This window comes from Rhamphochromis longiceps, linkage group LG10 (assembly GCF_057381845.1).
Source record: "Rhamphochromis longiceps isolate RC_006_pf linkage group LG10, R_longiceps_female_GT1.1, whole genome shotgun sequence".
Classification (NCBI taxonomy): Eukaryota; Metazoa; Chordata; class Actinopteri; order Cichliformes; family Cichlidae; genus Rhamphochromis; species Rhamphochromis longiceps.
Window position 1 is genome coordinate 3,541,206 of NC_140566.1, and position 144,179 is coordinate 3,685,384.

Here is a 144,179-nt window from a genome sequence, read left to right on the forward strand (position 1 = left end):
TTTGTTGTGGACTTTGGAGGTGGATGGCAGATACAGTTGTCATGCTGAGTAATACACCTTCCTGCTAATCTGTGTCTTGTGATATAAGACCATGGAAGCAATTTAGCAGGCAGGACGTGTGAGGCTCAGGTGGACTCTTCAGGATGGCAGGCTGGTGAGTTCAGAATCAATAAACCAGTTTAGGAAGTTTCTTCATAATTCTGTCACTACTGTTCACACTTATCCTCTGCAGCAACACCAGACGGAGTCTTGACAGGCTGAAATTTAACAACGCTTTAAATTGACACTGACTTCATTAGAGCAGAAAATTAAACTGATATGTTTCACTCCAGTCTTTTCAGCGCATTTCGTCCCTTGCGTGATATTTAACTTCAGCCTACATGTCCCACAGTGCCTTCTGCCTGTTAAGTGGCACTTTATTGCTTGGCAGTTCTCTTTATCCTTTCTTAATAATACCACAGAAATGTGTGAAATGATCTGAAAACCTCAATGAACATGTCTGTTATGGTGAAGAAGCTGTTATCGGTCCAACTGCATTCCTGCTCCGGCCAAATGTCACCCTCACAAGCTCTAGAAGTGCTTTGATTTTCAAATGACAATAATTATACTAAACTTTATCGATTAATGCCAAAAAAAGCTTAAAATGAAGTTAGTACCTTTTATTAAAATGTGTTCTGGAGCAGTGAACCTGATGCCTCCAAATACCGTGGACAGTCATGTGGTACAGAGGGGCACTGGTAGTGAAAGAACTGGTCCCACTCCCCAATTTCAGATGAATGATCTGAATTACACTTGTAGTCTTTAGAAATGAAGTTTCATGTTTCAGGCAATCAGAGCTAAATCCATCCTAGAGTTTCTCAGTGTACGGCACCACAGCAGTTAGTCACGACCAACTGTGGCTGCAACATAATCATCTGGCACTAAGTTAGAAAAACGAAAAATGTTTCTATGAGAATTTCTATTTAAAATTAAGTTCAAAACTGAAGAAATACATCAGTTTTAAGATTGTGGGAATAATTTTAGAGCCACAACTGAATTTGATAAGTATGTTTGGAAGATTTCAGATATGTTTAAGGTCAACCTGAACTGTTTTAAGTAAATTTGACTCCACCCGCTCCGGCAGCACAGTCATTTGGGCATTCATTCATATTCTATGGCAATATGGCATCAAGCACCACCATCTATAATTAAATATCTGACATGTTTATATAATTAAACTCTGACAACATTGGATAAAAAGTCTGTTCTGGGGCATCGCTGTCACATTTAAAAGAAATATAACTGATTTAGTTTTGAGTGTTTCATTCATTTGGTTTTCTTAAATGAGTTTTGTATAAACAGTCCTGCCCTGTTTATACAAATGCGTCTTTCTAGATAAACCCAAAGACGAGACAGTAGCAGAGTTACCTGGAGCACGGTTAGTTGCTTTAACCTGTCACATCACTGATCTAAATTTGGATAATCAGCATTGATGTTCCACGTCATCAATGGACGACACAACTGAAATCAAACTGATAACAGATTTTCAATCTTTCACAGTAAAGGTGAAAGGCTGCTTTCAAAATAAATCTGAACTGCTTTTATTTTAAATGAATTATATAATTGTATATAATTTACAGTGTAATTTCTCAGTTATTGCAGTCAACAGCTGCAAAGCCTCATGGAGAGAGTGGAGCCACTGACATTAGGAGTCTGCAAACCACTGGATGTCATGGCGTTTAAAAGTGAGGCTGCTGGTGTGTTAGGCATTCTTAAAATAATGTTTTGTGCTTTCAGTCAGCTTCGATTTATACAGTCATCCCTGAGCACAGACGTGGGATTCATTCTGAAGCTACGGAAACTTTTGAAATTTTGCTTAAAACACATCTGAGCTGAGGATGAAAAATTATAATAGCTTATCATGAACAGTTCAGACGTCTGACTCTCTCTCAAAACTGGGAACCCTAAAGAGTAAGTCAATAGATGTCAGTGGGAATAACATGACACCGGGAAAAATGACTCAACTGTACTGCCTGTTTTCTTTTCCTTTAGGGCAGGAGTGTCAAACATAACGCCCGGGGTTGAGAATCAGCTTTGGAAAGGTGAAGAAGGACCCTGGAATTTCAACTGTATTTTCAGAAGTTTCCTAGTGTTTCCTACTGATAGCTTTTCCTATTCATACTAAAGTAATTGAATTCCAGATTTCTGTATTTTACACATTTAAGATTCATGCTCACAGATTTCTTTCATTTACGACAGCAGCATGTAGAAAAAACAAGACTTAGTGTTGAAATTGCGCTTGTTTTTCTTATATCTCACTGTTTACACTGACAGAAAGGGGACTTTCACTACATACGATCAAAGGGAATAAAATGGCTTGGACACCCCTGCTTTAAGGAAAAGAAACATTTACACTGTTGCTGTGCATTCTGGGATTTTGAGGCTTTGTTGGTGTTTTCGTCATTTGTCTTCTGACAAAATCTCTCCATGCTGCACATTTGCTGCTGAATATCTCTGGAAAACATCCCGTCCACGATTCAGGGCAGACTCAGCTGCTCATCTTAGTTTAAAGCAGGTTTGATAGAGAGGGTCTCAGCACACTGCAGGCTCATTGTGTTGACCAGACTGTACTGAGCAGCACATCACTGCCACCTGCAGGTAGGGAGTACAACGCTCAACATTAGGAAACTCATGTTTCATTGCTGTCACAGTGACAAAAACGAGGTGAAGACCGGGCATCTCTCTCGCCGAAATTCACGGCCCAAGCAGGCAGGGAGCGCGGCCTCCACCCGCTCTGGGCCCGTCTGCTCCGTCACCTCCGCCCCACCATCAAAGCTGCGAGGGACACTTTGGGGAACAGCCATTTTATTAATCAAATTTGAACCTTTGTGTTAGTTTCTCTTTATTCCAGTGCCACCATGGTGAACACTCATGTTAAAAATAAAAAGTGACATTTTTTTTGTTAAAATGTATAATCATAATGAAGACAGTTAATCATAGAAACTAATCATAGAAACTGACATTATGACCTCACAGCATTTTGGATCCCTCAGGCTAACTGAAAGAAAGAGAACAGAAACGGGCCAGGGCAGACAGGAACAGAAAAACAGTTTCTTACGTATATATCCACATGAACTTTTTTTTTCAGATACTTCCCATAGACATTATAGGTTTGGTTCGAAGGGGGGAATTCTGCTGGATTGTCTCACGTTTTTTTTTTCCCTGTAGAGGAGCATTGCTGCAATGCAGCAACAGTAAATCTACTGAGGACAGTGAGAGCCCTGAAGACTCTACCTAGTGCACTGAGAGAAGGGATCTGGACACACTTGAGTCGGGCTGTTGTGAAGTGCAAACCATCAGTACTCAAAAACCTCCCTGTTCTAGCTAACATCATTTACCAACCTGGCAGACAAGCAGTGGTAAACTACACCTGAATACAAAAGCTGGAGTGTGTCCGGCCCTGTAAGTATACTCACAACATAGTTATTTATCATCATTACAGTACAGTATAGAGCAATAGTTTCCATAGACTTTTCATATCTTTTTTCATATTGCACCATCAGAGAATGGGACACAGAGAAAGATCAACAGAGACTCCATTTCCTAATTAAAATGAGATATGTGCAAACATGACTAAGGACTTTATTAACCAAATCAATTCTTCCCTGTAATATCCACAAATAAAAGTGATTTCTCTTTTTATATATATATTTATAGTAATAAGAATAATAAATCTTCACATTGGATCATTTCATAGTGTGACAAAATGCTCGACTGGGCTGCCCACCCAGCCGCGATCATAATCCTCATTGTCTTTTAATTGGTCAGTCCCCATGCATCCATAGGAAATAGATTTTTTTTTCTTCAAAAAAAGTAACAATTTGAGAGCAGCTGAAAAGTTTGGACTCTAGTTTCAATTGCTTTTGTTCCGAGATTTCTCCGAGTTTCACTGAATGCTTCAGAAGAAAATTCCATAGGAAAAAACATGACTCCAAATCGTCATCTTCCAGAAACCAGGAAAAGAAACCAAAGAGGAAGAAAAAAAGATGTCCAGGTTCTTATGAAAACACTGGAGAAGTGATGGTGATAATAGATCACTTGGTAATCAGTAATTAATGATCAATAATAGCTGACAACTAACAATTAATAATCACCAATTTCTTATAAAGAAAGAACAAGAATAAATAAATGCTCCCTCATTACTCAATTAGTTTGGCAAAGCTCCGACTGGACTCCTCTCCAAATGAGTGAAATTTTTTTTTCTCAAGTGATACAAACAAATAAACAAAACAAAACAAAAAATACAAACAAGAGGTGAAAGAAAAGTCTAAAATAAATAAAAGGACATTAGTAAAAGTGACCCCGTCCTCGGAGGGAGGGGACATATATACAGAACTGTGTGGTGAAAGTCAGTTTACTGCACTTGAGTGTTAAGTCCAGTGTTAGAGTGAGTTCTAGTCCCGCCCCAGGTGCCCCTGCTGTTATACTAGCGTATAAGACTTTGCGTAGGGGTTGCTGCTCTGTTTCAGATGTCCTCTGGAGTCCAGCAGGGACTCCTGGGAGGTGCTGAGCTTGGCTGCCTGGGCCAGCTCTGAGCCCTCTCTGTGGGGGAGTGTGGCCGCTGATCCGGGTTGCCACTGGGCCACTGGGTCCCTGCTGGCCTGAGGGGCCTCTGTAGGTGTCGGGGGCGCCATCCGAGAGGGCCGCTTCAGCGAGCGGCTCTTCTGGGGCTCAAGGCAGGCTTGACCCATGGCCGCTCTCTCCCCACTAGCTGTCCCCCTAGATGACCCCGAGCAAGACATGCCTCGGTTTAACAGGAAGTCCATGCGCAGATAGGGAGGAAGGTGAACCAGCTCGCCCCCTGAGGGACAACAAACACAGAGCAGGGTCAGTAAGACGACAGACACTCCTGAACAACCTCACCCTGTTCTTATCAGGCTAAAATAATCCTGCTTATTCTTTTCAGCCAAATTACTCTTCCACTCCTGTGACATTGAAGGCGTGTGGAATAACTGGGCACTCTTATTTTGAAATGCACAAAACACCAAATCAGCAGTAATGCACTAATGCATGCGCTAATCAGGTAATGGACAGTTTCATTCATGTGGATTTACATTATAATGGCTGGGATTTGCTCACACTATCAAAACGTTCCTGTGCCTTTTAAAGCAGATATCGCTGCCTTTCTTTTTTGCCACATTTATAATGAATTTTTAGACAATGCTTCTGCATCTGTGTCCAAGTTGTTTTCATTCAGATTCGACTTGTGGTTTCACTTTAAATAAGACGACTATCAGCTTGAATGAATTCACTGCTGGTGTTAATATTAGGGGTAAACATTAGAGATGTTGAGCAGTTATAGTTTCAGGCAGGCTGACGTGTGGCCTCTGGACAGCTTGGCCTCACCCGGTCTGTGAGCCTTGGGCACGGCCATGTTCATAACCCGACTGACGTCCTGAGGCTTGGGTGGGGAAGCGGTGAAGCGGCAGATGCCTGATTCGGATGGTGTGCTGGAGGTCAGGCTGTCGGTGTAGTCGTTGGTGCCTGCCGTCATCTGCTCTGACGAAGTGTCAGAAATGAAGCATTCGGTGATGGTGAATTTGGCGTGTCGCAGCTGCTCCTCCATCTTGGCGTGCTCGTAGGCTCTGGCGAGCTCCTCGTAAGTGGAGGAGGCGCTCTCTGTTGACACCATGCTGCTCCGTGCACGGTCTGGATCAGGCCCAGAGTTAGTGGAGTGGATCATTGTTAGAATTAGTGCAATGGCATTTTGTGAAGGTTAATACAGGTGCTATGCTGTTAGACACGTAGGGTCACACAGAGCAGCTCTGTGTCATTTACCTGTGTCCTGAGATGGGCTGACGCTGTAGCTGTCACTCTCCTTGTCAACAGAGCCTGCCACTCTGGGTGTGGGCAGCCTCCAATCAGTGCTCAGAGTGTGAGAGGAGACTGGCGGGTGGGGGCGGTTTAGGGTCCACTGGCTGGCGTACCTGTTGCGAGCAGCTGGGCCAGCTTTGGCTGTGCGGCGGGCTGTCGGGTCTGAGAGCGAGGCAGAGAAACGCAAGGTATTTAAACAGGTCGAGCAACAACTTGGCTCAATGAAATGGTCATGATTACAACAGAAAAGAGTGGCAACAGTATATAGTCTCTGGGATTACAGTGGATTTTCTTCTGCGTCACTATGCAGACTTTGATTACTAAAGTAATAAAAACTAACGGTGAGCTCACTGCATGAGAGCTATTGAGCCAAATTTATTAACATGTTGCACGAGTGTAAAAAAAGTGTTGTCAGTATTTATAAAGAGAGCACAGTGAGAAGATTGCATGTAAGAGGCGGGAGGAATTTTAAAATCAAGAACTTTATCTGATTCACTAATGTTGGCGGTGCACAATTTACCACTAACTGTGCCGATATCACAGCAGCTACTGCTGCACTGAGACGGCATCGCAGAGATTTAAGAGTGTGTGGATTACCAAGATTACCAAGTCACCCAGTTCTAAATGTGACCCGGAGCCTCGAACCTGAAGGAGGTCATCCAATGGCAACAAAACTTCGTCCAACTTTTCGTGCTTGTGGCATTGAGTTCAACATACTGTGGCTTCTGTGGCAGTAATTCCACAGTGGGGTTCAAATACAAAGGCTAAAGAACAACCGAGGGATGATGGCGCTGACTTTAAAAGCTGTCCTGCAAATAATAGTTTGTGCAGCCATCCTGCAGCTATTTATACCTGATAATAAACCAGCTGAAGTCTATTTGTGGAGTGGATTTCATGTAAATATAGAATCTGTAGTGAAACCGCTCCACAAGGAAACACCTTATTGACTCCAGAACAGCAGGCATGGCAACAGCACTGTAACTATGAAGCAGCATAATGTGGCGTATGAGTGTGGCAGCAGTCTGCTGAGCTTTTCAATGAATCCTCATAACTTCCAAAACAAAAGGCAAAGTGACAGAGGGAAGGTTCATGAAAGGAGAGAGTTCTGGGAAAATAAAAGGACACATAAACATTTTAATGTATTATGAAGTTAAAAAAAGAGTCCGTACTGGACTTACTAGTTCCTGGTCTGGCATCAGACACGTCTACCAGTGGACCAGTGGCCTGGGAGATTGATTGGTAGTGGACAGTGTGGGTGACTGTGGACGACTTCTGCTTCTGTGTCTCCCCGAAGTCGTTGTCGGTCAGTAGCACAGTGGACCTGTCATCTTTGAGACAGCAGCAGAAACAAACTTAGCCTGCGCGCCATCGTACATTATGTCCTGTGTCACCAGTGCTCGCTGCGTGCTTACCAACAGTCTCCATGGTGTCTCTCTCCTCGATGAGAAGCTGGGCTCTGGGGATATCGATGTGCATGCGGAGCGTCTGCTGCTGTTTGTTAATTGGCTCTGCTGGACGCGTGTTTTTACTGAGAAGCACAGAGCAGATGAAAAATGAGTGGAAGTAAAAAGATCTGTAATTGCGTCTGTGTGCATGCTGAGGTAAATGATGACGGCTTAATGAAGATGTTACCTCATGAGCATCTCAGCCAAGCTTTTTGCATCTAGGAAACATAAAGAGAAAATGTTAGAGGCAAGCACGTAGCAGATTTGGGAAACCCGCCCATCACGTGCGGGGACCCCCATCATCTCACCTCTGAGCCTCTTGAGCCTCTGCTCCCTCCTCCTCCTCCTCAGCACCAGAAGGCCGATGAAGATCACGACGATACCCACCAACACGCAGGAAATGGTTACCATCATCTTCAAACCCTCACCGCTCCCAGAGTTATCCTCGCTCACATTGGGCGCCTTCACTAAAGGTGCGATGGTACCTGTGCAGAGGTCATGTGACAGTGTCAGGAGACACAACCTGCATGACAACCCCCTGATCTGTCTCTTTAAATGAAAGCTACTGAATGAATCCTAATGAGTAAAAAAAAGTCAAGAGCATTACAAATTTTGTGTTTCACCATAAGCTGCTGCCCTTTCCTAATCGTTGTGCTTGACCTTTGTCAAATTGACACTAATGCTTTGTTCTCATTTCGCCCAACTGTACCTCAGTACCAATGAACTCATCCTTCACAGCTTAATGCTCACCCCCACCCTCTCTTCAGCAGTCGCAGAATGTGAGTGAGGGAGGAAATGAAGTATTTGTTCCTCAGAAGTGATTGTGGTAGAATACTGCTGAGCCCCTGGTGTGCAATATGAGCTGGTAATGCTGGTATCCTTTATCTCAAAGGAGATCAGGAGATTATTTGATTCTTGTGTTAGAATTCAGAGGGCTTGTGAAGGCGGCGTCATCATGAAAGCCAAGCTGCAGCCACTAGATTTGGTATGAAATGTGCTTTTTATTGCCCGATTTGTCAAAGGCGGCTCAGTCTCCTTGAGCCTGGAGCTCTGCCATTAACAGAAAAGGTAATTTATTCCTCTTTGCCTCAAACTCTCACACTTAGTCAGACTCTTAATGCTATAGTTACTGAGAACTTATGGCTTTTATCACCAATTCCCTCCTAAAGTGTGAGTGTTCACATGATACTACCTCTGGAGCAGCCAGTGAATCACGCAGCTACAGTACCCTGCTGGTTTCAGTAGCCCACGACAGACAATCACTCTGCTCCCTGTGAAGAAAAGAGTGGGAAACAGATGGTCTCCTGCCACCATGTGAACTCACTGCCATCATAGCTGAGTGTTCCAAACTTGACTCTCTTCTCGGCATAGCCGGCGCTGTTGTAGACTTTCATCTGCAGCTCGTACCAGGTGGCCTCCTGCAGGTCGTAGAGGACATAGCTCTTGGTGAGGGAGGTGCGCTGTGCCGTGGTCCAAGTGGGCGAGTCTACCGGCCGATACTCCAGGGTGAACGAGGTGATCGGGCATCCGCCGTTATTCCAGCCGTTCAGGTTGAGCTTGACTCGAGTGGCATTGATGCTAGTGAAGAGCTCCTGTTCTTTAGAGTACTGAGGTTCTGTGGGAAGAAGGAAAAATAATCAGCATTCAGACACAAAATTAAGAGCTTAAGACGAAGTACACCTTGATTAGACCTGCTTTTGCATTCACACAGTCTTTATTCTTTGTTGCATACGTTCAACAAAGTGCTGGAAACAGGAAACCTCAGAGATTTGGACCCATGCTGGCATTGGCAGCTATCGTGATAAGGAAGCCATTTGAGTAAACTCACTGTCAAGTTCATGAACTTTGTGACAGAGTGCATTATTTGCAGGAAGGATTTACCAGTGACTGTGTGTACACTTAATCAGATGCAACACATTCTGTGCTATCACTTTATTTTCTAAATCAGGATGTTTTCAGAAACTGAAACCAAATTCAAATTTGGTGGATCTGTCGAGCGCGCTCTGAGATTTCACCAGGGATCTGAAACCTGCACAGGCGGCGGTCTGAAACCTGAGCGGGTGGTAGGATCTGGGTGTCCTGGTAAGAAAGTCTACAGCTGAGGAGTCCACAATGAGAATTTATTCTCCAGGGTGAGACTGTCAGCTCAAGCCCCGATGAGGGAGTGCAACCTCCTGAATTGCCACTGAGCCATTGTGTGTTTGCACAAAGTACACTAAAAAGTTGTTTCCATTGCTCCAAAAAATGAAAATTAAGTTAACACACCGGAGAAGATCCAGGATAATTAAAAGGCAATGATCTAAAAATAACTGCAGTCTGCTCATGCATGAGAATTTTGAAGGATCGGTCTGGTTTAAATCCAATAAGGTTTTGGCTCTTCACAGGTTTGATCACACCGTATATATTATTATTTCTCAGGGAAAAAAGTTAAAACCTCTTTGACCTTTTAAAACGTGTTTATCACTCCAATCATTTGCTGTATTGTTAAGTATTTTAAGTTTACTTTTAAATAAGTGGAGGCTGCACAACGACTAACCTGTAACATGCCCCTTAAAGAAGAACAGTTCATACCTTTCCCATGGGTCTTTGCTTCAATGATCTCACTGATGCGTCCGGGGCCCACGGCATTCTGGGCGGTTAGGGTGAACTTGTACCAGGTGCCGCATTTGAGATTCTCTAGCCTGTAAGAGCGCTCACTTGGACTGATGGCAAAATTACCCCACTGTTCACTGTTATCCTCTGAGTACTGCAAGATGTAGCCTGAAGGTGGCACAGATGGAGACATGAATGTAAATCAAATGGTAAAAAAAGCAGTGACAGAGAAGGACAGGCAGAATCTCTCTGACCTCTAATGGAGCTGCCACCGTTATCTCCTGGGATCCAGGAGAGGGTGATGGAGGTGGTGGTTGTCTTGGTCACTGTGAGGCGAGGCTGGTCAGGAGGAACTGAAGGAAACAGCAGGATTTAAAGAAAGAAATCTAGCACTGAAAAAGATGATAACGTGTCATTCTTTTGTCTTTCTGCCCATGTTGTAATTCTCACCTTGAACCTGGAGGTTTAGGACAATCTTGTCCAGCCCAAAGCTGTTACTGGCCACACATGTGTAGTTCCCAGAATCCTCTGCTTTCACTGTGCGGATAACGAGGCTGCCGTTCGTATGGACGCTGCGCCGGCTGTCAATCACAACGGGTGCTGGGGTCCCGTTGCTGAGGCAGAGATGCATTTACGATTAACTTTCAGCTTCTAGTGTGCCACACAGACACTGGATATTTTAAGGAGACAATATCCACAAATATTCAGCTGTGAAAAGATCCTCAGTGATCCTCAGTGATTAGTATTTTACTCACATCTCCTTCAGCCACTTGATGGTTGGTGAAGGATCACCAACTGCCTTACAAGGCAGCAAGATGTCCCTCATCCAGGGGGTCGTTACGGTCCTGTTGAAGGTCAGGATCCGAGCCGGAGCTGCAAAAACACACAACTGATCAGCCTGCAGTGAAATTCAAAGACATGTGTTCCTGTTTAAATATTTCAGATGGAGAATTTAACTTAAGGTGTGCTCACACATGTCTAACCTGACAGACTTCTTAAAGAAACTAGTGAAGAATACATTTCTGTGACAATTATTGCAACTTTCTACAGGGGAGCAATAGAAAGAATCGTAACTGCAAAGATCACAAACTGGTATTAGATATGCACAGTGCAAGACCAGAAAGCTCTGCAGCGGGCGCTTAATATAGGAGCTGACTCCAGACAATAAAGACCTGTTGGTATATGCATCAGCTTATCTGCGTTTACAGAACATGCAACATGTTCCCAGGGCCAAATGCAGCATTATTCCCATTTAGTAATGCTCCTTGTCTTAAGAGTCATTTTTACCCAAACTGCACATTTTACGCATCCACTTTGCACTTCGAGCTCACAAACGTGATACCAGGCAACAGAGAGCTGTTCAGCATTGAAAAGCACATTTTATAAGAGAGTAGCTCCACCGACCCTCAGCCATGGGTTTGACAGTGATGATCTCGCTGGCATTTCCACGGCCCGCAGCAGTCACTGCAACAACCCAGACGCTGTACTGACGGTTTTTGCTCAGGTTGGGGATGCGGTAGAAGAATACATCTGGGGCCGCCTCAAACTCACTGCTCACCTGGAGGAGGGAGGACGTTCATAAATGACTCCAGTGCATAAAAAAACACTCAGGGGTAAAACTACACATGCTGATGTTTTCTATTGAGCCCAAACCAGTAATGAACAAATATCGTGTTTGCACCCAGCTGGACTGATGCTGTCCACGACCAGTTCTCAAACAGCTCAAACTATACTGGCCAGAGTTCACATTTATTCACTATCTGTGATTTTTTTGTACACCTCTGCAAATGTTATAGTTGTTTAGGTGCTACAAATATTTGTGTTTCACATGTTCATGCCTTGTGTGTACACACATCTTTAGGACACATCACATATTTACAGTTTCTTGTGTGATAAATGCTTCAAATAGTAATAAATAAATGGTTCTAAATGTCCTGATATGCAGGGCTATGAAAACTTAGGGTGCTGTAGCATTATGCTGAGCAGGTGTAAAGCTCTTTAAAGCTAAAGAAACCCACACAATTACTACCGTAATTGTCGGGCTATAAGCCGCTACTTTTTGCACAAGCTTTGAACCCTGCGGCTTTTAGTCAGGTGCGGCTTTTCTATGGATTGTCCGTGATTTTTGTCATATCGTAAGACGATTTGTTTTGTTTGTTCCGCTGTTGTACGGCACTACGTTGCCTGGCGGAAGGGCATGTGATCAGACACACAGTATCGGGGTTCAAGAGTGGTATGTTGGTCACATGTCCATCCGCCAGGCAACATAGTGCCGTACAAGTAGCGCGAAAAACAAACTTCAAAGTAGCGCTACAAGTTCAGCGGGAGTCGTGGATGACGAGCGGCAATAAACTTGCGAAAAGCAAGTCATGCTCAACTCCACCGGTGGAATCTGACAGCGTGGAAAAGTGTGAAAACATCCATGATCACCAACGGATTTCGAAGGGCTGGACTGCTGCATGATGGAGAGGAGGACACCGCCACGGCCCTTCAGAGGGTGTTCGACTCTGACACTGACAACGAGGATTTGTTTGGTTTTGAAAGTGACAACGAAGGAAAGAAGCTGAGAGTGGATGACGAAGCGATCCTGAGCCTGTTCGTCTCCGACACTGGAGAAGAGGACTTTGGTGGTTTCAGTGCGCAGGAAGAAGAGAAAGATGGTGGTGAATGACTGACTTTTCTTCTTGTTAAAGCCGTGTCACTGCACCTGAGCCTAAAAGGTAGTCCGAATCTATTTTTCTGGTGTGCTGTAGGTTATTGTTATGTACTACATTTGTTACTCATTTATGAAGCACAGTACATGTTTCGTACTTGTAATTACCGCTACTTTTACATATACCTAAAAAGCTGTGCAAATATGTACCCATAACTTGTTTTTCAAAATATTAATAAAAGGGGTGTGTCTCCAAACAGCCATCTCTTTCCTGACAATTCCCTTTGTGCATATTCTCTTACATATGATAAGTCAACATTGAAACACCTGCGGCTTTTAGTCAGGTGCGGCTAATGTATGTACAAAACAGGATTTCCCCCTGATTTTAGCTTGTGCGGCTAATATTCAGGTGCGCTTTGTAGTCCGGGAAATACGGTAATTATTTCTGTTTTTTTGTAAACTTTTGTTTTTACTTTACTTTTACTGTAATTATTAAACAAACATAAGTCATCTTTGCTTCGAGCCGAAGCTCCAGGTTCCTGGTTATCTTCCTGGTTAGCTAGCTCTAAAACCGGAACTTGAATTAAAAAACGAACAAACAATGTTGCAACAATGTGTAACAGTGTAACATTGTCTTTTTGAATGATACTTTGTTGATGTGCTTTACCGTGGGGTGTGGGTTGGAGCAGAAAACGGTGTATTTCCTGATGATGCCGTTCACTTTGAGAGGAGGAAGCCAGGACACGAACACCATTGAGTTGGATGCAGCTGCTGCCTTTACCCCCGCCGGAGGACCGGGAACTGAAAGCATGAGATAATTTAGTTGATATACTCCGTACATTAAGCTAATATTAATACTTGAAAGATTTTTATGGCTCTTTTTACACTGATTATACAGCTAGATAACAGATGGCCACATAACATATTCTCTCTGCTGCATGCGAGACTTACTGCTCTCTACTTAATAAGTATATTTAGGATCCTGCCTCATTTTTATCCCAGTAAAATACTGTTGGTCTAGAAAAACTGACATTTAGTGTAAAGAGGGGAGATATTGTAATTCCTTGAGGCAGTGAGTCAAATTCACTTTAGCACAGATCTTAGCATAACCTGACCATGAAACAACCTCTATGACAGAAGCTCGCTACAACCTGACAGCTGCCTTTTTATTTGGAGAGGTGACTTAATCGGCCTACCGTCCTCCTTGGTGCGGGTGTAAATCTGTTCACTGCGGACACCATCACCAGCTCTGGTGAAGGCCAGCACCTGGATGCTGTAGTTGGTATATTTCTCCAATCCATCCAGCTCCAGTGAGGGCTTAGAGGTTGTCACGTTCCTGATCTCTCCGAGCTCTGGCCAACAGAAAACAGAAGAAGATGAGTTTGGAGAATAGTGAATAAATCAGCGTGGTGTCTACACATCTCTGTTCACTTCTGACATGTTAAACTGTTTATGTTTGACTGGATCAACTGGAAAAAATGAGACTGAGAATACGGTAACTGCACATATAATGTCTGTGTAGGCTCTCACTCATCCAGGTCATGGTAATCTAAGGACCTTGGAGACATCTTCAGGAAACTTAAAAGTCTTTCTTTGTTAACCTAAACAGTTATATGTTTAGGTTCTGAACTTGTTTAAATTCAGATTTATCCTCTAAACACACTGACAGCAGTATTAAATCGGGCTTCAGTATATGTAAGAATATTCTGGTTCCTGAATAATTTTTGTGGAAAACAAAAATCCCCATAATGTCTCCTGTTGTAAATAATCCCGTTATGTGACAGGTTGCCACTGGTCCAAACATGTGACTACTAAAATATAGAGGCTCAAATACATAAAAGTAATATCAGGCCTAAGCGAGCACAGCCTGAGATGATTTCATATTCAGTCACAAAATTTAAACAAGTCTGGATCCAAGCGTACATGGTTCCCTCAGCTCTTAACTTCTGGATTATCAACACCTCAATGTGTCTGTATTCCTTCACCACAATGTGTTCTCGTCCACAGTTCTAGTTTTTCATTTCACTCCAGAGATCTATAACGGACCCCCAGCTACTGCTCTTCTCCTCATTAAGGAGGAGAGCGTTTAAAACACTTGAAAAACACAATAGGATGTACAGGTTAACCAAGACTGTGGTTGTCTGTGTCTGGCCCACAGTCTTCATATCCAGGAACAAAAATTTAAAAAAAAAAATTTAAAATCAAAAATTATGTTTGCATCAAACTGGAACCACATCCCGATAAAGAAAAGTGACAATAATCAGAGGCCCGTATTTTTCTGGTGCCTGCAACTGCGAGATAACTGCAGCTCTTCCGTGACTTTAATTGATTCGAACGGTGGATTAATTGTTTTTCCGAGCCAAAAGGATATTTGCAGATGGTGTGATGACTTGCTGCTGTTCATTGTTTGACATAATTGCTGAAGATAATAGTTTTTGGCTGTTTAGGCTGTTGGTCAGACAAAAGAAGCAATTTGAATATGTTACATTCTAATTTTTTAACTGTTTTGCTGACATTATGGAGAAAAAATAGACTGAATAAGCAGGAAAATCACTGGCAGAGTATTCAAAAATTCAGTTCTGTTGTCTTTTAGAGTTTAGATACTTTGATTTCTCTTACTCAACAGAAGTATTTACAAAAAAACAAAAACAAAAACAAATGAACAAAGTCATAACATCCAGTTTGTTCTTGTCCTACAAACTGCAACACCGGCACAGCCTGCACCGCTGCAGGTTCTATAACTCCCTCTGCTGGTCAATGAGATTATTCCATCATCCTGATGTACTACACTTGTCTGGCACTGAGTGCAATAAACAGCTCAATATATTAATTGTTAGGCTGCAGTATATATAAAAAATTAAAAACACAAATATTTACAAATAATAGCATTTTAATGTAGCTTTGAGAATACATTCACTGTTACCATGCAAACTAGCCATGGCTGTCAAGTCTTGAGCGTTCATGTTCTGTAGGCAGGCCAATGTGATGTGACAGTGCAAGGGGCAAAGGTAATCATGCTGTCACAAGCAATCTGGCTGACACTGCCATGCTATGCTGTCCGCCTTCCATCAGCATACAGCCTGTTGGCCAGCAGTGAAGGTTATGCCATGCCTTAAAAATCCATCTGAGTATCTACACTAAAAGCTACTTGTTTCTAATGACCAAGAAAAAGTCACATGCAGTAACGCTTTGAGCCGGCATGTCAGGATGGTAACTTAGAGCACTGCTTAACCTTAGCAATTCTATAAATCTTTTTACACGTGCACATATTTACAGTAATAGCCTCAGAAGTGATGGCCTGCCATTGGCATCAACAATATCTTGCCCAAGGACATCTCAGAATACTAGGACCACTAAGTCTGCTGTAATTGGGCAACACGCTCCAAAACCACAGTGAAGCTGTCAGAGTGTCCTTGGATGTGGACTGGTCAAGTAAAACTATTTGGTCTAGGCTCAGTGTGGGGATCTAAATGTAAGAAAACAGCGGGCCTCATTCACCGACACAAACAAATCAAATGTTTTATGCACAAATCTTAGCTTCATCCCTATTTTTTTATCTGTTTGTAGCTACTAACAAATTAGAACATCAGTCCACAAGAATGCAGGAATTACAGCAGATGGTTGTCCTTCCTGCTAAGAGGGAGTTTTTCCTTCCCCACTACTACCGAGTGCTTGCTCATAGAGGTTGTTAGAGGTGCTTAGAGGTGACTGAACAAAGCTGAATTGAATTGAAATAAACAATAAAGACCGTGGTTGGATAAAATAATAGAAATACAAATCTTTAGCATATTAAAATGTTAAATGGAAACATATTAAATGAACAGATGTATTAAATAATTATAAAACGGATGCCCCTTCATCCTTGTTGGATGTTATGACTTTGACCTACATTTCTTGACATTTCTTTATCCACTGACTGCACTTGTGCTAACAGATCAGGTGATCCTTGTCCAGGGAACGCAGCTCTCTCTGACTTGTGGCTTGATCTGGCTCTTAGCTCACACACTGATCCTTCAGACATGCTAGCAGGCTAGGTGTGCCCCCTGCACAGGTGCATCGGACAGGGTTATCCACCTCTGCTCTGATTGGAAGCAGACTCATAGTAGTGCAGATCACACCAACCTGTGTGTGTATATGTTTTCATGAAAGAAATGCTATCAGGAATAGTTTATAATTATACTCTATTTGAGGAGGAAGTGCAGATTTCTGGAGACTGAGATGCATTTTTGTAAAATGCATGTTAATCTAAACTCAGGTTTGCATGCTCTCGTGTGTGTGTGTGTGTGTGTGTGTGTGTGTGTGTGTGTGTGTGTGTGTGTGTGTGTGTGTGTGTGTGTGTGTGTGTGTGTGTGTGCGCGTGTACCTCCATCAGGCAGGTTGGCCCAGTAGATAACCCTGAATCCCAGCAAGTTGCCATTCAGAGCTTCTTTAGGAGGCGTCAGCCAGGATAGTGAAATGACCTCTGGGGAAGTCGCAACGGCCTGGACGTTCTCTGGGGGACGACTGGGCACTGAGTAGAAAAAACCCAGAGTATAAAAACAAACACTGACAACACACGTAATACCCAGTGATCTCCACTAGGTTGTGTTACATCCTCACAAATAGCTGCAACATTAAACCACGCTACCTGGCTCCTTCACAGCTGTGTTTGTAATGCGATACTCCAAATGTATTCGTGCTGTATTTAGATCAAGGGTTTTGTCTCATTTTCTGCGTACAACATTTCTCATTCATTAAAATGTTGATGTGAAACTGCAAATAATAAGAATAGTTTTATTTCCTCCCCTCTTACCGTCCTCCAGTGTGGTAGCAGCCACCTCGGTGGAAGACGGCCCCGTCCCAGCGCTGTTACTGGCTTGCACCACGACTCCATACTGGGTGAACTTCTTCAGATTATCCAACACCAGGCTTTCTGCATTGTCCCCTGTGGTCTCCACGCTGATCACACTGAACTGGTAGTTTCCTCCTGAGCTGTACTCCCTGTAGCCTACCTGGTAGCCTTTGATGGCCCCATTTTGGAGGTGCTTTTTGGGCGGCTGGCAGAAAAATGACAACACTCATTAGAGATTTTCTGGCTGAATTAAATATACACTGTGCTAACGAGGGAGTGCTAGCACACACACAGATAATTTGTCAGTTAATCAGATTTTTTCCACTCATGCTCCTATCATGTGTTGTTCACATCTGGGAATGAAATCCATCTTGTTTGTAACACCCAACCTACCAAAACACAATCAAAAATGCATTAAGGGCGTATTTAGGTCTGAATGGTCAGTACGGGCAGGAAACAAGAAGGTGTAACGATACATGACACCAAGTAGGTGATGCATCCAAATGCATTCCTCATTCTGCTGAAGGAAAAGAAAATGTTGTAATGCTGCAAATGATTTATATTCAAATCATTCTGTTTGTCTTTCTTAATCATTTACTGGGAGAACTGAAGCACCAGCACAAACCTTTTCTTTTTGCTGGTTGAGAGAAAATGTGCACTTTTTTACCATTTAAAGCAGCGGTCTCCAACCATTTTTGCGCCACGGACCAGTTTATGCCCGACAATATTTTCACGGACCGGCCTTTAAGGTGTCGCGGATAAATACAACAAAATAAAACTAGTACCGGTACTGAAAAAAAGAAGATTTATTCATAACACACGTGAAAAGACCCAGGAAAACCGAGTTAACGATAAAAACGCTAACAAAATAACGCTGAAAACCGATTAAAAACCCTGAAAACTATACATTTCACACCTGAGCCTCAACTCTCACGGCCCGGTACCAAACGACTCACGCACCGGTACCGGTCCGAGGCCCGGGGGTTGGGGACCGCTGATTTAAAGCGTAGCAGTGTGCCATTTGTGAAAGCATGACGTGGATGCATGAATTGAATTGCTTTGAAATACAACAATGCAAGCTTTAAACAAGACCACATGTTATTGCACATTGCAAATTAATGGATTCCCCGACTTTCAACTAAGCAGATGAGAGATGCAAATATTGTAACTTCTTCTGAAAAAGCAGAGTAATAAAATATCCTACAGCAAACTGGTTCAAATCCTCAAAGTAAAATAAAGAAACACCTGAGCTGAGCTACTCTGCTCGCTGCTGAGCTAATCCACAGGAGCAGCAGGTTAAATGCTTATGGACACAGTGGAGAGAACAGCACTGGATTTGGAGATAAATCTGTATCAATATGTATACAGCTAAAGACTGCACACATTCAGTCTATGGTAACACACAGGATCAGCTGAACTCACCCTCCATGTGACTCGGATGCTCTGGGAGGAGAGGGCTTCCAGCTGCACATCCTGAGGTGGACCATCAGGAGCTGAGATCATGTCAACGACATAAACGTCTGATTAAAGTGTGCACATCGAACCAACTGAATGAGTGAGGCTGTGGATAAATATATGGAGCTTGTATATGTAGGTGGCTGCTGAGGGTGAGGGGAGGCTGCCAGAGTGGGGAGCACTGGGGGGGGGGGTAATTTCCCTCCTGCTTTTCTCTATTGACCAGAGTGTGACATTTACTACCGAGGCTGCTAATTGAAAAGTTTTGCTTTTAGTGCAGGGTCAGCGTGTGTTCAATAATGCATCAGAGCCAATGGGCTGATGTCACCGGGCTGTTAATGAAGTGACACAGTTGGCTCTTCACCTCCTTTTGCCTCCTGTCTCTAATTCGTTGGTCACACTCTGATTGTTGTCTTTCATCGTGCGTTTTTGCTACACCGAGTTTTGTCTTACTGTACATTATTCACAGTCCTGAAAATCAGATAATTGCGTGCTTGCATTATTTAGTTCTGCAGAGAAAAACAGCACAGAATGCATTTGGCTTTGTGAGGGATTCAATCTCTTAATTCTCACCTGCTTCATCAGTGGTGATGGTGAGCTCATTGCTGGCCTCACTCTTCCCAATCAGGTTCTTGGCAAACATGCGGATGTTGTAGGTGGACGAAGGATGAAGGTCGATGATGGTGGCCTGGTTGAGCTGAGGGGAGACGTCTTTGGTCTTCTGTGCAGTATCCCAGGAGGCTGAGGGGGAAAGGCCAAGTTTTATTGGTGGGCCTGAACTCAAGAGGTCAAATCAGGCTAAGTGCATTAAATTATAGCTTTGAGATTAAATGAATGCACTGATAATTCACGTCTCTCTACTGGCTTAGCTGTTTTCCAGATTGGTATTACACCAGTATGTTGTAATTATGGACTCAAATGAGCTTCACTGTACCTGATTTATTCTTGCTCTCAATATCAAAGCCTGTTATTGGACTGTTGCCATCGAACCCCATCGTCCAACGCAGTGCGATGGTTCTGTCTTTCACTTCTCTGATCTCCACTTCTGGGGGGTCCGGGGGCTCTACAAGGCCCAAAGTTAACTCAGTGTTACTGGAGGATGCATTATTGTGAGGCTTAAAAGGATCTATGGCTTTATTTGAGCATTTCAGTCTGGTGAAGTTATACCTTGTACCGTGAGCTGTATGATTCCTCTGTCTTCACCAAAAGAGTTAATGGCATGGCAGGAGAAGAAGCCGGAGTCCTCCCTCACTGTGGGCATGATCTAGTGGATGCAGAGGAACGACAGGACGTGAATAATGAATGGGTGTAGAATAATACATCTAATGGATGCCTTTTGGTCCATTAGTATTGCCGAAGCAACAAAGTGAGAATAATTGTTGTATCTTTTTATTTTGGGATGTTGCCTCAGCGTAAGGATCTTGGCAGGATGTGAAACATCATTTAGAAAATTGTTTCCCATCGTTTTTGGCTTTTGAATGTTTGTGGCCTTGAATGTAAATGTAAAAATACAATATTCCCTTTGTTCTTATGTCTGTAATGATGTGACGATGCTACAGATTCATCCCAGCACATCCCCATAGATGGCAAACATACAGTATCCATCTTTAAATACAGTCTAACAATTAGATTAGGTTTAAATCTAATTTAACTCACATGGAAACTGCGCCAAATATTAAACCATCATCATACACCAACAAAATATAATCTAAGACTGACCACTTCAGCCTCCTACCTGCAGGGTGGAGATGACTTCATCGCCCACCTCCTTGACAGAAACCACGTAACGGCTGGTCTCAGGGTTGATGATGCGTTCCTCCTTTTCCCAGCGCACCATGATGGGTTTCTCACCGTGGGCCGTGCAGCTCATCTTCTTTTCTTCGCCCTGCGTGGCCAATGTGGTGTTGGGGTAGGACGTGATCATAGCGGGGACTGGTGTGAAGACAAAGTGGAGAGAAAAAGATTTTGTTCGTTTCATTTCACAGGTGACATCGGTACTCTGTAAACACCAGCTGTTGTTCAAAGGAACAACAACTTTTAATTAAGATATTGATATTTTGTATTGACAAGATATTGTTGTGGTATCAGTATTGATATAAATATGTAGGCATATAAGATCTACTGATGCCCGTCTGTTGTATCAATTTTCGAATAAATGTTCAAATGTAGTGTGAGAAAGAGCTTTAAACCAGTATGTGCTTATATATATATATATATATATATATATATATATATATATATATATATATATATATATATATATATATATATATATATATATATATATATATATATATATATATATATATATATAAAAAAACACCCAGCACGCCCCTGCGGGCGGTTTATCCTTCAAGCTCGGGTCCTCTACCAGAGGCCTGGGAGCTTGAGGGATATATATATATATATATATATATATATATATATATATATATATATATATATATATATATATATATGCAGTTTAAAAAATGATCAGACCACATGCCATAAAAAACAAGAAAAAAATAAAGGAAATAACTGTATTTTTGCATGTTTATAAAGAAAAAATAACAATGTGCTTTAGTAGTTCTTTACATTTTTTATATTTGAGTATTTCAATATTCCATATTTCAGTTGAAGACCTTGGGCATTCTAGTGGAAACATAAATCATAAAAAAACTGTGTTGGTAATTACAATTTATACAACAATAATGATAAAAAGGTTTCAAAATCTGGACTTAAATTCCACTGTGATGCGTCGGCGTGACCTTAAACAGGCTGTTCATGCTTGAAAGCTCAAGAGAAGAGAAAGAACGCAAGAAGAGTGAAACATGTATTTAGTATGTTCAATAGTGTCACGTGTCTGCAGGCTGCATGTTTTCTTAGGTAAGTATGTTGGTGCCACCCATGTCATTTTTGAGCTTGTTTTGAGTTGTGGACTTTTTTCCTTCCTTGTTTTTCTGGGGTAAGAGCTCAGCTACGTTTTGGTTTTGTCTTTTTGTGGGGGGTTTTTTGGCACAACCTAACTGTCCCTTTCTCCCCAACATTTGTTTTATGAATTTGGGTCATTGCTTTTGTGAGAAAGCTGCCATTAAACTTGTCTCAGCGTATAACACTTGTACTGGGTTTCTGGAGTTGTTGTGTTGTTGTTACGCCCTCGAGGAGGCGCAACAATAGTGATATCTGTACTTTCTGCTAGTCCTCATCCCTTCACCTCTGCCTCTTTAAGCAAGCGATTACTTGGGAACTAATTGCTCTTATAGCTCCTTTTAACACTGTAAGCCTAAAATACCTAAAACCCATTCAGAGTAAACTGACACTATGATTTCATTATATTCAATGTAATATTATATCTATCAGAAAGATGTTCCTCAGTTAAAGATGCACTATGTAGTAAAAAAAGCATAAACAATCAAATAACACAGTTAACAGGCAGGCCTATGATTGGCTGGAAGGTGAGGAGCAGCTGATGACTCTGCTGTCCTAAACATAAACATCATGAAATAAAAATGAACGAATTCCTTTTCTGGAACTTCTTACAGAGCAAACGTTGTTTTTTTAGTTTTGCAAAAATGTTTAGTATTCATTTTGTAAATTTTATATTAAAATACGATAAAAGCTGAAAGCAAAAATAAATAAATAGAAAAAAACACGAAGCTTCACGTGTGTTTTGTTGAAACAGCAGATATAAAACCTGTAATGTTGTGTTGATGGCAGCGCACAGCTCTGGCGTGCATCGTAGGGTACTAAGTGGTACAGTTATGCTCTAACAACACTCTGAAGACACCACACTAAATGTACACTAACGACATACTGTACATGGCTCATTACACCCACAGCAGAGTGTATAACAACCTTCCACTCCCAGATGCTCTCACACATAAACACACCTCTGCCTGCGCATGCACGCCAACACGTGTGCTCGCTCTCATTTTGCGTCCCCCCCCCCATACACATACACACACACAAAGCGTTACTCTGCTGATCTGATGGGACGTGTCAGGCAAGAGGTTGCGAACATTTAAGCCTCATCTCTTATTCACTCTGCCGCCATTTGAGGCTCGGCTCTGGAAAAGAACGCTGATTTATTTTGCATGACAAGTATGAATTTTTTGTGAGACACATTTGGAAAAGTGAGGGGAAATAAATAACCGCTCCGGCTTTATGTAAACGTTATCGTTTGAGAGCAAAGCTACTTTCATTTCGCCATGTAAGTGGCTCCGAGGTGGCACGGGGCCGTGTTGTTGACACTCCTGGCACAGTGGGATACTACGCTAGGCGACAAAAAGGAAGGGCAACGAAGAGACTGAGAAGGCTCGGCTCATCAGGTGTGGAGAATACCTGTGTACTGTAAACTTTAAGATATTTTAGTATCTGGCATTTTGTAAAGAAACATTGAAACTACGCTCATCACAAGAGCATCATTATACAGTTGTGTAGACGTTTACGTTCACTCATCATGGGCAAGACTGTAACAGTAATTTGGGGCTTTTAACAATGTCTTCTGGGTGCTCAACTTTAAATTTTTTTTGGATTTCCACTAATCAAAAATGAGACATTCAGGCTCAAATATATACATACACCACTAATATATGATTAAGTGTCCCTTAGCAAGTTCGACCAGATGGTTTTGGTAGCCATCAACGAGCCGCTGGTATGATTCTGGTCGTATATTTGACCGGCAGCAGAATTGGTAGAGTTTACTTATAATGTTTTCCTGACATGGATCCAGCTTTTAAACACTAGAAAGTTCACTACAGAAGGCTGCATTCTGTTCCATTAACTGTCAAGACTATGTACTTCAATAATGTTGCGGTTCAAGCTCTGGGGGGCCAATCCATGACTATCAGTCTTTCATCGTGTGATGTTCTATCCAGGTTTGCTTTTATTGCATTGACAGTGTGTTTGGATCCATGCTGAAAAATGAAATTGTTACTTCCCAGATCGTATTGCATGGTGGATAAAAATCTGATGGTACTTTTCTGCATTTATAATTTCATCAGTTTTGATAAGATCTCCAACATGAATCGAAAGACCTTCAGTCAGAAAGCCGGGGGAACTATCGCTCGAGAGCACTTTACAAAAATGCCAAAAAGTTTTGGATCATTGGAAGCAAGGTAAAAAAAAAAAAACCACGAGAAGCAGCTCAGGTTTTTGTACACAAACAATCGCTGTGCCCTTTACAGGTTTTTTTTCTTTTGTAGTTCCAATTTACAAATGTTTCCTAAATGCCTCAGTAGCAGTTCCTGTTTTCCAAGCAACAACAGTAACTGATGTGACAGGAAACCAATGAGGAAAAAATTAATGAATGTATATGTAAACCAGTCGTTGTAGAAGCTAAACCTAAAGTTTTTTGATCGAACAAAAAATAATCAGAGCAGCTGCTCCACCTCGGAGAGGCTCACCAGTAGAAACCAGTGCTTTAGTTGGGTACAGCAGACAAAGAAAATTTACATTTATTTGCTGTTTGAAATGCACAGAAAACATTGGATGAAATTTTTGGCAGCCTTTTCAAATTTTTAAATACTGTGGAACAACCCCCCCAAAGGTTCCATTTTTGGGATAATATATTTTTTTATTATTTTTTCCCACATTAATGAAATAGGAAATCCTGATTTGAGATTAAAGACAAAAGCAAACATTTCTTTAAAAGCAGGAGTGCCTCTGCACCATGAAGAGGCCTCTGAGATGAGGCGTATGCAGCTTGTGTCTATGTAAATGTATGTGTATACAACCCTGTGTGTGAGCAGCCCAGCTGCGCCAGCCCCGAGGCTCATTTTATGGCCTCGTAATTGTTGTGTTGATATATTTCTTTAATATCCAGCAGAATTATGGAAACAGAACCAGGGGAAGGAGTGTGGACAGAGGGAGGAAAGAAAAAGAGAATGAGAGGACAGATGGTGGGAAAAGGGTATCTCCTTGTGTCAGAAAGCACCGGCTCCCCGATGCCTAATTCAGCTCTAAACATAACTGGAGGTGTGCGTGCAGATGTCTGGAAAAGATGGATTGTACATATCATTAAACAAAAACAAACACACAATGACATGATGAACTCAAGCACACATAAAGAGCTTAGAGTCATGCACAAACACACACACACAGGAAAACCGCTTACATACTGGTCTCCAGTAGGAACCAGTAAGATGTGACATGTTGCCAAGGAAGGCTGAAGGAAGGCATGAGCATTCGAGAGAGGAAACAGTGGACTGCGTTGTGTATGTTTACTGCACTGCACATTGTGTCTTTTATGTGGAGGTGAGGAGAGCCCTGTTCCTCCACAGCAACCCAGAGGGCAGTGATGATACGCTTAAGCCTGCAGGGGATTGTGGGGGATAGGCTGGCTGCTGATAGGCTACTCCCCTGAGACAAAAGCACCCCACCCCCTCCCTCTCCCCCTTCTCCCAGGCTCCCTTTCACCTGGCCAGGTTACCATGCCAACCAGCATCGGACAGTCTCTCCTCTCCTCTCCTCTCCTTGCCTGCCTCCTCTCTCTCTCGCGCTCTCTCCTTCGTCTGTACTCTTAGAAATAGGGCCATTTGTAGTAGCCAGGAATAGAACGCAGACCTGCCATTGATTTCCACGGGAGCATGATGATGATTACACAATCACACCCCGAATGTCGCAATGCAGAAATAAAAGACAACACAAAAAAAGAAAATGTTTCTAATGCCTGTAACTGCTGGTGTTAGCGATGTGGAAAACAGAATTAGCCAAATGGTGGAGTCAGGAGAATAATACTAACATATAATTATGGGTGAATGGCTACGTCGGCGTGGGGCTATTCATATGAGATCAAAGAAAGAAAGCAGTCACACCGTCTCAGAGGATCAATGAGATGTGAGAGGTGGTGAAGCAGGATTACTTTTATTTATTTATTTGTTAATAACAATAAAATGGACACGGACACCAAGCTTCACTTTGTACATCCTGCAAAAAGAAAACTATGCCATCGTTAATGGCTTTTAAGAAAAGTTTGACTGCTGTGTTGGCGCTGCACTTATCAGGGATCACCTCTCATTCACACCGTAATAATTAAAGTGGCACCTCTCCTGTATGGATCCTGGTGTGAATTTCTCTTGGGAGGGTACTGTTTACATCAGTCGTGGTGACGATCCGTTTTTTCCTTGGTATACAGCATCTCTTGTGTGATTGATGTAATAGCTGCTTTTAAAAAGTGAAACCTTTGAATTAACAAGAAGACTTACGGTGAGCCGGCTTCTCCACAAATACAAGCTGTGGATCCCTCCGTGGTGTGAACACTGGGATGCTAGTCTACATTCTACACAGGCAGCCTGGCCAATGTGAGCCAAAGGGCACCCCGGCTCAATGGGGCCACAAGGGCTGACAAGAAAAGACAAGCTGAGATGCATCTAGCTTTATGCCTTGAGGGCACACTGTAAGTGGGCGCTGGGGAAGAGGCAGCCTTGACGTGGGGTATTGCGCTGCGGTGATGACTGGTTCACTGGCTGCCTGCAATGTACTGAAATAATTCCTTTAGCTGCACAATTGGCTTGGACGTGAAGCATGATAGCAAATATAGGCCTGCACACTGGAACAGTGGCTTAGTGCAAGTAGGCTCAATAAACACAATGAGAGTCAAGGGAACTTCTTTGTTTCACAGTCACACTTTTAACTGGTCCAAGGGTTAAACTGGGCTTAATATTTCTCTAAAATTCATTTAGAAAAAAAAAGTGCTGACTACTTTAAATCCAGCAAAGTAGACAACTTACCAGCACTGACTAGTGGAGTGTGCAAAACAAGGCTCATACTTTCTTATACACTGAAAATATACTGCAGTTCTTGCAGTCGACCACTTCTGTTTACCCAGTGAATCCAGCCTGAACCTCCAAGGTCTGTTACAGGTTTGCACTGTGTTGAGAGTAAAAGCAACAGGAAGTGATGCGGTGAGTCCCAAAAGGTATCAAGAGAACTTTCAGAATTACTTGCAGACTTTTTATCCTGTACAAAGCTTCTTTTTTTAAAAAGAAGAATTTATTTCTTCACTGAAAAACAAGTCTTTGTTTAAGATTCATTTCCTGATCAAAGACAGCAGAAAACTAAACTGTTTTGGATTTAGATGAAAGTCTCTTTAAAACCCGGCCCCAAGAGGATTCTGTGCTTGAGACTGCTCCGCGACCATAAGACCATTTAGCACTGCACTCGAGTGACGCTTCATCACTGCGTCTGCAGGCATTATGATGTCTAACAGGCTTGATTGGTTTTAATTGGCCCTGATAAACTGAGTGGCTGTTGACCGCCTCTGATAGCATCTGTTGTGGATTGGTAATGAATTGACTGAATAGCATCTGTTTTGTAGGTAGAGATGCTTGACTGTAAATGACATAAAAATCATTCATTCAAGCCGCCATCTGCAACCAGTTTTCACACAGGACAAAAAGTGATTACTACTCAAATAAGGAAGCCTATGAGAGAAAAACAAACAGAGTGCATGTGCACACACTTGCTCTCCCCCGGCAGAGAGCGCGAGCAGTTTCTGCTGGCTGTTAGTGTAGTGTTGGTGCTCATCCTGCATGATGCATGGTGTATTATGACGAGACATGAGCCTATGCACAGACACTCATAACAATGAAAGTGCCAAGCAAAGACATCACAATAGATGCAATTCATTTCCCAGGCAGTCCACTACAATAGCCTGGTGGAGTGGGATCTATCCCAAGCACTGCATTAGCTGCCTGGCCCATTATTCTTTAGTAATGGCTGCACTGCTCTGCACTGTATCAGTGCCTTTACAGTAAAGTGTGCACACCTTTGTGTGAAATCTCTGTCTTTGTGTGGGCTTATGAGCTTGTTTGCTCACCTGTGTCCCACACGCACACAAAACTGACAGCATCTTCACCATAAATATTTCTATGCTTACATATGTTAAAGCTTCTCATTCAATCTATTGTTTGCCAATGCATCAAGCCACATGTGGACGGCCAATAATAGTGAGTGAAGATCAAGCCGTCTGTCCATCACGTGACTGGTCCAGCATGCGTCAGATTGTGTGCCTCTCAAATTGGCTCCTAAGCCTCTTAAGTGCTTGCCACTGTTCAATTAGTGTAGGCTGGTCTGAATAAACAACATAAAGGCAGCACACGGTGTACAGGACATCACAGATTCAGGCATTACTGTGGTGCACCGTCTCTGTCAAGCACAGAGAGAAACTGTACGGGTTAATGAGCTCATTGTCCACACACAGACACACACGGGATAGAGGATGAGGTGTGGCTCCCTTGGCACGCGGGGAGATTTGGGTTACTGCACAGAAGAGGCACAAATTAGGACAACTACCACAACAACGGGCAGATGCTTCAGGAGCACAGCATGCACCTGAGGGGCTGCAAACATAAAGAAGACAAAGACAAATAATCTGTTAAATAAAAATCCAAATCTTGCAGTGTGTTTGACACGTGTTATAAATAATGTGGTTTATATAAAGAGTTCAAACCAGTGAGATTAGGTTGTGTACTGTGTTAGAAACTCAAAGTTGTAATCCAAATGCAGAGACTAACTAAACGTTTGTTAGTTTCTAACATGTATACCATCTAATCCAACATCCAACGGTTTTTCCATAAAGGTTTTGCCTTTTCACACAGTTTGACAACCTGGAGATATTGGGTTTACGATGCTACAAACCGGTTAGGCTTAGCTTGACAAAGCTTAAGTGAAGTGTAAGCGTAAATGAGAAAGCTACAGTCAACAAATGATTTTTTCTCCTTGTACTTCTCTGGTGTTTCTGGTGGTTATCAATGTCAAATCCACAATATACTAATCATAATGATAATCAGTCTGTAATATTGCTTATACAACTCGATGCTCTTGTAAGATACACACTGGACTAGAGCACGCACTTTGCAAATGATGATCTTATGACGTCCCGAGCTTTGAGAGTTTCAGAAAACCTAAAGGGGAAAGATTATTTAGAAAGTAGCTTGTCAGCTGATGATTTAAGGACATTTGAGAGATAAAGTAAATGGACTGGTTCTTATATAGCGCTTTTCTACTCATCTGAGTACTCAAAGCACTTTACACAACTTGTGCATTCACCCATTCGCACAAGCACATCTTTCTAAGTGCTTCATAGCTAACATTCACACACATTCATACTCCGATGGATGCATCGGAGAGCAATTTGGGGTTAGTATCTTGCCCAAGGATATTTGGCATGTAGACTAGGGGAAGCCAGGAATCAAACCACCAACCTTCTGATCAGTGGATGACCTGCTCTACCGCCTGAGCTACAGCCACCCAATAAAGGAGTTGTGTTCCAGTTAAAGGTTCAGATTTTTACCAAGTTCAAGAACTCTGAGGTCTGAGGAACGTGTGTTAAAAAATAAATTAAAGACACAACACTTCACAGAGGTGTGAGGATTCAAGTATCAATAAGAAAATTCAACCGTGACTCACACTCAAATGGCCTAAGACACCAAACCGCAGCTACACTGAGAGCTGGTGCTTCTGAGCACACTTGTCTATGAGGTGACATGGTGGGCCTCAATCAGACAGAGGGGGTCATAAAGGAGTTGGAGCCTATTTGGCTGTGGCTGGCAGACAGTTAGACACTCAGCAGGGAATACCCTGCTCGGGCTTGATAAGAGCCGTGGTGGCAAAAGCTTTATCTAACAGCAACCAATCAAAATGAGCGCCGAGCCGCAGTAAAGCAGTTGGAGCTCACACATCCACGGACACATCCACAATCACCAGCTAAAGTTAAGTAACTGTACTTTTTGGTAAAACTCACATATACATTATTTCTGAGGTTGTTGTTTTCACCTTGAAGGAAGCTCTTAAAACCATTCCTACCATTTCTGCAGGCTGCTTTCAACATCTCTCTTTCTGAGAAGATGCGCTGGAATAATTTATGCGCTCTCATGGTTTATTAAACAGACTTTCAACCTCAAGAGGGCAGCATTCCTATTAAAAAGTGTATTATCTATACAAGAACACAAACAACTCAGCAAATAGTTAACATTTTCTTCTACTTACTAAACTAAAGACAAGATAGATGACATATAGGACACAGAGATGAGGAGAAAAGACGTGGATAACCTATTCCTTCTTCCAAACTCCCTTGCTGTATTCCACAGCCCTCTTTTCCACATGGCAGCTCTTGCTCGCATGCAGAATTCAGGGATTAATGGAGGGGAGCTAAATCCTTGGCCACACAGCAGATAAATGCTGTACTTTCTCCAAGAGATGTGGTGTAGAGGCTGTGTGCGTTGCTTTCGTGGGATTCGTTCAGGCAGAAAGCACAGCGCAAGCAACCGTGGTGACATCTTTCTGGTGGCCTGACTGACTGTCGAAGTTCAGCTCACTTAACCTTTGTGCTTTAGCTTTAACTTTTTGTTTTAATGCACCAGCAGCTGGTGCATGAAAGAGGAGAGTCAACAGGACAAAAACCAAACATGCCAAATTTACATTCTTTGGCTCTAATAGGTGCTGTCGTCCTGTCAGACTTACTTTTGACGTTGAGGTACATCGACTTGCTCACGTCGGCCCCGACGTCATTGCTGACTCTACACAGGTAGAAACCACTGTCTTCTTCCAGCACGTGCTTGATGAGCAGAGAGCCGTTGACCAACACTTCAATCCGAAAGCCTGAGTTGAGGGGGATGGGTTTAAACTGTGGGACTCCAGCGCCTGTCAGAGAAAATACACGGTTTGTCAATAGTAAACTGCATGAGGCAGTCCAGTTTGCTGTTCGATGCTCCTGCTAAAGTCTCAATGAAAACCTTTACAGATAAAAACATTACATTTTGTGCATTTTATTTATACTACAGAAATAGTAAGGCTTTGTTTTATGGGTTCAAATGAGCTAGTGTTAGTCTAGTACGGTTTGAGTACCACATATCCCACAATTCCTTTTTATAATTAAGCCTATACTGTAAATCTGAAGTTTTCAAAAGAGAAATGGTGGTAAGGGACAATAGTAATGCATTTGTTACACAGTAAAACTGACATTAAAAGAGTCTTACAAATACTGAGATTGTGCAAACTCAGAATTTTTCATTTATACGTAAGTCCACTAACCCCCACTAGTGGGGTTAATTGGTGAATCTAAATTGCTCGTAGCTGTGAATTTGAGAGACCCATCAAGGGTGTCCCCCTGCCTTCACCCATAGCAGCTGGAACAGCCTCCAGCGCCCCCCAAACGATGGACGGAAAATTAAGCTGGCCATACACTGTGCGATATTTGGAGACGATTTTTCAGTCGTGCGACAGTTTTAGGGATCGGCCCGAGTTTCCAACTTGGACCAACTTTGGCAAGCTCAGCCGAGTCTTTTCGATGTGGCCTCACAACATTATCACAACCACAACAGCCGTGGAAAGAGTTGGATGGACATTGCTGCTCAATCACAGCTGCCTGGTCAGCGTTTCTTCATTAGCAATTTAGCAAAGTTGACGGTGTGTGTGTGTGTGTGTGTGTGTCTGAGTGAGTGAAAGACAGAGAGCGAGAGCGAGAGACAGATTTTGTGTTATAAGCTTCATGTTATGGATGCACAGTGTGAGCACTCAGGTCGCATCAGAGCATCGGGCCGTATCGTGTGAGAGCCTGCATCGTGACCTATGAACTTCTAACCTCTGCGATTCAATTGTACTGTTTGAGCAGGAGCTGAAAAACGCGACTGAAAAAGTCGCACAGTGTTTGCCCAGCTTTAGTCCAATGGAAGAGGAATAAAAAACAAGTCATTGTTATTTTATGTGTTTATGTTATGAAAACCTTCAGAGATCTCAAACCATTAAACACACGTCTTCTTGCTCTGCAGCTGCCAGTTTAACTGAAAGAATTAAAAACTCTAATTATGCATTTTTTTTATCTTATATCTCATATCTCAAACTTTGCTGTTGTGTCCAGCTGGGCTGAGAAATGTTACACGTGAAGTACCACAGTTACATAATTTCACACCCACTTCCTCGTTACAGAGAAACAGAAAACTATTCCTTGAAACGCAGGTTTGACTTGAGGGTTTTTATGCATTCATCCTCATGGCTGTGGACATCGTATTAGGTGTGCTGGCAACAGAGGATAAGCTTGCTGTAGGTAAAATAAATAAATAATGAATAAATAACAGTATTTTTCAATGCAGCAACTCTTCTCAACTCAAGAGAATGATTTTAAAAGTGTTTGAAAACATGTAAAACATCCAACACTTGCAACAAACCTCAGGGAGACGGCTGTGTAATCAACGTGTGTGTAAACTGTGCAGGTTTACCTTTAGAGTATTCCCACTGGATCGTAGGAACAGGATAGCCTTCAGCTGAGCAGTTTAGTATCACTGCTTTCCCGTAGATGCCATCCTGGTCTTTAGGTTGCACCACAAATTTGGGAGGAACTGCAAGTGAAGAAACCTTACTGTGAGATCTTTACATCTAAAAAGTCACAGGAACATTTCAGTTCAGAATGGGGAAAAAGACCAAGTGAAAGTACAGTGTGGTCCGCAAACATCCGCTTCCTTAAACTCCTGAGAAGTGCAGCCACCCCTCATTTCTTTACATTTTCCAGGAAAATGGGAAATAGGAACAGTGATTTATTGAAACGTGTAAACATACATAAATGCAAAAAAGTTTATACAATTCTCACAAGGTTTAGAATTACTAAAGGGCTAAAGCAGGAATGTCAAACTCATTTTATATTGTGGGCCACATACAGCCACACAAACCTGCCCAGAGGGCCACTTCTGGCTGAAGACATTCTGAACTCTTGTGGGTTTCTTTAAGCAGTCTTCTGGGAAAGTTCTCCCGGCTTCTTGAAGGACATTCATCGATTGTCTTTGAATGCTGGCTGCTGTTTGTTCAATTCTCTATCAGGATGATCCCACAATGTGCACCGTTTGAGATCATTGATGCAGTTAGGTCCATATATATTTGGACAGAGACAAGTTTTTCCTGATTTTTCCAAGTTTTTTACCACAACAAATTTGAATAATAATAATAATAATAATAATGATGGATTGGATTTATATAGCGCTTTTCAAGGCACCCAAAGCGCTTTACAATGCCACTATTCATTCACTCTCACATTCACACACTGGTGGAGGCAGCTACAGTTGTAGCCACAGCTGCCCTGGGACAGACTGACAGAAGCGAGGCTGCCATATCGCACCATCGGCCCCTCTGGCCATCACCAGTAGGCAGTAGGGTAAAGTGTCTTGCCCAAGGGCACAACAACCAGGACAGAGAGCCCGGGGACTGAACCCGCGACCTTCCGGTTACAGATACGCTTCCCAACCCCCTGAGCCATGGTCGCCCATTGAAATGAAGTAACTCCGATGCGATTGAACTGCAGAAGGTTGAACAAAAAGACTGCATAAAAATGTGAGGAACTAAAGCATTTTAACACAGTCCCTTCATTTAAGGGGTTCAGTTCTAATACTCAAAGTCTTGAACTCATGGACATCACCAGATGCCGGGCTTCCTACTTTTTAATGTTCTGCCAGGCCTTTACTGCAGTTGCTGTTTATTTGTGGCCCTTTCTGTCTGAAGTTTAGTCTTTACCAGCTGAAATCTTGTTAAAGAGTAAACTTGGCTTTTTCCACAGCGTTGGTGATTCCACCTCTGGGCGGAGTCACCGCTTCATCACTGACAGGCTGCACCTGGAAGTAATTTGGCTGCCAGCGCTCACAATCCCTCTTCGGCAGATTGTCTGATAACCTCAGTTAGTGAAGGCTGTCACAGCTCATGTTTGATACTCATAGTGTTGCTCATACTTACCTGTGCTTCTCTTTCACTCGCAGTAATCCTCTGGGATGTCATTACCTAACCTGCCATAAACTAACCTCTTCTCAGTCGCTGGCCTGCCCGGCTGCCTCACCGCTTCACTGCTGCCTGCCTACATGCCAAACTCACTGGAACATCTCGGACCCTCTCTGGACTCTCTCTCGGCTCACCCAGACCATTTACCCCTTCGCACTTTGCGCCCGCCTGCAGAAAGTAAGACTGCACGCAATCTATTGTGTCTAGAACTCCCTTTGACGTCTGCTTCCTTCAGTTACAGTGACTCCGAACTCCCCGGCTCCGTGACCCCAGTCTAGCCTCTTCCTTACCTCCACGCCACAGGGTTCCTGTGCGGGCAGTTACCCCGTATCGGGTTTGCTGGCCCTTGAACACGTCAGCTCTTGGGCAACACTCATGGACTCTTTTCATAGCTTGGAATTTTTACTGTTTTGTGATTTTCATGTGTTGTTGTTTAGTATCTATCATAGCCATGCTCTCGTTAATCCTAGTGTTGTTATAGTTCATGGTAATCAGTTTATCACTGTGAAACTCAAGTGCTTAGTTCACAGTGATCTTTATTGTTGTTAAGTTCCTTCGGTTGAATCTCCAAGGACCTCGTGTGTAGGTTTAGTTACACTGTTGCTTCCTTCACTCTCTGTAAAGAAAGTGTTGCCTTCACTCTTTCTCCGTGCTTCCGTGTGCTGTCTACACTCGAGTCCATACTTCTGGTGGCCACTGGGCCGCGACAGCAAGATCAGGTGACTGACTGGTCCATTCAAGTATATTTGCCTTCTTTGCTTCAATAAACCCCTGGGTTGCTTTAGCTGTATGTTTTGGGTAATTGTCCAACTTTATTAAGAAACGCCACCCAAGAACTTTGACTGCATTTAGCTGGATGTGAGCAGAGAGTATGTCTCCGAACACCTCAAAATTCATTCAGCTGCTTACTGTATCACATCGTCAATAAACAGTGTCCCACTGTCGCTGGCAGCAGTGCACACCGAGGCTAACACACTGCCTCCGCCCTGTTTTACCAATGATGTGGTATGCTTTGGATCATGAGGTGTTTCACACCTTCTCCGTATTTTTCTCTAGCCATCATTCTGGTAGAGGTTGATCTTGGTTTCATCTGTCCAAAGAAGGTTTTTCCAGAACTGTGCTGCCTTTTTTAGATGTCCAACCCAGCCTTTCTATTGTTGAGGTCTTGTACCTTGCAGTGAACCGTCTGTATTTACTTTCACGCACTGTTCTCTTTATGGTAGACACGGATATCGATACACCTTCCTCCTGGAGAGTGTTGTTCACTTTGTTGGCTGTTGTGGACGGGTTTCTCTTCACCATGGAAATGATTCTGCGATCTTGCGGAGTTCACCAGTGCTTTCTTTCTTTCAGGATGTGCCAAACTAGATTTTGCCGCTCCTAATATTGTAGCAGTATCTCAGATGGGGTTTTTGTTGTGTTTGCAGCTTAAGGATGGCTTATTTCACCAGCATGGAGAGCTCTTTTGACTGCATGTTGTCTGTTCACAGCAAAATCTTCCAAATAAAAGCACCACACCTCAAATCAGGCCTCTATGCTGTACATAACTTTTTATATAGCTGTCTGTCACTTCTTGTTTTGTCCACCACTTGAAAAAGTACCCAAACGGTTTAATCTTTGGCAGTTTTCATTGATTAAACTTTCAGAAAGCCTGGAGAATTACTGCTCAAAGCCAGTTAAAAAATCTTTTTACAAGAAAGTCTGGCTGCTTGCACGTGAAACATAAAGAAATGAGGGGTGGATCCAAACTTTTCCACAGCACTGAACTTCTGTAAATCACATCCAGATTGACTCTCTTACCCATCTCTCCCCTCCTCACCTCGGACAATGAGCTCACTCCGGTGTTCCACAGCAGCAGCCTGATTCCGTGCGATGCAGGTGTAGTTGCCGTTATGCATCAGTGTGAGGTTAGAGATACGCAAGGAGCTGGTGAAGTCTATGTTGTCTATGGTAACGCCCAGGCTGGCCGGGATTGGCCGACCATCCTTCTGCCAGGTGATGAAGACGGGCTGGTCACCAGACATAACCACACAGGGGACGAAGACTCGCTGGCCGATGGAAAACCGGGGAAACTCAAATGGTTGGATGGTGGGCGGGACTGTAACAGAGACGGGAATATTGCTTCAGGCCTGCGGGTTACAGGTTGTTTAATTTCAGCCAGAGCTACTCAAAATCACTAACCACTCATGCACATTAATAATCAACACATTAACATACTATACACCGCGGCTGAGCTACTTTACAAAACACTCGCATAGCAACTCATTAGGCCCAGTTCTCTCTTTATCACCTTATTTTCCACATTAAGCTGTGATTTTTCAGGAAAGCAAGAAATATTTTATTAGCTCGCCTCATGTGGAGCAGCTGAAGCCTCTCAAAACATAAGCATATAGCATTCACTCTCACTCGGCTCTCTGGGGACACTGTAGCCATCGTGAGAACCAGATGCTTTGAAAAATTAATGATTTAAAATAACATTGGAATAAGCAGCACTTCAGCGCTTATTTAATTCACAACAAAATAAGCATAATAGGTTCCTGGGGATTCCCTCTCGGCAGCGGTGGAATGCTAAGCAGCTGAGAGGCAAATTAGCCAAGGTGGAATAGAAGTGTCGCTTTGTCTATGCTGTGTGATTTCCCCCTCAAACGCTCGTTAGCACGTCAAGATCAGTGAGAGTGGGTGGTGTGGGGGGGTGGGGATCGGCCCATAGGACAGTTGAAATTATGCTGCGTCACTGAAGAAAGAGAGCCATCGGAGGTTATCATCATCTGGCTCTTCTCAGTCCTGCTGCATATTCAGATGAGCTCCAGATAAGCTGGCTGGGATGATGGAGATGGTGCCTTGCTATCAGTGATGTGAGTGCTTTTTTCATAGGTAGTGATATACAAATATCACTCTGCATATCTGTGTTTTCTGCAACGAGGAAAGGGGGCATACACCTCCGATGGAAAGGCACTACGGGGTCAGTGTGTACACCGATAAAGCCGTTCCCTTTGAATTGCAAAGAGATTAATGACAGCGTAACCACAAATGTATTCTGCAAACACAGAGTACAATACAGTACCGTACAAATGCGAACGTACATCTGAAACAGCTGCTTATTGGCCTCGCAGATGGGTAAACGTGATGATGTCGCACAGCTAAATGAACTAAATCTTGTTTTATTGGACCAAATATAGAACGAGTCCCGTGCTGTCTGTCTGAAAATCAATTAGACTGTTTCATACCTTTCACTGTAACGTAAACGCTCTGGTGTGTGGACAGCTGTGGCTGCACCAGCACATTACACGTGTATTCTCCTTCATCCACCTCCTTCTGCACGTCAAACAGTTTCAGGGTGCCGTTGTTCTCGAAGGCCCGCTGTCGGTGGTTGTACGGCAGCAAATTGGAGTCCTTGTACCATTTGATGGAGTAGTAGGGGTAGCCAATGACACGGCAGTGGATGTACATGTCCCGCCCAGCGATGGCAGTGAGGTTTTTCATTGGTCTGATGCTGGCAGGCCCTTGAAGGACACATTGGAGAGACAACTCTCTTAAAATGATTTTGAGGTGGTTTGTGGTGTGAAAGTTAGCTTTTCTGTGTTTTGTGTGTTTTTAAGACACCACAAAGTTGTACATGCCTCGATTCACTCTGATACTGTGACATAAAAAATGACCCAGATGTGCGTAGGGGTTACAGACTGCTCGATTAAGCGAGAAGGACCGTAAAACACAAATGAGACTACGAATCATCACAGGGTGGACCGTTCTGCTGTTCTGTTCGCGTCACATCCTGCTTTGCCAGATTCAGGGATTGGTGCATCTTTCTGTTTGAGACTGTAGTGAATATTACCTTTTGCTCCCACCTCTTTGGTGCAGGCTGTGATTGCTTCTGACAAGCATTAGAGTCGAATGTTCGCTTTCTCCACTCATGAAGCTATTATCAAAGCCATTACTCACGTTGCCGCCTTTTGTGCACACTTGTGAAAAACCAACAGAATAACCAATAGGCTTCCATAGCTCAGTGTCTATCAGGGAAATGGACTATTAGGTGTCTCTTTAAAGCACTGGAGAAGACAGTTTAACTAGGCTCTGCAGTGTACTTGGAATACAAGCGTATCCTGGGTTGCTACTCTCTTTAGCACGATTAAGGAGCCAATGACGTGAGAAGCAGTCATTACACGTTCTCCGCGTTGGCACCTGTGGAGATTTATCTTCATTGCTTGGCTGCATTTGGCATCCATGAACCCTCGCTTAAGGGCTGGAGGATCGCCCTATTTAGCCCCACAACATGCAAGACTGAGCAGCAATCAAATCCGACCAATCTGTACAAAGAAAGCAACATTCCCTCTCTGCAATAGAGAAATAATAATGTTCTGGAAAGCACGGCAAGCTTGAGCGCCCCAGTGTCACTACATGACAGCAGCAATTCAGCAAGCCATGTCCCTGTAGAATGCATATAGCAGTACAGTCAACAGTAATAACTGTCCTGATATAGAGATGGTGAAATCCAAACGCAAAAATACCCCCAAAAAACTGGAAAAGTGGAAAGATAACAGGAAAAGCATCTTCTGGGCGTCTTGCTATATTCTGAGGAGAAACAGAGCCAAGCTACGCTATCAGATTTAAAAGTATGTGAAAAGCTAGAAACACGACAGCATAATAAAACCTCTTTCATCACGTGCACTTTTAAAGTAGCCAATCAGAAATGCGTCAAAACAGAGTGACTCAAGGCATGTCGATGTGTATATGTGATGGTGTGTTGGAAGAGTTGATCTGACAAGCACCTCTTACGTTTATTCGCGCCTGGTAGGAAACGGTCCCAGCTGAGTTGTTGCAGATGCAGCGGTACACTCCTCCATCGGGGACTTGAGTCTGGCTGATGTTCAGATGACTCACCACGTGGCCCTCGGCATTGGTGTAGTAGGAGATGCGATGGCGGCTGTCCCGTACCACGGGCTCATCGTCCAGAGTCCACGTTACCCGCGGCTCTGGCGTGCCCTTCACTGTGCACGACAATGACACAAACTCGTTGACGTTGTAGACCTTCTCGCTGAACGAAGCCAGAATTTTGGGGGTGCCATCTGCACAGAGGGAGAAAATTCACACGGTGATGTATATTTTGTTGTTCCCCTCATAAGGGATGCATGTCAATTCATATCTGATGCTTTTGAATGAGAATCTTGTCCAAATCTGCACTTTTAGTGGAAAACATGCACATCTCCAGTATAAAAAGCAGTGTCAGAATGAGGAGCAGATTAATCCAGCTCCTCTCTGGCTCCACAGCATTATTGATTATCAATATTCCCCTTATAGTACCCTGGTTATGGGAGACACTGCAGCAGCAACCAGCTCATGTACAGCTCAAGGCTTTTCAGAAAATCTTATAAAAAAGGGCTGGGCCCTGCAGGATTGAGCTTCACACAGCACAGTCTGGACTTGCATATGCATAGATACACACAATTGCTGTGCACACAAAACCAAAATGGTGCACACGCACTGCTCCCACCCACACGTCTCACTGTGAATTCTGACCTTCCAGTATGACTTGAACAAAGTCCTGGGCAGACATCTTGCCATGTCTGGCAAAGCACTGATAGGCTCCTCCGTCACTCTTGGCCATGCCAGCCATGACCAGGTTCTCTCTGTTTTGGCCTGTCATGCGGACACTGTTACTGGGGTAGATGAGTTCTCCGTTGCGATACCAGGACAGCTGATACTCCTCGGAGCCCGTTACACCGCAGGACAGTGAAACCTGGCTTCCCACGCTGCCTTTCACCTTCCGCGGACTCACCATGACCTTGAGGGGCTCTGTAGTTTAGTGGAGGTACCAAGTTATCATCATTAGATAGATGAAAAAATGTAAACAAAAGTGCTTCACACTTAAAAAGCAAAAGAATCTGCCTCTTTTGATTCGTTGCTCCATAATAAAAAAAACTCCACAGCCTTACTTAGCACCATCACAAGGACACTGACCTTTTACCTGCAGCCTGCCAACCACCTCGGCATTGCCATAGCCATTCCACACCTCACACACATACGTCCCTGTGTCACTGGGCTGGGTTCTCTCTATGAGCAGGCCTGTCACACTCTGTTTGAAGCGCGAGTCTGTCTCCAGCGGGCGGTTGTCCTTCAGCCAGCGGTATTTGGGTGCAGGGTGACCAGAGGCCTTGCAAGGGAGCTCCACTCGATGAGATGCCATCACCTCACGGCGCTCAAAGCTATCCAGGATGTGGGGTGCAGAATTGGTCGGATCTGCGTGGGTTCAAAAAGGGTTAAATGCAGCACAAGGAGTTAAAAGTGGAAAAGTGTTTAATCGTGAACTCATGAGTAGCCAAAGGAAGAGAATGGGATTTTTTAAATTTTAGTGTAATGGCTCTAGTCCCCCCCCCCCCCCCCCCCATCAGTAAACATGGTACAACCCTGCCTATCTTGTGAATGAATGTCTTACAAACTAAAAATACTGCATCAATACTCTGAAATCTGCAGAGTGACTCTTTAAATGGTTTTGGAAAGGAGGGTATTTTTCTATCCTGAAGTCCTCCCCCAAACTGGAGAGTTCTCATGGCCTTTACTGCCTGTCACCCACTCTTTAGTTCAAGGGTTTTTATCCTGTCGCCCTCCGTTTAATTCAACTGACCAACATGTTTTTTTTTACAAGCTCACATTTATTTCCATATGGTCCTCTCACATGCAGTCAGTGTTTCTGAAGGCACACTAAATCAACAGCAAACCCTATCTGACTGTGTCATGGTGCTTCCTGTCCTTGTGTCTGATTACTTGTCTTGTGTCATTTTATCCAACAGTGTGTGGTATCACCAGCTGGTATTTGCAACACATTAACCATATTATTCTAAACTGAAATCAAGGCAACAGACTGGGACATTTTTAGAGGGTTTACCTGCTGTTACTGACATATGCTGGGGCCGATGTGAATGCCATTATGAAACTTTTATCAGATCAAACACACCGCAGTATTGAAACTCACACACTGATTACCTTAAGCTTTAAATATGAAACTTGGAAAAAAAATCCCATCGCATATCAGCTGTTGGTTGTTGTTATGCAAACATCTGTGTAGTGTAAATTTGACTCTTTGGCCATCTGTTTAACGCAGAAAAACACACTGTTGGTTGTTTTGGCATGATTTCAATTAGCCTGTGCCGGGTAAAGGGCTTAAACCTGCATTCTTTCTTTCTAACGGTCTGACAGATACCACCAACAGTATAAGCTGTCATTGGTATCTTGGTATCTCCCATCACTGTAACAGTAAAAACAGTGAAATCAGCAAAACCTTCATATTACCCACAGTTTGTTATGAATCGTCTTCAAACTTCACAACAATATACTAGGCCTTAGGGGACATGATTACCCGGGTTGGCTAAGCATTTGACTTTGACCTTCAGAGTCAAAGTTAACTTTGAAAAAAAAAAACCCCCAAAACAATCATATGAAAGGGAGAGAAAGCTGTTAAACCCCATTTTTATTTCTTCAGTACGATGCTTTACGTCTCAAGTTTTTACAGCTTAAATAAGCCAAAGATTTCAGCCGATTCTGCTCCAGTCATATGGGTAAAGATAATAAAATACACTATTTTAGTATGTAGTGCTTCAAGGTCATAGGTAGGCCATGAAAATCTTCAAACATTAAAGCAATATATTAGACCTTGGGGGACATTAGCACTTTCTTTGTTTGACCTCTTTAAAACATTATTTTTTCCAATACAACCTTATATGACACAATGATACAGAAAGATGAATATACCACACAAGATGCCCATATTAACAATGCTGACATCGGTATAAAACACTGCAGGAAGTTGTGCTTTCCGAGTGTTTGTTTTATAAAAATACATTTGGTTGTATCAAATCCAGGAAAACTTTCATGACCTATGACCTCAGTAAACATGCTGGTGAAGAGTTTAATTTTGCGGTTGCTAGTACTGAGTCACTACTTTCAAGCCTTATTGAAAACATACTGATGTTCATTTTGTATATTACAGGTAGAGTCAAAAAACAACGAGCAACCTAGTCACTGGACAGAGAGCGTGCAGTATCGTTTCGTGTCTCAGTGCGATTACTCCAAATCAATCTGATCTACAAACACAAAGATGGAGATGGTAAAAACGCTCATCTTAACGTTTCACAATGAAACCAACCAATATATATGCACATAATACAACTCTGTAGTTTTTTGCACCGTGAAACAAGTGACCATTCAACCCAGAAGTGCAGCTTAATATACAAGCTAATATATATCAAGCTGCAGAACTTCCTATTCATTCTAATTGTGGTATCCCCCTCTCACCTGACACAATGAGGCGGGCACTATTGCTCTGTCGGGTTTCTCCGGTGTACTGATGCCGTGTCATACACCTGTAGTTGTACAGCCCGTCTTCCATTTGCACATCCAGAATATACAGGGCTCCCGTGGATGTGATGAGAAACCGTTGCACTGGAAATGAAAAGATAAATAAAACATATTAGGTGACGTTACCTACATATAAAGAAAGCAAAGCAACATCTTCAGTGAACACCAGTAAACTACATGTGGGCCAGTTAGTACCAAACACGTCACTTTCATGTGACCTGTAAGTATAGCCTGTGGTCAGTCCGCGTGATGTTAAACATTCTGGAAAATCTATCTGTGGTTTGCTTGTTCACTAGACGGCAGAGTGCAGACTCTCCTCAGAACGCATTATCTCAACTGAGCTTCACTGTTTGCAGCAACAAGACTTTAATCAAAATACTTATCAAGAAAAATCACTGGATAGAATTAAACCACAGTTTTTTTTATGTTTAGTCAATAAGTTTTTTTAACTGTCTCAAAAACTGTTCATGAAAGTACAGGATCAGTTGCCTCGGGGTTTTCATCACAAGCGACGGTTAACATTTTGTACCAAACACAGCGCAGCAGTAATAGGTGTCAGTAGAGAAAGCATGCTGCGTGTATTCATTTTTATGCGCTGGAATAACCACCTTACACATTCAAAAAGAATGAAATAAAGAAAAGCCAATATTGAAGTCTCTAAGCAAATATTTGCAAGTCAAGTGAGGAACGCAGCTCTGTGTGATTGTAGTCACCAAACATCTGCTGCAGCCCATTTAGCTCAGCTAAATCAGCTCTGAGGCGCAGTGACAAGGCTGTGTGTTGTATAGCGGTGTAACACAGCTCGTTATCATGTAGCTCATCGCTCTCTTCCCTCTCTCTCGGGGGAAACGCTCTGTCTTTCTCTCTTTCTCACTCAGGTTTTCGCTCTGTCTTTCTGATCCAGACTAAAGCACGGGGAGCCGGGGATCACAGAGTGCTTTGATAAGGCATGGATGTGCAGGTCGGATGTGCTAATATCATGCTAATGTAATGCTAATTTGTGTGAACACATGGAAGTAGAGAGAGGTAGTCAGTGTTTCTGAGGAGCGATGTGTTCTGTAGCCGGTGGCTATCGGGGTATTTCATGTCACAGATGATGGAAGAGCCTATCTGGTTTGGGCATCAAATAGGGCCGCCGTACGGTGGGGGATTCTGGCAGTATTGCTAGAGATATAATAATGCATGCTTTATGGGATGTTGAATCTTCTCATTTAGTTTTGTCATGACACATTAACACAGGTTTATCCTGCTGGCAGAGGCCTTTGCATTGAGCGTGCCTAAAATGATGGAAAAAGGTGTGAAGGTCTTAAGACAATCTCTGAAACGGCTCAGAAATAAAAATAAAAAAACCCTCAAATTATGGCAAATATTAGGAAAATGACACATTGTCCCTACTACTGCCTACATTTATGTAGAAGCAAAAAACACCCAAAACATTTATCATAATTTAGAAATAAATGATTGGTACCAAAGACAGAGGTGTTGCAATAAGAAAGGTGTGAATGTGAGTACAGAGGGGAGAAAACAGAGAAAGAAAATGGGGAATACACAGGGGAGGGTGGCCAAGATGCTATTGTGAGCAAATGTTGACCTAGATAGAAAAAAGAGACCAGGGCATCGATATCCTGAAGAAGTTTTTGCCTTGCTTGTGGTTGAGCTACTCAACCAGTGATACAACTGAGAGACACTGGATCCATGTGTGTGTGTGCATGTGTAGTCCTTAGTTACTTAAGCATGGAAACAAGCCACGACACATCATCAAATTAAAACTGCAATGCAGTTGCTTTTTAGGAATGAAATCATTCAGAGAAAGCAAAGGAAAAATTAGGTGTAGGCTAAGTCTTCTGCAGTCCCTCTCTCCTGCTTTCCTTCTTTCCCGCTGCAACTTTTCTGGCATCAAAAGCTGACAGCCTTATGAATGAGAGGAGCTTTCATTAGAACAGACTGCCTGTCACTATGACAAAAGGCTAGGAAAGGGGAGCACATGCTTTAAATGCACGTGGAAAGAGACACATACACACATGTACGTGGGTTTGTGTGAGCATTTATGGTCTTTAAACTATCTTTGGGTTATTTGTGAATTTCTCAGAATACAATCTGTCTTATTTAACAGATCACATACCTCTATACTGTGTGTGCCTCATATTGGAAACACTGCAAATGTCACTATTACAGTGAAGGAATATAAATTAAAGATCAGTTAAGATGAGAGGATACACGCATCTGTCTGCTACCCAGACATTATCATTGGACTTGTGAAACCTTATAGTATGTCACAGTATTCAATTAGAAATACAATACATGTATTATTCTGACAGATAGCTACTGCAGTGCCAACCAGCCCTGTCTTAAATATTTGGAGTCAGTTTCTCCTGCACACCACTCCCTAGGTGCTGTCTTCAGTACATCTGCAAAATTATCTTGCAGCCTGATACATCTCCAGGACTCTCCTGCAGATATATCCCTGATATCCAGCATCACCCAGGCGAGGCATCGGGTCATACAGCTCACAGTTCTATAAGGGAAATTATTCCTCTGTAGGACAGATGAATAAAGATGGATGAGGAAAACAGATAATAGTACTAAGTTAATGTGGCATTTTCATTTTTAATGGGCAACATCAGCCCTGTTGTGTTTTCAGCTTCTCATCTGAGAATTGAGTTTGACACCTAATTCTGACTGAATGCACTAATTAGTCAAACATAAACCACACAGCTTTCACTTCACTGTACATCATTATCAAGCTTTTGAACATAAATCTTTTTACACTGCTACATTTGAAACTTAAACTCTTTCTATCTTTTAGAAACAGAGGTAGAGCATTCATGCACATCATGAAGTCCTGTGCAGCTGATCTCAGTGCTGGCCCACATCAGCCGATTGTTCAGCTGATATCCAAATGTCCAACAGGGGCCACTATTTAAGTTGCTCTAGCTTGCCCAACGTTGCTGCAAATCTGGAACTCACCTCCAACAATATCTAACTTAATCTTAACTTGATCTATCTCGTATTTGTTCTCAGTAACACCTGTTCTGCTTTGTACTCTGATCCTGTTGTTGCTCTCGTCAACTCTGGCTTTCTATTCATCCACACGGAGGAACAGGAAGGGGTGCTTTCCTCACCTTATGTTTTCAACATTTGGGACTCAGTATGGAAACTGGAGAGAAAACTTTTGTTATTAAGCTTTACATGCTCATCTCCATTTTGGAGGAAACAGAGGTGGCAGTCTGCTCTGTCCCTGTAACATCTGTCCACATCAAAGATGTCAAATGACACAGCAGCTGATGGATCAGACCAGGATGTTCAATGCAGCTTCTCTCTGTCTGTCCTGAAACATCATTTCTCTCTGGCTGACTCTGACTCAACAGCCTGTACACTCAAGAGGCTGATAACTGTTCTACAAGGAAAGTCCTTCGTTTATGACATTCAAACACCGAAACAGGATGCCTGTTTTAGCCTGTTGTACAGTCATCACACAACCTCACAAACGTCACAAGATATGTCTCCGATTAAATCACAGGGCAGCAGCCCCACATTCTACACAGAGTCCTGCACTGTGGAGCAAGCACAGAGTTAGAAACACCAGGTGATGTTTCTCTCTGAAGTGGCCATAAAAAACACACTTTACAGCTGTTTGTATGGAAGAGGTGTGCTGCATATAAAGTATTGCAGATGGAAACTATCTGACTGTAGTATTTCTGTATTCTGAATCTTCCAACACTTCTTAGTATTTTTTCAGCAGTAGGTAAATTAATGCGTATTAGGTATATATTTAGACTACTGGAAAGAAACAGAAGGTGGTGGCGGCTGGATTTTATTTAAATTACAAGAACTCTTCAGAGTCAGTGCGATAACTGATAGTGCTCTCGATTCTTTGTTAGCTCGTTCTCACTCTCAACAACAGAATATAGTGCTCAACACAGAGCTGGAGGCCTCTATTAGCATATGTGCATGTCCTTATAACCTGAGACCATTTCAGTGTTCGCTTATACTGCAGTTATCTCATATCCCACTGGCTTGTGCATATATTAAACTCTTTATGAGCATGTGCTTGTGAGTATACATGTTTCTATGCATGTGTACATGCAAGGGAGTCCTAATGTGTTTAAGCTGTGTACAGCTGCAAGGAGGAATGGTCAATAATAATGATCGGAGGTGCACCGCTATTCCTTTCTCCTCTGAGTTCAGTCTAATGCATACTAACACCATCTAGCAGACAGCCTTTCCTGTTCTGTCCACATCTGCGTTTATTAGTTTATATTCCAAAACTATGGCTTCACTTCACCCCAGGTGGCTTCCACAAATATCAGCCATTTCCTCTTCCCTTCGTCACCCCGTTCAGCTGCTTTGGCATCATCAGTGGCACAAACACAAGCCCTTTTCTGTGGCTGCAGACTCATTAGCTTCAATCAATCCTCTTATAAGCCACAGTGAGCCTGTAAGGAGACTATTTGTTCACTCAGACTGGTAGCTTTTGCAGTATCAATGAAACTTAAATTGCTTGTGGGACATAAAAACAGAAACAGCCAGAATTATATTCCTATTACAATGCAAGTGTCACACTTTTCACCAAGGAGAGTTTGCCCTGGGCCAGAGATGTCACCGCTGAACACAGGTTAGTGTGTGCCAGGGACTAAGAATAAAGGATTTGTGATGAGGTGGAATACAATGACACATGGTGACATAGCTAAGCATTCACATCTACTGAGTGACATACCCCAAAACATACACTTAAAACTGTGAGTTGGCCTGGCTCTTTCAGTCATTTCCTCCATCCGTCCATCAGTTTTCTGCCACTGATCTGCAGTCACGACGCAGTGGTAGTCTAAGCAGAGAAGCCCAGACCTCCCTATCCCCAGTCAGCTCCTCCAGCTCATCCGAGAAACACTGAGGAGTTCACAGGGCAGCTGGGAGATGCAATTTCTCCAGCATGCCATGCTTTCCACTAGAACATGCCTCGCTCTCACCCAGGAAGCGCCCTTGTCCGATTTGCCTCAGCTGACTTGTTTTGAAGGAATAGCAACTGAACTCCTGTTACAGGAAAAATGTTTCTATGTTTCTTTACCTTCTTTTAAATGTGCAAGCATGCCCTTTTGTCTATGGTTAGATTAGTTTAGAATTATCTTTTTAGACTTTCTCAGCAAAGACATACTGTTTTGGGACATATTGTTTTAGATTGTTTTATCTCTCACAGCCTTCTCCCAGCTCTCTGCTGACGAGACTAGCGCCACATATGGAGTTGTTTATTTTATTCCTCACCTTATCACTAAGGCATATCCATATTTCATTTCTGCTGCTCACATGGGTAGTCTCATTCTTTCACCACAACCCAGAACTCATGACCATGATGGGAATTCTTTGCAGCTAATAATCATGGCTTCAAACTTTTAGTACTAATTCTAATTCCTGCTGGTTCACAGTCAGCTGCACACTGCTCAAGTGTGAGCTCAAGGTCACCACCTGAGTAAGGCAATAGAGCCACATCATCTGCAAAGAGCAGAGATGAGATTCTTACAGCACTGAGCTACACCTGAAATTCTGTGCATACAATTCTAAACACATTTGGTGACAAAGGGAGCCTTGGTGTAGTCCAACACCAACAAGCCCGACTTATTGCTCTGTATAACGCCAGCTCTCACTGGACTTGATTAGCTATCACTGGGAATGTACAAGGACCGAATGGCCCATAACAAAGGAGCAGATACCCCATGCTCTGCTCCCAAAGCACTTCTTGCAGGATCTCCTGAGCAACATGGTTAAATGCCTTCTAAAAGTCCATAAAGCAAAAATAGACTGGTTGAGTAAATTCCCATGTATTCCACGACCAGGATGAAAACAGCATCGTTCCTTCAGAATCCAAGGTTCGGCTAATGGACAGACTCTCCTGAGTAGTGTGACTCCCCTATAATTAGAGCACACCCTCTGCTTCGCCTCCTTAAAGATGGGAATCACAAGGCAAGGCAAGTTTATTTGTATAGCACAATTCAACAACAAGGTGATTCAAAGCACAACCACAGTCTGCCAATCCAGAGGCACCTTCCATGGTCTCCATACGACGTTGCAGAAGTGTGCCACCAAAGACAGGAACTAAGAGTGCATCCCATCCACCAAGGAGCTGCTCAGTGACCTTAATGATAGTAATGACTGAGTTACCCATCCTTCACAGACTCTGCTTTGCCTACACAAGGCCTATCAGTGGGATTAAGGAGACCTTCAAACTATTCCTTCAACCACCTGATTATCCAACTAAACTTTTGTTACACGGCCTTATCAAAATGCCAGTTTCTGCTTCAGCTCCTGCCAGACCTGCACTCTGCTCTGTGACTGCACCTGTTAGCCACCTAGCTGCCTCCAGTTCAATATTATATAATTAAGACATGACTGGGGAAAATTAGAGAGAGAGAGAGAGACAAAATAAAAGATCAAGGGGGAAAGCGCACCTCTGGGATACAACCACTCCCTGTCATCTAAAATGTCTTACAAATTAGCTTACAGCTATGTGCTTCCAGTGAAGAAGAAAACTTTCATATGCTAATTCAGATCATGGTTAGGCAGAGCAATTATCAAAAAAGTGGCAGCGTTGTCTGTCTGACAGATCTCCGCAGGAACCCCGGCCTCTTTTCTCTGTTTCTTACCGAGCCTTTCTCTGATCAAATATACTGCTCTAAAAACAGGTAGTGGGATAGTAATGTGAAGCTACTGTGACACTAAAAATGAGTGCAAATATAAAGCTAGCAGGGACTTTATGACATCTGTTTATATAGTTGTAGACCAGATTTTTGCAAATCTGTAAAAATAAATGGAATAAAAAGATATTAAATGAAGCTGCACTACAACTTTTTTTAACAGAAAAATATAGGTTCATTTTCTTTCTCCATGACCTTGAAAATCTCAACCTGTGCTCCTTTGACTCCTCTGAAGAACTCTGAGTCATCTGTCCTGATCAACACCCACAGCCTGAACACCACTGATGGGAAAGCAACCAAGTCAGCTAAACAATGCAGATAAAAATTGCTTCCTCATCACTCTGCTGGCAGTGTCCCCAGTGGGCAACTGTCTTGGAGTGTATTAGTGAGTGGAATGTGGTCTCCGGAGACAGCCGAGCCCTACAGTGTCACCGTAACCTTGGCCACTCAAAGTCACACAGCCTGATTTAAAATAAATAAATAAAAAGATAAGCCAGGCTTGTTACACAGCCGAAGACTAACCCAAGGTGAACAAACTCTTCCAGTTAGGATGCAACATTTGGAAGTGTGGAGGACTGAAATGAAACAAAAGCAGACACAAGACTGACTCTGCGTTTGAGAGAATATCACCACTGCAATGGTGACTGCAGATTTGCATTTTCCATAGAAAAACTATGGCGTGGCGTGCATGCACCCTCTGTTTAACAAAACTACAATTTTCACAAAAACAATGTTGTGTTGATGTATGTGAATGTACAGGAATCATCACAAAGGCCCCTTTAAACTATAATTACTTTTAAATAAAAAACACTTGTCTTTTAATAACATGTAACTGTGGTGATAATCCCACCATATGTTGTGCCTTATTGTTTCCCACCATGAGAATGTCACACAGTGACTGCTGCCAGGACTGCCAGTGTAGTCTGTAATAATGAGTGTATGATGAGCCCAGGAGGGCCTGTGTTGTAATTAGGCCTGGTCACTGTTATTGGCAGAATGACTCCAAAATGATCAGGCTGGGATGTGCATCTCTATGGAGTGGGGGGACCCCACCAATTTACAGCCCCTCTAATAAAAGTCATCTGTCATTCTTGCAGGAGGCACACACTGACAGCTGCTGTGGTTACCATGGCAACATGCTGACCACCATTCGCTTAGCAAGCACTATTCCCAATACTGTAAATGGTGGAGATGTACAATCATGCACATATACTGTCCCGACCAATCTTTCAGTACTGGATCAAAATGCATACACAGTTCTTCTGTTTACTAATACTACCTCCCTCTTTTGAAGGTCTGGCTGTCCTGTGTACTCTTTTCTCTGATATCTTCTTTTTATTTCTTTATTTTTCTGAACATGGAGCTGGGATTTGTGATTTCAGGCTAGATAAATAAGACAGACTTGTGTCTTCCTACTTGTGTCAGTGCATGCAGTGATAAATAACATAACTTGGTTCAGATCCTGAATATTTTTAGCTCTTCTCTGAGGAAATACTGTACACTTAGAAGTACCACCTCTAACACTGACTTGGCCTTGCATCAACAGCAAAAAATGCATGTAGAACATTGTAACATTGTAACATTTAGAACACTAGTAGCTAGTATTTTGACTTCATGGCTGCACACACAGGCTTTAACAATTCTTAAATAATTTAAAGTCGCTATTTAATTAAGATAAATAGAAAATCATTATTAGGAAGGAAGGTTTCTCAGGTCAACATCTTTCTGTAGTTACAGTTTATTAAATTTGAGAAATGTATATTTTTCTTTGTGTTATTGGGCAACTGAAAAATTTAAGACATCTATATGTATATGTATATATATATGTGTATATATATATATATATATATATATATATATATATATATATATATATATATATATATATATATATATGTATATATATATGTATATATATATGTGTATATATATATATATAACTTCAGTACTGAGAATGACTTTTTAGACTAACAGTTCGAGTAAATGCAACCACTCTGTATTTCGGTACACCGTGTATCTAAAAATGACATGCTCACAAAACATGCTATAGACTGCGCTTTCTTAGACTTGTATAACTGTAGCTGTATAACTTTGAGAAAGCAGATGGATTCTTTGGCCTTGGCTAAATACACGTGTATAAAAATGAAGATCAGCAGTCTTCACTCGGAAAATTCAACCTGAAAATTTAAATTAGAAATACGTATGTTTTCATTTTCTGGAGTAGCTGCTTTAACCTACACACACATATAAAAGGGAAAAAAATGTTTTTTCTTCTTCTTTTCTTGCTAGTATAAGAAATAAATCTATAATTACATATATATAATTACAATTTGGGCGTTGTAATTATATATACACAAAATAAACACATTTTCTCATTTCTCATCCCACCTTGATCAAAAACTTAAAGCAGCCTATCCTGTTCTAGGCCAGATCTTCCCACTACAAAGTAGAGTCAGAGTGGGGGGCTGAGCTTATTTATTGCCGGTCCTAATCATCAGCAGGATCCCTCTGCTCATTAACTAGACACACAGTAGCCTCAGGCTAACAGCCTCATATGTCAGCCAAAGAAAAAGATGTCATCTTCTGCTTGACTGAATAAACTGCTATTAAAACTGGATGCAAATAGGCACTGAACGACACTCAGATCAGGAGGTAGCAGGCGAGCTTAAACCCTGAGGTGCTCAGCCTCATTGTTGCCCCACATTTCTCAGTTAAAATGCAGAGATTCTGGATGCTGTCTGTCTCCAGACTTACAAGGCATCCAAACTCCCTGCGGAACAAAATGCCACAAAAGTGTTTGTTCACTTGTATGACAGTAAGTAGTTTACACTACTGACTGTTTGCTGGGAAACTATTTCACATCTAAGTTAAGGTGAATATATTAAATGTTTCTGAAATATAACACAGCAGACGCACATGGGAAACCATCATGTCAACCTAATACGAGAGCAACAGTGGAAGCTATTGTGTTGCCCATTATGCTCCACTGTGCCTATATTCGGCTCAACTGGCTGTACGGTTGTATAGACAGTCCAATGAAACTCTATCTCCCCAGATCTAAACAGAACCAAACAAAGCGCAGTGGAAGAATGGAGTGTGTTTGTACAGGACTTATTTGGCAGACACTGACGTACTATGACTGGATGTCTCTTTTCTCCATCAGACTGTTTTGAGGCAGCTGCGTGAGTATGTTTTTTTTCTTCTTTTTTTTTCTCCCCATCAAACAAATGTTTGTCTGTTGAATCAAAACTGAAGAGGGAAATCTCATCACAATAGCTTTCAAATCTGTGCCTGCCTCTGTGTGTGTGGCTGTGTGTGCAGTGCAATTAGCCAGTACTGGAGTTGAGCTATTAAACCTCTGATGGTTGTGTGTTTACAATGCTATCATTGGCCTCTCTCTGGCCAGCGCTAAATGAGCCAGTGTTGAGCCTCAGCTGTATAATCATGAATATTCATCTGTGTGTGTGTGTGTGTGTGTGTGTGTGTGTGTGTGTGTGTGTGTGTGTGTGTGTGTGTGTGTGTGTGTGTGTGTGTGTGTGTGGCACTGGCAGGCATTAAAGAAGCTATTACTATCTACTCATCACAATCCGTCACTTTGTCTGGATAATAAGTCAAGCTGACAACAATTCTACTTAGCGCCAAACACCACCAAGACAGGCTTTGTTCTGAGAGCAAAGTTAAAAAAAGAAGGGTTTTCTTGGTGGGTCCCACACAATGTCATGCCTTTATTTTTCTTTTACTCATGTTTGATGAAAGCCTTGGATAAAAGGGGGGAAAGAGGAAGAGCTTGAAATATCTTTGCAACACCTGGGGAACAGAAATGTTCTCTCCCACTTACACACGCTTATTTGTTTACAGCATGACGTAAATAATGTGGTTTCCATGCAAATGTGCATTCTTAGCGTGGTTATTAATTACATTTCCTAAGTGTGAACAAGACAATCCTTGAAGCCCTTGCTAAACTGTGATAACCTCAGTTGCTAAAAGAGTTACTCCCACGGTGCCATTCCCCCTGAGACCATGTGGCACAATATTCCCGTTCATGGAAAAAGAACTTAAATACAGCCCGGCGTGGTGTTTCATGGTAATTTGCGGTGGCAAGTGGAGCAGGCGATGCTGCTCTGTGAGTAAAGCAGAAGGGGCAAGAGGAGGATTAGATAATCAAACAGTGTGCCACTTTAAATAATCTCTGGATCCTCTGGGGGAGGTGAGATTTAAAGCCGGTGCCCTTCTGCTTTAATTGTCTGATTTTCCCGTCATTACAGTTGAGAGCCTCAGTAATTCAGGCTTATTAAATATTCAGGAACCACACCGAGGAGGAGGGAAGAGCGAGTGATGGGACAGAGATAAAGGTGGAAGAGAGGAGTGGGAGAGTGCGAGGATGTTATGGCAAGACAAAATGTATGGTTTGGGAGAAACACAGATGTTTCCCTTCTTTTCCAACTCTGAAGGAGAAAAGCACTTTTGGAATGATCAAAGTATGTGCAGGAAAAAAACGTCTTGATGCATTCTCAAAGTAAATCTCCAATAAGTTGATTCTGTTCATCACTTGGATGAGTGACGAAACGTTCCTCCCACAAAACACACACAATACGTCCACATGAACAGAATCAACTTTTTGGAGATGCAGGAAAAAAAGTTTTAGCAGTTTACCCTTTGTCCAGTTCACTGTAAAAAATACTCACCAGTATCAAACAGTAGTAACGTAACTTAATAAAAGATAAATTCAATGGAGGAAATAATGATAAAACAAATCCTTCAGGCTACAAAATTGAATTTGGGAAAAAAATATGTCTATATATATATATATATATATATATATATATATATATATATATATATATATATATATATATATATATATATATATATACATATATCTTAGGGGTGCAACGATATTCGTATCGATATTGAACCATTCGATACAGTGCTTTCGGTTCGGTACGCATATGTATCGAACAATACAAAATTTGTAATTTATTTTATCAACTTTCCTTCTGACGATGCTGTCTGTGTTGAGCGCTCAGTGAATCTGCGTTCGACTACTCTGCCTAGGCTGCACTGTCGAGCGCAGATCCACTGAGCGCTCAACACAGACAGCATCGTCAGAAGGAAGAGCGCAGGGCAAGCTAGCGAGACAGAAGTTAAGCTCTCCTTGCAACATGGACCTCCCCCACCCTCATTCAGATCTGGCGTTTGGAATTATTTTGGTTTTCATGTGACGTATGACCCTGAAGGTAAGCGCGTCATGGACTAAAGTAAAACAGTATGTTGGATGTGCCACGCAATGCTCAATTACATGGGTGGGAACTAGTGTGTTAGCGCAGTTAGCTCGTTAACGTGTTGGCCGTCTAGCCCCATGCACGGGGCGATCGGCGGTAGCTCGTTAATGGAGATTTGCCGTGTTGTGGCGTTAACGTCATTTCAACGAGATTAACCTGAAAGCACTAGTGGGAACACAACGAATATGACTGCACATTTACGCCGACATCATCCTAGTGCAAAGACAAGTGGAAGCAGAAAAAAAACAAGCAAGCATGCTACTAACTTTAGCCGAGTCATTTAGACAGCTGTTAGCACGTGATTCTCCTTATGGGGACCTGATATGTTTAATATGCTGCTGAGAATATAGCCCAGAAGAAGCGGATAGTATAGCTTTTATTTTGGAAAGAGACATTTCTCTGTAATAAACTCTCTTTTCCAAAGATGAGTGATTCCTCAATCAGATACAGGGCTTGCGATATCGCTAGCCCGACGTCCCGGGGCTAGCGATTTTTTTCAGTCAGGCTACCAAAATCTATCTCTTCCCTGCCCGTCGGGCTATTGTAGGAAGGAAAAATATATGTCAATGCTTTTGCATTCTTTCAGAAATGTAGCTGGGTAATTATGTCATTGGCATCGGTGAGCCACTGTGAATATGTGACATATTGAAATCGCGTTTGAATTTGCTTTCATTTTGCAATCGTGCGAACTGTGTATAGAAAAGCGACAGCACTGATCTGTGAGTGATGATAATTTGCGCACCAATTCCTCTGACATCGTCTTATTAATCGTTAGCTTACTATGCAAACATGACAAGTGAAATCTCCCGCAGCAAGCTTAAACATGTGAGAGGTTGATCGCGCAGAGAATCGCTGAGCTTATGTGAGTGCGTGTGTAAAAGCAGCAGGATTTATATTTTAGTTCTGCTGAGCCAAATAAGACAGGTCAGGGTGAAGAAGTGACAGCCAAAGAAAAGCTTACCACAAAACGGAGAAGTTATGACAAATCAGACTATAAGGCAAAAAGAAAGTGCAGCTTTATGGTTTCATGGACAAAAGAATTTCTGTGGCTGCGATATGATGAGCTAAATAACCAGGGCTGCACATAAGTGGTCCGCAGGTGCGCATTCGGTGTCAAATTAAAAAACACGCACAAGGGTTAGGGTTAAATTAAAAAACTGTACTTTTGAGTTAAAATATATATTTATAATCTTAATAAATGACAAATTAAAAAGGCATGAACATTTATTTTGTATCGAAAAAATATCGAACCGTGACACCAAAGTATCGAACCGAACCGAACCGTGAATTTTGTGTATCGTTGCACCCCTAATATATATATATATATATATATATATAAAAATAAAAAAACACCCAGCACGCCCCTGCGGGCGGTTTATCCCTCAAGCTCGGGTCCTCTACCAGAGGCCTGGGAGCTTGAGGGTCCTGCGCAGTATCTTAGCTGTTCCCAGGACTGCGCTCTTCTGGACAGAGATCTCCGATGTTGTTCCCGGGATCTGCTGGAGCCACTCGCCTAGCTTGGGAGTCACCGCCCCTAGTGCTCCGATTACCACGGGGACCACCGTTACCTTCACCCTCCACATCCTCTCGAGCTCTTCTCTGGGCCCTTGGTATTTCTCCAGCTTCTCGTGTTCCTTCTTCCTGATGTTGCTGTCATTCGGAACCGCTACATCGATCACTACGGCCGTCTTCTTCTGTTTGTCCTCCACCACTATGTCCGGTTGGTTAGCCACCTCCATTTTGTCCGTCTGTATCTGGAAGTCCCACAGGATCTTAGCTCGGTCATTCTCCACCACCCTTGGGGGCGTCTCCCATTTTGACCTCGGGACTTCCAGGTTATACTCGGCACAGATGTTCCTGTACACTATGCCGGCCACTTGGTTATGGCGTTCCATGTATGCCTTGCCTGCTAGCATCTTGCACCCTGCTGTTATGTGCTGGATTGTCTCTGGGGCATCTTTACACAGCCTGCACCTGGGGTCTTGCCTGGTGTGATAGACCCCAGCCTCTATGGATCTTGTGCTCAGAGCTTGTTCTTGTGCTGCCATGATTAGTGCCTCTGTGCTGTCTTTCAGTCCAGCTTTGTCCAGCCACTGGTAGGATTTCTGGATATCAGCCACCTCCTCTATCTGCCGGTGGTACATACTGTGCAGGGGCCTGTCCTTCCATGATGGTTCCTCGTCTCCCTCCTCTTTCTTGGGTTTCTGCTGCCTGAGGTATTCACTGAGCACTCGGTCAGTTGGGGCCATCTTCCCAATGTATTCTTGGATGTTCGTTGTCTCATCCTGGACTGTGGTGCTGACACTCACCAGTCCCCGGCCCCCTTCCTTCCGCTTAGCGTACAGCCTCAGGGTGCTGGATTTGGGGTGAAACCCTCCATGCATGGTAAGGAGCTTTCTTGTCTTTATGTCAGTGGCTTCTATCTCCTCCTTTGGCCAGCCTATTACCCCAGCAGGGTACCTGATCACGGGCAGGGCGTACGTGTTGATGGCCCGGATCTTGTTCTCTTCATGGTTCCCATTCGCCTGCGGGATCCCCAAGTACTTGTAACTGTCCTCTATGTCTGCAATGTTGCCTTCTGGTAGTTCAATCCCCTCAGTTCTGACTACCTTCCCTCTCTTTGTTACCATCCGACTACACTTCTCCAGTCCGAACGACATTCCAATGTCATTGCTGTATAGCCTGGTAGTGTGGATCAGTGAATCGATGTCTCGTTCACTCTTGGCATACAGCTTGATGTCATCCATGTACAGGAGGTGGCTGACAACTGCTCCGTTCCGTAGTCGGTATCCGTAGCCAGTCTTGTTAATGATCTCATTGAGGAGGTTCAGGCCTATGCAGAACAGCAGTGGTCATTGGTAGATCCCGCACTTGATGGTGACTTGTGCTATGGGCTTGGAGTTGGCCTCTAGTGTTGTACGCCACATCCCCATTGAGTTCCTTGGGGATCAGGACCGTCCGGCCTTCAGTTAGCCATTCCGGGTGTCTCTCGTTAACTAGCAGCTGGTTCATTTGTGCTGCCAGACGCTCGTGGAGTGCAGTCAGCTTCTTCAGCCAGTAGGCGTGAACCATGTCGGGCCCTGGTGCTGTCCAACTCTTCATACTGGAGACCCTTTCTTGGATATCTGCCACTGTGATGGTTACTGGACCCTGTTCAGGGAGGTCGCTGTGGTCTGCCCTCAGATCCTCTAGCCACTGAGCATTGCCGTTATGGGTTGCATCCTTCTCCCATATGCTCTTCCAGTATTGCTCCGTCTCCAGCCTTGGTGGTGCTGTTCTCTTATTGTTCCCTTGCCACTGAGAGTACACCTTTGCTGGTTCTGTGGAGAACAGCTGGTTTATTCTCCTGCCTTCTATCTGACAGCTTGCTGTATTTCTTAGGCACCTTATTTGTCGCAGCTTTCTGCAACTCCGTTAGTTGGCTAACCTCCCTCCGTGCTACTTTGATCTTGCCCTCTAGCCTCCTTCTCCATGGAGGGTACTGCCCCTTGTCGCTGTTCAACTTGTAGCCAAGCATCTCACTGATCACTGTTGCCGTATTGTAGATCACCTTGTTAGTGTCGGTAATCGTGGTTGTAGGTATTGCCCGTAGTGCTGCATTAACATCATCTAGCAGACCTTCTGAGGGTACTTCACGTAATCTTGGTAACCGGCTACGGGGGATCCAGGTTTCAAGCTTGGCCATGATCCTATTTTTCAGGTCAGTTCCTCTCGCACTCAACGATCCTTCTCCTATCGCACTTGGGGCTATGTACCCAATCTCGGGTGGGGGTGATGATATCTCCCCCCTGACCTGGCGTCCTGACTCCTCCTTGCCGTAGCATTTGTGTTGTACCTTGTCAATCTCTAGCTGTGAGAGCAGTCCCTTCTTTCGAATGTTGGAACACTGAGCTACTAGTTGTTTCGCCGTCATTGTGGATGTTGGGTATCGAAGAATCCATAGGTCCCTCATCCTGATCATGTAGCCCCTTCCGCCGGGGTTACTTGCGTAGTAGCATTCCAACAACGCCCTGTTTTTGTCTCTTGCCCACCGATGCCTTCTTGTTCCAGTAGCCCACTTTTCGTCAGGGTGCCCTGGTTCCTCAACACCTGACGCGGACCTTGTTGATCCGGGCGACGTCCGAGCCGGCATGCCTTCATATTTATCTGTCTCGCTCATGTCTGCGGTAGGCTTGCTTAGCATAGGGGGTCTAGCCTTAGGACCCTTACTGGATACAGACGCCCCAGGCAGGAATCGAACTTGCGATGCTCTGTTCCAAAGGCGTGTAGTCTAACCACTACGCTATCCAGCTCTATACATATATATATATATATGTTAAGAATGTAATCTTTAATTGTAAAGTAATCCTATATGCAGGGGGCCTTGGCCCCACTGTTTGTAGACAGGGATGATGAATGCTGCTGACTGACCTACATATTATTGCAGCATATTTTACGTTTAGAATCTCATAAAGTCTGTTGTTTGTCTTTTTATTTTATTTTTTTCAAGTAACAAAAAGTAACCACATTTGGATCACTGAGCTCAAAAGACCAATTAAAAACTTTAAATAAAAAACATTTGGATTAAAAGCTAAATGGAAAAATAAAAGAATAAAAATATGGCTACCAGTTGTTAAGTAAATATCTGTGTTATAGTGCTCACGATTTTGGATAAACCAGATTCCAATAAACATTCAGATAAGCATGTCGAGTGGAGCTCTCCATGGTGCTGAACAGAGATGGCGATCCATGAATGAAAATTATGGCTGTGCACAAGCTCAGCGAAGGGGGATATTAGGAAGAAATGCAGTCTCTTAAAATGAAACACCTGAAGTAGTTTAATCACTGACACATAAAACGTCTTCCTCTGCTCCGTGTAAGATGACAGAATTACTCCAATAATGGCTCAAAGTATTTTAATTACTAATAGAACTAGTCTAAAATCTCAAAAAATGAAATCCTGACAAGTTGAAATCATTCTGGCGAGCTGAGGTTATAAAAGTCTATAAATGAAAAAGCTGAAATCTACATTACAGTGATTATACAGAAAGAAATGAAAAGACTTCTACTCCCTAATGAGTCACCCTGTCTGATCACAGCCTGGAGCTACAGCTTCCATCCATAACTTTGCACAAACTACGTCCTGACATGACGTTTACTGGGGGTTTTAGCCTGAAAATGATTAGTATTAAAATTAGGGCCTGAGTCAGCCACTGGAGCAAGATAGTTTTACAAATCTCTTAGGCAAATCGGCTTGTTGTCCTGAATCAAATCTCATTATTCCGATCAGTGAATTTTTACCTTATTTATTTAACTAAATAAATGTAAAAAACGAATGAAAATATATTGGAAATGATCCTCAGTGTAAACTAAAACAGCGAGTCTTCAGCATGGAGTTATAGTGAGGAATAGTGAGACATTGCTTCACTTAAGAAAATACGGCAAACCCACAATTGTACTTTGCTCAAATATTATCGAACCTTCTGTATTTGTGCAAAAACTTAAAAGTTTAAAAAGTAAACTATTCATTTAACAGAACAGTCCAGTTCAGAGCTTAGATTTATCATATTAATCAATAAGAGTTAAAATTAGCTAAAATATAATTATAATTATAATTATACGTGTGTGCAGGCAGTATTATAATGTTATATTCTACATACTTGGGGAACGGAAGCCCTGAGGGCCATAATCGGCCTGCGGACCATCTCAGTCTGGTTCAATCGATTCATCTCTGCAATATGCAAATCTGTACTGTTACATCACTTTATTCCAAGGTCATCAGTGAGCTATGTAGAGGTCAAAATCTTTAAATGTTGATAAAGAACTTGGTTCTTTTCTTTTTTTTGTTCGACTTTTTTTGTAACATTGTGTGATCCTGTTCTTATAGTTGGTTTTGTAAACATCTCTTTCCTTTCACTGTTGTTGCAGTGAGAAAACTTTGCTTCACATGTTCAGTCCTGTTAATACATTTTAACATAAAGTGAAACTAAATTTTGGTCTGAATTCCCTTTACAGTATTTAAATATATAAATTTTGACCAGTTTCACATAAAAAAATGTTTTTTTCTGACACAAACACAGTTTAAATAAATGCATCATGAGATTTTTTTTTTAAACATGACTGTTTGATCACTGCAAGGCAGAGTTTATGTTCAGCCGGTCACTACGTCTATGAGAATGTGACTAGTATTGTGTATTTTCAGATGGCGCTGCTATGTGTGTTACTGTGCGATGCTGAGCACAAGTAAAGGGTATTTTCCACAGTGCAGTAAATGGGTGAAACTGGAGCGCCACAATGTGTGAGCTGTGATGTGCATGCAGTATTCTAGTTTTACTTTTTGCATAATCCTGCTGACAAATCTTTTCACAGCTTTAATCCAACACCCATTGCTATCTGAATTATGCTTCAAAAACAGCTCCATGTAGTGCGTCGCATCTTTGTGAGCAAATACACACGTGTGTGTGGTTGCACAGTTTCCTCTAAATGTGCAGCACAACCTGGCTGCAAATATCCAGCTGGACTAATAAATGAAAGTAGGTCTCATTGAAACAAACTTGTAATTGAACTGTTGCTTCGGCACCTTCTGAAACCTTTGCAGAGACGTTGGTGAGAAGCCAGTCGTGCTGGCAGACGACGATCTGCCTGCAGGTCTGGATCTTCTACTTGTTTCTAGATTTGTTTGGGTCTAGTGTTCTAGCAGACCCTTGTGTGATGTTGAAGGGTTTTCATGCACAATATTGAAAAACATGGTGAAAGCAAAAAAGCAGGCCGCTGCTTGATTGCTAACAGTAATAAGCTCACCACAGAAATGTCTCTTTAGCCTTGTTTATTTTTTTTGCTGCATCTTTTTCCACTGTAGTCACAGATGACTGTAAACATCTGCGCCGTCATTCCTGCTGTGGACGAATCATTTTTGTGCAACAATTAAATGGATAATTATCTCTATTTATTTTAAAGAGTTTGAGTGGCAGCTGAAAAGAAATGTAAACAGTCGAGGGCCCGATCATAAAAACGGTGACAAAAAGCAAAAAGCACGTGGGAAACTTTTCCACACAAATATTCATAAACATGTGATAACAAGGTGCAGGCCTCAGAGACACTTAAGCTCTGTGCAAAGCAAGTTTTCTATGTCAGTGAGAAATAATTTTACATAAAACAAAACAGCTCATCACACTGAGCCACCATCCTATTTCTCCAACTGACAAACTCATCAATCTGCAGTAATATTTAAAATCTGCCATTCACAGACTTCACTCCTATATTTATAGGCCCTCTCAGTCCTGGTTCCTTCTCTTGAGTTCCTTCTTTGTAACTCTATATTGGTGCGTCTAACAATTTAAGGTGCAAAGTGTTCTTTTTAATATGTCAAAGGTGAAATACGGGAGGTTCTGCAGCCACTCGTGGCTAAAAGGGACAGTATGCATGTATACAAAGACATAGCACCATATGTATGCACAGCTTTATAAATCGGACAATGTATGAAATGAAAATGTAGATTTGAATTTGTTAAATGTATTACTGAGACATTTGATGGTCTTTATAACAGCAAATGAAAATGTAAAAATATAAGAAATATAACACTGCATTTAAATAAAACAGAATTAAATAAAAAGAAATAATGTTTCATTTTATTTGATTTTAATAAATAGCTTTACTGCAGAATTACAGCAATGCTCAGGAATTGGCAAGTTCATAAAGACACTTCGAAAATTACTTTTGGAAGGATATGATATTGAAAAAAACAATCACCCATTGTATGTATAAATATGTCAACTCGTATTGAAATTATAAATATCGTGCCAGCCTTGTTGATATAAGTTTCTTGTGTATTGTGTGGAATATGTGATGAGGAGAATTAGGTAAATATGTGGGATTAATAAGATGTTGAGCAGGGGTAGGAGTTAATAAGTATGTGTATACTTCTTCCTACTCCTTTTCAGACCAAACAATTGTTATTTCATGTTAGACGAATGTGTTTTATTTTATTATATTTCTTTTTTGCTTGTCTGTACAAATACGTGTGTGTGTGTGTGTGTGTATCTACACATATATTCGTATCCGTAAACGAAAGTACATGTAGACGAGTATATATTGGGTTTTTTTGTTTTTTGGTTGTTTGTTTTATTATGTCTGAAATAAATAAAGATACAATACAATAATGGTTATTTTTCTTTTTAATACAATTTTTTATTATTATTTTTTTCAATTTCTTATTCTATCCATTTTATTTCCTTTTGTTAGATTTATCTTATTTTCATTTTCTTACATTCTGAAATTAGTTTTGTTAGTAGTAGCAGTATTATTGTTGTTACCATGGAAGCATGGGAAAATAGGGAGATCATTCATTCAAACTACTCTCTTTAAAATTCTGGGATGGACAACAGAAAATAAAATACAGGAAAGTGACTGAAAAAAATGGGGCTTCATGGAACTACACTGAGATTGTATTGCATTAACCACAATCAAGATTATATGTACAAACAGAGATTGATGATCAAATACAAAATTGAAAAAACACCGATGATTAATGTAAGATATGTCAGATCAGTCTTTACCAAACTGACTCCACATGTTTTTTTCTCTCCCTCCAGATGTCCAGGACACAGAATGAAGACACGCCCCCATTTACAAGACCACTTGTCTACTCGACTGTTATAAAATTCCCACAGCAGCCTCTGCCATTCTCACAATGGCTCAAATCAAAGCAAAAAGCAAAAATTTAAAAAAAAACACTCCTTCTCTTTATACAGCAATTTCAATTTAGACTCCTCCTCCTGCCCATCTTGTTCTTTGTCACTGTCTCCTCTGTGTCCTCGCTTTTCAATTCTTCCCTTTTCCTTGGTGTTTCCCTTTCCTCTTTCTCCTCCCTCCCCCCTCAGAGTATTAGCTTGCAGTGGCCAGGCCGCTTGACAGCTGCTCCACCTGAAGAATATCAATCAATGTTGCTGTGGAGACCAAATCAGGCTCCCCTCGTTTATTTTCTGCCCCTCTTTTCCTTTCCATCGTCTTGGCCTTGCATGTTGCTGTTCATGGTCTAATCATGAACCAGAGCTTGTTTGCTGCTCTAAAGTGTAAATGACTCATTAGGCTCATAAAAGGTGTGAATATTTACATAGTATTGACTTCTTGAACTGATATATTACAGGAACACACCTCGCCACCTTCTGCTGCTAATTTCCTTGAGGTGTGAATAATTGAGTTGCAGATGCAAACCCCGAGAAGTCTCAGACTATCACTCCAGATGAGCCAGGCAGACAGGCGTGGGATGCAAGTGTCTATCACTGCTAACGCATGACAGGAGAGCGAGCACTGTACAAATCACAATGCTCAATATAGGACCACACTCAAAGTGTTACTAATCACCATTAAAGGCCTCCAGAAGTGGTCTGCCTGTTCTGATCAGGTTACCATAACAATATACAGTCACATTTATTAGTTTGAGGTCAACTAAAATTTAAAGGGAAAATGTCTGAAGTCTGAAATAGTTATTTTTTTAAACTTGAGCCCCCGTGATTGTGCATCCATCCATCCACCCAGCCCTCCCTCCGCCACCCATTCAGGCTGGTGTCTGGTGTTTACGGGCTTCCTCAGCAGGCGGGGTTGTTTAACGAGAGCAGGGGGACAGCGTGGCACTAATTGCTGTGTGTGATTTATACCAGGCTGGGACCAGGCAGGAACACAGGCAGACGATGGTACTCTGAGAGCAGCTGCTTTGCCCAATATTTACTTAACCCTCCGCTGGCGGGCCTGGCACTAGCGCCACTGACGATGGGTCTGTAGGGAGTCATTTCATTGCTTAGCACAATGTAGTGCAGCAGGATTGTGGCCATGTTTGGAGATTGGCTCAAAGTGGGACTGTGTGAGAGTGTATGTTAGCTAGATTGGAGCAATTACAGGGAAGAATCTGATTGGTCTCCTGACAGCTTGATAGTCCAGGAAAAACTGCTGCCAGGTGTAAAAAAAAAAAAAAAAAAAAAAAAGAATTTTCAGGAATTTTTAAAAGTAGCTTTTGGGGTTTTTTATTTAAAAAAGGGACTTAAGTTGTTTCTTTATTTATACATTTTTTGAGGGGGTTAATGACCTTTCTACAAGTTTTATGTCATTTTACGACATAATTTAAAAAAATGCTCTGCAGGGATGAACAGAAGAGCCCTTAAGTTGCAGAATGCCAGTCCTGTAATATTTGGAAACAAAGGACCTAAACTAGGCATCTCTTAAGTTAGCTAACAGTTAACAGCCTATTGGTCATTTTATACATGAAGGTCGTCAACTCTAACAAAGTTTAAAAAAGGGATAAAGAATTATAGAAATGTTAGAACATGTCTCTGTCTGTGTACTGCAGGAAAGCTCATTCTTTGCCACATGCTAGCAAAGTTAACCATAATTAGGTGCTCTTTGACTGATACAGGCAGTGCAGGTCTCTCTTTCTCTCTGTCTTGTCATCCTCTCACCCACTGTGTGTGAAACGATGCTCTTATGCCAACACAGCTTTAAATGTACCCCACGTTAACTATTTTTTACCAGGACGACAGCATCTGCAACAGGGTGAAAAGTCTGTGTTCCACTCTTAGTTTCAGAACCACACAGTGAGTAGTTGGAGAGTGTTTGTAGACAAGTGTGTACCTTCAATACAAACTATGGGTGACTGCAGCATTCTGCAGTCTTTTAACATATTGGTATTTGGTGCAAGTCTATTCGTGACCAGTACAATATACACTATGCTAAACTACAGATATTTTGTCCCCATTCCTGTGACAAAAGCACTTGTGCTAGTCTGTTGATCAGCTATAATTGATCAGGGACAAACCTGCAGTCTGTCATGTCTTTCAGTTAAGTCACTATGTTAAAGAAAAAAGTCTGTCCGACAAATGAAAAGTCATTTAACTCCTCATTTTGGCAAACGTGCAGGATAAGTGAATCGTTCTTCAGTTTAATTTTTCATGGTTATTGTACTTATTTTATTTTTTTATTTTTTGGGCCCATAAAGGTGTGGAGCCATCATCGTCGAGGAGAGTAGATCAACTGTTTATTTGTTTATTTATAAGGAACCCCATTAGCTTCCACAACAGGGGTTGCTAGTCTTCCTGGGGCCCAAATCATCAAATACCACCAAATAAAATGTTACACAATAAGTTGGATGCAAATTGTCCACATAATTTGGCTCTTACATCCGCAATAAGGTTTTACAATTCTGAAAATGTAAACATGTGAATATTAAAAATTATATATAAAAAGCAAAAAAACCCCAAAACAAAACACTCAAACAAAATACACAATTTCCATTACAAGTGACATTACCCTCTACAATTTTTACAAATAAATTAAAAACTGCCTAAATAGGCTTTTAGGTGATTTTTAAAATTATGAATAGAAGCCAATTCTCTAATTGCATAAGGCAACTTATTCCACTGAAAAGATGCTTTAAATATAACAGAGTTTTTCAGAAAGTTACTTTTAACTCGAGGAGTCACTAAATTGTGGTTAGTTGAAAATCGTGTGGCATGATTATGTATTTCATCTGGATGCTGCAACTGAGCATAAAAAAGTGTGGTGTGTTTACCAGTATTGCTTTCTTTAAAAATACAAGTAAGCCATAGTATAATTTAACTTGTACAGAAAGCCAAGAAAGTTTACCGCGCATTTTATCAATATCTGTATAATATGAACACCTTAACACTAATCTGGCCGCCCTATTTTGGACTAACTGAAGTTCAGATCTGTCTTATTAGCTGCTGACCAAATGACTGAGCAGTACTCTAGATGAGATAACACTAGTGCATTAATGACATCTTTCATAACTGAAGAAGTAATATAAAAGGAGCATTTCCTAGCTATAGCTATGCCCTGTCCCATTTTCTTAATAACAGAGTTGATGTGCTGAGACCATGAAAGGTGGTGGTTTATGGTAACACCAAGTAATTTAGTCTGGGTGACCTGTTCTAATACCGATCCAGCTATGGAAAGATTTAGTTGTGGGCTGTTGACTAAGTGTCCTCTACTTCCTATTAACATGTCTTTGGATTTAAACATGTTTAAAATGTTGTTTTTACTTATCCAGTCAAACACGTTCAGCAAATCTAGTTGTAACACGCTGGTCAATTCAGAGTAGCTACTGGCTGAATAAAACACGGTGGAGTCATCAGCATACATTACAAGATGAGATTTATCCAGATCGTTTGTAAAGACTGAACACAGAAGTGGACCGAGGCAGCTGCCTTGGGGTAGACCACAGTTCATTTCACAGCCCTCCGAGAAATAACCGTTATAATAAACCTTTTGCCTTCTTCCAGACAAATAACTTTCCATCCAGCACAAAGCAGCTGGTGAAAATCCATAACATTTTAGTTTATCTATCAAAAGATCATGATTTATCAAATCAAATGCAGCACTAAAATCCAAAAATACCACCCCGGCCAAATTCCCATTATCTAGATATTTGTACCAGTTATCTGTCATGTGACTGAGAGCTGAGCTGGTGGAATAACCAGGTTTGTAGGCATGTTGAAACTGAGCGAGTAACTGATTTTCTGTTAGGTAATGTTGAATTTGTTCATAGACAATCCTCTCCATAATTTTACTTAGAACGGGGAGCAGACTAATAGATCTGCTATTGACACCATTAAAAACGTCATTCTTGTTTTTAGGGATGGGAATTATTTTCGATTCTTTCCACTGCAATGGAAATAAGCTGCATGCCAAAGATCTATTACATATGGGACATATAGGAAGGGACACAAACTTGCAGTTTGCTGTCTGTGTTATCAGAGCCGGAGGATGTATCGTCAGGAAGTGATATCAATAAGCGCTCTACCATCTCCACACTCACTGCCTCAAACTTAAATTGGCATTGCTTATTATTCACGATAACATCCTGTATAAGACGACGTGATAAGGTGGGATCGCCTCTGCTCATATTAGATTTTAAATTTGTTATTTTATTGCTGTAGTTATTCACAAAATAATTGTCCTTAGCTTTACTTATAAACGTTCCACCCGTGTAGATGTGAGACACCACCAGAGCAAGATCTCTACCCATTATATTATTTAAAACTTTCCACACCTTCTTGCTGTCCTTATTGGCCTCCTTGAGCTTAAGTTGATAATATTCTTTCTTCTTGTGCCTATTCAGTTTAGTTACTTGATTTCTTAACTCGCGATATCTTGCCCACTCTTGTGGACTGACAGACTTATGTGCTTTTGCTTTTGCTATATCCCTTTCTGACATTGCAACCTTAAGTTCATTATCTAACCAAGGTGCGTAGTTCTTTTTAACAGTAAATCTTTTTAAGGGGGCATGTTTGTCAGCCAGGTAGCAAAAGTTTTCAATAAACATAGATAATGCCATATCAGGGTCACTCTCGAGGCAGATGTCAGTCCAGTGAATTTCTTTTACGTCATTAATATACTTATCTGCATTGAAATTTTTGTATGATCTATGAAAAATAATCTCTTGTGCAGTTTTCAGTGGTTTCATTTTCTTGGTCAAACCTACAAGATTATGGTCACTATAACCAACTGGAATAGAAACAATATTAGAGCAATGCTCAGGAACATTTGTATATATATGATCAATACATGATGATGACCTATGACCTCCTGCGTTGACCGTGACCCGGGTGGGAATGGTGATCATCTGAGACAGGCAACAAGCCGACGCTGATGAACTTATCTTTTTCCTTAAAGGACAAGAAGGAGCTGACCAATTGATATTAAAGTCTCCTAATAAGAACATGTTACTCTTTCCAGCATTTCACAGATTCGTTTTACATACAACATATTACTACTGTGCAATTAAAGCACTGATGTGCGGTCAGAGTGGCTGTAATATGTTTGGTAAAAACCTTTCAATAAGCTTATTGATGGAAAAAAAAAGCTTGAACATATCAGTAAGATCAGAAAGACAGCAGAAAGTCAGATAAGGTGAGGTGGCCAAAGTCACAGACTTGATTTAAAATTAGGAAAACACACAGGAGTAGGGCCAACAGATAATGGCTATTTCTTTGCATGAACAATTGTTAAAACGTTTGGCAATTACAGAGAACAATTTATGCTACTTGTAATCTATAATGTTGCTAGAAGCCTGCATGTGTGAAATGAGCCAAACAAGCTTTAAACTAGAAACTAATAAATAAGAAGAAGTGTTTTGAAACTTTCACCATTATATATTTAGTCATGCAGATATGAAGCCCAAGAGTTAGAAAATAAATGAAAACATTTCATATTTAAACACATTTGGCATGTCTGCATCCACATACTGTGTTGCAGTCTATTTATCAATATAGATCCAGACTATAAATCCAGACTTTAACATAGAATTGGCTCAGTAAAATAAAACATTTTGACTGTGATTAGTATATTTATACTAAATTAGATAATAAAGGCAATCACAAGTGTGTACTGTAATCACAGCCCTGTTTCATATCTGCGCCACTGCAAACCAAATTCAGAATAAAAGAGACAATTCATTCAAAGACTGTGCCACCAACAGCAAGTCTGCTCCGCTATACTTATTTAGCTTATACAAATAAAACAGCATGAGCCAATGATGGGCTAATTTATGATGCATGCTCTGAAAAGTGATAATCAATGATCACTGAGCTGATTTATATCATCCATCAACTGTGATGCCCGTGATCTAAAATACCCAATTAAACCCTCGATGTAATTTGGCCAACAACAGCTCATGAAAGGACAAAAACAGCGGCTGGTGAGAGGAGAAATAGCCATCAGCAACCCTATTACCATATTGCTCTAAATTACCACAATCACCAGGGGAGCATTTAACATGCCACCACCCAGTGGAGGAAAAAAAAAGTCTTACAAATAATGTCAGAATGGCTGTAACTGATTTACATTCGGCTCTCTTTGTGACTGTGCTACCAGTTGCTGTTGCATCCAGACTAATTAGGAGGTAATGAGAGTGCAATTGGGCAGTGGGCACATTTAGAAAGAGCGAGACGGTGACAGACAGGCAGGCAGACAGGGACGGCGAGCTCAGGTGCTCAATGACTCGTCTAAGGTACAATAGTGCATAGGCAGATACTCCAGCACCACCACCACCACCTGACTGCCACTCACAGACGACAAGGCAGAAGGCAGAGGAAAGCAGGGGGGTGAAGGAGGTGGGAGGACTGATATGAAGGAGGGGGATGGGGCAATATGGCTGGAGCAGGTGGAGAGAGCTGGTTAGCAGCGGTGATACCGGTGCTGTGAATGTATTTACAACAAAACAAAACAAAACACACAAAAAACAAAAATTAGACTGACATTCTAGGTCTGCTCGCTTTGCACTTGTTTTTTTCCAGGTCTTCATTTGCTACTGTTTTTTCTTCAGCCCTCTTCTCTTGCCTTGTCTGCAGTGTGCTGCGTATGTGGATAAAACTGTAGAGGAGAAGACAAATGTGCAACAGCGTTCTTTCGGAAATATGCCTCCCCCAAATTTCCCTTGTCTCTGTCAGACTGAGACACGTTCTCCTGTTTAGGTGCATTGTGAGAGTAGAAGATAGAGAGAAAGAGGGAGAGTGTGTGTGTGTGTGTGTGTGTGTGTGTGTGTGTGTGTGTGTGTGTGTTGGGGGGGGGGGGGGGGGGCTGTAATGGTTACTGTGGCAACCAGGAGAGTGACTCTTAGACATTGGCATATGCATGGGGAGGGGGAGAGGTGGAAGAGAAACGAGTGTGCTGGTGAAGAGATGTAGTACAGGGAGGAAAGGGTGGTGGTGCTGAGGGAAGGGTGGGGTGGAGGAGGTAGAGTGCAGGAGGCAGATCAGAGGGAGGTGTCAGAGGGTTACTGCGCACAGAGATTCACCCTTTTTTCTAGCGTGGCAGAAGAAAGGGAGGCAGAAACAAAAGGAGCTGTCTTTTGAATGGTGGCTGCGCTGGATTGGACTGTCAGTGCTTCCTCTCTAACAGCCTTACTTAGCTTGCTGCTCCCACTCCCAGACACTTCCTTACTCTGTGTCTCTTTCAGAATACAATGCATGCTTGAGTCTATTGCATGTGATTCTCAGATGAAAATTTAACACTGATGTTGCTTATTGCATCTAAAGGTTTAAGCACTGTAATACAATATATTCTGCACCTTTTTTCTTTAATAGATTTTTTGCTTTTCTACATCACTTGTTTCATAAAATATCAGGGTGTTTTCTTTTGTCTGTGTGTGTGTGATCAGCCAAAACCCAAAGACAGTAAGTTTTACTATATGATGTAAATAAGAAGAAAATGGGAAAAGAAAAAGTTCCTGCATATAAAAACCAATCACGTTAGCAACTGGACTTGATGAATGACTTGAAATGAAACTATTCATACTTCAAATGTTGGACTGTGATTGTTGTGCTAGCTACTGTGTTTTGTGAACATTTGCAGCCTCTCTTGTATGTAACCACCAGAGCTTAATAGTTCCAGAAGCAACGATCCTGCTCATATTCTCCGCAAGGTTTTCGATTATGAGCCACAATGTTGTAACTTTCCAAAGTAGACTTGGTGGGAGCAACAACAATGGTATGACCTCCTGTAGAAAGTCTGTATCATATCGACCTTGTTTTAACAAACATGCATTAATTACGATGTTGTGGAAAACAACTACTCCTCTGACAATCTGCACTAAATATTAAGTCACTTTTCACTTAGGAATCAAATACTTACTTCACTCAGAGACATGCAAACCAATTTATAACTTTCATGTAATGTGTTTTATGCAGATCTTTGGTTGATATTATGTTAAAACCATGACAATTAGAAACTTTATTTCTTTGCAAATGACCAAACTTACAAATTCAGCAGGGGATCAAACAATAACTTTCCCCACTTTTTTCTATTGGCGCTCAGAAGTCTTTTCACTTCTCATGTTGAACTTCATGACAATTGCGACTATCCAGACACTTCAGGTAGCTGTACATGACAGTGTAAATGGATAGGGAGTGTAAATATGGAAACACAGGAATCACCTGGTGTGATTCACATCTTATGCTGGCTAACTTTCAGGTGAACAGTATAACGGACAATTTGCATGGAGAAAGTACGTTCTGAGCAGAAGCTGTGTCAGTGGGTAAAATAATCCTCCTTGGGTGATCTGGTGAAAGCATAGACAGAGTTTAGAGCACCTTTTAGACCTGACCTGTTTGTTCTGGACTTTTCCGGTTGATCGAAACTCAGATTTCAGGTGTGAAAATGGACTTTGGTCCGACCCAAACAGGTTCCACGAGCTGAAGGTCAGAAAAGGCCAGTCTGAAGTGCTAAACTGTTTTGGCAGAACATGTTAGTCGGGTCGTTTACTGGTGTACATCTGCATGGCAGAAATTTTGGTTATTGCAGATTTTGCTCGACTTTCAATGTAAACTTGGCATTTTTGTTTTGATAAGGCCAATTAACCTTTTTACTCTTCAAGATGCACCGTGACTTCTCTGCCCTGTTGCGAAGACAAGAGCAGGATAATAGTAAGTACCCTCTGACCTTATGACAGGAGCCCACAGAGAAACAGACTGCCAGAGACCAACAGAGCTATGGGCTGAGTGTAATAAATATGCTGCCCCCTATAGTGGTGATGACCTTATAAACAACAACAAACTGTCACCATGGCCAGGCCTGCTGGGAGCTGCCCTCCATGCAAGGGCAAATGGCCCAGAATTCACTGGACAGGACAGTCAAAGCTTGCAGAAGAAACAGTTATGTGATGTTATACCGCAGGACAAGCATTTGGCCTGCCGGGACTCATTTTAAATGTTTGTTTTAACAATCACTCACTCTCATTGAGCAGCCAGCCGATGTTTCTGTTAGACGTTACACACTTGAGTCAGATCTCTTTTTTTCCAACACAGCATTTTACAAACAACATAGCACGGCATTTATTTTTGTCACAAGTTATTTGTTGTATTTACCCAGATAGACCATCAAAAGTCTCATGGATGCAGCCGCGGTGAACGCGCTCCTACTGTGTCATGTAATGCTAAGTGACTGCTTTTATTATACAAGACAAGCTACGCCTGCAATCGCTGTGATCTCAGCCAGCCGTTCTGAATCAAACAGCAGAGGAGAGACATCCTTATTTTCAAGGGGGACTTTCATGTCACCATGAAGGAGACGGGGAAGAGCAGCAGCGGAGGGTTAGAAGTCAGAGTGAGGCATATGGCATCTTGAATTTTGGGCAAAGAGAGCTGACAGGTTAACTGAACATTTGGTGGGGGCAGACTCATGGTGGGGGTGCAGGGGGAGAATAAAGGGAAAAGGAGAGGTGGGGCATAAGACACGGAGGACGTGTGTGGATTCTAATGTGTGTGTGTGTGTGTTTTGGGTTGCAGGAGTAGGTGGGTAAGGCTGCTAAACACTCCCATCTGTTCGTATCCTGAGGCGCTTCTAGGGCATTTAGCTACTGTCTTATCCAGATGAGATGTTGCTGTGTCAGCTCCTTCCACTTACAGCACATAAATAATGATATAAATATATAAATATATTTGAATAATAGGAATGGCAGGATGAGGAAACAAGGAGCAGCAGGGTCAAGCTGTTTCCTAGGGAGCATTTTCTTTATACCAAGCGATGATCACAGCTCCTCCAGGATGTGTGAGCGCTGTAACTACGTGCTCATTAGAGTTTTACTTCCTCTGGGCCCTGACACAGTCCCAGGAGAGAGATCTGCTCTTAACAAGGGTCCTCTACGCATACTGGCATACATTAGATGAGCAATAAAAATATAATAGAATGCAAAGTTATACTCAAGCTGATGTTAAAGCTATCACCATACGTTTACGTTTAAGGCTGTTTGATTATGAGAAAACAATTTCGGTCAATAACAGTATTTGTTTTCACTCAAATCTTAGGCTACGTTCACACTGCAGGCGAAAGCGCATCAAATCTGATTTTTTTTGACCCTATGCGACCCATATCCGATCATGGCATGACAGTGTGAACGGCACAAATCCGATATTTTCAAATCCGATCTGGGTCACTTAGGCTACGTTCACACTGCAGGTCTTAATGCTCAGTTCTGATTTTTTGATCAAATCAGATTTTTTTGTCTGCTCGTTCACACTACAAATAAAATGCGACAGCAAACGCGCTCTAGTGTGAACGCTCAAAGCGGCCGCATGCGCAAAAGAAGATGTCACACACAACGCGCTCTGTTTAGACCCAGAGCAAACAGTATTGTTTGACCGATGGCCCTTAATATAAAGACTTCGGACTTCATGTTTCCCAATTTTTGCTTGAAGTTATTTTGTTATTTACATAATAATGTAAATAACCTAATAATGATCCTTATTGCTGTTTTAGAGGAGCGCTGCTTCAAAGGATAGCTGCAGATTTCTGTCAGAATCTGCAGATTATACAGTACAAATAAAATGTTCACATTCTCCAACGTTGTCTTCCCAACAGTTTCACTGACATCTACACTGGATGGCCAGGAAGCGTTCGCGATGTCTTCTCCGGCTCTGATAATTGGCGTCTGTCTTGTGTTGGTGACGTAAAAGACGGATTTAATGCGACTTGACCATCAAACAGCAGTCGCTTTCTGAAACATCGGATATGTATCGGATTCAGCACCACATACGAAAGTGACCCAGATCAGATGTGAAACTATCGGATTTGTGCCGTTCACACTGTCATACCATGATCGGATAGATGGGTCGCAAAGGGTAAAAAAAATCGGATTTGATACGCTTTCGCCTGCAGTGTGAACGTAGCCATAGTTGAAGGAAATCCTGTACCGAAGAACGGTTTTTCTATAAATAAATGATGCTTTTTAATGCATTGTTTCTCAAACTAGGTGAAAATATTAAATAAAGCTAAGTTGAATTAACATGATTTGGTTTATAGTTGATAAAAAATTGCAGGAGAGAGGCCACACCAGAGAAAGACATGTTATAGGATACATATTATATTTATTAATACCTAAATATAACATTTAAAAAGTCTCACTGAATTCTGAATGAAAGATTGAATTTCATTATTTGCTTTTTCAGCTAGCAGAAATGAGGCTACCAAGCCTCAAATGTTTATGTATCTCCACGAACATTCAATGTGGCAGCTGGGAATTTGTTTACTTTACCGGATCCCCATTAGCATGTGCTAACCTTCCTGGATCCACAGTGTCTCAACACGTCCACTTTCACGCAGACACTGCTTCAAGCCTACGCTGTGGATTTGCCAGAATAAAAGGGGCTTTAAGGGGTTCACATCACCCACATCCCTGTTCTTAGACACAGTGGAAGTCATGTCATGCGTGTGTTACCACTAAATGATAACATATTCAAATGAGGATAAAGAGCTTTTGATGGAATGAGGGGGAATAACAGGAGAGAGAGAAAAAAATGAGTGAAGAAGTGGAGGAAGGAAAGCAAAGCCCAGACTGATCTGAATCTGGTAAACTGTCAGAGAGAGGGATTACCCTACCAAATCCCTGGCGAAAATAGAGGCCCGAGTTATTTACTAGCCTTACAACCAGCTGCAAACCATCTGTACTTAATTGTAAGACACAAACTTTATGAAGATCAACTGGGGATTTGGCCGCAAAGCTTCTTACGCCACTGAATTGGTGTCTCTGCTTCGAGGGAGAGTACGGAAGGGTGCTCGAGACATGTCATGTGTGCTTCGGAGGGCTCGGACTTGACTGCACTGTCTCGTTTATCTCCGTGTCCTGTTCTACTGAACACGATCAGTTCTTATCTATAATTGTGAGGGTGGAGTGTAGTCAGGTCTTTTCTTTACAAAGAAATGATGTGCTTGTTTTAGACAAGAACCTAAAAAAGCCAGTTCAATGTACACACACGCACTGAGACTGTTTGAAAATATTTAATTGGCTTGAGCCTCGATGCCTTTCAGGATGAAGCCGGTCATCAGGTCCTGATTAGGCAGGTAAGTGGCCTGGTAACCTACTAAATCAGCATTGGGGAGACAATACCTACGCTGGCCATGAGATCCAGAGCTAGTCCAAAACCTGCATGTGGCATTGTTTAATGTAGGTCGTTGTGCATTATGTTGTTGTTGGCAGCAATCTGAAGACAGATGATAAGAGGTCCTGTCCGAGCCGCTGAATGGCAGGTAGCCAGCTTAATCCTATTTAACAAGATCTGAGTTGAATCTGGGGTGGGGCATGTTGGGGGGGGGGGTCACGGAAGTAGCCTGTTGGGGTCAGTGTGTGGCTTTGTGGAAGGTGTGGTCCTAAACATTGAGCATTTTTTACACAAGGCACGCTCCTTTTATGTGCTCAAGCCCACCCTCAGAAATGAAAGCAATGCCTATCAGGTGCACGTGAATGAGTTAATCACATGCAAAATGACCACGGCAGCACCGAAGAAAAAGGATACACACGAAGAGAAAACCTCCAGAAACTCACTCAAGGAAGAGCACTGTGGGATCTAAGCTGATGGCTGCTTTGACTCGTCTATTTTCTTCCAGTGCGCTAATTCCTTCCATCTCCATATGTTAAGTGGTGGGGAGGGAAGCGGTAGTGCGTGTGGTACACAAGCACTGGTGCGGTGGAGGGTGGTCAGGGATTAGGCCATCCTGTCTCGACACAGGCCTTGTATAATTACACTAGAAGGGTCCTTTTATATCTCTGTCCAGTAAGGGTGTGCGGTCCCAAGGGCATCGAACCACACTGACTGTGACTCCAGCTGCTCGAAGCACGAGCAGGTTAACCAAAGACGATCTCTAGAAAATGAATAACTGAAAAAGTCTGAAAAATAAATACAAATAATTGCAAAAAAATTCATATGATTTTCAGATTTCATAAACTGCCCCCAGTGTCAGCACGCAAACATATCTATTGGAAGGAGAGACCTGTCAGCGATCTGCTTGTTATAAATAACCTACAACCCTCTACCCTATCCCTAGCCCCCCACCCTCTTCAACCTCTCTTCGTTAGCATGAATAATCCCCGATGGCCCATCTGCCAGACGCCAAAGCTACAAAACGCAGAGCAAACAAGGCTGGAAGGAGCAGGCCATTACGGGGCCTCTTTGAATAGGTCGACCGATCACTCACATAGGTGTGTTTGCTCAGGCTCCGCACAAGCAAACAATATCGCTACTACAGCGCTGCTATTTTCACACACACATAAGATGCTATTTAAGCTCCAGGAGAATGATTGTAGCTGATGAGCAGTGCACCTGTTTCTGGTGGAGAGGACAGGTGTGTGTGTTTGAGTGGGAGGGAGGATTTACATTCATATGGACCCTCTCGTGTTAAGCATGAAAAAGAAAAGAACTGCTGCTTAAACTTTAAAAGTTAAACACATCTGTTTTTAACTGAGCACGTTTTCTTGTTGCTAACACAAAATGGCTGCCTTGGACTGAAAGAGGCACTAAGACAGAGCAGCAGCAGCAGCGGCGGCGGCAGCAGCTACCTAGACAGAGCAAATCTTTTTATCAACGATTTTTCCTAACTTTTACTGACAGTAGTTTAAAAAAAATCAGCACGGCAACACCACTTGATTGCTGTCCTCCGCTTCCAAGAGTCCCGCAATATCAGCGTCATTAGATGGTCGCAGTCCTCCACCCCAGGCAGCCAAACCAGGATTAGATTGTAGAAATGTAATCCTGGATGTGGGAGGTGGTGGTGAGTGAATGGGTCAAATGCAGAGAAAAACAAGTAATTTCCCCATGGGGATCAATAAAGTATCCATTATTATTATTGAATAGGAATCAGAGTTAAATGCACATTTATACACATCATGTAGGACGTGTCAGGACTTCAGCTCACATGTGATGTTGGTGCTCTGTGCTTGAATATATCTGCTCACAAGTTGGAGTCAGCAAAGCTGAGGAGCTAAGAAAGACGTGTGAGTCTGTGTGTGTTCCTGTTTTTCTCTGTGTGTCTAAATGGAGGCTGCCCAAGGTCACGTGACGTGGTTTCCATTTTGGTTGAGTCGTGCATGTGTGCAGGTAGAGCAGTGCGCACACACAAATAAATACCAGCAAACTGCACCTGTAAATTCAAACCTGAGCACTGAGGTGACAGCTTAAAAAAATCTAACTGGGAAGTAAACAAAAAGCAGGAAAAAAGAGCAAACTGCTACAGCAAGCCTAATAGCTGCTCAGAGAGGGGAGCTTATCTTACCACCACAGTTAATATGAGCTTCTCAATTAGATGAAAGGCTCTCTCTCTTTCTCTAATTTTTTGTTCAATTTCTCCAGGCAATTTATTTAGGGTGGGGAAAAAAAGGCCAGAGTCATTGGCTAAGCGCGCGGCGAGTCACAGCAAACTCCAGCCAATCAGGCTGCGCTCACAGCGTCAACTCAGGCCCTCAGCAACAACACGACTATTTACTGTATGCAAGAGAAAAATCTATTTGGGGTTCGTCCCTGCTCATCCAGCAAAGCAGAAAACGCTCAATTCTACAGTCCTTACACCCGAAAAGAAGAAAAGAGTCAATTTTAGTGCTTTTCTTCTTTTTCTGCACACTTGTGCTGGTTACCTGTGAGGTAATGCAAACCTCCACAAACCTGAAACTGTAACGTTATTATCGGTGGCTGCAGAACTGAAATGTTTCCTTCATTTCTGAAGGCAGTCAGAGATATTTTTAGACAGCTCACTCTGTATTCTGCATTATGGATTAACTCAGATTATGCAAAGGAGCCTTCATGCGTTAACTTATCAGTTTTATTTCTTTGTCCTTTGAATTAGTTTAACGCAGACCCTCTTGGTATTGTATCGTTCGCTATAGCAGCAGAGTGGAACTAAAGGATTATGCAAGCGTTTCCAAACAATTCGTTTTTTTCACCTTTGACAAACTAATGTAAAACATCGGCACGGCAGGTCGACAATTCTCTCTCTGCAGGGCATTTTCTTGAAGACATAAAGTTCTAATGTATAGATACAAATGAAACAAAATATGGGATAATTGTTTCAATTTACTTCTTTATTTTCCTTTAAAAAAGAAAAAGAAAAAGTCAGCTGTGATTACAATTAGATCACAATAAAATGGCTCAACATTATTTTAGGCCTCATTTTGTTAAAGCCATTATTTAAAAAAAATACATATCTATCTATCTATCTATCTATCTATCTATCTATCTATCTATCTATCTATCTATCTATCTATCTATCTATCTATCTATCTATCTATCTATCTATCTATCTATCTATCTATCTATCTATCTATCTATCTATCTATCTATCTATCTATCTATCTATCTACACACACACATATATTTTAATTTAAATGGAAATGAATAACTAAAAAGGAAGAATATTTTTTTTTTGCTTTAAAGGTATTTTTTTCACTGACACAATTTAAAATATTTTATTGTCAGTTTTCTGTCGTGATGGTGCATAGTAGTAATGAAATCAGAAAATAGGAAATATATATATATCGTTTTTTTTCTTTGAGTTAGTTTTTTAAAGTAAAGGATACATTTAAGCTGTAATGAAGGAACACATTTTCTCTTTGCAAAATGTATTTCCAAATAACCTACATGGTTGTTTTCTGCTTCAAACTGTGAAAAGTGCTGCTGCAGCAGGGTATCCACACCTCACAGGGCACTTAAGCAAACATGGGTGTGATGTGGGGAGTGTGCAGGGAAAGCTACAAATCCCAGGATACAGTCTGTAACTTGTGTTGTCTGGGGATCTCTCTTCCCGAGCTGTCCGAAATGTTCATCTATCAAGGTGATATCCCGTGGCGGCTCGTCGTGGAAATACCTTTCTACGGGTCACCTTTGTATTGGCGCCGATTCTCAACCAAATTAATTCACTTCATTATTCATAGCTCTGTTTAGCACTGTGAGGCAGGTTTCTTCATTGGCATTTTAGCCAATTGGCTTATTTAACAGCTACGGCTGGTACCGTGTTTGTTTCTTACTTCTTTCCACGAAATCTGTGAATAGTAATGATAACAGTGCAAACGGCACTGTTTAAGACAGGTCTGTGAACAAAGGAAGACTGCTGCGCGTTTGTGCACACCATCACACGTCAGTCGGGGCGATGCGGTGATGTCCGATGACATTTAATTTCTTGCCTGTCCCTTGGTGTAAGAATCATCACGAGGATGTGAAACGGGGGGCCTGCGCATCATGAATCTGCGTGAAAGCCCAAGTCATGATTTTTTTCTTCTCCCTTCTTTCTTTCGTTTACTTCCTTGCCATAAAATGCATCACAGACAGGGACAGAAAGCAGGAGAGGGATGTAGAGAGGGAGGGAGGCTGTGAATAGGCAGAGTGAGTGGCATGCATGGACAGCCCCTCTGTCTCTCAAAGACACTGCAGCAGCTGTATGCATGCGATAAGAGCATCCATTCACAGCCAACTCCCCCTTTTCCTCCTCCTACACACTAAAACACACACAAATGCACTTTTTTCCTCTCTCTCTGTCTCTCCATCTCTCTCTCTCACACACACACACACACTAAACAGCCTCTCTGCAGGTTCCTCCACAGAAGCTGCAGTTTGAAGCGGCCTCTGTCACCAGTCAAAGGTCTTCCCTGAAAATCATTTTTGTTTTTCTCTGAATTTTCTCTGACGTAAAAGCACAGCTAAACATGGTTCACAGGCTGGGGGCGGGGATCACCTTTCTTTTTCCTTTCTTTTTGTCCGAACTGACAGAGCACTCAGCACATGTTCCTGGGATCTTGCTGTTTGCTTTGTTGTCGTGCATTGCCTCAGTCTGATCTTTTCTGTTGTTAAAGGCCGCCAATTACTGTCCCTAAATAACACCTCTGCACTATGTAAGGTTCTGACAATCTTATGTTGTGCAGAATTGGGGAGGATGTCCATTGCATCTGCATCATTCTGTCACATTCTAGTTCTTCCCATCATCACGGGAAGAGTGGAGGCAAGTACACAAAAGATTTCAGGTCTGGGCCTTAAGTATATCTTGAGATTTAAATAGTTTGACATCTATGTACCCACATAATATATCCTTTTTCCCCATTATGTGACATGGGAATTTATCAGTCTGCCATACCAAACTCTATGATCTATTGATAAGACTCAACTCCAAGTCCACACAATCCAAAGAATGTCTGAGTGCCAATTAATTGGCGACTCCTTCCACCATTAGCTCATGTTGCACTTATAGCTAATCTGTATCCTGGCAGGGAGCCATGCATGACCTGGCTCCCATCCAGGTCCAGGAGCTGTGGAGGCGACAGCCTTGAGCTAGCCCTGCACAGCGCTGAGGAGCCTGGAGAAGATGTGGCAAACTGCAGCAGCACAAAGCAGTCCTCACTGTTTATCAAAGATTAAGCAGTGTTTAGTACCTCGACCCTCCTCTTCCAGCCAGCCTGTGCTCAAATCTACACATGCGTGCACGCACAGACGCACACACACACACAGATATGCCACCACCTCCAGCTCACACCCTAATTGTTCCCTGCCCCGAGAGTTTAATAAAGAACAAATTGCGGTTATTGGTGAGCAAACAGCACAGTACGGAGGTGGGAGTGTGATCATTGCGGTGCCAGAGCAGCGAAGAGAGAGAAAGGGCATCAGCCAATTTAATTAATATCTCTGTCAGTCTCAGGCTGAGACCGGAGCAGCAGGCTGTGTGCGGAAAGACTTGGAGTAAGCACACAGAGTGTTAGCATGCAGATACACTCATGTTTCCTACCTACATTGTAACTGTGAGTTCAGCTGCCAAACAAGCCTTATTAGGCAGTACAGTATAAGGGTTGTCCTAAAAAGTCATAATAATAATTCTAAATAAATAAATGTGACTACTTTTTATATTCTGATCCAGCAGCACCTTTTTTGCAAAGCTCATGTAGATATTAATATTTTCTACCACATATCCACATATTTACTGTGAGCAGTCATTCTGTCACACTCAAATTCATGAACTCTAATCATTATTCTTTGCATTTATTTTTCCGTTCATGATACCGTAACGGGATTTCAGACAATCCATCTTTGTCGCTATCTATGTACATCTTGTTTTGATGCCCAAAAGGTTTGCGTGCTTTTTTTCCCTTAAAGCTTATCATGCTGCCTGCACACTGCCCAGCCTAAGTGTATCTACCCGTCATGTTCCCATAATGCTTTGTGGCAGCTGCAGCCAGATTCATGCACACAGGTATTGATTTTCTTCCCAGCTTTCTTTTTTTCCTTCGGTGCATCCCTTTATTTATCTCGCTAAGCCCCTGCCACTGGGTGTGAGGAGAGAACCAGCTCGCAGCTTGTGTGAGAGGACACAGTGAATTCGGCACGAGAGACGCTCGCCACATAACCTGGATTTATTTTCATTTATCTGTTATTTATCTGGCAGCGCTGCGCCACGGCTGAGTATAATCCTGCTCTGTGTGGGTTGCATGCGTAGGTATGCATGTGTGTATTTGTGCTGTCTGTCCATCCGTCCATGCAAACACTCCATTTTCCACAGGCCACCTGACCCATTTTTCTGTGTGAATAACAATACTCCAGCCAATCATGGGCAGACAGAAAGACGAATGCTGGAAAAAGACTACATCCAGCCCGTCACACGTCGGACTCCCAACCCTGCCTGTCGACAGAGTGAGGCAGGGAAAGGGAGAGACAGCGTGAGAGAGAGAGAGTGTTATCCTCACTTCCTTCCCTCCTCCCCTCCCTCTACATCTTTACCGCACAGAGGCTGGTGAAACCATAACCCGACCTACCTGGTCCCTAGCTCAGGTTTGTGCTTTGCCAGTGGCTGCACTTCCTACATGCCCTGAGAAAAGGGCGAAGCTGCAAGGCAGCTCCAAAGAAAAGCTGTTCATGTTAGCACACTACCTGCAGGCTACAACCCACAGTATATGGTGAAGGATTAACTCCAATCCGACCCGCTACACAAATGTTTACACTGGGGCTACACTGAAGCTGTGAAGCAGGAACGGGGGATTATCTTAATATTATATGTTCAAACATAACCTTCAATTAAACTATCATGCATGTGCACTTTAATGAAACATTTACATGATCTGTTAACCTTTTAACCTGTGCGGCACAACACATCTGCCTCCAAGGACATCTCAGGGTGACTCAGTGTCTCACTAGTTACACAACTACCTTGGAAACGCACAGTTCAGCTCAGATCAACAATGCAACCCTAAACTTCTCACTTTGTAGCTTTGTAAATGCAGGACTGGTGGAGAGGAAACAGTAGGGACTGTGGCAATGCATGATGACGTCCAGCAGCCTTTTGATTGCAACTCTTGATATTTACTTCAAAGGCCCATTATACACAGCCAATTAAACTGAAATAGTGTGGCTGGCTCCTCTCCCTCCCGGCAATGGCTGCAGGGATCGAGGCTGGCTGCAGAAATAACTCAAACACACATCCCAAATGTCAACAAACATGAAAGAAGCTGTGAAATGCACAAGAAGGCTCAGCATATAGACAGACTGCATGCATGTGTTAGAGCAATCTGTAATCTCCTAAAAAAACAACTGTCTCTACACGCTACCAAAACCAGCAGTACTACGCTGCAAAGTGTGAGATATCACTGGTGTAATCTAGCACTATTAGTTCATTTGTAAAATAAATGACTACGGTGAAGGGTACAGGTCCTCTATATGTGTAGGAGAAAGTGACAGAAATAGTGTAAAGAGGGAGCAAGAGAACAAAAAAAGGAACTGCAGGAGAAATAAGAAAAGGCTACGCAGAGCAAAGAGAATCTGTGTGAAAGCCGACGGGCCTCGTGTTTAGCTCGTGCACTGAATGAAAACAAGCCCCTGTTTGAGTGCGTGTGTGTTTGTATGTGTATGTGAGTGTCTGCAGTGTAGTGCTGGGGGGTCGGCCCCCTCGCAGCCTTACTGGTGCTGAATGCAGAGCAGGCAGCGCCAGGCCAAGGCGAATGACTACAAGGCCTCCTCAGTGACTGCAGCACAAGCTGCACCTGGGGAACAGCCCTGCACAGCAACACAGCTGCAGCCAGAAATGCTACAGACGCCCTAAAGTAACCCTGCAGGAAGCACATTTGTGTATAGCAGGTATGAACCACAACTTCCAGATATACCGAGCTGTGCTGAAGTTTGCAGCTGTGGTGATATATGAATGAATGCTCTTGCTTTTGTTATGCCAGCTTGTCCATGACTGTTATATCTTTGGAATCCATTTTAAAAAAAAAAACATATATTTCTTTTATTTCTTTGTATATGTGTGTGTGAATGTATGCAGTATGTAAGCATACAATTATAGTCAGTGGGTCCATTTCACCCTGCCCTTATCCTTGCGTGTATCGTTAAGGAGGCCAGCTCCTACAATGACCTCCCACAGGCAGCGTGAATCTCTCAGTCACCCAGTCTTGTTACTTTCAACTAAAAAAAACACATAAATCAAGCCCGTCATCTGCCACTTAACTACAACTTTTAGTACACACTCTAATCTTTTGCCCTTTAGATTACTACAACTCACTTTTTCACGTGCACTACTTAGTTCTTGCTGGCTTCCCTTCAATTGGTCCTGAATGCAGCAGCCAGGCTGCCGAGATGTTATTCCAGCAGTTGGTCTCAGCAATAATCTGATCAGGGCCTTTCAGCTCTTCTACACTTTTATTTTAAATCCTCAGGCAGCCATGCTTTTGACATTTGAGTACCTAAACTTTGAAACAACCTCCCATCAGAACAGCTGAATCTCTGGATTATTTTAAACATCTGATGAAAACACATTTTTAGAGGTTTTCATAACCTTTTGGCAACAGTTCACATTAATGCTTGCATATATATTTTATGTATGTATAAACATACATAAAGTATATGCAATGTACATGTACAAATGTACAAATATGTGCTCGTATGTGTCTATGCGTGTTGGGATAGATACACTTAACTTTAATGAGTGGATATATTATTAATCTTTTGGCTCCTCCTTGTAGAGGTCACCACAGCATCTGCCTCCATTTCACTGTATCATCCTCACACAACTCTCTGTAACTCCTCCATCCCCACATCCATAAACCTCCGAGGTCTCCCTCTTTTCCTCCTGCCTGGCAGCTCCATATTCAAATGGTCTGTATTTGTATAGCGCTTTACTTGGTCCTAGGACCCCAAAGCGCTTTACACTATACACAATCATCCACCCATTCACACACACATTCACACACTGGTGATGGCAGCTACATTGTAGCCACAGCCAGAGGCGACAGAGGCGAGGCTGCCGGACACTGGCGCCACCGGGCCCTCTGACCACCACCAGTAGCCAACGGGTGAAGTGTCTCGCCCAAGGACACAACGGCTGAGACTGTCGGAGCCAGGGCTCGAACCGGCAACCTTCCGATTACAAGACGAACGCCCAACTCTTGAGCCACGATCGCCCCAACATTCAACATCCTCTGTCCCTCCTCTACACGTGTTCAAACCTTCTCAACCTTTCCTCTGACTTTGTCTCCAAACTGCTCAAACTGAGTCCCTTCTGTCTTACTTCTAGTGAGTTTCATTGTTCTTCTCTCCAGTTCATACCTCCACCTTTCCAGGCTTCCTTCCACTTGCTCCCTACTGTCACTCGCAAACATGATAACTCCATGGAGACTCCTGCCTGACCTCATCTGTCAGCCTGTCCATCACCACTGCAAATAAGAAGGGGGTCAGAGCTCCCTGATGTAGTCCCACCCCCATCTTGAACTGATATCTCATTCCTACTGCACAACTCACCACTCCCTTATGTTCTCATACATGTCCTACACTAGCCTTCCTATTATGTGATTTCTTAAAGACACAAGGAGCCTCTTCTGATCTATACTTCTCCATCATGGCAAACATCACATCTGTAGCGCTCTTTCTCGGCATGAAGCCATACTGCTACTCAGTGACTGTCACCTCTCTGTTTAACCAAGGTTCAACAAGTCTTTCCCATGGCTTCATGGTATGACTCATCAATGTTAACCCTTTGCAGTTACTACAGATCTGGACATAGTTCTGAAATATTGGTACTGAATCACTTCTCCATTCCTCAGGCATCCTCTCATTCTCCATGATTGTGTGAAGCAATCCTGTCAACAAGTCTACCTTTCTCTGTCTTAGGATTATCCATACTTCCACAGGAATGTCATCCGGACCTTTCCACTCTTAATATCTCTTACAAGTTCATAGTCCACACCACAGCTATTTCTGTCCTTTTAGCAAAATCCACTACCATCTGGCCGTCCACATTCCTCTCTTTAACATCTTACCTAGCCAACACCTCCTTGCTTCCTCTGTCCCCTTCACCTACCTGCCCACTGAAGTTTGCCCCAGTCACCTTCTTTGCCTCCACAACACTCTTCAAATGTTCTTCAAAATTGCCACTAGTTCATTTTACTTCCTATCTACAATATAATAGAAAATTTCACCTCCAATGCCCTTGGTCTTGTTTCGTCTCCTGAACACAAAATATACTTTATCTACCTTCCTTCTCTGCATCATATCAGCTAGGACTCGTGACTTTACTAGTCTACACTTTTGCCCACTTCTCTCTCACTGCCTCCTAGCACACCTTCCCCTTCCTTTATCTTTGGCGAAGAGTAGCACAGTGCAACCAGCACCCTGTTGGTAGTAGCATTGGAGGCGGCCATTGTTAACTAGGACCTCAACTGATCCAGTATGGAAACCCCACTTTTGAGCCACGTGTTTGATTTGGCAATCCCCCATTTATAGTTTAGTGGTAGTAGTAGTACTAGTAGTAGTATTTATAGTTATAATCTTCATAGCAGAAATTCAGCTGCTGCCATCGCCACAGGAGGTGACCGTGACGGGAAATCAGTCTGAGCTTAAACTCTATTACTACAATGTAAAAAAGTCCAGAAATATAAATAAACACAATATGTCATTTAATAATAATGAAGTTGGTTATCTCTCTAGTTCAATCATTGTTTCAGCTTACAGGCTGCTGTAAAATACGCACAACACATATTTTACAGCAGCCGGTTTTTCCTTCCTGTTTGTAACGGACCTTTTAAATCCTCTGCTTTGGGCAGTGACTTTTGAGGACTGTTTGAATCCTGACAGTGATTAGCTCTGTTGGTCAAGCAGTCGGCAGCAGTTTACATAATGTGATGACCTGAATGTGCGCTTGTTTTATGGGCTTTGGTTGGATACACCTGGTTAACATGTGATGATATTTCATGTCCATGAAGCAAAATATGTTACAATGGGAGCAAACATACTAGGTATATCTACACTATGTTAAAATAAGTGAAGATTTTTTTCCCATCAGTTAGGCAGGTTTATGACTTAGTGACCAAACACAGTGTTTTTCAAGAGCCTTAATATTCAATATTCGATACTCTATCATGTAATAGAAAAACAGTAAAACCAGTTCTCCCTCCTCTCTCCTCTTTAAACAGTAAATACTCTTAAAACGACAACAGCAATGTAATAATAATAATAATAATAATAAAAAGACAGAGAAGAAGAATCTTTACGTAGATACTTTTGAAAATAAAATTAAAAGGTGCTTCATACGATGAGAAGGAAAACCAGCAGCAATAAAACATTCAAGAAAAGGTAAAGGTAAAACAACGCTAGCAAGGAAGACAAAATTGAAAATCTAAACACAGGTAAATTACAAACAAATTTAAAGTAAATAAAAATAATCATTAGGAAGAAATGATAAAACTTTATAAAAGCCAACATAAAAATAACTTAAAGTGGAAGAACTGAAAAAGCCTGTTTATAAAGTTCTGTCTTTATGAGAGATTTAAAAAAGGAGCCTGCCAAGGAGGAGCTCGTCTCCTTACAGAGAATGGGTTCTGATCAGAACCTCAGCCGAGGACCTGCTAGGTTACCAATGGGCATGTACTATGTCAGAAGACCCGAGATATCCTCCTGAGAACTGAGGAAAAAGCATCTTTCAGTTTAACTTTTCTTGTGATTTCCTGGAAATAGGCCACCCACACACATGGGATATCATTGGAAAGGCCAGCATGTCCTCTATTGAGCACATCAGGACTTAGAAGGTAACTCAAATAAGTCAAAAGATATAGACCAAAACAAATGTCCATTACAGAGGACAAAAATGAATAGGCTGGGCCTCAGGCGGATATACCACGGTGCAAGCTCAGTGTGGGCTTTAAAGTCATCAGTAAAATCTCTTTAGATTTCTTTTAGACAAAACTGAGCTGCTCAATGGTCATGTTATCCACATGTGTGGAACACCTAAGCTGTGTTTTCCTGCTGTAATCACTCGTCCTTTCAATTTTGGCCACGAATCAACTCTTAACTATCTGTTGTTCCACCTCACTGCAAAGCATTATCTTTGTTCTTTCAGTAAAACAAAGCTGTAAGAGACCAAAAATACTGGAGCATAAAAAGCATGTTTTCTGAAGCAGCAGCCCACTATATAAGCACTATATCAGACAACGACAGCGCATTGTTGCTTTTACTGGATGTCCTGGCTGAATGCATTATAATTTTCCATTCTTTTCTAATGGACACCAGGGTTTTTAAAGTGGTGCTTTGTTAGTGTACACTGCAACAACTCGACAAGGCTTGGTCCAGTGAGACTCGCAGAAGGCCTGTCTGCACACCACGCTACACCTTCCACACTGAGAGAGCCGCAGTCAATTATTCATACCAGAGACAGAAAAGCTACATTTCACAAAGTTTTTTGTTTCAAGTGTCAATATTATTTTTAGTCATGAAATATTTAAACACTGAAGGTTGGTCATCGGGATGTAGGGGGTCAAGCCATCTTGAGTTGAGTTGTCAGTTAGTGTGAATATAGACTTAGGCACGCACAAAGCACAGTTAAAATGTGTGCAGCAGAGGATAAGGGGAATGGACGGTGCGTCAGTAGGATGTGTGCACTGAGATGTGAATAAAGACCATTTGCTCATGGATTCATAGGCTTCCGTCATCCATTATTTAGCATTGAGAAGAGCAGTGGATTGGTGGCTGGATGATTTTTTCTGACAGCGTTTACATGGCTGACGGCTACAGATGGGCCGATTTTTACGGCTCAAGATAAACACTTTGTGTTTTCAGCGCAAAGACTTTTCTCTGTAAAGATAACCAGTGGAAAAGGTCCTCGAGGATCAGGGGTGTGAAAAAACGTGGTTCCCTTCACACAATGCGACAGTGTGGCGATAAGTTTAAAAGGTCCAGATGCGATGCATTTCAATGACAAAGACTGCAGTACAGGAATATATGCCTGTGTCTGAAAAACATGCCTGCGGCAAATCCATTTATGGACAATTAAGAGATTGCTATAGATTTCAACATGAACGATTTTGCCTCAAATGTGAAACATCAACAAAAAAGCAGCTACTAGCCGGCGTTTGCCCTGCATCCAAACGCAAAATAGCATTAGCTCCTGCCTATTGAGTTTGCTAAATGCCCCACATAAAGTGAATTTGCCCCCCAGGGCTGGGAAACAATCACGGAGGCGAGTGTTCCATTTAAGTGATTTGAATGATCGGGGCACTGCAGTGCTTCCTATCAGCCAGAGAAATGGGTCAATACACTGAGACTAAGTGACATGGCTGGCAGTCTGCGCTCTTGTGGAAGACCGGGCAGAGGAAGAAGAGCGGGACCTAACTGTCATTGGGTCAGACAGATGTGGAAATACAGACGTGCACATACACTGAATGACTCCGGCTAGCTAGGATAAGCTAGGCCTGAGATGGCGCACAAGCCTCTCTTCTTCTTTTGACAAACAACACTTGTAATCAGCATTTGGCCAGGACAAATAGTCCTTTCTACTACAGTGTATTCATTATCAATGAAACTGTGAAGCTTTATCTCACTGCATGTACCTGCACCTGTAGAAATGCTCCCAAATAAAATCTCTTTTCTGCAAACTAAACAGAGTTCTACCACTGTGTGTTTCCTAGTATATCAAGAAAGCATATTACATCATTCTGTCAGTACCAAAAATAGCCACCACACCACTTTTTCACTCCAGTTTACTAATATGCAAATCTCTCCTAATTTCTCAAAACAAGATGAGAAGGCAACTGTACAAGAACAATGCAGCAAAAAGGCAAACAAGGTCCACATCAGTCACCAAACACTGCCGCCAACTTTTGATGCAGGAGTCACTGTAGTGAAGAAAAATGCCATGACTTACCTTCAGGGGTGATTGACACAGTGTCTTTCTCCCAGGACACAACAGTGATGTAGGCCTCCACTGAGGCAGGTATAATACACTTGAAGACCGCCACATTGCCTCTCATGGCTTTCTGGTCCTCCACCCGGACAGTGTAGGGCTCTCGTAGGACTAGGAGGGGAGGACAGACAGGTTTTAATATAAAATGGGACCAAATTAACACGGGCCTCCTGCTCGAGTTTTTTTTTACAATGATTGCTATAAAATTTTAGCTTCATATATCAAATATTTTTGATATACACACAAATATATGTGTGTAGATATATATATATATATATATATGTACATATATAGATGTTTAAAAAGCCAACTAGCTTTCAGGCCTTTTATGGCACATTGAAATCTGAAGCAATGTTTGAGCAAAAAGCTATTAAATATAAAATCCTGATATTTTAACTGGTCTTTCTTACCATTAAACTGAATCAGGATCTGTATTTGGTGACAGATACTTCAACCTCAAATATACTTCATCCTGTAAAGTCTAATATTTGAAAACACACTAATAAAAAAATGGACATTTTTTGAAAGTTATATAGCTGTATTTCACAATAATGCAAAATAAAGCATGTAGAATGCCTTTCAACAAGAAATTCTTATTCACAGTACTGAAGAAAATGCTTTTTTCATTCACATGGGTAGTCTTGCAAGATCAAATTGGCACGTCCACATGGCCTGATCAGTGAAACTACCTCGCAACATTCAAAAGAATTGATTTCTACTTATAACTGAGTATCATCTGGAAACTGGAATCTGAATTTTGTTCTTTTGGGATTTTACTTTATATAAAAGTTGAATGAAAATATAATTTTCTTTATTTTTTGTGACTAAGAATTTTAAGATTCTGTTTTATTTTTGCATAATTGTGAGATATAATTATATACTATTCAGACATTGTCACTAGTCTTTTTCTATGTTTATGAAAAGTTGGTGAATGTATATGTTTGAAATAAAAAAGAACTGAACTGAACTATGTGAAGTTTTTTGATTTCTCAAATATGGGAATATGAAGCAGTGATGGACAGTTTTTCATATTTTAAATATCTAGTTATTAGACTTTTGTTAACATAAGCACCAAATTATAGTTAGAAAAATAGAAATTCAGGCTTTTATCTTTATTAGTTTTTGATATACTCATGTTTAAATATTAGATTCCATTGTATGAAAAATGACCTGAAAGTGGGTTGACAGACCATTTTTCAAAAAAAAATTATCTTGAAAAGTATTTGATATGTCAACTTAAAATGTCACAGCACTTATTGTATATGTTTAAACTTTTGACCAATCTGTATCCAAATCGGAGCATAAATTGTTCTAAAAGTTTGCTGATTTGCGATGTGACGACCCAATGGAAAACAAAACAGAGTGACGAGCAGAGAAACTGACCAGCCTTAATGTGAACATCTTGGCTCCTGATTCTCCCTGAGGGGTTCTCCGCTGTGCAATAGTAGGTATTGTCATGGATGAGTTTGCTGAAGCTGGAAGGGGGGATCTGGAAGATCTGAAGGGTGCCATTGGGGTGCACATGACGGATCCCTGGCACATCATAGATCTCCTCGCCGGTGGCCAGGTACCAGCGCAGTGAGACAGGAGGCACACCTGCGGCGGGACAGGGCACCGATGTCCCTGTGGTGCTGGCAAACACTACCTCTTGCACAGATGCATTGACAAAATATAAGCTGGAACGTAGATCTTCACCGAAAACTGCAGAGAGAAATGAGATCAGAAAACCACGTCAGACACGGCACGGCGAATCCTTTAATAACTACCAAGAAAGGACCCCGTCAAAGATCTGTGAGAGAACAACCATATTTACATATTAGTGCTCTACTGCATTTGATTTTTTTCTTTAATTTAGGCCAAGTGTGTTTTTCACAGGCTGGCTGCTGTGTTTGTCCTCGCTGCAGTGATAAGAGGTGGCAGGAGTGTGTTTCTTGTTGTCTATGAAGAGACACTGCAGCAAGGCCCCAGAGAGTAGTAGTAGATGTGAAACTACAGAGCTGCAGAGAAAGCCAGACCTGCCTACAGACAAAGTGCGTCTATCCATACCAGAGTCAGTTCAGTAACTTTCATTATTGTTAAGAAAATACTTTTTTTAAATCGCTCACCGAGAAATAGAAACAAAATTCTTCTAAAAGGTGCGGTCAGAAGAAAGGCCTGCGGCCCACAACGTATTCACCAAAGGGTCTGATCGTGTTTTCACCAGGATGGATTGGCGTCACAAAAATGGAACACATCAAGACAATGACTATGCTCAATTTAACACCTTCTGATATTATGCATTGTCTGCAATACCACACCAAAGTGAGGTGATTAAGCGAAGGACCTCTATGCATCCATCTATCCTCTGCCGCTTATCCTTTTCAGGGTCGCGGGGGGGCTGGAACCTATCCCAGCTGTCTTGGGGCAAGAGGCAGGGTACACCCTGGACAGGTCGCCACACACAGACACATTCACACCTGTGGGCACTTAGTTTTAGAGTTTCCAATTAATCTATCCCCACTAACTGCATGTCTTTGGACTGGGGGAGGTACCCTGAGAGAACCCACGAAACATGAGGAGAACAAACTCCAAGCTAAGGACCTATGCTACTGAATTTCTTTGAGCTCTGACGAATTTGTTTCTTTGTAATCACAGTGAATGTATGTTTTTAAAAAGCCATTACAGGCTATTTTTTTAAATAAAAAAACTCAGCACTTTCAGCTTAACTAATTATTAATTGGAAACTCTAAATGGGAACTTGTATTTTAACCCTCATAGGGAAATATCCATACGTTTTCTCTTGACAAACACATTTGTGCCTACATTTTACAATAGATCTAAAAGCCATTACAGCAATATTTAATTTTGCATTTTAAAAATAAATTATTCATCATTACAACAACGATATAGCATATTACTGCTGTGGCATCAAGCACTCACTGAGAATACGTTTCGGTGACTACCATTTGGATATTGCCAAAATACATGCACCAGCTGGTAAGCTGTGAATTTGTCATGTGTGCAACAGAAGATGTTTTCTAGTCATCTTAACTAATGAAGCAAGTCAATGTAATGTGATGCACTTCCCCAGCAGTAAGTTACCGCTGTGGATAAAAACTGACAATGCAGCTCTGTGCTGTAATGGACAACCCACACTGTCGGCATGCAGCCAGGATATGTTTATTGGCTGGAACCCAAGTAAGACAGCAGAACTCGTTTAGTACATCCAGTGCAAAATAAAGTCATGATGTGTGTTTGTAACATGTTTCTATAAATCTACAAACACTCCATATGTATCACAGTTGTCACTTACTGTAGTTCCTTTTATACGATTTTCTCTCCCCGAGGAAATTGCATAACCTTCAGCGGTAATATTTATTTAAGAGATTCATCACCAATAGATGAGATTCAACAACAGTGTTGTGTCTTACAGGAAATGATGCCAAGGCAAAAGAGAAGATGCGTCATAATTATATAGATCGCCATTAGAAACATAGGTAAAAGACATTAAAATGAGTGCTGCTCATCATAATCACATAATTGTTTTTATATGTGTTTTATTTCTACTGGTTTTGATCAGTCCTAATTGAGCTGAGTTAGCAGCATTCATTCACAAACACAAAGGTAAACATCAGTTTGCTTTATGTTTCAATTCAAATTTAGAGATGCTCATGAAACTTGTTTGTCTATCAGACAGGTGAATATCCCACCAAGCACCAAGCGTCCATTGACACTGTTTTTCAGGTTAAAGCTCTTGGTTTAAAAATATGTTACATTACGTCTAAATTCAGATGGAAGACACATCCGGGCTTAGTTTGCTTCAAAAATAATACTTTACTCATTTACTCTTTCACTTTTTCAACTAAAACTTAAAGAAAGTTTTAAGCAAACGTGAACACTGCTGTCTTTAATGTCTTTTAAACATAGCTGAAACACATATTTATTGGATGCTGCCTCTGTAATGTGCAATGCATTGAAAAGGACTCTACTAGATCTATTGTGACAGTGTCACCAGGGTCCATGGAGGGTACCACCTATGAAGTTAATGACAAAAGTTTCTTCATTAATATGATATAAGGGTCATGGCCCATGCACATTTAAATTGACTGGTTGTCATGCAGTGCTTTTAAGCTGACTGTTCAGCTCACCTTAATTTTCACAAAAGTGTGACTGAGGATCTTTTATTGAAATATGCAATATTGTAAGTGGTTCTTTCACTCAACGTCACTGAAGGTCACTGATATTCTGTGGTCTCTGGTTGCTATGCTGCTTGCAGCCACTTCCTGTATGCATGCGCCGTTACATGTAATGGAATTCATATTTTTACCAGAATGTACAAGGATGATAACGGCAAAGACTGTAGATGTGATGAAGCTTGCTGAAATGCTGCCCACATGCTTCTTTGTGCTGTAGAAACGAGTATTGCCTACAATGTGTTACTGTAATCAGCTCTGCTATCTGCATCTCCAAACTAAATAAAAAAATTGCACATATACAAACTTGGAAGTGATAATTCCTCACTGCACACAGAGCGAGTGAACAGAGAGTGATCAGCAGTCCTGCAGAGCTGTCGCATGAGCAGCCTCTGTCAGTCACCCTTTGTAAATATTGCATCTCTACTGTATGTCTGCTCTCTGCTAATGCGGTCTACCTCCTCCTGTCCCCAGCATGCTTGTGCGACGGCTGCCAATCCCCCCTCCCCAGAGACCAAACATTTTAGCGCTTCATAAATTCCTAATGAGCGTTCTCAAGTCACCGGCTACTTCCACCCACTGGTCGTTCAACCTGTAACAACAAACAAACAGTGTGGCGTACACATGTTTCTGCACATTTCTAGCTGCACTCACTTCACACATACAGTACTCAGAGGGCCGGGCCTGGAGGTGTCGAAAAGAGAATGGCTGCAGTTGTCGACAGCTACAAGACTGTAGTTTCTTTTTCCATGAGGTGGCAAGAGAGGGTAGAGTCACCATGATACACAGTTCAGCTGTGGGAGACTTTATTGATTGCCAGCTTGGCTATGTTTAGACTTAAATGTTACCTACCTTAACTGGCAAAAATGCCCATGCAGGTCCACAGTGACTAGTTATAGGTGAACTTTGGGGCTGTGTGGGTGGAGCAAACACAAACTTATCCCACGTGGGCCCCAACTGGGCGTGTGAACACAGAGCTTACAGTAGTTTTGAATGTTGGTGTCCCGATATGGGTTTTATACGGTCAGACCCACTATGGACCTACCCACATGTGTGGCCCCACGTGGGACCAAATCAACCATGTGGTGATTCCTTGTGAATAGCCATTGAGTATTTCTTCTTCAGACACCTTTCTCACTCACTATGTGTTAACAGACCTCTCTACATTGTATCATACTTGTTATTAATCTCTGTCTCTCTTCCACAGCATGTCTTTATCCTGTCTTTCTTCTCTCACCCCAACCAATCGCAGCACATGGCCCCGCCCCTCCCTGATCCTGGTTCTGCTGGAGGTTTCTTGCTGTTAAAAGGGAGTTTTTCCTTCCCACTGTCACCAAAGTGCTTGCTCATAGGAGTTCATACGATTGTTGGGTTTTTCTCTTTATGTATTATTGTAGGGTCTACATTACAATATAAAGCCTCTTGAGGGGACTGTTGTTGTGATTTGGCGCTGTATAAATAAAATTGAATTGAATAAGGAGTTTATTTATTTTGAGCAACATTCTGGTCCACACTTTATACCAATTGGTGGCTGTATTGTATAATTGGGCAGATATGAGCTCCTCTCTCCACTTAGTGTAGGCAGCCCACTCTATAGGCTACTCCACTAAAGCCCATCTGGGGCCCACATGTGCCCTTATTTTCATGTTGGTCCTGGGGCCCACAATGGGCTGCCCACTGTGCGGGTCTGTCCACAGTGCCCCCTCATGTTTGCTGTGCAGATACCAAAGGTTTGGACAGATAGCATTCAGCTTTAATACATGATATCAGCACAAGAGCCTCCTCAAACCTCTCACTAAGCAATTATACAAATAATCTAACTACAGTACAATTATTGTGAGGGTGTTCATTTGATTTTTTTTAAAACTGCCTTAACACTACTGCCCTTATATTCCAGGGCAACTCTCAAGTGTTTCGTTTGCCGTGCTATCTTGTTGACTTCATTTTGATTTCTGTTTTATTTTGAAGGTTAGTCCCTTGTGTTTTTTCTCCTTTGCTTTTTCCCCTACCCTTGTCAGTGTCATAGAGTGACATATTATTAACCCTTTAAACTTGTCAGTCAACAATTAAATGGCTCATTTATGAAGCATAAACCTTTTACCATTATTATGATTTTTATTTCCTCAAAACAGTTGTTCTCGGAGTTCGACTATGCTGTCATAAACACAGTACATAAGCTGCAAGCAGGCCAAAATCATTAGACAGAGGCATAATAAATAATTTAGAATGGCCCTCTCCAACTATAATGATACACAGACAACTTCTCAGGGGTTAATTTACAGCCATGTAATCACACAGAGTAACAGCTTGTCAGTGGTTTTCTCAAGCAGGAAAGTCTGCCATCAAGATGGTCATAAAATCTCAGCATCTGTTATGAATAGCAGGGAGCGAGACTCTTTTATATGGATGACTTTTTCACCGCGGTGCAGTTCATTTTCTTCCAAAACAGATGTATGAGCTCAGTCTGAACCTGATCTTCAACAAGCTGTACAATGTAAAGGCTGAGGAAATCCAAGAGTTAGATCTGTCACACTGCATGATTTTTCTTTCCAATATAGTGTCTATATTTACAATTATGGGGAAGCCCAGTATATGAAGCTATCAACAAAAGCAGGCAACAAAAGTACTTCGATTTTATCTACTGTCAGGTCAAGCTGGGTGCCAGACTTTTAATATAGATCACAAGTTCTGAAAAACACCTCATAATGACAGGTCAGTAAGAAAAAATCAGACAGAATCTAAATTCTCTTCATATCAGAATAATATTCGTTTTCATTCACCTTGGCCCCAAGGTGGTAACAACCAGCTTTTACCATAACTGTTAAAAGTGACAGAGTGAGAAAGAGTTCACCCCACAACTGCTTTTGTTTCACATACACGTGAAAAAAATTAAGACCCCCAAACTACCTCTACACGTTACTGCTTGGATGTTTATTTTAAGATGAGAAAGCCTGATGGATATAAAACCCCACCATATCCCAACAGTTTCAGATAGATACACTGGGAGTGCATTTACGTTTTAGAGGAAAATAGTCAGGGTGGGGGTTGGATGGGGAGATGGGAGAGCTGGAAAGCTCTCAGACAGTGACACAGAGGCCGCTTTGTACACAGAGATGGGACGAGAATGCAAAGAAAAGGGTGGAAGAGATGCTCTGACAGAGGTCGAAAGCACGCTTCAGCTTAGTCGTCATCCACAACCTCCTTGAAATGAACGTTTTTACCTTTTTTATTCCTCTTCAGTCTCTTTTTCTGTATCTATTTCTTTTCCAGCTGTCTGATTGCATTCTCTTCTAACCTTCATCTCTCCTTCACACTACTTTAACCCTGCCTTCAACATTCTGATTTTTTCCACCTTTACACAAGGATACAGGTACAAAAACAACAAACCAGAGCAAAAAAAAAACAAAACGCATGAAGCCACCTCCTGATCTGCATTTATTATCCACTATTATCCACTGGACCTTTCTTGCAGCTAAAAATTTGGAAAATTAAACAACACATATGCTCTGCTGTGCTGTGGCTCATGGTTCATGAAAATTGAAAAAGAAAATCAACTACTTTATAAATAATTAAGGTACTTGGGCCCTACATCCAGCAATGCATCTGAATCTGGTTAAAAGTAGACACTCCTCACAGTCTATTCCCTCTTACTCTGACACTGAGTAATATCTAATAAAGAAGAACCCACACATAAACACAATTTGTATTTTGGGGAACATAATATTGAATATTCAGTTATAAATTAACAGCCCAAGACTATTTATCATAATTGTTTCTTTCAAGCAAAGAGACAGCACGTGGGAGGCTGCTGGCTGTCATCAAGCGTGTGTACCACCGTTAAATAATAATCTTATTAACGGCTGTGATAAAATAGAAAGACGTAACACATACACATGCGCATCTCAGAGATACCTTACGCATTGTTTTTGCAGCGGGATAAAGCACATTTTTGAGGATCTGTTGATAACGCTGGGACCGCACGAGCAAGATCAAAACAAGAGCTAGCAGAATGTTGAAACAGGAGATAAAAGATTTATGTGGACCCTATCAATACTCAGTCAGCCGTCAGCCTGGTTGGCAGATAATGGCTGCAGTCTGCAACACTTTGGTCCACATCTTGTTGGATTTTCTGTTCATAGGTCTCTCACATTAATGGGCTTTTTATCAATATTACTAAAAATTAATATAAAACAGCAATTGAAAGACAGCAAACATCATGGAACAGGATCATTTTGACACATAAACAATTTGCACTAATAATTGCACATTAACTAAATGAATACTAGCTAAAAAGAAAAGAAAATCACAATTGGAAGGGGTGCTACTGCTTTATTTAAGTACTGTAAAGACAGATTGACGGTAAAGAATAAAATAGAGGAGAAATGCATCAAAATAAGTCATTACCGGGAGAGGAGCCGTGTCTGCTGTGGGGAGATTTTTCAGTTTTAAAAAATGAGTCTTGTTTTGTTTTGTTTCTGGTCATTCTGTGGCTGGAATTTCACTGTGGAAGTGGTTCAGGCAGCTCCACCCACACACAGCCACTGGGGTCCAGGTGGGATTTTCTTTTTCTGGTGACAGAGTCATTTGTGTCACAAAGTCTAAAAGAATAAGTCCAAATGAAGCTACTGTAAATATCTACAAAGGCTCACTCTTGCGAAAATGACACGAATCATTATACCATGAAACTGTCAGAAAACACTTTTTAGGTTTATACAAACTATTTAAATCCTTCAGTGCATCCGTTCTCTGTTCCCTTAACATGGCTCTGGCGTTACCCACATGCCATCACATTATCATGCTGAAGGAACACCAACCCTCTCCCACGCCCATCATGCCCACACACAGAGGCATACTCTCTAACAGCTTCTACATGGCAGCTTGTGCCAGAGTTGTCTTAATTGACATTACTTTTCCCAGAGCCAAAATCACAAAGAGGAAAAAGTGATATTGTTCAATTATGAATCCCACGCATGTATAATAGATGGACTCTCACTTTTTTTGCGCGTGTTCTTCCTTAGCAATTCTCAGAAGAGGGGCAGGAACCGGTGGGGGTGGGATGGGGGTCCATTTGAGTTAGCCTCTTCCTGTGTGGAATAATGCTTGGCACGCTCCCAGATGTCAGCACCTATTGGTGGCAGGCCCTGCTGAAGACTCTAATCGTGGATTGCAGGTGACTCCTCATGCAATCTTCTCTTTGCAGAGCCTCTGCTACTATGTTCGGAGCTCAAGGGCAACAGACAAGCTTCGGTCACGGAGAGTGCACACAGGCGTGTCAGATGGATCTGTGCGCTTGTGTGTGTGTGTGTGTGTGTGTCTGTGTGTGGGAGGTGGGGTTAATGTCTGGTAGCCCATGAACATAGAGACTGACATGGGCTTGGTTCACTGGTGAGCCAGCAGGGAGTCAATGCAGGCAGGAATGTTGCTGATTTAGCCTTCCAGCATGACAGAGAATAGCAGACAGGAAACAGTTGTAGTTATCTTTTAAAAATCAAGATAGGGGTTAAAAAAATTCTCAGTTATATAACATCTCAAAAATATTAACCAAATAATGTTTATATTTTTCCTTCAGTATTTGCTTGCAGACCAATGCCAGTCAGTGGTTGCTTCACTGAGGCAATTCATTTAAGTAAATGTGAGATCAATACAGGTCCCACTAACACACAGCATAAATAGGCCTATGCATTAGCCTGTGCATTAGACCACTGATGTGTCAGGGGGTTTTTGCGCAGCTTGTATTTACCTCAACCAAACATCATTAATCAACTTTTACTGAATGAGTATGGAGGCTCCTTTTTTTCCCGATGAAATGCCAACAAAAGAGAAAAAAAAATCTACAATTTATGACATATTATCCGGGTTGACTGCTTGGTTCCCACAACAAAAGCGTGATTTTCACCCTTTCTTCTGTGATTTTATCACATTCAATGAGCTATTAGCCCAAAAACATGTGCTCAGCCAAGGCTGTTAATGTATTTAAACACTGGAGCCCGATTGGGTATTAACCACAATGTGGCCTATGTGGTCTGCACCAGGTCAGCGGGCACCAGGGCATCAAGACATTAGGGCATCTCCACTGGGGCAAACAAGGACTGAGCCACACTGACAGCTCATAGCAGGCGATGCAGGTAATTAAGGCAAAGCTCTGCAGTGGCTGCCTAGGGAGGAGAGTGTGGTGGTTGGGGGAGTAGAAAATGGGGGTTGGATAGGGAGGGGTGGAGATAGGGTGGAGAACAGGATGGCCTCATGATGGCAGTGAGTAAGCAAGCACCCACCCCACCCCCTACCCTCTCCACTGTTGCCCTAGGGGCTTACACAATGAGTGGTAAAGAGAAGCGCTGCACTGAGCTGAGATGCACTGATCGAAGAACAGAGTCCCCTCACTCTCCCAAATCACCGGCGCCCAATTTGCCCTCATGAATAATGTTGAGCGATGTGCTCAGTGCCACGCAGCCGCTATGTAAAACCAATGATACCCTTCTCTGATGTCAACTCTCTGGAGGGTGAGCAAAGAATCACTGTGGAGTGGGTTAGTTGATGCATATGAATGCTCATTTACATAAGCGCTAACATAAGAGGAGGGAGTTCCTACATACTGTGCACTTTGAAGACATTAATCAGTTACATCACTAAGGCGGGAAAGGACAAACACGGCAAATAGACTGAGACGGAGAGGTAGGGAGTAAATAAAGTTCTAGTAACTGCCACTGATACTAACATACAAAAGCACATCAGGAGAAAGAAACAACCATCTCAGATAATGCTCCATTACGCTTCCCAAGTGATGCTATGTTGATATGACTGCATTTACCTAATATTAGGTCATATGGAAATTCAAGCGCGGATCAGAGCTTAATGTAGACTCTAGTCATTTCCCAGCCTTCTGGAGCCACAGAAGTCAGTTCTCATTATGAGTTACGGAGCTAACTACAATAAAAGTAGCCATCCATATCTATTCTGTGACACATTAGCTTTCTTATCTACCTACAAGCCACAAGTCTGGTCCAGACTGAGTTACTTTAGTCTGAAACACAGATATTCATGATATTCAGTGGATGACTCCTACTGAGTTCAGTAATACACACTTTTCTCAAAACATTTTTGGCTTTAATGAACGCTTTATCAAGTTCTGGATTGGTTGCCATGAGATCTGAGTCACACGTTCTTGTTCCACTTCAGGATAACCTGTGGTGATTCTTTAAACTTTCCTCCAACTCTTCTCTCTCAAAATTTCTCAAGTTCTGTGGTTTAACCCCCCCACACAGGGACAATGAAGAGCTGCAAACTTCCAAGCTAGGGAAGCAGTGGGGAGCATCTCTGCCATTAACCAACGGCCTTGTTGAGGGTAACAGCACCAGGGACAACCAATTCAAATGTTCAGTTACTGTTAGGATATAATTCTTTCAAGCATGTGTTAACTTTTAGGACATCATAGGTTTGCTGTGGCTCCAGAGAGCTGACAAGGATCAATACCCTTGGCTCATCCCACCAAAGCACTGAATTCAAGAGGGCCAAGACAACAAAGTAGGGTACATTTGCTTACATCTCTATTATTGTAACCAGATAATATTGCTGCCGCTCCGATGCTTTAATTGTTCCAAACCTTAACAGTGGACATGTATGGATGACATATTTCCCTGTTCAGCTGTCGATCGGTTCTTTGGAGGGGCCGAATAGGGCTTTGGAGCGTGATGTCACGGGGGGTGGGCGTGGAAAGGATTTTGACCCGATTTTGGGGGTCTAGCGCAAGTGAAAAGGGAGCGAAGTCACACACAACAACCATGGTTCGTATTTGCTGTGTGGTCGGCTGCAATGTTCGATCACACGACCGGCAAGAGAATAAGGTTGAAAAGGGTTTATCTTTTAATTCTTTCCCAACCTGGAAGCAACATGAGGCAGCTCGTGTATTGATGTTACCAAACGAAGGCGTCCAGCCTGGATAGCAGCTGTGAGATGAGCTGATATCCAGTTCTCTTCCATCTCCAAATATCTGTTGGTGCTCCAGACATTTTCATTCCGGTAAGTTCTAAATATGTTCATATCTCTCTTTATAGCCTATTAGTTTTATTTTCTATGCGCTCTGAGGTCATAGCAATTTAGAACAAACATCCTACTGAGTGATTTTGCAGAACTACCCTCTATTTATAGAGTTGCTAATTATTTGGCATTATTGCAGCAAACAAGCTAATGAAATGGATGAAACATCGTGACTGGGTTCCAGTGCTACACAAGGGACCTGCTGCAAACATACCACCATGCCAATCAGATGACTTCTTCCATGTGAGGGTGAAGAGGTGACCCTCCTGGATAAGATGGTGAAGGTTTGCTGCGTTTTGGTGAACAGTGTGATAATAAAACCAGGGAAGAATGAAACCTGCTCCTGTTAAATATTCTTAAGTCTTGTGCTGTTATTTTTTCAAAAGATACAGTAAATAAAGTAATGTTAGTAGTGGGTGATATCATGTAAACACTCATGATTTTGTGTAAACATTTTGTCATTTGTAAACTATAAATGATATCATCATTGTAACTGATGTGATGTTCTATAAAGTGGTTTTAATAAAAAAAAAAAAAGGCAAAAATTAGTTTGTTTCTTTATTCAACTTTTGAACAGTGGGACTCAGTCGGTATATATTCAGTAAATGCAAATTATTTACACGGCAGTGCACTACAGGCATAAATCTAGACCCCTAGATAAAACATTATGGGTCATTCCCACAACCCACAGCTTTACTGTGCTCCAGCAAAGTATCCAATAGCAGTGACAACTCCTCCACAGTAGCAGGTGGGATTTTTCTGTTTTGAGGACGGCTCCTTTTCCCTGTCACTACAGATGGTCTGTTTATGTTTTGATTGAGAGCCTTTTTTTTGGGCAGCTGAAGAGGAGAAGTCTATCTTATGGCCAACCTCTGGCGGTATCTTGGTCACATTGCCCAGCAAAACCCAGTATGCAGGTTCATCTGTAACAGTCCTTGTGCCACAGATCAACACTGTTGCTTCTACATTAAACAGAAGAGCAGAGACATGGCTGCAGGTCTCTGCGACTCCGGCCATACAGCTGCAGTGGGCGGTTTCAACCTTCCCTGTGATGCTCACAGTGACCCATGGCTGCAATGCTGGTTCATTCAGTCTTTGAGAGTGCAGCACCTGAAACACCCACAGACAAAGTTCATTTAAAGACAAGAACTAATGAGCCATGGCCGACGTAAATGTGTTTTATCTACTTTATCATAAATGTAACAAAGTGTTTAGAAAGTTAGCACATACATGTAATTTTTCATTTCTTTATGTGTCCATCTATAGAATGCTGCATGTTATATTCTAAATCTGCCTGCAGAAAATGAACCTAAAGTATGTAATGCAAGGATGTCATCACTTTAGAGATGGAGAAAGCATATAGTGACAATTATGAATCACTTAATATGATAAGGAGATTCTGCAGGTCATTAATCGATGTATAAAACTAAAATAAAATGTATTTTTAGTGACACGGGATACAAACATGGAAGCAAGATGTATAATTAGGATTATTTATAATAAATATGAATAAATTAGTGCAATTTCTTTAATCATAAAGAATAACAATCCTTCAGGACAATGTCACATCAATGCACTGAACTCATTATGTTATCCACCTAACAGCCTCCACATGTTCTCACTGTAATTTCCCCTCATGAATGAATTTATGCTGCACTAATGTGAATGTTTGCAGGGAAATCAAACGCATTTCACTCGCAGTACTCGAGCTGACTTACCTTTGTTTGAATGACGACTTGTACGCGCTGACTCCACAGACAAGGTACGAACATATGTCAGGCTACGTCAGTAGCGGTTGGTCTTCAGGGTTTCTACTCCACGGCCGTATTTCATACAGGTCCACATTTCCAATGCACACTATTTTCTGCAAGTACCGCCGCTTCGCCTCTGGACGCAATCGGTCTCTATACAGTTCATTCTCTTTTGAGCTGCTTTTAAGCATCTTTCTTGTAGTCGTCGTTCCAACACAGTGTGTTTGGTTTGATTCGTAGACCCCGAAAATGGCGCTGCGCTCCCATAATGCATTGCGGCGTGACGTCAACTCCAAAGCCCTATAACTAGAACTACCTTTAGATTTCCCTTTCAGCGCCACGCCTTTCTCTTATTTTTGGCTCTGAATCAGTCTGCCAGCAGAAGATGTAATGGAAGGATCAACGACTGGTGGTCTTCTGTTAGATGGAGGTGACAGTGGAGAGGTACACTCAGGGTTCAAGGTGAGCAGGAACAACTAGCAACACCATTCTAGCACCTTTTAATAATAAGTCAACATACCTCATAGACAGGCTTCATTCATTTCATTGCCTTGTGTTACATCCACATTTAGGGTTACTTTGTTAACCACCAGGTAAACTAAAGTAGAAGCTGAGATATGGCCAGCCTACTGACAGTTACTAACAGCCATGGGCTGAGAGAAAAAGAAAATGTTATGTCTATAACATCTTAGTCTAAGGAGCTTGGAAAGAAAATCATCTGGACTTCTTTAAGTTACTTGAAGACGTTTCACCTCTCATCTGAGAAGCTTCTTCAGTTCTAAGGCCAAATGGTGGAGAGTCCCAGATTTAACCCCAGTGGGAGTTTCCCCCCAAAGAGGGACAAAAGGACCCCCTGATGGTCCTCTACCTCAGCAGTCCCCAACCCCCGGGCCTCGGACCGGTACCGGTCCTTCAGTCGTTTGGCCGCGAGAGTTGAGGCTCAGGTGTGAAATGTATGGTTTTCAGGGATTTTATCGGTGTTCAGCGTTATTTTGTTATCGTTTTTATCGTTAACTCGGTTTTCCTGGGTCTTTTCAGGTGTGTCATGAATAAATCTTCTTTTTTTTCGGTACCGGTACTAGTTTTATTTTGTTGTATTTATCCGCGACACCTTAAGGCCGGTCCGTGAAAATAATGTCGGGCATAAACCGGTCCGTGGCGCTAAAAAGGTTGGGGGACCTGGCCCCACCTTATCATGCGATTTCCTGAGGTCAGATGGCCCAGGATGTGAGTGGGCGTTAAGGCGTCTGGGGAGGGATCTCAAAACTGGATTATAGATGGCAGAGAGTTGGTGTCGTAAACCCCCGCCTCTGTTCAAAGATGGTCGCTCACAGTGGACATAGATGCTTCTTTCACTCCTCTTTCAAACCATCCGTCCTCTCTGTCCAAAATGTGAACATTGGCATCCTCGAAAGAGTGACCTTTGACCTTTAGATGCAGATGGACTGCTGAGTCTTGTCCTGTGGAGGTGGCTCTTCTGTGTTGTGCCATGCGCTTGTGAAGTGGCTGTTTGGTCTCTCCAATGTAGAGGTCTGAGCATTCCTCGCTGCACTGTACAGCATACACCACGTTGTTAAGTCTGTGTTTTGGCGTTTTGTCTTTCGGGTGAACCAGTTTTTGTCTGAGTGTGTTGCTGGGTCTGAACCTTCACAGACGTCTATAACATCTGTTCCATGATGGAGAGAAACACGGTACAGCACATGTAGCATGAGATGCCATGCTCTTGCTCTACAGCCAGGACACGTGTGGGTGGGATATCCCGTACTAGAATCAACTGACAATGACCATTTCAAATAATGCTTTTTAAAAACACAGTTTGACATTCTGGGGAATTTGAAATTTGGACTTAAATGTCTAAATGTCTTTATCTCAGTTCTGGATGAAAGATAAATGTTATGCTTGCAGCTTATAGCTTCATGCAACCTGCAGTTATGAGATCACTGTGAGGCTTTCAAAGAATCAGTTGAACTCCACAAATCCCAGAACATCCATAAAGCGATTCTTTCTTTACCCTTCACTTAAACAATTTGTCATAATAATTACTTGGCTTTAGAGGCATTAGTTTAAGCATAATGCTTAGAAAAACCAAATTCATACATTTTCCCTAAGATCTTGAAGTATTTTTTAACTTAATTTTCTTTGTACAAGAACTAATGTACTTATTAAAAGAGAATATTGTCAGTCACTCCGAGTACACCCCAAGAACGTTAACATGACTGCGTATTTTGCACTGAAAATGGTATTTTTTTTTCTATTTCAGCAATAGGAGTACGTTTTTTGAGAGAGGATGTTTTAGTTAGAGATGCTCTCGTGAGTTCTTGACTTGTATCTCTGAACAGTGCTACAGCACTTGACTTAAATTTGTATAAAATCTAGTGAGGCACAATATACGCTGTGCATGCTGTTAGAGGGTGGGAGAGTGGCATTATTTCTGTTTGAGTAAAATTCCTCCTACCTCTGCTCGCTATACCATCAAGTACCATTCAACTGACTGAGCCGACAGAGAGAGAGAGAGAGAGAGAGAGAGAGAGAGAGAAAGAGGATCTCAGGTGAGCTGAGGAGGAGGACATTAAACCCAGCAGGAAGGGATGAATGAGGAGATTTGCTGGAGGAGGAAGGCTGACAGCCTGAAGATCATCCACAGTACTGGTACTGTGACACAGCACAGGAGCTTAGAGCCTAAAGAAAAGACGTTTGGTATGCATCTGAGCAGAGTAATTACAGTACAGCTGGATTTTGTTTCTCTGTGAGAAAGAAAGAGAAGAAAGTGAGAGAAAGCACGGTAGTGTACTTCACCACTAACCTGTTTGTCCTTTTGACTTGATCTGACATATGCTGGATTTCAGCTTTTGGTCATTCATGCCAACATGTTTAGTCACCACTGGGTGAGAAGTTTACTGAAGCTCAGACAGCTCTGGTGTATTTCACTTTCCACCTTTTGATCACTTTGACATGTTTTTAGATGAGACACGTGCTCCATTCGTAACCGACAGAATACTTGGGATCATGTTCATCGTTTCAAAGGAAAGAAACAACAATGCTCACTCATTCGGTCTGCTAAACACGAGTGCAAATGTGTGGGACATGTGTGAACTTTGACTGGTGAGATGTTGTATTGGTGAAAAAGTAAATTTCCACTTCTGATTAAAATGCTCGATCAGTACAAAGGAAACTTTTAAAAGAAGATGCTTGGCTGCTTAATCCTTCGAGTAAAAATCATACAGTGTATTTGGTGTGTTACAAGTACTGGCAGATGTATTTTTCCTGAGCCCTAAATGGATAGATGTATTTATTTCACTCATTTACTGGACTTATAGAGATGAACATATAAACAGTTGTGTAAATATGGTCTTTCATAGGCACTGGTTATTGTATCAAAATAAACACAACAGAATTTCCTTAACTGTGTATCACACGAACAGATTAGAGAATTTTCCGCCTCTGTAGAGAGCTATAACAGGAAGACATTTTGCTTCATTGCCATGTTGTTTTCCTATTATCCCGGGGCACAGTGAATGCCATTTGCAGGAGAGAAAGAAGGAGGCGAAATGTGGCAGTTAACAGTGGAGGGCAAATCAAAGTCCTGGGGTTAAATGGGATTGTGGGTCAGATGACTAGACATTGTTGCCTTTCTGCTCACGGCCATACTCTTCTGCCTCAGAAAAATATCACCGCTCCCCTCCCATCACTGTCTCCCTCATCCCTCCCCCCCCTCCTCCTCCTCCACTCATCAGCCCACCATTTCCCTTTGAGGCAACAGCATTTTGTCTTTAGTAACCCCACTAGAAAAGACAATCCTTATTGCTTCTATGCAAAAAAATTGTGAGCCAATTTGTTAAGCGTGGATTTTTGTGGTTCTTAACGATTGTTTAGAATATGTGATGTTTTCATGTGTCTAGCTCTACTTTAGCTTTTTCATTTATATCCAGTCAGGAGGTTTAAGAAGTCACAGTCACACTAGCAATGCTAGCTTTACAGAACTTCAAAAAACCATGCAGTCCTGTACGAGGCTATCTGCACCCTCACTAATATAAATCACTCTGACGGATACACAGTCAATTGAGAGGAACAGGGACAGGCGACGGCTGAGAAAATGGCAGATATCTGCATTAGAGCTGCACTCAATCAGCACACAGATGGGAGTGAGCTTTTATTAACCATCATGTTTTCTGTGATTACTGCGCAGCTGTACATCAACACCGCTGTTTCATTCGTGTCCGTAACTACCTTCCGACGCAGCCTCGCGTACTCCCTGTCCTATACCTGAGCTGTGTGAATTATACTGGCAGCACTGGTGACAGGGGCCCTGCAAACACTGCCAGGCAGCAAAACACACATCAACATATTCAGAGCGTTTAGTGCCTGGGATTAATCAAATTATAATTTAATCATCTGATCAAACAGCAATTAGCATAATCACTTCTGGGGAAGGCCTGATAGAGCTGAGACTGGAGCGGAATGGAGCTGGGGGCGAGCAACACTTTAATGAAACATTTGCCAGAATGTTTGAAAATGTTACACATTTTGGGCTACAGGAAAAGAGCTGGACTGTGAATGTTAATCAGCACGGTCTGGTATGCTTAATGAATATGTCAGCCACAGAGGAAGAAATTACAAGTGAGTATTTTCTATTTTGTCAGTGATTGTCTTTTATGGTTTAACATTGGGTAATCTTTATTGTAAACACCTCCCCCCATAAAGAAGGTTTATTCTAAAATGGTTCATTTTTAGCTTTCCCCCCTCTACACAAACTGACCACAGAATTCGAGTTCAGCTGATAAAATCTGATAAAATCATTTCCCAGCAGTATAATTTAGTTTAGCAGAACATTGCTCCCACTTGTTCAGGGCAAGACTCAATTAATATTTTTATGAAATCACATTCTAAAGTCTACAATTAACGCAAGGACAGCGAATTTGGACGAACATGCAAAAATGCTTCCATCACTGTGTCTGCCATCATTGGTCTTGTTAATCTGCTGCAAGCTTGAGGTATTTTATATTACTGACATGAATGAGATGCTGTTTGAACCTCTTGCCTCTGTGTTTCATCCCAGGCAGCAATCATTGCAACGCAAGCAACGCAGTCGTTCACTTTGTTCACATGAAAATGTGTAAACAGCATGAAATCGATATGGAGTGAAGCTCAAGAGGAATACTTTGTAATATTACTGTGTTTCAGATGCTTCTGTTGTAAACGTCTCATTTTGGTTTCATTCTTTTTTGTTTAGACAGTGTTAGTTTAGTATAATTTGCTGACATCCCTTCACGTCTTCTCAGGGATAACAAATGAGAACTTCCCTCTGTGGTCTATGAGGTAAAACCAGCAATCTGATCTGTGCACAGATCTGTGTTGTTTTGCAGTAGTTGCATCATTTTTGTCTGTTCTACATACTTTTTTTTAAATAATATGAAAATTTCAAATCAGGCAAAACGGTAAGTGTAAACATATATAAATTCAGTGCATTATGTAGATGCTCCATTATCAAATATTGTTGATGGGAAACAGTGTTTGTCAACAATTTTAACCTCATATCTGCTCATTGCAACCGAATCATGGCACAAGTTTAGTGTTCTTCTCCCTTTTGGATTGATTTTTTCCCTTTAATATATTTGTTAATATTTTTTTACTGGCTTTACTAGACAGATACAGTGAAGACTGACAGTAAAGCCATGCGGCAAAGGGCTGCGGGTCAGACTCGAACCCGGGTCGGCCGCCCTCAGCAGCATATGGTTGCCCGCTCAGTCCAGCTGAGCTAAACTGGTGCCCTTGGATTGAGTTTTGATTCCATTTGTAGAAGGGGCCACTCCATAATGTGTCTAGAACTTGGCTCTGGTGTTTATTTATTTTTATACCTGATGGATAACCACAGCCAAGCTCTAAACTTCTGTGGATACAGCTGACAGGAGCGGTCCCCATAGTGGTCTTCTGCTGCTTCAACATTCAGCATGTTGCTCTCCGTGGTTGTAACCAGTGGTTATTTGGTTTTTATCAGTGCAAAGTAGTCTGGCCATTCTCCTCTGACCTCTGACATCAACAGTGCTCACTTGATATTTTTGTCTTTTGTGTACAATTCTCTGCAAACCCCAGAGGTGGTTGTTCGGTACAGCTCCAATAGATCTGCAGTTTTTAACATACCTGTATGACACCAATAACCATGCCACGTTTCTTTACCATTCTGATGCCCAGTTTGAGCTTGATTATGCCCGTATGGATAAATGCAGTGAATTGTTGCAATGTGATTGGCCGATTAGACATTTGTGTTAAAGGGCAGTTTAACAGATGAACCAAATAAAGTCCAAGAGTGTATTTCATATGCTAAACTCACTACTTTCACAGTGATACACTGCATGCTTTAGATAATAAAAGTCAAAATGTAACATTTTATCCGGAATATTAGAAATGAAGTCCATTTCAATAAAATCCTCCAAGTTCAAGGACAAACAGCCAAGGTCTTTATTTTGAGAGCTTATGTTACCTGTTGTTGTACCTGACTGGTCACAGCATTAACCTACTGCCCTATTTTCTAATGAAAGCCTACATATGCAAATAACTTAGGTAACTGTGATCTTGTTAAATCACTAGTCCCGATAAGATGTACCGGAAACTCTAGTCCATTGTTTTTAACCACTTTACTTGCTCTGTAACACTGTCTCATTGTACACTCACGCAAGGCCATTTCTGAAGAATGCAGCTTATATGTCACGCAAAATGTCAAAGATGTTCTGGTAATCAGGTTAGACAACAAGCTAAACTGCAGTGATCCATCAGTTAAACTGTGCAAAACTGATCTGAGCCAATATTCTGTCAAAATGTCATTCAATACTTTTGAGTATTACCTTTAATCTGTGAGTCCATGTTAAGTGCTAGATGTGCAGATGTGCTGTATATGAATACCATAGCCATAAGCACCGACAACAACTTTTATAGTTACCACTTAGCTGTGAAACACCCATAAGCCTGAATGCATGTTGTAGTGCTTGGCTGATCTAATGATTGCATAGCATTTTGTACTTTAACCTTATTAAGTTTATCTTCATATATCTTTAATGAACTATCACACTTGTCAGCTGCAATATGGACTAGAACCAGAAAAAAAAGCAGCAGGATGCTCTGAATTATCATTACAATGTCAAGAACAAAGGGCTCGAGCAATTTCTGTCACTTATACCAGTTAATTTGGGCTGTGGCACTCGCAGCCATGAACTTTAACTGGACAAAGGATAAAAAAGGCAGTTCAGTCTTCATAAGTGTAAAAAAAAAGCTGAGAATAATCTTGTTTCTGCATGGAAAAGCAGGGCGATTTGATATGACTCTTTGAGTTTTAGATACCACATAACACAAGCTGACTGTGTGCGTCCCTCTTCCCCCCTCTCTTCCTCCTCTTTTTCTGCCTCACTACACACTATCATCTCCTTAAGCATTCTGGTCTGGGTTAAATGAAACCTTTAACAGTTCAATGTGCATCCATTAACATATGCTTGAGTCTACTCACAGCCAAGCTAAGGCGTAAGCATGCAGTGGCAAAAACAAACAAAAAAAACCTCGATCCGATGGCACGGACAAATCCCGGAGTGATTAGCGAGTCCACAAAAACACTAAGTCTCTAATGCCTTCTAACATTACCGAATGAACCAGATTTCATAACACCTTGAAGAAAAACAACAAATGTGAACGAAATCTATCCTACTGCGACACTCTAAGCTAATATAAGAGCACAAACACTGTTTATTTCATAATAAACGCATTTAGGTTTTAGAATATATTGACTTTACAGTTTCTACTAACGGTAAACATGAATGTATGAATACAGCTGTCAGAAATGACTATCTCGAGCATGAGTGCCGATCCTAACTGAACAAAATCAAGACATGACAACTATGCACTTACAGAGTAAACACGCTGAGTTTAAACTCATGTTCCCAGTGGCCTACATTGCATTGACTGGTGTGCTGATATTAACGTGCTACTGAGGAACTGAGCTCAGTTATTGTTTGCTGATGTGTGTTGCTGTGACTCCGTCAACCCGTTCTGTCTCTATGTGAAGTGACAGATGTATACCAAAAGACCAGAGTCTGCACAGACCTAGTTTCCTACTGGCCCTGATGCGACCTCTAAGCAACACTGTTTTGTGTGGTGACGATTGGCTAAAACTGTAAAATAGGAGGAAAATTTGGTGTGCAGTCGTCTCCAAATTTAAAAATAGCAAACCCAAGACACATTTTTCCACTTGTAAATTACAGATAAGGAAATTCATTTTAGCTGTGTACAATACATTTAGTCTGGTCGTAAAATGTTTCAGGGAAGCGCGCCTCCTAGATTATCTTCAGAAAACTCTTTTCGATTGAAGGTAGTGATGTGTGATTTGCGCTGAGGTACACTTGTGAAAAATTAAGACTAAGATGCTGTAACTTCAATGAGATGTTGGCAAAATAAGCTTTGTCTTGCTGTGTGCTTTCAGGGAGTTCTTCCTTCCCTGTGTCGCAAAGTATTTTCTCATATGGGATCATGTGATCATTGGAGTTCTCTCTCCAGTCCTACAGAGTCTTTACCTTACAGTATATAGCACCTTAAAACAACTGCTGCTACCAAAGTATGAAAGTAAAATCTGAACTGAATTGAATCGAATGAATCATTTTTTGAGTGTTTTTTTAACTATATATTTGATGAGGAACACAATCTTTTACATAACATGGATCAAATTCCTGAACAACCAACACGAGTTCCTTTTTCACTCTTCTGTGACAGGAAATATTGTGGAAAGCAAATGAAAGTTGTTACTTAGTGTGAGAAATTTACAACTATACGCTCTACTGATTAGAACAATGATATGAATATAAAAATATATAGGTATGACCGAGCCACTGTGTACAGATACACATCGCTGATTTATGTCAGTTTAGTGATGTTTCATTACATAATTTGCTCATATCTGAATAAATATTCCTGGGTCTTGGTGTTTTATATTTTTAAAACTGGAAACAGTTGTTGGTTATTGTGAAAAGTTTGCAGTACGATGTTGTAAAACAGAAACAAATGCTGAGGAAAACTAAAGTCTGCTCCGACATTAATCATGTTTGATAACACGATAAAGACCTTTTCTCCAGCATCCCCCTTTCCATCCCAAGCTAAAAGCTAAAAATAAACATGCACAGAGTGATACTAAGAGCCAATTGAGGCGCTTCACTGTATATTTACACAGCTTATTAGTGTCCAATTGAGCATGTGTCAGATTTCCCCCCCTGGCATAGCTAAGCAAAAACAACATTATGCCATTTCCCCAATTTTCTCTCTTCATAACTGGAATGTTTTTCCTATTCCATTTAGGATAGACACTTTTGTAAGAGCACTTTTAAAGCTCAAGCACCACTGGAGTGAACTCTACAGCAGATTTTACTCTCTACAGTGCTGAATTGTTTATATCTCTTGTAGATGAGCTTGCAAATGTGTCCTCAAATTGGAAAACAGCAATTCAGAGCAAAATGGAGTTTGTACAGTAGATACTATTCATAAATGATCACTGAAAAGCTGTGCAAATAGCCAGGAGCTGCAATCTTTAAATACATTTTCTATTAAGAGCCAATGCAAATATAGTGCATGCAAACGACACCTGCACAGACGTGTATCAGTTTTTGAAAATTAATGAAAGGCCGTGATGTGTATCGAGAAGCACTGATCAGGTCACCTGAACAGAGTGCAGTGTTTGTCAAGCCCAAAGCCCACACTGCAGCAATACTCATTACCCAGGTCTCCATAGAGACAACCTCAGCAGCCTGTACCGGACCAGAGCTCTAAAAGCCTTTATTTCGTAAAGCTTCATCTCTCCATCCACAAGAGGTGTAAAAATATACGATTCGGATGGAAATGGCTCGTTAAGTGCAGTCTTTGCAGGTCTGTCCACTGAAAACAAATGCACGGCAGAAACAATAGCATCTAACATCACCACTCACAGCCTTTTAATTCTGTGTACTGTCAATTTTAGCATGGCACAGGAAAAATACAGGGATCATCATAATGAACACTGGTCAATTCTACTTTCCGACACAAAAACGACGCTCAGATCTCTGAATGAGAAGAAAAGGTCAGGGTCAGACGATTCAAGTCTGCTGATACAAATGGTACCGCATCAGCAGCAGCCTCGAACGTAGCATTCATCACAATTACAAGTGCTGTTGCTGCCATTCAAAGTTTCCATGTAGATGTCTCTAGTAGCAGCCATTTTGCAACACTGTTGCCTGGACCAAAGAGACTGAAAAAAGCCATTCACAAGCAAGCTAAGCCATGGATCTCGCTCTGCAAACGGGGATTTCAGTACAGCGTTTAGTTAGATTTCAAATGAACACCAGTGTCCTCTCGTGTTCTTGGAAATTCTCTCGTCTCGGCTGCAGCAAAAAGAGAATTTGCTTTGAATCCATTCTCTCCTATAAATAAACCCTGCCTTCACAGAACCCTTCACATTGGCAACAAAATGGTTTTCCTGTCATCTTTGCTTGATGCATCATCATCTACTCTCAGTTCACATTGTGTCCAGTCTTGTTTTTTTAACCCCTTTGCTTCCACGTATCTTTCAAAAGATCTTCAAAATAGCTCAATTTTCTTTCGAGACGATTTCTGCCCCCCAACATGCGCACATCCCGTCCTATACCCCACAGCCCCGTGTCCCTCACCACCCCCCTTTTCCAATTCCTGTGTTCGCTGTAAAAAAAAATCAGTTACCCCCACTCCAAAGAAAGATACAACTACCACTTATCAAGCCAATCTTTTGAGGAATTCACTGTATACAAAACGGGATGTGGATGCATTTTGCGAGATGTGCATTTGGGCAAGGGTGATAAGGGCTTGTCTCTTTTTTTTCCCCCCAATTCAAAATGACTCCATGTCTGTGCTTCTAATATGGCGGGTGCAATGCCGGAAAAAAAAGAAACACACACACACAAAACAACTGGCCAACCTTTTCATTCTTTTTCAAGGAGACAATTAATAGATCTGAGAGAAAGCACACAAACATGCAGTTACATGTGCAAAGCATTTTGTTAATTTTTTTTTTTACTTTAAATAAATTACAGAATGAAAGTAAATATCTGACATATTCACCAGCTCATTTCTTGGTTCATGAGTAGATTTTTGAATAGAAAATCATTGTGAATGTCAATAAAGAAATTATTTCATGCAAATAACGGTTTTTGTTTGAATGCCTCTCAAAAGCAGAATAGAGATTAAAACAACCAAAGGCTGATTGCACCAAGTAACACACAACTGTGTTCCCACAAAATGATTTACTAAAATATTACTTTCATAATTTATACAAATAGAAATCTGATTTATAAACAGTGCAGATCCGGCACCTAAAAATGATGTATGAAAATGCAGCCAAACTGAGGCCCAGCTTAGCTTCAAGAGATGGAATAAATAATCCTTTCTGTACAAATTTAGAATGAAAACTGATAATTGTTCCAATTATTTTGACCCTAAATTTTACTAAAAAAAATCATTGTAGAAAAAAGAAAATAGAAATATTCCTGTAAAGAGCCTCGTTCTTCATGCAGTACAGGCTGCACCTATCCACAACCTACATTTCTCCCCTCTCTCTGCTTCTCTATCTGCACAAGGTTATTGTTAAATATCGAAGGTGTATGAGGGGATAAAACATTTTCACTTTATTAAAGGTTACTGTGCAAGTAAATATCAACCTCCCACCAAAAGCCCCACTGTCAGTGACAGGACATAGCAACAGCCTGTTCTACCCATCGTTTTCCCGGGACAAAATATAAATAAATATTATCCTCAAAGTAGAAATGGTTCCAGACCACCCCGCATATTAATTGCAGCTTGGTTCTGTTCGATAATCAGCATAAACTTTAAGTTCGATGTGCGCAAAAGCATCACTTACCATTCAAGATGCACTGGAAAAAGAAAAGAGCCAATATCCACATGCCCCGCTCCGTTCAATATCCAAGCTTATGCTTTTTTCTTCTTCTCTCCACGCACTCTTTCTTCTTCTTATTTCCCCCCTTTTTTATTTTTTCCCAAGTCAATTGCAATATAAGAAAAGGGAGCCTGCAAATCTCTCTCTCCCTCTGGCGCGCTCTCTCTCCCTCTCTCTCTCTCAATCCTTCACGTTGGGAAGAAGATGAAGAGGAGGAGGTTTGAGCTTTTTCCTGCTGCTGATTGTCTCCTGGTACAACGGGAGATGGTATATGATCCACAACTGTGCGTCTCACCCCTCCTTTCTTTTTCTTTTTTTTAGGACTGACCGCACCGTGCCGGGCCTCAGTGCAGCCGTCCCCCCGTACCGGAGTGCTGCTCTGTGTGGAACATGAGGGAGCTCGGCTCGGTGCGCTCCGGACCAGGTGAGCTGTGCTGCTGCTGAGTCAGAGGCTCAAAAGCACAGGACGCACTGCCTATGCGCACACCGAAATCCACGGATAGAAAATTAAAACATCAAAGAAAAAATATATTAAAAACATAAAAAAATAAGAACCAAAAAAGCCTCCAATAATGAAAAGAATCAATAAAGAATGAATGAATTAGAAGTCTATGCCCTGAAAAGAGGCAAACGTGTCATCTCAGGTATGTGCGGGGAAAAAAATGCGTAAAAAGTTGGAATTTCTGTCGAGGATTAAAAAGCGCATGGAGTTGACTGTTAGCTGCGCTGGAAACTCATTCTCTCTTCGCCACCTCTCTCCATCCGGCGAGCAACAAGCACACGCATCTTCCCCCCGCAGCCGCACACACAAACTGCGCACACTGGTCCCTGCGCTTATAACCTGCCCTGCCTCAGAGCACCGTGGAATAAAACCTCGCTTCCTTCTCCGCAGCCGCTTTCCTCCCTCTCCATTGCCTTAAAGGTGCAGGGGTGGGGGTGGTGGGGGGCACAGCTGAGCCTCTGGCGTAAAAAAAGAAAAATCAGAAAGAAAGAAAAAAAAAAGGGGGGGGGGGGGGGGGGGATACAAAAAAAAGAAACCCTTTCTTTTGTTTTATGACGGATCAAGGTGCCACGCAGGGTGAACTGTGCATTAACGCAAGCAAAAAAATATAAATAAATAAATATTAGCTCAGGCAGGACATCCTTCTATGGTTTGTTGCCACTGTTGTGGTGTAGCAGGCTGCAGGATGGAGGCTGAAGGAGGGAGGGAGGCAGGGAGAAACAGTGATGTAGGCTACACCTGACTGGGTGCTATGTAGGCATTTGGTTAAGGGGAAAAAATCTAAATTATCTTAATTGGAGGAGATCAAATCGTGTCCTTTAATGTGTCTTCTGGGTAATTTATGAGCCCCGGGGGCATTTTGGGGACCCTGCCAGCTTTACCCCGGCATTCATTAATTGACCTTGACAAATATAAGTAGCGACCCCCCTAATGCACCAGGGGGTATCAAACAGCGGCCATGTTAGACATCCACAGCCCCCTGCATGAGTTCACCTCCATTCAAACCACAGCGGAGGAGGAGGAGACTGAGAATTAAGTTGTGAAACTGCTACTGGATGAAGACAAGCATATAGAGAAGTGTAAAGCCACATTTTTTAAATGATTAGCGTTGATATTTCTCTCAACATTTTATAATTTGTAATTAGCGTGTAGTTGTAAAAAGGAAGAACACACCTGAAAAACAACCTTATTTGTTTTTTTATACCAGCCTGAGACACAAAGATTCAGACGCTTCCTTTTAAACCTTTAGTGAGCAAACAGCAGTGCTGTATTGAAATAATTTTGGAAGCTATGACACTGCTGTCATGTGACTGTTTGGATTTAGTGAATTTATGTTCAACGGCGACTCGAGCTTTAGCCCACAGCCTAGATGCAGTATCTGTCTTTAGGACTTAGCATCCACATCAGACCTGCATGTGAACATGCGCTGCGCCAGGAATACAGGACCTGTCAACGCACGTCTGGCCCCTCCATGCGCTTCCAGCCAGGCATCCCCAAAATAAAACTGATCATTATCACTGACTGAAGCTACCCAAAATAAGATAGCAGGAAGGAAACATGCAGACACTGTGCACAAAGTATTTTGTTTGTATGTATGTGTGGATTTTGCCTAATCCCCTTCTCTGTCAATCTCCTTGACTCCCAGCAGTGAGGGGGGGTTGTTGATCATTCAGTTATGGCATTTTGTTCCCTGGTATACGCATGTCTCATCTTCTTCTGTCTGCCTTTGTATAGCACTGGTCTGCAGTCGGGGACTCTATATATCTTGCCCCAGTTGCAGGCAGCTACCTATTCAGACTGCTAGCAAATTTGAGGCTAAACTGGCTCACACATCAGTACCTGTAGTATCTATGCTATCTATACTAACTATTAAATGCAGACTTAGGGGTTTGTATCTAGTATGGCTAAGCTACATTGTGCTGAATTGCTAAAATTTTCCTGTATCGCACCTTATGACAAACTTCTAAGCAAATTCAATTCAAACAGACATTTTTAATAACTGCTGTCCGAGAAGCAAGAAATCAAAACCACCAAACAGTTGTATTGTGCTAATAACATGTTTACAACTGGAATAAATAGGTTGGTTATTGAGAAAACATGTTAACTCAAGAGCATCAATTAATTTGGCATCAGCCCATTTCCCCACTGGTTTTGTTGATTCATTACCTTTTATGCCTTGTTATGGATAATCATTCAGCCATATGTTAAATGATTGTCTTCAGTGTTCATCCCAGTGGACGGGGTTCAGAGATTGGATTAAAATCACTGGCTGTATGGTCATACAGAGCTCAATCCTTATTTCTCTAATCCCTGCATTAACTCCATGATATGTTGTGAGGTTTGGATCAAATCAAAGGTTTTATCCTCTTTAAACCATGTTGTTATTTAACTGCACTGATTCTTTAATCAAATGCAAATATTTTAAAATATTTTTAATGTCTAAAACATTAAGAATTTAGTGATGGAAACAGATACTGGAAACAATTAATACATTTATTAAGCATTATGATCTGCAACACGATGTGTTATGATGCTACTGTAGATAATGAAAATGACTAAACATTTGACAAGCAACTACTGGTTTTGCTTTCCCAGTGTTTGGACATTAGATTTGAAATTAACAATATTAATACCATTCATACCAGTACAATCCTACTTCAAACCTGTAATATATGAACAACTGGTCAAGACCCCTTGAAATACTAGTCAGTTAAATGCTTTATTCTTATTTTATTAACGCACTGCAGCATTACCGTTACCGCTTCAAAGTTATCTGGGCCCTGACGGTAAGCCGTGCCCCTCTCGCTTTCATTCTTTCTGTGGAAGTAGTAAATGAGTGACGGGGAAAGTAAACAAATGACAACCATATAATGCTGTACTGCTGTACTTTGTTTAAAAAATAACAGAGAGAGCAGCTATACGTCAGGGGAAACAGTGAATGTGTGCATTGTACTGAAAACAGGATTTTTTTGCCACGTGAAAGGTTTGGCTCGTTGTGACATTATCTTTTCCCCCAAAATTAAAATCAAGATGAAAGATCATCATTTTGACACATTAGAAGAAATCTTGTATGCATTGCAGAGCTAAAGCACAAGGAGACAGAGCAGGTCGTTCATCAAGTGTTCTAAAAATAGTAGCAGTGTTGGAAGCCGACTGGATATACACAAGAAAATGATCTTGAACCATGATAATTAGTCAGTTTACTATTTCAGTTTACGTACAGCACCCATTTATTAATTTATTTTTATTTTATGTTTTTTTTTACTATTTTAATTTTAGCTTTTCACTTCTGGTTTCTGTTTCTGTTTCAACTTTGTTTTATTAATTTCAACAATGACATACAAAGTTAGCAACAGCTAAGTCCATCTTGATTTCAGAACAGTGGTATGTCCATTATACCCTCCAACCCCCCAACCCAAATTCTCCCCCTACCAGGTCTACAATAGACAAAGCACTGCAGAAAACCAGTTTCTGCCCACACACACACACACACACACACACACACACACACACACACACACACACACAAACCCCCCCCCCCCAAAAAAAAAACAAACAAAAAAAAAACAAAAAAAAAACCAACACCTCAGGACCCATACACATAACAAGCATAACCCCCCAAAAACAAAAACAACCACAACTCCCCCCCCCTCCCCCCGCCCCGTAACCAAACAGACAAACAAAAACAAACAAAACAAAAACAGAGAAAACAAATAACAGAGAAAGGACCAAGCAAAACAAAAGGAAAAACAAATAGATAAGGTATAAATAAGATTAAAAAAAAAAAACAACAAAAAAAACATTATAATGTAGCTTCGCTCAGTTCACTGCAGACTCAGGAAGTAAAGTAATAGTGTCGACCAGCAAGAGAAATGATTTCCAGATTTTATTAAATTCCCTAATAGAACCTTTTAGAGAGAATCTAAGTTTTTCCAGCTTTAAGTTAAAGAGTACATCTCTCACCCAATGGTCATGAGTTGGGGGGTGGGGAAGCTTCCACTTCAACAGAATAAGCCTCCGGGCCAGTAAAGTGGTAAAGGCTAGGGCCTGTTTGAGGGGACCAGATAAGTTCAAGTCAGGAGGAATGCCAAAAATTGCAGAGAGTGGGTTAGGAAGGACAGTCTGGCCATATGCTTGGCTAAGTGTGTCGAATATATTCCTCCAAAATGCACTCAGTTTCGAACATGACCAAAACATGTGGACATGGTTGGCAGGCGATAGTCCACATCTGCTACAGGCATCACTGATGGTTGGATAGATTTTAGATAATTTTGCGTTTGTATAGTGTACTTTATAGACCACCTTACACTGAATCAAAGCATGACGAGCACAAATTGAAGACGAGTGAATCAATTTCAAAGCACGATCCCACTGCTGTTCTGGCAGGGTTGTCTGAAGCTCTTCCTCCCATCTCAACTTAATATGAGAAATGGATTTGGGGACCAAAGCATCTAGTATTTTATACAAGGCTGATATCAGTCTGTTTTGATGAGGGTTCGTCTGCAGGATGATATCCAGATTTGTTTCTGGAGGCCGATTGGGAAAGTGAGGGAACTGCGTTTTTACAAAATTTCTAGCCTGAAGATAGCGAAAAAAGTTGGAGTTAGGCAGGTCGTATTTGGACGATAGGTCAGCAAAAGATAGAAAGGTGTCCTGACTATACAAGTCCTTAACAGTCCTAAGTCCGTTATCTTTCCAACTACTAAAGGCCGCATCAGTGTTTGAAGGTGCAAAATTAAAAATTTTTGATAAAGGTGTTAGCAAAGACGGTCCAAGTAGCCCGAAGTATTTTCTGAACTGTCGCCAAATAGTTACTGTTTCCTTAGCTATTAGATTATCCCCAACAAGGGTTGGAGAAAAAGGGAGTGATGAGCTGAGTATTGATGATAATGAGTAACAGCTAGATGCAGTTTCCATTTGTACCCAGGCTGTTACAGGGGGGTCGTTATGAACCCATTGTAAAAGTTTTTGTATGTTAGCTGCCCAATAGTAGTGTCTAAAATTGGGCAAACCAAGACCACCATCACTTTTAGAGGACTGAAGAATAGACTTGCAAATTCTAGCTTGTTTCCCTCCCCATATGAAATGTAACAGAATATTTTCTAACTTGTCAAAAAATGCCTTGGTAAGAAAAATCGGGACATGTTGAAAAAGATACAAGAATTTTGGGAGGACACTCATCTTTATCAGGTTAACTCTCCCTGCCACTGACAATGGTAGAGAAGTCCAACGGTCACAATCTTTCCCAACATTTTCTAGTAGGGATAGAAAATTCTCCCTCATCATTTTATGTATAGAAGAGGAAATAAAAACCCCCAAATATCTAAATCCGGTTTCTGTCCACTTAAAAGGCACTATTGAGTGGGGAAGAGCTCTGGCCAAGGAATTAAGGGGTTGCAACTCACTTTTTTGATAATTGACCTTATATCCTGACAGTGTACCATATTGGTCCAGTATGTCAAAAAGCACCGGGAATGAGTTTAGAGGGTCAGAAATGTACAGGAGCAAGTCATCTGCATAAAGGGAGAGTTTGTGAGTCACACCGAACCTTGTAATGCCTTTAAATCTATCCTCTGAACGCAGCCATATTGCAAGAGGCTCGATAGCAATGGCGAATAGGAGGGGTGAGAGAGGGCACCCTTGCCTAGTGCCCCTCTCAAGTGGAAAAGGCAAAGACAAGTTGTTGTTAGTACGAATACAGGTGGATGGCGAGGAATATAGTAGCTTAACCCAGAGAATAAAGTCAGCCCCCAAGCCAAACCTATCCATCACCTCATAGAGGAAGCTCCACTCGACGCGGTCGAAAGCTTTCTCCGCGTCAAGAGATACCACAACCTCTGGAATTGAGTTGCACGATGTATGGATAATATTCATAAACCCCGTCTGGTCAAAGGCGATAATTTGTGACAGAACACGTTGTAGCCTAAGTGCGAGGATTTTAGATAGTATTTTAAAATCAATATTTAAAAGAGAAATTGGTCTGTAACTACTGCACAACAAGGGATCCTTATCCTTTTTCAAGATTAAACAAATAGTAGCTTCGGACAAAGTCTTGGGTAATTGACATTTTGAAAAGGCTTCATTATACATATCTTTCAACAACGGTGCCATAAGATCAGAATTGACTTTATAGTATTCTGCAGAGTAACCGTCAGGGCCCGGCGATTTACCTGTGTTTAAGAATTTAATGGCTTCTTGTACCTCTACTACAGTGATAGGTCCCCCTAATCCTTTCGTCAGATCTCTATCTATTCTTGGAAAATGTATATTTTGGAGAGTTTCTTCTGATAGAGGGGGAGAACTTGAAGTGTACAGATTGGAATAGAAACTTACAAATACTTCATTAATTCCCTCTGGGTCCGATATTATGTCACCAGCAGCAGACTTGACCTTTGGGATTAGCTTAGAGGTTGCTTCGGCACGGGCTTGATAAGCCAGAAGTTTCCCTGCCTTGTCGCCAGATTCAAAAAAACGTTGCTTAGTCTTAATTAATTGAACCATAGCTGTTGCGGTGGTGGTTAAATTAAGACTGGCTTGAACTTTCACACGTTCTGTATAGAGGTTAGGATCTGGGTTTGATGCATATCTGCCATCTAGATCTTTGATCTTATTCAATAAACTGGACGTGTAAGTTAACTCTTTCTTCTTTAAATTTGACACAAATCCTATAAGCTGGCCTCTCATGTAGGCTTTCGACGTTTCCCATAATACACCTCTTGACACTTCAGTAGAATCGTTCAACTCAAGGAAAAGTAAGAACTGTGATCTCAAAAAATGTGTGTAGTCATCCCTTATCAACAGGCTAGAGTTAAATCTCCAATGTTTAATGGGTCGAGACGGGGTCGCTAATACCACATCAAAAGAAACTGGTGAATGATCTGAAATGGCGATAGCATGATACTGACAATGGCTAATTTTACAGAGAAACCTAATATCAACAAGAAAAAAGTCTATACGTGTATATGTACGGTACGGTAGCCAAATTAAAAATACTAATAAAAGGTAAGGGTCAACAGTGGTCTACCCTGCCTTTCGCCCTGTGACCGCTGGAATAGGCTTATGCCTCCTGTAACACTGAACTGAATTAGTGGAAGAAAATGGCTGGCTGGCTGGCTGAATGGATGGATGGATGGATGGATGGAAGGATAGATAGGGAGTTGAAAGTGTTGGTTCTGATGGGTTCAGACAGATAGACATATATTTGTGGAAACGTGTATGCCATATCAAGTGTCATTATCAAGTACAGTGGGGCAAAAAAGTATTTAGTCAGCCACCGATTGTGCAAGTTCCCCCACTTAAAATGATGACAGAGGTCAGTAATTTGCACCAGAGGTACACTTCAACTGTGAGAGACAGAATGTGAAAAAAAAAAAATCCATGAATCCACATGGTAGGATTTGTAAAGAATTTATTCGTAAAGTAGGGTGGAAAATAAGTATTTGGTCAATAACAAAAATACAACTCAATACTTTGTAACATAACCTTTGTTGGCAATAACAGAGGTCAAACGTTTACTATAGGTCTTTACCAGGTTTGCACACACAGTAGCTGGTATTTTGGCCCATTCCTCCATGCAGATCTTCACGAGAGCAGTGATGTTTTGGGGCTGTCGCCGAGCAACACGGACTTTCAACTCCCGCCACAGATTTTCTATGGGGTTGAGGTCTGGAGACTGGCTAGGCCACTCCAGGACTTTCAAATGCTTCTTACGGAGCCACTCCTTTGTTGCCCGGGCGGTGTGTTTTGGATCATTGTCATGTTGGAAGACCCAGCCTCGTTTCATCTTCAAAGTTCTCACTGATGGAAGGAGGTTTTGGCTCAAAATCTCACGATACATGGCCCCATTCATTCTGTCCTTAACACGGATCAGTCGTCCTGTCCCCCTGGCAGAAAAACAGCCCCATAGCATGATGTTTCCACCCCCATGCTTCACAGTAGGTATGGTGTTCTTGGGATGCAACTCAGTATTCTTCTTCCTCCAAACACGACGAGTTGAGTTTATACCAAAAAGTTCTACTTTGGTTTCATCTGACCACATGACATTCTCCCAATCCTCTGCTGTATCATCCATGTGCTCTCTGGCAAACTTCAGACGGGCCTGGACATGCACTGGCTTCAGCAGCGGAACACGTCTGGCACTGCGGGATTTGATTCCCTGCCGTTGTAGTGTGTTACTGATGGTGACCTTTGTTACTTTGGTCCCAGCTCTCTGCAGGTCATTCACCAGGTCCCCCCGTGTGGTTCTGGGATCTTTGCTCACCGTTCTCATGATCATTTTGACCCCACGGGATGAGATCTTGCGTGGAGCCCCAGATCGAGGGAGATTATCAGTGGTCTTGTATGTCTTCCATTTTCTGATGATTGCTCCCACAGTTGATTTTTTCACACCAAGCTGCTTGCCTATTGTAGATTCACTCTTCCCAGTCTGGTGCAGGTCTACAAGACTTTTCCTGGTGTCCTTCGAAAGCTCTTTGGTCTTGGCCATGGCGAAGTTTGGAGTCTGACTGTTTGAGGCTGTGGACAGGTGTCTTTTATACAGATGATGAGTTCAAACAGGTGCCATTCATACAGGTAACGAGTGGGGGACAGAAAAGCTTCTTACAGAAGACGTTACAGGTCTGTGAGAGCCAGAGATTTTCCTTGTTTGAGGTGACCAAATACTTATTTTCCACCCTAATTTACGAATAAATTCTTTACAAATCCTACCATGTGAATTCATGGATTTTTTTTCACATTCTGTCTCTCACAGTTGAAGTGTACCTCTGGTGCAAATTACTGACCTCTGTCATCATTTTAAGTGGGGGAACTTGCACAATCGGTGGCTGACTAAATACTTTTTTGCCCCACTCTATGCTAACATACTGCATCTCTGTATGGTCCTCTAGCAGTACCACGGCACACAAAAGGCACTTAAGGGGTCATTAATATTACCCCAAAAAATCATGGGACATCCTCTTTCCTCCCTAAAGGACCTGTACAGCATTCGCCGTCTCAAGAGGGCACGCAGCATGCTACAGGATTGCACACACCCAGGACACGAGTGTGTGTAAACTCCTGCTGTCTGGCAAAAGATTCAGGTTGCTTAGGTCATGGACAAACAGTAATGTGAAACAAACATTCATACTTTAGTTAATTAAGTCATACTTTTTTGCACATTATATCAACTTTACTGTTTACTGTGTTGTGTTTTGTTGTGTTTGTTGTGTTTAGTGCTGACATGGAACAGTTTTACAATTTTGACAATAAAGAGTTATCTCATCTTATCTTATGATCTCTAGTGAAAAATTACATGTGGTGTAAACAGCTACTGAAGCACCCTTAAACACAGATGAATGGGGAGGGTTGTGTTTGGAAGGGCATGAAATCGTGGTCAAATCAAGCATCCAAATCATAACAAATGAGATTTCCATACTGGATGGTCAGCAGGGTGCAAGTGGAAAGTTGGGGACATGAGGCTATTGAACTGTGAGTATGTAAAAATTTAGCTAAGACCCGATGCAGGACTTCACAGCCTACACTATCTGGGCACCATCACGCACCCAATCAACGGTTTGTTCAAAACTGACACTGTGTTGACATGGAGAGAAGTGCAGAAACAAGTATTCACAAAAGTGAAAGCCATGTTGACTACAACACCGGCATTAGCATATTACGACGCTGGCAAGCCAACAATAGTAAGCACTGATGCGAGCAGCTATGGATTGGGTACCACTCTGTTGTAAAAGCAAGGAGATGAACAACAACCAGTTGCCCTTTGCGCAAGGACATTAGAAGGGGCAGTCGAAGCATATGTACAGGATGTCATTGTGTCACAATCTGTGACGGGAAGTTAGATGCATTTAGGATGGCTACAGAATGTGATTTGGGGCAAACTTCACAAATTCCATGTAGCTAGACAAATCTCTAGCTGCGCGACACATCCAGGAGGTTCCACTGTCTCTTAATGGGACTGCAGAGTTCCAGACCCTGTCTATGACTCGGGCCTGTCTAATGGTTCACCACGACGCCCCCATCCATGAGGGTGCGCTTGTATTGGAGGCGCTCAATCAGCTGTAAGAGAACGTAGGATAGAGAAATCAGACCACCCAGTAGGTTCAAAGACTTTGTTCCAAAGTGTGTAATTCATTGTTTGGACATCAAGTTTCCTTTTGGTTTGTTTTGTTGAGGAGCTTCACCTCTTAGAAGTGTTGGGAAATTGTTAACTCTGGTTTGATTGCTATTCATGTGTCTTCAACTGGAAATATACATGTGTATATTGTTGACCACATTTATTTTGTAGATTGGTTGGATGTTCTACAGAGGGATAACATTGGAGAGTCATACCGTGAAGCTATGGGAAGCAGTTGTTGAAGCTAGGTTAAGAAGCAAAGTGACAATCAGCAAGCAGCAATATGACTTAATGCAGAAAAAGAGTACTACAGATGCGATGGTTGTTGGAGTGTTTATGGAGTATAGAGAAGGTCAAAAGGAGCTTCACTGTGCCCTTCTAATCTAGAGAAAGCACATGATAGGATGCCAAGACAGGAACTGTGGCTCTGCATGATGAAGTCAGAAGTGGTTAAGGAACTGGCGCAAGACTTGTATGAGGACAGTGAGACAGTGGTGAGGTGTGTAGCAGAAGTGACAGACGGGTTCAAGGTGGGTATGGGACTATATCACGGATCTGCTCTGAGACAAACTGACGGATCAGGTCAGTTGGGAGACTGTGGATTGTGGTGTTTTCAGATAGCACTGTGATCTGTACTGAGAATAGGGAGCGGGTGGAGGAGAGTATGGCGAGGCGGAGGTATTCACTGGAGAGTAGGGAATGAAAATGAATAGACACAAGACAAAGTACGTATGTGGGAATGAGCGGAAGACAGTTGGAAATATGAACATGCGGAGTTGAGATAGTGCGGGCAAATGCTTTTACATACCAGGGTTCAACCATCTAAAACAACAAATGGTGCACAAGAGAGGTAAAGAAGAGAGTGCGTGCAATGTGGAGTGGGTGGAGATTAGTGTCAGGGTGATAATAAAGGTGCCAGGCAGGAGGAAAAGAGGAAGACATCAGAGGATGTAGTGAAGGAGGACATGCAGGGGGTTGGTGTGACAGAAAAGGATAGGGTGAAATAGAAGGAGATCTAAAAGAGGCAGCCAGAGCAATAAGAATAAGAAGTAAACATGTACTGCAGAATGACAGTCGTTAATGACAACCATTGTTATCCACAAAGAAACATCTAACAACTTAACAATGGCTAAATTACCTGTTTCTAGCTCAATTAACTCTGTTGCAAATGTTTCTTGAAAATTAAGTACTATTAAAAAAATAGTAGAAATACTGTCCTACACTGCTCACAGACAGTTTATAAACAGCTATATCTAAATAGCAGTCAGGCTTGTCCCTTTTCACCAAATCTCTTTATGATTTTTATAGACAAGATTTTTATGGAATGAGAATCAGCACCTCCAATTCTGAGGCCATGGTCCTCAACCGGAAAAGGGTGAAGTGTCCACTCCACATCAGGGATGAGTTACTGCCCCAAGTGGAAGATTTTAAGTATCTCGAGGTCTGCCTCTACAAACAAATGTGAAACAATGGGTCTTTCTAAAGAGTTCACTGAATTCAAGCATGGTAATGTAATACGATGTCACTGCTCCAACCAGTCAGTTCATGAAAGGTATTCCTTCCTAGATATTTTAGCATCAGCTGTGTGTGTGATGTTATTGCAAAGTGGAAGCGTTTAGGAACCACAGCAACTCAGCTACAATGTGGCAGACCATACAAAGTTACAGAGCGAGGTATCCAAGAACTGAGATACAAGGTGTGTCATCAACACTGGGGCTGTACACTGGGAGTTTCATGGCATGGATTTCTATGGTTGTGCAGCTCTGGTAGGTATAATAGGCAGGTACCCAAGTACATCTGTCTAGTACAGTACATCTAATGTATGTTTGGAGAGAAATGAAAGAAGCGTTTGATAAAAATAAAATCTGTGGATACCAGAAGAAGGAAACACTGCAGGGAAACTGTGAACAGTTGCATCTCACGACCCTTAAAATCCACTAAGAATTATTCAAAAAATACACAAGAAAAGATTTACAAATGGCCCTCACAAACCTCTGATACCTCTGTAAACTAAAATCTTTGATTGTTAATGTATTGCATATTTTTTCTTGATGAAACAGGTTTAGCACCTTATTTACAAAATATATGTATATGAGTTAAACAAGAAGCAAGTCCAGCGTGGCTAACTATAATAGCTATGTAATCTATTTGATAATTATACTTAGAAATAGACCCAAAGGAAACATTAATTGTTGTATTAATAAAATAGTCTCATGTTTGACTACATTTAAACAAACCTATTAAACATATTTCTGATATTGTTTTAAAGATGACCAAGGCAGCTTCATCTGAATAAGTAACTCATATGGAATGAAGGAGCTCCACTGCTTGGGTCAGACTGCTGAATAATTTAAACCGCCTTATGAGACATAAACGCAGGAGCAGTAGTCTAGCATACATCCTGAGACCCTCATTTCATTAGATAATCTATGAATCCTAGCCTCAGCCCAGACATTTTGAAAAGAATGAGAGACAAAGTCACAATTCACGCTCTGATTGAAAATTAGCTAAATGCCAGACTTTCCACACCACAGCTTTACAATACAAAATATATTCTCAAAGGTAAAGCAGCAGATATCGAATCCAGGCCTTATTTTATATATAGTAAACTGCTTATATAAATAATCTGTTGTAACTGAAATAAGTTTTTCTAATAATACTGCTAATTCAAAAATATGAAACTGGAAAAGAAATATAACTAAATATATAAATAAATCTTTATATAAATATAAAGAAAAATATAAATAAGAACACTAAAAGGAATTACTAATAAGTAAGTGATGTAAAAATGTTATATATTTAATTACAGATGCTCCGATACCTGAACATCATATCTGTATCAGTTAAAATTGGTCTTAATGACCTATATTAACATATTACAAAATGAGATGACAGTTACAGATGTTAGTGGCTGATATTTATTATTACTTTTTTAATGTGTTACATCAATTTTGCACTAGTGAGACGTTCAAAGACAATATGGTGAAGGGCTATAAGACTTTAAAACATCAAAAGTTGTTTTTGTAAGGAAGATTTCCTAATTTTCTTGGCTCAAAAGGAAATACATACCAACAAAAAACAAAAGAATTAGTTGTGGTATTGATATGTTATTGATACTGGCTAGTAACTAAATTCGTATTAGACTTTCACAACTGAAAGCTTCAAATGTATTTTAATTGCATTCAGTTGTGAAAGTCGGGATCTCAGGTTCCCAGTTATCTATGACAGATAATATTTTTTTTACTGTCATAGATAACTGGGCTGCTAATCTACCAGAAATGAGTTAACACGCTCCTCTATTTAACTATGGATTGAAATGCAACCTATATCCTTCGTACATTAACCCTCTCAGGCTCAAATTAAACTTTTTGTTGCTAATACACAACCAAGTCCTGCAGTGGTACTTCTGAGTAAAAAAAACTCATAAAATATGTATGTGGGGTAATCAGGTTGTTAGATTTTAACTGTTGCAAATCTGCCATGCCTGCCTGGAGAGGGTTAATTAAAAGAATGAGGAACTACAAACGCCAAGTCCTGATTAACAAGGTTAAAAAACACAGAATTTGCCTGGCTGATTTCACTATCTTGCTTTGTAAGCAACTGGCTGTGCAGAGCAAACCTCCTTGACAGCCTACTATCGCAGATCTATTCATTGATTTAACTGTTTGACTACTTTGCATCTCACAGCTCAATGCTCTGATCAGATATAAGTGGTCAGTAGGGTCATCCAGAGGTAATTCAAGGGTTTTAGGTCTTTGAAATTAAAGCAGGAGAGTTAATGAATATAGTGAAGTGTTGATTCACAAGATTTTATTTTATTTCAATCTAGAAATCTCATTTTTGTTTCATTTGGAATTTTAGTTGCAGTGTGTATAACGAAGTGAGGTTTCTGACATACTAAATGTGTACTCATGAGAAATGTAGATTTTGATGGTTTAAACTGTTCTGTGACTTTTTGAAATAGTGAAATTTTCTGGCTCCCAAATCTTTACTGTCATTGGTATTTAAAATTGGACTTTTACAATAGAAAGATCATTTCATTGACAGGTTACTTTCATCCGCTCACGGCAAACACACATAACAACAAACTACTGAATGTAATGGGAATTTGCATTTTTAAATTCTGACCGTGCTTTCAAATAAGATCAGAAAAAAACCTTTCTAAATGTTTCAAATGTTAAAGAGATATTTGTAAATTGTCATTTTGATATTCGTAATTTTCCTAAAATGTAAACATAAACAGCCTTTGACAGAAGAGATTCTTTCACTCACCCCCAGTTTCCTGCTTCACTTCTGCTATTGGAACATGGACGTCGTCAGAATAAACGCTATGGGCAGAAGTTCAATTTGAATTTGAATTGCTCAGATTGAATCTGAATTGTAACTTGAATAAATGCTTTTGAAAACTGAATTTGAATTAGTCTAATTTGAAATTGAATTTATGGTTTGAAAAAGATCATCACTAAATTGAAATTGAATTTTATATTTTGAAAATGAATTCATTTGCTTTGAAACGGCATTTTATCCTTTAAAAATTCAGCTCTCGAATAATTTCAGTTTCACTTCTCACCATTCAGTTTCAGTTCTACAATTCAATTTCAGTTCCAAAATTCAGTTTTTTGGAACTTACATCCGGTTCCGGTTCAAGCGCAGATTAATAGAACTACGTTTTACTAGCGGACCGAAAGTGTTACTGACGGGAATCTACAGCGTCTTGAGCTGAATTAAGACTTCAGAAGTCATTCGTCATGTCGAATGACCAGCGGATAAACTCTCAGGTTGGTAAATGTATTACATGTATAAGAACAAGCGTCATGTTAACAAATGATAGCCGTACGGTAACTTTTATGCTTATTGTAGCTGCTAGCTAAAAACGCTAATTTAGCGTAGTTTGCCCTGAATTCAGCTTTGACAACAAATATGATCGACTGTTTCTAGTAGAATTCCAAAGTTGTCATCTTGTACCCTCTCAGAATGCTTGCAGAGACCCCTACAGTAGGGAAACATGCAAAACGGTGTCCAAACCTTTGTATTTTAGCTTTATTTATGTCTTACACAGCATCCCAACTCTTTAGCTAACATAATAACTTTAGCTAAAGTGAATAGTTATTAGTGCAGCATTACTGGGTCACCTCTGTTTGAAATGATATAATGTGATATACAACTATCACTGAAACAGCAAACTTTGTAAATAAGCAAACAACACTTCTCATTCTCTAAACGTTTGGCCACAGCTGTAGATTACACTATCAGTGCTTGTTCACTCTTGACAATAATAACATTTCTAAATTTACTTTGTGCATTTACAGGTAAACAATATCTAATATTTTATCTAAATGACTGCTTTGTCTTTGAAAAGGGTGAAGAGCCTGAGGCCGGTGACAGTCCAGTTCTACTCTAAGTACATCCTTACAGTGGCTCACAGGACAAGGCCACATTCCTGTCCTGCCAGAAGAGAAGAGAAACTTCAGAGTCTTCATGCAGTTCAACCACACCTGTCATATTCCATATGACAGGGGTCTCAAACTCCAGTCCTCAAGGGCCAGTGTCATGCAACTTCTCCATGCCCTCGAGGACTGGAGTTTGAGACACCTGCCGTATGGTGTTCATGCTGTTTTCTACCCCACAGTTACAGCATGTCTGACTGGCCTGTTCAGCATATGCAAAAATATATGATGAGTTTAAGCATGTGATGACAAAGGCCTTCCATTATGGTGTTTGTCATCACATGTCACAGACATCTGGATGATCATTTGGAATAAACAAAAAACTAAAAACTTGTTACTTCATCTTTTATCTTTATTATTATTATTATTATTGTTCTTATTTTACACTTTTCATTGTTAGGCATTAGGTTTATTTGTAGTAGTCCTTTCCAACGTCTTTCCCTCTTCCATGTTACTGTGGCAGCTTGTCAGCATCTATTTGGGGTTGGGAGTGGAACAGAAAGTAAGGAAATCCAAAGTGCCATTAAAACCAGGAGAGGTTCTTATATTTCAGAAGAAGGGATTAATTCAAAAGACCTCAATGCCATATTTTATTTAGGAACCCTAGAGAGCACTTTGCAAAATAACACATTCTTATAATTTCACCCTCAGATGAGCCAAGCTACGACTGTCAGGGAAGGTGATGTAGGTACAGAGCATATGAGAGTGGTTAAGTTTGTCTCTTGTCTAGATGAAGGCACAAGAGGGATGGATGGCAAGGCGTAGAGATTCAGTATCTTCAGTCTTCAGTGGACACTCCATTTCTGGCACAAAACACCTGTAAAAGATGGTCGATTTAGGAGGTGACCCGACAACTTCAGCCTGTCAAACATAGTAATGGAGCAGTATGTTTAAAAAAAAAAAAAAAAAATCTAATTAAGTAGAATTATTATGGTAGTTAAACACAGTGATAGTTGTATATCATATTATATCACTTCAAACAGAGGTGATCCAGTAATGCTGCACTAATGAATTAGACTAACTATTCACTTTAGCTAAAGTTATTAAGTTAGCTAAAGAGTTGGGATGCTGTGTAAGACATAAATAAAGCTAAAATACAAAGGTTTGGACACCGTTTTGCATGTTTCCCTACTGTAGGGGTCTCTGCAAGCATACAGAGGGGGTACTCTGAGAGGGTCCAAGATGACAACTTTGGAATTCTACTAGAAACAGTCGATCATATTTGTTGTCAAAGCTGAATTCAGGGCAAACTATGCTAAATTAGCGTTTTTAGCTAGCAGCTACAATAAGCATAAAAGTTACCGTACGGCTATCATTTGTTAACATGACGCTTGTTCTTATACATGTAGTACATTTATTACCAACCTGAGAGTTTATCCGCTGGTCATTCGACATGACGAATGACTTCTGAAGTCTTAATTCAGCTCAAGACGCCGTAGATTCCCATCAGTAACACTTTCGGTCCGCTAGTAAAACGTAGTTCTATTAATCTGCGCTTGAACCGGAACCGGATGTAAGTTCCAAAAAACTGACTTTTGGAACTGAAATTGAATTGTAGAACTGAAACTGAATGGTGAGAAGTGAAACTGAAATTATTCGAGAGCTGAATTTTTAAAGGATAAAATGCAGTTTCAAAGCAAATCAATTCATTTTCAAAATATAAAATTCAATTTCAATTTAGTGATGATCATTTTCAAACCATAAATTCAATTTCAAATTAGACTAATTCAAATTCAGTTTTCAAAAGCATTTATTCAAGTTACAATTCAGATTCAATCTGAGCAATTCAAATTCAAATTTAACTTATTCAAATTCAGTTTCTGATGGCACAGATTTCTGCCCATAAAACGCAGTCATGAATTTAATACTGCAAAACAGAAAAAGGGGTTTTCTGTTTTGAATTCCTTAAATATAATCATAGTCAATGTTGACGTAATAAACTAATAATTAGGGCTGCTCAATTAATCGAATTTTAATCTCGATTACGATCTGGGCTTTCAACGATCATTAAAAATGACTGAGCCGATTATTAGCCCCTCCCTCGTGCTTTACTCTCGCGCTGCTCCGTGTGGCAAATCGAGCGCACCTCTCTGCATTTCGAACACGTGTCACAACAATTAAGAGCAGCGGTCTCCAACCTTTTTTGCGCCACGGACCGGTTTATGCTCGACAATATTTTCACAGACCGGCCTTTAAGGTGTCGCGGATAAATACAACAAAATAAAACTAGTACCGGTACTGAAAAAAAGAAAATTTATTCATAACACACGTGGAAAGACCCAGGAAAACCGAGTTAACGATAAAAACGCTAACAAAATAACGCTGAAAACCGATAAAAACCCTGAAAACTATACATTTCACACCTGAGCCTCAACTCTCGCGGCCCGGTACCAAACGACTTATGGACCGATACCGGGTTGGGGACCGCTGATTAAGAGGACCTGAGGGAAGCTCGGAAAGCTAAGCAGAAGTTATTTGGAGAGGAGAGTGACTGCAATTGGTTGAAAAGAGAGGTAAAAAAACTTCAGTGGTGTGGAAACATTATGGGTTCGCGGAGTCAGACGTGGATCAAGTAGACACAGTGTGTAAACTTTGCTACAGTGTCGTAGCTGCACCACAGAGCAACACTGCAAAGTTCACTAAACATAGATGTTTACATTTTTCATTAATTTTTTATATTGCAAACATTTGCACTGTTATCAGTATTTGCACACTATTTTATATTATTTTTGACAATCTTTAAAGTCATTATTCAATACATTGTTATTGTTAAATAAATATCGTCAAATAATCGAGATCTCAATTTCAGTGAAAATAATCGTGATTATCATTTTTTGCCATAATCGAGCAGCCCTACTAATAATCATTGTTTTTAATTAAAATTATTTATTTCCCCACAGATTTGGCAGACAATATTTTAAAAAAATATATTGTTATGCCTTACAGCTTGATGAACAAAAAAATGTCTTTCTCTGGGATAATTCAATTCAATTTCAATTTTATTTATACATCGCCAAATCACAACAACAGTCACATCAAGGCACTTTATATTGCTTTATATTGTAAGTATACTGATTATACTACAATAATCCATACAGTGAAAAACCCAACAATCACATGACCCCCCTATGAGCAAGCACTTTGGCAACAGTGGGAAGGAAAAACTCCCTTTTAACAGGAAGAGACATGCTGTGGAAGAGAGCCAATGTGCATAATGTGCCATAATGTGATGCAATGCAAGATTGAGATGTGTGAGATGTGTTATAGTAACTGCACCATGAGGCTGAGCTAAGACGCCTGAGAGATACTGGGCGACTGTCAGTTAGTGTAATAGTAAACATCTCTGAGTTTGACTCTTTTTTTTGTAACTGTCCAACACGGGGTGGCAGCGTTGCTTAGTAACCACAGCACATGACTGACCTTATCGGTACAGTCATAAAAATGTATGAAGTCCCCTTACTCATTTACCCTTCTCTGCTGAGCCCTGTCTCTCTTTTACACTCTCAGAGACGCACACAGTGGAGAAGAACACAACAGAAATATGTCTTCCATATTTCCAACCATATCCATAATCACATACTGTGTATGCTACCATTGTATATAGTGTGTTATCTTACTTTTTTTAATTGATTGTACTTATTTGTATTTTTGTATTTCCTTCTGATATCTGTACCTGAGCTGAGGTGACACAAAAATTTCCCCGTTGTGGGATCAATAAAGTCTTATCTTATCTTATAAATGTATTCTTTGTCTGTTTGTTGAATGGAGAGAGCACGAGAGAGTAAGAGCACAAGTACACTAGGGTAATGAACGGCTATACCTGACACATGCCACAGAGGACATAAAGCAGAATGGAGAGAGGGAGGGAGGGATATGTGGGGGAGAGCGAGTGTGGGAAAGAGTCCTGCTAATATATTTTTATTAAGCCACTTGTGAGAACAACATGTAAATCATACAGATTTAAGAAGCATACACACTGTGATGATATTTGGATTATGCTTGGAGTGCTTTGAGTATCAAATCTCTGTGATCTACTTAGTTGATGTAAATCTGTCTTGTTTACAGTGTCTTAATCTGGGTTTAATCCCTAGAACATATTTATTGAACTGACAAAGTATTATGCTGCGGAGGTGGTCTGTAAGGCTGTGTGAGGTTTTCCGAGGCCTTTGTGAAACAGGAGCAATGCTAATGATTCCACACGGGACGTTAAGCACCACGTCTGTCAGCTCATTGACACGGTATCACAGCGACTGGCTTTCCTGCAAAGTGCTGCTCTGCTGTTCCCACAGGGACCGCAGATGTTAGCCTTGCTGTTGGCGCCATCACCATCTTTTCACCCTGACAACATCTGCACAGCTGTGTTGTCGACTGAAACGATGCAACCCGCTCTTGAACTGTTGACAGCTAGGGGCAGGTCAGCACAGATGGCAGGAGGGGGTGTCAGGGGACTGGCAAAGGGACGGGGGGTGGTGGGGTGGCAGGTAGAGTGTGGGGCTCCCATCTGGCCTTGATGCTGGCGATCTGCCCTGGGGCATCTCCAATGTTTCCTTGACAGAAAAACTGTCAGGAGTTGGAAGTCACCTTGCGTAAAATGTTGTACTCTCTGGGAGGTTTCAGTGGAGTTGGTGTGCAGGAGGGGCTTCAAATGCTGCAGTCTGTACTAATTTTAGTAGGCAGTAAAAGAAAAGACAGGGGAACTATGTAATAGACTTGAAAATGTTTGGCGTGATAGCAAGGTCTGTTGATATTAAAGACTGCCTCTGATGAAAACTTAAAAGAGCCATGGGGTGATAGTTGCTATAATGTGCAGAAGTCTTGAACCATCCCTTATCAGTTAAATTCTGCTAAAAGGTTAGGCTTTGTTGTAATTTTTAAAGTCAGCTCGGCCAATAGCTCTCCAGGCTTTCTGAAGGACTTTTTCTTTGCTTTTTCACTCGTTTCAGTTTGTTTGTTAAGCCACTGAACACCAATCTATGAATCATTCAAGCATAAAAAACCCAGACATCTAACTTAAGGCATGAACTAGTGTTGCCTACACAACACAGACAACTTAGCAAGAATTCAGTTTCAAATCGTTGAAGCTACAAAAATGATAACACTGTGTGACAAGCATAAAATAGCATTTTGCATCAAGAAGTGAATTCCCAAAAAGGTATTAGCTGAAAACTTGGCATATCTCAGTGTGGTGTGCAGTGTGTCCTTAAAAAATTCAGGACAGTTGACAAGTGGAAGACAAAAGATCACATGTATTTCAACTGAGTATCTTCATACTGGACAGGCAAAGTGAAGATAACTTCACCTCAGTTAACAACAACTTGTTACATTACTGTTACTGCAATAAAGTCTTTCCAGGATGTGTTGTGCAAATGCTTTGATATGACAGCTTGGTTTAGTTTTAGTAGCTAAAACTTAACTGATGTACAGTGTCCCCTCGGTGCAGTCCGTGTCCATTCTTCTAACGTGTAAGATTAGCATGATACAGTATCTGTATTCTGACCTTCTCATTGATAAATAAAGGCCTGGGTTTATCTGTCCAGCTTAGCAACACACACTCTTCCCTTCAATCTAGAAAGGAAATGTGTGAGTCAATCCCACAGATACCTAGAGAACGAGTTTACTGTTTTTGTTAAAAGTTAAGTTCACTGAGACACAAAGTCCTAATAAAAATGTACTTGGATGTACATCAACCAAACAAAACAAAACAAAAAACCAACCAAACAACCCCCACCTCCTCACCCCCAAAAAACTAAAGAAAAAAGAAACAGTTCTGGAGCACTCATGCTGTATATTGACAGAAATGATAAATCTGCTGAAATAAAAATGGTCTTTAGAATTATACACTAGTCATATTTCTACATTCCAACTGACAAGTTAATATGTTCTAGCTAATTTTATCAACAAACTGACAAATTGCCAGAATAATAAGGTTTTAGTTCTAATGAACTCCTGCTCATCCCAGAAAAATGGTCTCACTGGCTGCACTGCAAAAAGAAACAATTTTCTATGACTGACGGATAATAAATGACTTTTTGTTTTTCCCATTTCACAACAATCTTCATGTAGTTTCTGATAAAAACAAACAAAAAACTACAGTGGGGCAAAAAAGTATTTAGTCAGCCACCGATTGTGCAAGTTCCCCCACTTAAAATGATGACAGAGGTCAGTAATTTGCACCAGAGGTACACTTCAACTGTGAGAGACAGAATGTGAAAAAAAAATCCATGAATTCACATGGTAGGATTTGTAAAGAATTTATTCGTAAATCAGGGTGGAAAATAAGTATTTGGTCACCTCAAACAAGGAAAATCTCTGGCTCTCACAGACCTGTAACGTCTTCTGTAAGAAGCTTTTCTGTCCCCCACTCGTTACCTGTATGAATGGCACCTGTTTGAACTCATCATCTGTATAAAAGACACCTGTCCACAGCCTCAAACAGTCAGACTCCAAACTCCGCCATGGCCAAGACCAAAGAGCTTTCGAAGGACACCAGGAAAAGTATTGTAGACCTGCACCAGACTGGGAAGAGTGAATCTACAATAGGCAAGCAGCTTGGTGTGAAAAAATCAACTGTGGGAGCAATCATCAGAAAATGGAAGACATACAAGACCACTGATAATCTCCCTCGATCTGGGGCTCCACGCAAGATCTCATCCCGTGGGGTCAAAATGATCATGAGAACGGTGAGCAAAGATCCCAGAACCACACGGGGGGACCTGGTGAATGACCTTCAGAGAGCTGGGACCAAAGTAACAAAGGTCACCATCAGTAACACACTACAACGGCAGGGAATCAAATCCCGCAGTGCCAGACGTGTTCCGCTGCTGAAGCCAGTGCATGTCCAGGCCCGTCTGAAGTTTGCCAGAGAGCACATGGATGATACAGCAGAGGATTGGGAGAATGTCATGTGGTCAGATGAAACCAAAGTAGAACTTTTTGGTATAAACTCAACTCGTCATGTTTGGAGGACGAAGAATACTGAGTTGCATCCCAAGAACACCATACCTACTGTGAAGCATGGGGGTGGAAACATCATGCTATGGGGCTGTTTTTCTGCCAAGGGGACAGGACGACTGATCCGTGTTAAGGACAGAATGAATGGGGCCATGTATCGTGAGATTTTGAGCCAAAACCTCCTTCCATCAGTGAGAACTTTGAAGATGAAACGAGGCTGGGTCTTCCAACATGACAATGATCCAAAACACACCGCCCGGGCAACAAAGGAGTGGCTCCGTAAGAAGCATTTGAAAGTCCTGGAGTGGCCTAGCCAGTCTCCAGACCTCAACCCCATAGAAAATCTGTGGCGGGAGTTGAAAGTCCGTGTTGCTCGGCGACAGCCCCAAAACATCACTGCTCTCGTGAAGATCTGCATGGAGGAATGGGCCAAAATACCAGCTACTGTGTGTGCAAACCTGGTAAAGACCTATAGTAAACGTTTGACCTCTGTTATTGCCAACAAAGGTCATGTTACAAAGTATTGAGTTGTATTTTTGTTATTGACCAAATACTTATTTTCCACCCTGATTTACGAATAAATTCTTTACAAATCCTACCATGTGGATTCATGGATTTTTTTTTCACATTCTGTCTCTCACAGTTGAAGTGTACCCCTGGTGCAAATTACTGACCTCTGTCATCATTTTAGGTGGGGGAACTTGCACAATCGGTGGCTGACTAAATACTTTTTTGCCCCACTGTAGATGTAGCGATTAACTATGTTTATTAGACTGACATATAAAAAGCTACCATGGATCTCGGCAAAGCGTGTAATAAACACACCGGTCCACCGTTTCCACTTGCCTCTCCAAAGACTGAAATGCACACGCCTACAGAACTTGCAGTAACAGCAGGAAGAGATAATATACTTAAAGCCAAGAAGTTGCTAGTGAGCAAAGAAGGCATGCAGTACATTCCAGGGTCCTTAAAACATGACTTATGGCTTATGAAGTCCCATTTAGAAGCCTTGAGATGAGAGTTTTTGCTGTTGCTATGTTGGTATTTTTAAACTGGATGTGATGACCAACGGATCGAGCTGACTGTGAAACTTCACACTCATTAACGCTAATGACTTGTCAATTCCTAGTCTTTACCTAATAAGCATACACTGCATAATCCTTCTATCCGAAAATTTGACCAAAGTTTTTTAAATGGGCTCAATCTTTTATTCAATATGACCCAAAAAGAGTGAATGAGCACATAAACTCATCAGGAAAGTTTTACTGAAGTCAAGTCCAAGAGCCATTTTTCCACAGACCAAAGGTCTTTTTGCAATTGCAGCTATAACCCCCTGGCAGTGGCAGCCCTGGGCGAACACTCCCTCTGCCCCCCCCCCCCCCCCCCCCCCCAACACACACACAAAAAACATATTAAGGATTGTACATTAACATAAAACTGTTGTACACACACACATATGAAGAGAGAGAGAGTATGCATAGTATGCAAACAGCTACCAAACAGCCATCCTAATTCGTCAAACAATGAGATCAGGACAAATCAACAATCGACAATGTTTAATTAATATTAAAAATCTGTAACATAATGTATTGTTTGGAGTTTAGTCTGTTACTGTTACTATTTTTACCATTTCTTCTTGGAGCAACTGTAACCCGCATTATTTCCTTAGGGATTAATAAAGTATTCTGATTCTGATAGTTTCAGGATGACCTGCCATTATCCAATCACACATCTGCTTACCTGTATCTTTTGCTCGTTTCTCCTCTTCTTTTCTCTTTTTTCTAAACTGAGCACCTGATGGCTTTGAACTTTTCTTGTCCATCTTCCATTGGTTTTAATTTTGCACTCCAGTATGAACACTCATCCCCCAACCCGAGGATCACCACAACATAACCTAACAGACCAACACCTTAGTTCACAAATTCACTTTGTCTAGGGTTTATTTCTGAGATTTCACACAACCCAGGATTAAAATCATGAATACATAATGGGCTTGGATTTACAACATTATAAATGTTTTTCGTCTTTCGACGGGTTGTGTGTGAGACTTTAAATCATCAAACTGTAAATTTTAAATTGTTATTGATCCCTTTGCGCCGAGTCCTAAAGTGTATATTTATTTTCTTACTCTTCTTATATTTATTGTTTGTTTACTTGCACTGCTGTAACTGGAGCCTCGTCGTCTCGTCTCTCTATATACTGGACTGTATGTAGCGGAGATGACAATAAAGTTTACTTTGACTTCAGCAGCGAACAGGCGCACCGAGGGCTCTCGCGCTCACTTTTCCCGTATAGAATTTCGAAAAAACATCGGTGAAAATTATGAGTCTGTATCATAATGTCTGGTGTTTTTGTGTTTGTTAGTTTGTTTTTATTTTGTTTTATTTTGCGAGTTGGTTATTAGATGCTGCTCCAGCCGGTCAGAGAATCCCCCGCCGCCCCGCCCTCTCCTCTCCGCAAGCAGCAGGCGCACCTCGCAAACGACGGGCGCCCTTACTCCCATCAAATGGGCGATAGAAAACCAATCGGTGCCTATGACATTCCCAATATGCGCTGGCTGACGTCAATGCAGGTTTAAGGTTAACTGACTGGTAGCTACAACCATCATTTATACAGTCTGCGGTTCTTTTATATGAGTATTTGATGTTTTGGCTTTCCATCAATAGTATCTGTAGATTTTTTAGGATGCCAACTAAATTAAGTAACCCATCTGTTATGGAAATGATTGACAAATTAATCACTATTGTTGGACAGAGGTAGGTGTAAAAATCTAATTTTCAAATAATCTTGTTTCCTCTGACCTGAAGTACTGAATGGTAACGCTTTTCTTTGACACAAATGTGCTTTCCAGGATGACATGACTTCCATATTCCCACCATGTCAAACTCAATGCTGAGGTCATTGCTCGAGGCCTTGTTAATCTTCCTGTTTGCCTTATCTAAGCCAATCAGCCTCCATTCTGCTTAATTTAAATATCAATGCTCTTTTGTCATTCTGCCTTTCAGATTGTCTTTCAGTGCTGCATTAGTTGCCTTCTCAATCATTTTGATTCAGGCAACATCATCTTTGGGTCCATAATGATGCTCTTGTCCTGTGTAGGTTGAGCACTTGTGTAGTAATAGGACAAGCAGATCCTGCACTGCATTACTTTAGGGTAATTCTTCCTCACTGTAGTTTTCTGTTTTTAGCTATTTCAATCTAGCACCCATTTCTATTGTTGTGCAAATTGCAACTTTGCTTCAGTTTCTTTGCATCTGCAAGCTTTTACCATTTGCCTATAAGTTCTGGAGAGCAAAACAGCTTGCTCCCCGTACACATCTCTCATTCTTTTTTTTTCTTTTTTTTTTTTTTTTTTCTTTTTTTTGGTTCCATGATCTTTGGGCCCTCAGGTGGCAGTGCATTAAAGACGTGATTCCTGAAGCCTGAATCAATTCACCATGCCATCCACTAATGCAGGTCTCTAGCATGCAAAGGAGTCATGTGATCCAGAGACACCAGGTCCTCACCTGGGCTGAAGCAAAGTGGAACTGAAGAGATACTTGTCATCTGCATCTTGTTATCAGGACTCAAAATGCTTACTGATGGTATGGGGGGCAGAATTACCTATTGAACTAGCAGCTTGCACATCTGGAAAGTCACCATCAGTGCTGAAACATATATACAGGTTTTAGAGCAACACATCCAGATGATGTCTTTTTTTTTTTTTTTTTTTTTGCCTGTCCCGTTTGGCTCTTTTGCCATCAGAATTGTTGTCTAAAGGCAAAGAAAGATGCCCAACGGATTTACTTTACCAAACTGACCATCCCAGCCTTGCCATAATGGTCCATTTGATTCACCTGTTATTGTTTATTTTATTTTCACTTACTGAATACGGGACAGACTTGACTGGGGGAAAGAAGGGGAGAAAGAAAGAGGGAAAGAGAAACAGCTGAGAAGAGGGACGGGGGAGAAGGGCAAAAGACAAAAATCAACAGAACGGGCAGAGAAAAAAAATGCATATATCAATCACCTGGATCACCTGCTGAGAAAGAAAAAAGAAAGCAAGCAGAAGAGAACAAGAGTAATAGAATAAACAACATCACAATGATATATGGGAATATGACAGTAAATACTAAATGTTAAACATTATTGTGCAGCACATAAGATCAACAGAACAGTGTGCTTTGAGGTAGGAGCCAAAAAGGGTGTAGTTTGTGGGTGTGATCACCCGTGTGTACACCTGTGAGCATGGACGCGCTTGTTTTTTGTTTTTTAAAAGGTTCCTTCATGTAATAATCTGCTAGAGGGTGTGGGGGGGCCACAGCCCCGTCCTCCAGGGCGTGAAGCAGGTGTGGAGGAGATCAAAACTCCAGACATCCAGAGGCCCCCAGAACACAAGAGACCAAGGAAGACCAACAGAGGGGCAGCTGCGCCACTGTCCCGGAAAGAGCTGGGGAGAGTCCCAGATGAGGGCTCACTCAGCAGCCGCGGAGCAGAAGCCAGGGGGAGTTGCAGTGACGCGCCCGTGAGCTCCGCCGGCAGCCAGCTGCGCCTGAGTGACCGAGCCCCAGGCCGAGAGGCCGGGGGCACCCCACCTCCGAAGTGGCCCGAGCGAGCCCCAGGCTCCAGGCCCCGATAAGCGGCCGCCAAGGAGTGAGCCGGTGTGTACCTGGACGCCCATCCCCGGACACAAAGAACCACCAACGCACCGATGTCTGAGGGGGTCCGCCACTGGCAGGGGAAGTGGTGGTAGGGGGAGATAGGCCTCCAAACCTTGGAGGGCCTGAGATGTCCCCAGAGAGGTGGCGCCTGACACCCAACCTGACATATAGACACAGACATACAGGCACACACAGATACAAACATCCATTCCCACCCTCATGCTCTCATATGCACTTACTCCACACTCAACCAACGTGGAGACAGACATAAAGAGACGCTGTACACACGATCACACTCCCCAAGCGTACTCTACAAACCGGGTCTAGGTGCCCTCGCCCCTGGAGGGGGGAACTGCACCCAGACCCAGGTGGTGTTTCCCTTTTCCCTGCGGTGGGGGGAGGCAGACCGCCCCGACTCCGCAGCAGCAGGAAGGCTCCACACTCCAGACCGCAGTCAGACGGCCAACTCCTCCTCCTAGCCCCCCTGCTCCAGCAGGTCGCAGAGAACGGGGGTGAGAGAAGACTCCAAACCTCCCTCCACCCGCTCATTGTAATGTTGATGCATGTGTGTTCTAAGGTGCATTTAAAACCCAGGAGGGCATGGAGCTACCTGCCAGAGAGCAGCAGGTAAGCGCATGGTCCCTCCTGCTAGCCCTCAATGTCTACGTGTATTTAAAATTGAGAGGTGGGCAACGATGCCAGGGGTGGGGTGTACACCCTGATGGTACTTTGGACTCCGTGTATCGTGCCCACCCCCAAGATCCTATATGTATGTGTAATGAGAGTGTGAGTAATGTGAATGTCTAAGTTGTGGGATAAAATTGAGGCAGAGGCAGCCAGAAGGGGACAGAGGGGGGGGTAGCCTCCTCTGCACCCTGGTGACATACCCCTACTCCAAGGCCCTGCATGTGTGGGTGGTTGTGGTGGAGCGGGAAGAGGGAGGCAGCTGGAGATGGGGAGGGAAGGAAGGGAGGGGCAAGTGACCCCTCCCTGGGGCCAGCTCCCCCGCTGACCCCAGTAGGCACCCCCATACTCCGCGACCCGCCAGGGAAAGGGGGCCCAGGCCCATCCAGACCGGGCCCAGTGCAGCAGCGCCGCCCGGCCCCACAGAGCCCGGGACAGTCCACCCAACCCCACCACAGAGAAAACTGCACCCACCCCACCATCCACTCATCTTCCAGACTACATAAGACAATAAACACCCAGGCTGAGATCTTCCTCCACCTCTCCTGTATCTCCCCCTCCTGCAGAGGGAGCTCCTGAGGAGAGGAAAGCTCCTGCAAGATGTGACTATCTCCCCCACCAGTTGAAGAGCCCCCCAGGTGGCTCGACGCACCGGCGGCACCCTGCTCCAGGGCTAGGCCCCCATGCACCCACCCGCCCACAACCCCGGCAACACACCAACCAGGACCCAAGCCCCCGAGGCCCAGTCCGGGTCCCAGCCCAGAGACGGAGCGCCCCCAGAACCTCACGCCCATCCCGGACCCACCCAGGGCCAGCCAGGCTACCAGGTCAGTAACACATCTCTCATTCTTTCCTAGGCCATCCTAGTTCCCCAGGCTTCACAGAACTCACCTAAGAATCTAACAGCTGATCCTAGTCTCTGCAGGTAGTGGACCACAAGAGTTTCTGCATGCATCACCATATGACAAATATAGTGCCAAGATTACATTCGGCTATGATCGGTCAGAGAGACTGAAGGCATCCAATCTCGTTTGTAGGTTATCTTTTTTATCCTGGCCTTTATCAACTCTCGTGCCTTAATGTAGTCTCTCTGCTCTCTCTCGACCGCAATGGTCTTCCAGCATTATTGCAGTCT

General features: G+C 41.8%; 1 protein-coding gene across 1 annotated transcript; it reads right to left on the reverse strand.

The window, feature by feature from the left end:
• Positions 1-2,836: 2,836 nt before the first annotated feature.
• dscama (Down syndrome cell adhesion molecule a) lies at positions 2,837-115,557 on the reverse strand. The gene is made up of 33 exons (XM_085419901.1): positions 114,677-115,557; positions 90,213-90,530; positions 88,791-88,940; positions 41,855-42,001; positions 39,524-39,802; positions 39,083-39,358; positions 38,335-38,631; positions 36,796-37,071; positions 35,388-35,666; positions 32,029-32,148; positions 30,275-30,454; positions 20,565-20,761; positions 19,997-20,093; positions 19,764-19,892; positions 19,403-19,570; positions 18,797-18,867; positions 17,336-17,579; positions 16,907-17,053; positions 13,740-13,895; positions 13,211-13,344; positions 11,295-11,448; positions 10,646-10,763; positions 10,341-10,504; positions 10,145-10,243; positions 9,870-10,058; positions 8,623-8,913; positions 7,607-7,783; positions 7,486-7,516; positions 7,266-7,381; positions 7,023-7,181; positions 5,818-6,015; positions 5,386-5,688; positions 2,837-4,840 (listed from the first exon to the last, which is right to left on the reverse strand). The coding sequence occupies exons 1-33, from the start codon at positions 114,717-114,719 to the stop codon at positions 4,461-4,463; spliced, it is 6,087 nt and encodes a 2,028-aa protein (XP_085276027.1). The 5' UTR covers positions 114,720-115,557; the 3' UTR covers positions 2,837-4,460.
• Between the last annotated feature and the right edge of the window lie 28,622 nt (positions 115,558-144,179).

Bases quoted from the DNA above. Each gene is read 5' to 3' on its own strand.
- dscama (XM_085419901.1), bottom strand. From the start codon at position 114,719: ATGTGGATATTGGCTCTTTTCTTTTTCCAGTGCATCTTGAATG. The intron at 39,359-39,523 runs GTCAGTGTCCTT...ACTAAACTACAG, and splicing joins TGGCAGGCTGCAGGTAAAAG to AGCCCCTCAAGGTCATGGTG. The intron at 10,059-10,144 runs GTCAGAGAGATT...TGCCACCTTCAG, and splicing joins CGGTGGCAGCTCCATTAGAG to GCTACATCTTGCAGTACTCA.